This window comes from Chiloscyllium punctatum, chromosome 38 (assembly GCF_047496795.1).
Source record: "Chiloscyllium punctatum isolate Juve2018m chromosome 38, sChiPun1.3, whole genome shotgun sequence".
NCBI classification, from domain to species: domain Eukaryota; kingdom Metazoa; phylum Chordata; class Chondrichthyes; order Orectolobiformes; family Hemiscylliidae; genus Chiloscyllium; species Chiloscyllium punctatum.
The window spans coordinates 28,947,960-29,092,138 of NC_092776.1; the positions used below are offsets into that span (position 1 = coordinate 28,947,960).

The window sequence follows — 144,179 nt, forward strand, 5'->3', positions numbered from 1 at the left end:
AAGCTTGTACAAGATGCAGCAAGGTAATCTCAGCATCAATAAGGGGTTCCTTGAACATCTTGTCATAGTTCCCATCAGTCCAATTGGATTCCAACCTATGTGTTTGAACCATCACATCATTCATATGCATCTTTCCATTTTAGAATCTATTCCTGATCTTTGTCTTTATTTCCAAAAGATATTACTTCACATGCTTTCACATTAATTACATTTGCCAATTGTCTGTTGGTTCTACTCAACTGAAATTTTAAACAGTCTATTTTTCAGTTAATCAAACTCCCCACTTTCATGCTATGTTCGAATTCTGTAAGGAGGTTCCTTATTTTCAAGTGCAAAACATTAATGTATGATATACCAAGAATAAAAAAGAATCCAGCATGAAACACTATCTAGAACAATGCCCATTTATTATAATACTTCCTATCCATCAGCTAAGTTTCTATTCAAGCCTCTTTATTTCCTCCTATACTATATAGCTGAACGCTTTTTCATAATATCTTGTGTATTACCTTATTGAACACTTTACAGAATTCCAAACACGCTTCCTCCACTTTCACTAGCCAGTTAGGCATTCATCCCTGCCATTCAATTATTAATTTTAAATATTACTGATTGCATATTTCCTCTCTTCTCATTTTCTTTAACCTTTCTCTGTCACCTTTTCTACCGTGAGAATTCAGATTGTGTTATGAACCTGTTAATGTTGACCATCTACATTAAAATGTGATTGTTTCTCAGGAAATGCATTTTTACGAGGAAGTTATTTTTGCCAGTACCGGCTTATCAGACTGGCAGCCAAATCAAAGCCCAAAATAAATGTTATTCAAGACCTTCTTTGAGCTGTTCATGAGCACAATATCCTGTGTAAGTAGAACAAAAAGTTCAGAAGAAAAATAATGGGAGTTTTATTATGGAATAAGACACTAGCTCCCATTGTATTGGCTCATCAAATTGCCCTTGATTCCCTTGATTTTCAAGGTGAAGTGCTTTGACAGCTGAGGCTGTTCATTAGTGAGTTGGTTATATTGGAATGTTGCCACAGCCAAAAACTATCAATTTTACTTCCACAACTATTTGTGATTTCTATGACTATACCAGTGCAACTCAGAATGGACTTGGACCTTACTAATTATTTGATTCTGATGCGGTTAAGTAAATAGCTAACTGTGGCATATAAAGCAATAATTCATTCAAATGTAGTCATTATGACTATTATATGACTATGAATTTGGCTCAGTGTTGAGCTTTCCCAAACAGCCGCTCCCCTCTCCTGTTGACTCAATGGAGCATAATCACATGTGATAAATATACATTTGACTTCTGTGAGATGCTTCAATTTGAAGATTTAAATATAGGACACAAAACATCTTTTGTTGATCTTTGAGTCAGGTTACTGATACATTTGAGATGAGTTACATGCATCAGTATCTGTGGAAGTGAATTTCTTTTGACCTGCTCCCTCTCTGCCAGTACAGCATTGGTGGAAACTCTGTGTCAGCATATTGTAAGATGTTATATTAGAACTTAAATTGTAAGACCTATATCAAATATGATTATAGACTGAATGTTAGAAGAGTGCTAATCTAACAATTACTAAACCAATTTAGTTACAAGATTCAAATTCAAATATGTTTTCATGGATTTAACACAATTCATTCCATTTATTGTTTGTACAAAAGAAATGATACTTAATAAAATGGATCCAGTTCATTGCCCTGGTCTTCTGTTTTATTCTGTTAACTGTGAAGTTCTTCTGTTTTCAATCTTCCTTCTCGTACATCAAACCCTAAATCTCAGGCCTTATGAACCATGTTAAAAATCACACAACACCAGGTTATAGTCTAACAGGTTTATTTGGAAGCACTAGCTTTCGGTGTGCTGCTCCTTCGTCAGGTAGCCAGTGGGGCAGGATTATACCACACTTATGAACCATGTTAGCCACTGCCACCTGTATATGATCAAACGCATCCTGAACTCTAATTGGCTATTCATTCATGAACAATATATCAATATGTCATGGTCAACCTTGAATTGGCTAGGTAATGTCTGCCCAATTTCCGATTGGTTTCTTTAAAGATAACGCTCATCTCGATGCCATCACTTTCTTCTGTCTGCTTATTCATTCTACATCATTTTGATCACTTTCTAAGATCATCCCTTTTATAACAGATTGGCCCTCTAAACTTATCAATTCACTAGGTCTTTAGCACGATAACATGGAACCAGTAAATTTAAAACAAAGCTATGTCCATTTCAAAGCATTCTCACACACTAGCCAAAGTTTGTTTTAGCTTGAGCCGTAGAACAGTAATAAGACCAGAAACTTTACTTTGATCTAACCACACAGTTTTTTCCCTAAAGAAACCATTTTAACAACAAACTACAGTTAAACAAAATATAATTGAATGTGTCCCTTGCTTAATCAGATCAAAATAATTAATTATTGAAAAATAACTTAATTCTACAAGGTGCATCAAGCTTCCACCAAAACTGAAGTGGACCCCAGGAGTTTGAGTCTGGACACTGTTTGCAGGCCAAGTTTTGGCCACTGTTGTCATTGGTGTTGCTGGGACCAAGAAGCTGCCAACCAATCTGATTGACCAGCAGCTCTCTGAGTTGCTTGTTCCTCTTGAGTAGGGGCCGGAAGTCTTGCCTTTAACTCCCTGAAGAATTAAATGACCGGAGGCAGCTACTGTTGCTGGGAATGCAGTGCACTGAATGTGTTGGTCACAGAATGGGAAATCCTGTCCAATGCATCGGCTCACCAGTCACATGGAGGACCAAAATAAATATACTCAATAAACCTCCAGCATTTTGAATTTATAAGGTGGTAATTTCAGAGTGGCAGGAATGAGATGATATAATATAAATCTTCTGATATAATGGGATGTTAATGATGTTAATGGGAACAACTTTGCTAGCCTTGAATGCACAAAAAAAGTGTGCTTTAATGGGAATTTACCCAGTTAAGGTATCATTCAAACAATCCCAAATGCTTGAAAGTCTAAACTGCATAAAAGACATGCTTTCATGTACAAAATGGTGTGAGAAACTGTGTATGCACAATATGTGCAATGCCAGCTATGTGCACAAGCTTAATTGTTCCTGGCACTGAGCTGATCAGCACCAGGAGTTCAAGTTATGTCAAATGGATTAATCCTTTCCCTACAATGACAGATGGTGGAATGTCACTGATTTTTTTCAACATTAGATCAACAAAGTCATTCACCATACTTTCAAGAATTTTAACTGTTGGGAAAGAAGAATGCAAGTCATTATTGTATTAAAGATATGTTCTAAGAATCAATCATTCTTCAGGGATTGATAACTCCTCAGGCTAAACACACATTATAAGTTAGAAGGCAAAAAAATGACAGCAAACAACTAATTTCTATAAGTGAAGTTTCCATATGCAAAACAATCCAGTGGTTAGCTCAGTTGGTTGGATGGCTAGTTTATGATGCGGAGTGTTACCAACAGTATGGCTTTCTGTTCTTGTAGTAGCTAAGACCTTTTTCATGAAGGCCTGCCTTTTGTCACCTTGGCGGAGGTATGTTGACCCTCATGTTGAACTCATCCCTGATGCACTCTCTCTCTCTCTCTCTCCCTCCCTCACTAATCAGAGAGCGCAGCCACTAGGACTATTGCTACATTCATTGGAGTTGCAAAAACGTAGACACAGTACATGGTATCCTGGGAGGTGAACTCCCTTAAAAGATAGTGTATATCCAACATTCCTCTTTTTTCTAACGAAAGTTTAATTACTTACAACAACAAATGAGTTTATGAGTCGCTGTAGCAGAGAGGTAATTTGCTAATATGCTCTTTTTGGTCTGGAGTGCCATTGATTTTCACAGCCATTAATGATGCTCTCGGTTATTCCTGTTTTCGTTTTGAAGTTTTTCTTTCATAGACTGCAATTGCCTTTCCAAAATTTACAACCAAGATCTGCTGTGTCCCAATTAAACCAGAGCATTTTGTGCACATTCTAACAATACGTTTTCGACCTTTCCTTGCTTGCTATCAATCAAGCAGGTGCCCTGATCACATGCATTTTTTAAGTGGGTTAAACTGACTTCTTGATATGGATACCTATTTACCAGTGACACTCTCGGATGCTGTAATGATCAGAGACAAGCACGTTAGAACTTTTTAAGACTGTCAACCTGTTTTAACTGTAGGTTAACTTACTACTGCTGAAGCATGATAGGCCTCACCAACATGATATTTTTAAGCATTGTTCATCACATGTTCATGATAAAGGTCTAATCATCAATTGCCCCACAGGTATTGATTAACTCTCTGGGTTAGTTTATTTAAAACAGTAAAACCACAATGTGAGGTATAAAGCAAGACGTGTGCGGTTGCAAATACAAAATATGCTAACTAGCAGACTTGCAACATTGTATACAGAATGTAAGCAAAAACATGACAAGATAATTTCATATCAGGCAGATTGAAGCATAACCAAAACACTACTTGGATCTCACTATTTATTGTCAGTCTCCAATCTGCAGCTGCACTATGAATATATGGAGAAAGAATGCAGTAAATTAGTTTTAATAGAAAATAATTTGACAGCGTACTTTGGATCAATATTGATTTCCAAAGGTGTGGTGAAAAATGGCTGCAGATTTGATATTTTTCAGAGCACACTTTGGTTGAAAACCAGTTTCCCTCCTGATATTTTTATAAATACATTTGGAATCAAGTCCGAGACTAACTCTGATATAACTCTGATGTCATGCTCCCATGGTGTGCCCTACTTCATTGGAACACATATTGGAAGTTCAGAATTTCAGGAATGAGGCTGGGAGCCTCAGGGATGGAGAGATAAATAGGAGGTTTGCTAACTTTTCCATAGTTATCCACAGAAGGTGGAGATATGCAGGCTATGGGAAATGCAGGATTATGGGGATAGGATACAGGGCTGGGTTTGGGTAGGAGGGTAGATGCAGACTCAGCAGCACAAAAAGCCTATTACCACACTGTAAGATTTTATGAATTACCCTATAGAAGCTTGTGCCTCTGGATCTGAAATTTTAATCAGCAAACTTTCCAAGACTAGCCTAGGCTTTTAAAAGTAAAATCAGTTCAAGAATTCCTCTCCATATTTTCTTCCTGCCGTCACAATTCTGTAGCTTTGTCTAATTGCCAGTAACCAAAATCACCAATCCTCATTGTGAGGATAAGAATGCTATTACGAGTTGGACAAAAGTTTGATTTTACTATCTGTAAATAAAGATCAAATTCTAATGTTGAAATGTCAACAATCAGGAAAGATTTCTTTGGACATGATTACCACTTTTTGCTGACTACAGCTCTGTGTGAAAATGTTTCCTGTCTTCCAATATTTCTTCCAACTATTTTAATGCCCTCATTCCCCCCCCCCCCCCGCTCCCCCACCCACCCAGCCACCCAGCTGTAACTGAGCTGAGTTCTTTGACTTAAATAAATGCTGTATGAATACAGTTTCATTGTTCCAATATTCAATTAAAATGATTAACAAATTTGCATTCTGCTTTAACCTTCAGAATTTGCAGAATTAATTTAATAAATTAGAGCCACAGTGTATTCCCTTTCCTTTCCAAATCCTTCCTCTGCCTTCTCTAAGTTTAGTTTTCCATTCCTCTGATTTTCATGCAATTACACTAGTTCTTACCTTGTGAAACCTATTATAATGTGTTTTTTAAGAATAAGTGGCAACACAAGTGGATAAGGTGGTCAAGAAAGCATATGGCATGCTTGCCTTCATCGGTCAGGGCATTTGAGTATAAAAACTGACAAATCATGCCGCAGCTTTATAGAACTTTAGTTAGGCCATGCGTGCAACATTGTGTACAGTTGTCTGGAATCCACACAACCAGAAGATGTAGATGCTTTAGAGTGTGTAAAGAAAATGTATACCAGGATGTTGTTTGGTTTGGAGGGTATTAGCTATGAGGAGAGATTGGACAAACTTGGCTTGTTTTCACTTGAATGAGAGAAGCTGAGGGGCGATCTGAAAGAAGCTTACAAATTTATGAGAGATATTGATAGAATGGATAGTCAGAGTCTCTTCTACAGGGTAGGAATGTCTATTTCTCAGGGACAAAAGTAAAAGGGGGAAAGTTTAAAAGAGATGTGAGAGGCATAAGTTTTACACAGAAGGTGGTCGGTGTCTGGAATGTACTGCCAGAGGAGGTGGTAGAAGAAGATACAATAGCAATATTTAAGAGGTATCTCAACAGATCCACGAATAGGCAACAAGTACAGAAATATGGACCACATAGTCACGAAAGGGTTTTAGTATAAAAAGGCGTCATGTGACGATGCAAGCTGTAGGGGCTGAAGGGCCTACTCCTGTGCTGTAATGTTCCTTTGCTCAAATGGATTTGTTGGTTTGGATGTTTTATAGATTCTTTTGAACTTTTTTTCTTTGTTGAGGATTTGCTACATCTTTTCCTTCTGTCTTGGGTAAATTTATATTCGGTCAGTAGGAATGCTTCCTCCATGGTATTCACAGGCCATCCTCCTTAAGAGATTGTTTGAGTGTGGAATTTGTTTAAAGGTACTGTTCTGGAATACATGGGCTGTGCACAACCAAGACCATTCAGGAAGATTATTGGTCCAGTTAATGCAATGTCCTTGCAGGTACAACTGCGAATTGAACAAAATGAAGGTGGTTTGAATTCACCAGATAAAGGATGATATCCCTCCTGTTAACTTCAATGCATCCAAAATTCTCCTGCCTATGTCAGAACTGTGTAATCCCTCATCACTTTATGTTTGTTGAGCAATATTGACCCTTTCCTATCTTTGCAACCTGCTGCTGTTCTATATCTTTCTAAGAGATCTGCTCTGCTCTTACTTCTTGTGCATCTCTGATGTTCATCCCTCTGCCATTGATAATCATGCCTTTAGTTGCCAAGACCTGAAGCTGGGCAAAGGTGAGGATTGCAGATGCTGGAAATCAGAGTCTAGATTAGAGTGGTGCTGGAAAAGCACAGCAGTCAGGCAGCATCTGAGGAGCAGAAAAATCGATGTTTCGGTCAAAAGTCTTCATCTTCAGTCCTGAAGCTGTGTAAGTACTTACCCCAAACCACCTCTACTCACGAACTCTTTTTCCTCCTTCAAGACGTCCTTTAAAATCAACCACTTTGACCAAGTGTTTGGTTATCTGCTGTATATGGCTCAGTGTTAAGTGTTGTTTGTTGAATCTGTCAATGAACTGCCTTGCAATGCTTTATTGTTGTAAAGAATGTTCACAATCATTGCAAGGTGCAAGTATTGGGTGCAATGCCATCTAGTGGTTGATATGTTGAATATTTTCCAAGTGAGAGGATGTGGTTCAGCAATGTTCATATTAACAAAAGGAATGTTGTAGGCATATACAGCATAAATATTAGTGCAAGGAAATGATGTAGCATTGTATCAGGAATTTATAGACAAAGTGATTCTGCTGCAGGTAAATTAGAGAAGTAAAGAAGTAAAATATAACAAGGAAAATTACTCTGGATCCCCAACTTGTTAGCTTAGGGATTGTCTTGCCCTTGTGTTTAAAAATTAAAATAATTATGGTGTAAATCTGTGCTCATGATATCAAGGCAACCTTTCCTCCTCTGCTGATCTGCCTATGCTTTCGAAAGAATGTGTGTCCTTGGATGATGGCAACTGATCCTCATGCAGGCATGTCTCTGATACCCACAACATCGTACCTGCTAAACAATGTAAAGAAAGGTGTAAATTAAGGGGTGAAAGGGAGAGAATTGGAACTTTCTACTAAATGCTGTTTGTTCAAAACCAAGCAATCCTGTGGCTTTATTCTTCTAGTAAGTGCTTTGGATCTCACACTTTGCCTTCTTGGAGAGATTGAGTCATAGGCTCATACAGCATGGAAACAGACCCTTCAGCCCAACTAATCCACATCGACCATGTTCCCAAACTAACTTAGTGTCACCTACCTGCATTTGGACCATATCCATCCAAACCTTTCCTATTCATGCATTTATCCAAATGTCTTTTAAATGCAAAGGGCAAAAGGACTGTAATGGGAGATGTGTACTGACCACCTAACTGAAATAATTCCATAGACAACAATATCCCATCACCAAGTTACCCTTCATTTACATATAGGAAATCCTTGACACTGATCCCGCTCCCTCAGAAGCAGCTCTCAGAATTAGTAGGATCTGTCACACTCCGGTTTATTTATTTTTTCTTTTTTTTAAGCCCTGGCTCTCTTGTTTAATTTTTCTTCTTTTTTTTTCTTTTTTTCCTTTTTTTCTATTTTTTTCCCTACACTACCGCTTAACTGCGGTAGTGCTTACTTTTTCCCCAGTACCCATGTTGTGTATGTGCAGGTGTGAGACATGGTGAAAGACAACAGGTGCACAAATCTTTATTCAATTTCACCACCAGGAAGAAAGGAAACACCCAAGTTGCCAGTGACAAGTAGTGTCCTTCACTTCAAAGGGCAATGCTGTGTGATCAAACAGTGAAGGCGGGGACAGGGATTAAATCAAAATAGAATTGGACGGGGGAGATAATGCACTCCACTCCCTGCGGCGCCCACCTCTCCCTGAACAGCTCAAGGGTGCTGGTGGACACCGCATGCTCCCTCTCCAGGGATACCCAGGCTCTAACGTAACCGCGGAAGAGGGGCCACACTCCTGTTTTTATCTATCAGTGAGGGCTCCCTGATTGGACCAGATTAACAGCCCTGATCAGGGAACTCATATGCTATGAGGTCCACCTGGCTGACCTCATTACAATCATTACATCCCTCCCCCTCTGAGTTTCAAGGACCTAGGCCAGTTCTTTTTTATGTAGCTCCTCCTGGGGTGTTCTAGCACCAGGTCAGGTTCCTCCAACTCTGCCTTTGACACGGGTGGTGTGTAGTGCACAGTAGCTCAGCTCTTGCGCCCAGAGTGTCTTGGAAGAAATTCATTCTCCTCTTCAAAGAGGAGATGCAAAGTTATCAAGGCAGCAACATCTGCTGTGTCCATCTCAGATTTTGAGGTGTCTTTAATGCTTGACAGAGACTGAGAACCCATGGGTTCTAGTAGTCATTCTGTCCGTTCTGAGGAGCCAGGCACATTTTGCTTCTGCACTGTTTGAGAGTAAGCAGCTTTCATATGATCCATGTGCTTGTTCAGGACTGTTGCACCTACCCGGACCTTATACATCAGTGGACGTGACCTCGCATTGACCAAGCCTCTTACCCATGCAGGTTCATTCCCAAATTTTGTCCCCTGAAGTAACAGTTTCTCTTGCTTGGCAGAATCTGGAGTCTGGCATTGGAGTTCCTGATACTGTTTCACCAGCTTCCCCTCATCCAGGTCCATGAAGATCAGATTTAAGCTAGTGCAGAGTCTTCTTATCATTAGCAATTCTGTTGGAGCTATCCCTGTAATTGCATGAGGGATGGTCCTATAATCAAATAGGAACTGGGACAGTTTGGTATCTAGTGAAGTGATAAGCTATTTCTTTAAGCCAGCCTTCAAAGGTTGGACTACTCATTTTGCATTGGATGATGGGTGATGTTGTGGAGCTGTCCTTATATGTTGAATGCCTTTCGACTTTAGGAAATACTCAAATTCCCTGCTGGTAAATGATGGCTCGTTATCTGTGACCGACACTTCCAGGAGTCTGCACAGTGTTTCTATCATCATCCCCCGTATTTGACGAATGAATTCTGTGTATGTCCAACTACTCTGAGTGAGGATTCACAATGACTAAGAATGTTAAACTCGTGAAAGGATCTGCATAGTTAACATGTAACCACATCCAGGGTTTTATCTGACCATTCCTAGAAATGTGGGGGTGTTGCTGGCAGTAATGTTTGTCCTTGTTGGCATTCTGGTCACTGCCCCACCAACATAGCTATGTTTGCACCCAGTTCTGGCCACCAGACATAACTTTGTGTCAACATCTTCATTTTATAGACCCTTGGATGACCCTGGTGGAATTTAACAAGTATCTGGCAATCAATCCAGCTATCTTTGACTGTGATCTGGTTTCTCAGGCTCCAAAATGGTTCCAGTTTTGGTTGTGATGGCCCTTTGGCTTCTCCCATCATCATGAGCTGTTTCAATTTTGCCAGAACTGAATCTTTCCACGTCCAAAGTTCGGTACTGTCAGCTGTGACTGGAAGTGTGTCCAGAAAATTTCAAACCAATACGGACTACTGCAGTGGTGGTACCACTAATGCTGTATCTGCCAGGAGGAGGTGGCTCAATGCATCCGCGTTTGTTACTTGTCCTCCTGGACAGTGTTCTACCTTGTAATTATACGCACTTAATATTAGAGCCCACTGCTGAATTTGACCTGAAATTTCTCTAACACTGTTGTAAGACTCAGCATCTTATAATTTCCTGTGTTAGCTCTGCTAACCTTCTTAAACAAAGGAACAACACTGACTATTGATGGCAAGATGATGAGAGGCATAGATAGAGTGGATGGCCAGAGACTTTTTCCCAGGGTGGAAATGGCTATCATGAGGGGCATAATTTTAGGTGATTGAAGGAAGGTTTAAGGGAGATATCAGAGGTACTCTTTATTCAGAGAGTGGTCGGTGTGTAGAATCCACTGCCAGCGGTGGTAGTAGAATCAGACACATTAGGAACATTTAAGCAACTTTTGGATAGGCACACGGATGACAGTAAAATGAAAGGTATGTAGGTTAGTTTGATCTTGGAGTAGGATAAAATGTTGGCACAACATTGAGGGCCGAAGGGCCTGTACTGTGCTGTGCTATGTTCTACATTCTATTCTATAGTCTCTGGGACATTGCCTGTGGCTAAAGAAGATTCAGAGATATCTGCCAAAGCCCCAGAGATCTCCTGCCTTGCATTCCTCAGTATCCTGAAATGTATTTCTTCTGGCCTTGAAGACTTACCTACCTTAATGTTTTTCATGATAGCCAACACTACCCCCTTCTTAATATCAACATATCCTCTCTAATCTGACTGTCACCCATGTCCTTCTCCTTAATGAGTACCGATGTGGAATACTTATTAAGGACCTCACCTACTTTCTCTGGCTCCATGCATAAATTCCCTCCTTTGTCCTTGAGGTGACCTACCCTTTCCCTAACTACCTTCTTGGTCCTAATATATGTATAAAGTGACCTGGGATTCTCTCTAATCCTACATGCCAAGGATATTTCACGGCCCTTTAGCTCTCTTAATTCCTTGTTTCAGTTCCATCTTGTTTCCTTTATACTCCTCAAGGGCCTTGTTTAGATTAATTACAGTGTGGAAACAGGCCCTTCGGCCCAACAAGTCCACACCGCCCCGCCGAAGCGCAACCCACCCATACTCCTAACCTAACACTACGGGCAATTTAGCATGGCCAGTTCACCTAACCTGCACATCTTTGGACTGTGGGAGGAAACCGGAGCACCCGGAGGAAACCCACGCAGACACGGGGAGGACGTGCAAACTCCACACAGTCAGTCGCCTGAGGCGGGAAATGAACCCGGGTCTCTGGCGCGGTGTGGCAGCAGTGCTAACCACTCTGCCACCGTGCCGCCCGTCTGAGTTTAGTTTCCTAAACTTTGCTTTTTGACTAAAATTCCAATATCTTTTGACATCCTGGATTCCTGAATCTTGCCATCCTTATCTTTCATCCTCACAGTTACATGCTGGTTCAGAACTCTGATCAACTGGCTTTTAAAAGACTCCCAGATGTCAGACATGGATTTATCCACAGACAGCCACCCCCAATCTAATTTCTCTAGTTCCTGCCTAATGTTGTAATGATTCCATTAACTACAGCCCCTTCACTTGCTTGTCAATAATCCGTGTCAATCATATTGCATTCATATTGTGATAGGATCCATTTTGAAATTTGCATTTTTTTTCGACAAACCTAACTGAAAGGGGAAACTTAAAAAGTAAGTTTCTTGGGAAACAGAGATAAAAACTAAGACTGGAAATCAAATCCACTGGAGAAACTGAAACTAGTTGAAACCAGATAACAGGATTCAAGGGGAGGTGATCACCTTATGGTTTTATTATTTGACTATTAATCCAAAGTCACAGGTAATGTCCTGGGGACTGGGGTTTGAATCTCACCAAGGCAGATGGTAGAATTTGAATTCAAATTTGGTGAAATTAGAACTAAGAATCCAATGATGACCATGAATCATATAGTTCACTAATACCCTTTAGGGAAGAACACTGATGTCATTAACCAGTATGGTCTATATATGACTCCAGGCACACATCAATGTGATTGACTCTAAATCTGTTCTCTGGGCAATTAGGGGTGGGCAATAAATGCTGGCCTAGGCTAGAGCACCCTCATCCCATGAATTAATTTTTAAAAATTGCCATCCCAGTTCAGATGATGATCTGAGTACAGGGAGGCTGTAGAGGATGGAATATGAATCTATGAACCAGGAATAAGCAAATTAATAAATACTGCCACTGTTCCTTGTAACTGAAAATAAGATTAGTGGACCCGCGTCCATCATGTACAAATTTAGGAGGTTATACAGACGTGTACTATTAGTAAAGATTGCATCTGTGGAACAAGGTCACATCTTGGCAGAAGGAGAGTTAAAATTCTTTTTGAGAAATACAGAATTTGAAACAGAGTTTGTGTGGTTTATTATTGTGATGTAATTATTGTGGGGCTATGAGGAAACCTCATACATTTTCCCAAATGCTACTTCACCTTATCTGGCCATCTGATATCACAAGAAGCTGCAGTTAGTGCAATCATGTATCTCTTACATTCCATTCTGTGCACCCCCTTCCACTCTCAACCCTTTCCTCGTGCATTTATACCATCAGAAAGCCAAGAAGTGGCAGCTAGCCAGCCAATAGTAGCTGAGGCTGGAGGCCCAGAGAGAGTGCACAGTTTTGAGGAAGAAATACCTTCACTCGACTTGGCACTCATAGTCACAAGCTCAGGTACTGGCACTCTGTGAATCTCGGAGGGTAGCAATGAGGTGGGATCAGTACAGGCATAAGTGAATAGTGATCAATCTAGGGAAAAGGGCAGTGTGTGCGCCAATTTCCCAGAAGGCAAGATTGAGTGTTAGTCCAGATGTAAACGACTCACATGAAGACTTTGAATGGAAAGTACAACTAAAGAGGCTAGTGGTATGTGCACAGAAATGTTTGGTGCATTAGCGTCCATGCCAAGGGCTGTTGTTCCTGTAATGGAGTATGGAATTCTCACAGAGAGACAGTCGTTTCAAACATACCTTGAGAACACAAGAATCTGACCATAATGTAGTGACTGAATAGTAATGTCTCAGCTTTCCTGGCGTACAGTCAGAAGAAAGTGAGGACTGCAAATGCTGGAGATCAGAGTGTAGATTAGGGTGGTGCTGGAAAAGCACAGCAGGCCAGGCAGCATCCGAAGAGCAGGAAAATTGACATTTCGGGCAAAAGCCATTCATCAGGAATGTCAGAAGATGTTCAATGTCTGTAAACTGCAGTAGACACCCAGACAGTGGATATGAGATCAATGATTATTATCAATCAAGTCCAGCTTGTTGCAGTGCTCATTCAGACTGCTGCCAACTGGTTTGTTTTTGAACTTTGAGTTTATAATTCATGAACACTAAGATGCAAATGTTCAATGCCATTGTCCAAAAAAAACTTTGTAAAAAATTATATTAATTTAAGGTTTACCCATTTCAATGAACAATGACAAAGGAATTTCATATGAATGCATTAATCTCTTTGATGTGATTTGGCATCATTGGTCAATATGTGTTGCCCATCCATCATTGCTTTAGAACTGAGTGGTTTACTTTCAGAGGGTAACCCTCCACATTGCTGCAGGTCTGGAGTCATAAGTACGCCAAACTAAGTAAGGATGGCATATTTCCTTCCTTAAAGGTCATTAATGAACCAAGTAGGTTTTAACAACAAAACATTATAGTTCATGGTTGGCCATTATTAGTGAGGCCAGTTTTCAGTTTCAGGTTGATAAATTGAATTTAAAGTTCTACCAGCTGCCATGGGTGGGATTTTAACCTGTGTCCCTGAATCATTAACCTGGGCCTCTGAAACAAAAACATTTTGCCATTATTTTTGTTGAGTTTCTTTCACTGGATATTTGTCTCTGTATTGCAGACAGGAATGGAATATAAAATTTGCCCCAGTAGTGTGGGAAAGGTAGTGAAATTATCCAGGAGAGAAAGTCTGCATGTCATTGTAAAAGTGGGAATATGTGATAAGATGTGATAAGGCTAAGTGCAGTTAAATTAGGCTAATGCTTCCAAATAATCAATTTTATGACTCGGTGACTTCAGAGAATGGGTTTTGTGTTGGTTTAAATAATTCCTAGCAAATATTGAAAATACACACAGTTAAGATGAAAGTAAAACTTGGGAAGAATTACATACTGAACTATTAACAAATATGTGTTTACATGAAGTTATAAAGGAGTGCAATTAAATATTGCACAACACATTTGGCGATACAAGCAAATGTGTTTATCTTTGTTGATAACATTGTTATGTATAAAGATTAAAATATATAACTCCCTCTCTCCACTAACACCATTCCAACTTCTACATGTCACAATACCCTTCCTGTTATTGCTGTTATATATGCTCAGTTGCTCTTTTCTTCATGTGGAATTTTATCTTCCCTCACTTCCTGCAATACATGCTACTCCTCTAAAGGCTTGCATTCTGTGTTAATTTCTATTTATGCTATTGTTACCTCCGGTCATCCTGTCCAAGCTCAAAACTGAACCCTTTTATTCATGATGAGGGTGGAGATGGGACTGAAATAGCCAAAGATCCCAGCAGGGTTGGGGTTGTATTGGTTCTGAACATAAGAGCAGCACCCATCACATATTTTACTTGCATTTCCCATCCAGCAGCTTCCCAAATGAATAGGCTGACTGTTGTCTGGGAGGGAATTCCATTATCAGGAAGCCACAAATCAGTGGCAGGGATCGTCCCCAGTAATCAGGTAGGGAATGATCACCAGGCCATGATTGGGATGTGGACATCACTGGTTGGGCAGCATTTATTGCCCATCCCTTGTTGCCCTTGAGAAGGTGGTGGTTAGCTGCCTTCTTGAATTGCTGCAGTCCACGTGCTGTGGGTTGATGCACAGTGCCATTAGAAAGGGAATTCCAGAATTTTGACTCAGCAACAGTGAAAGAGCAGCAACATATTTCAAAGTCAGGATAGTGAGTGGCTTGGAACATGCAGGTAGTGGTGTTCCCATGTATCTGCTGCCCTGTCCTTCTAGATGGAAGTGGTCATGTGTTTGGAAGTTGCTGCCTCAGGATCTTTGGTGAATTTCTGCAGTTTGTTTTGTTAATGGTACACACAGCTGCTACTGACCATCGGTGGTAGAGGAAGTGGATACTTGTGAATCTGGTGCCAATCAAGTGAGCTGCTTTGTCCTGGATGGTGTCAAGCTTTTTGAGTGTTGTTGGAGCTGCACTCATCAAGAACTCACTCTCCTGGCTTATGTCTGATAGGTGATAGACAGGCTTTGGGGAGTCAGGCAGTAAGCTGCTTGTCACAGTATTCCTAGCATCTGACCTGCACTTGTAGACACTGTGCTTATGTCGTGAGCCCCATTGAGTTTCTGGTCAATGATAACCCCAGGATGTCGATAGTGAGGGTTCAGTGATAGTAACATCATTGAATGTCAAGATGGTCTCTTGTGTACGTCATTGCCTGGTAGTTGTGTGGCATGAATGTTGCTCACAACTTGTCAGCCTGGATACTGTCCAGAACTTGATGCTTTTGAACAAGAACTACTTCAGTATCTGAAGAGCCATCAATGGTACTGAACAAATTAAAACATTGGTAAACATCCTCAATTCTCTCCTTATGATGGCTGTTACGAAACAGCTAAAGATTTTTGGGCCTAGGACACTACCCTGAGGAATTCCTGCAGAGATGTCCTGAAGCTGAGATGACTAACCTCCAACAACCACAGCTATCTTCCTGTGTGTCAAGAATGATTCCAAACAGTGGAGAGTTTGCCCCTCTGACACCCATTGATTCCAGTTTTGCTAGGGCTCCTTGATGCCACAGTCAGTCAAATGCAGCCTTGATGTCAAGGGCTGTGACTCTCACCTTATCCCTGGAATTGTGCTCTTTTGTCCATTTTTGAACCATGGCTGTAATGAGGTCAGGAGCTGACAGCAGCCCTCTGACACTACAGCAACTTTGTGATACATTACACTGTGAAAACTTTGAACCCATATAACACAGCAACTGCTAGTTTCTCCTGCCCCGTTCCTAACTTTCTTGTCAATTGCGATTCATGAAATGTTTAGGACACCATCTTATCATAGTTTTCTCACTGAAACTTACACAATGATCTCACCTTTGCCTCCTCCTGTCCTTGCATAGTGCTAACAATTCACTTAACCTGGAGACATTTCAGGCAAGAACTACCCAACTAAGTCAGAATCAGTTTGAAATACGATACGTCCTATGGGCGTAACTCAGTCATTGTGGAATAGCAACATATCAAGGCATGGAGAATCAAGGGCCAACACTAATTCTTTTCATCCTTTAGCAAATAGAATTCCATTAATTTTTCTTGTTTTCTATTCTATCTGGTTTTTGCTTAAACCTCCAGGGAAATTGCAACTGAACCAAATTCAAATTAAACTGAGACTCCATTTGTGAACAAGTTGTTAGCCATTCCCACCAGCTGAACAGGAAATCCAATAGAAGGATGTCTGTGAAAAGGTGGAGTTCTAGACAGGTAACTTTGGATTGGCTGAACTTGTGCACACTTGTCATATGATGTGCCAAACAATTGGAGTGGGGAGTTAGGCCACAATAAAATATAAAGTCCATAGCGATGGCTGAAAAACAGTCTCACTTATGTCCTGAATGCACATACACCAAAAGGTACTTTTAACAAGGTGAAACATGGATGAGACAGATTTACCGTCTTTGACCAAATTACCTTTGTTGTTTAAATATGAATTGCGTAATGGTTGAAAACAAGGCAAGGAATATATTGATGCTTTGGTCTGTGGCAACGTGTTTGGCAAACAGCTGCCATTTCTTTGTGACAGGAAAATCCAAGATGCCACAACATTCCTTTGTAAATGTTTGAGGTTAAAAGCATTTTTGAGGTAAGAATAAAGGGATGGTGAATAAAGTCTGATGAATTCCCACCTGATACTCCACGATTTCACATTATATCGCAAAAACACAGAAAACATGTTTGACTGCACTGACCACATGGTAGACTTTCTTGCACTTGCCCAAAGACTGCACAATAAGCCAAAGGCATTTCTCCTCAGCTAACACCCAACACTTTTGATACCTTTTGCCTTACAAGGTCAGCCCATTGTAAGGTGTGAACAAACTGAAAAACAAAGACATTTGTTGCATGTTAACTTTGTAATTGTGTTTTCATTTTTAAATTTCAGAGCACATCTTTATCCAAATTGAGTTACAAAGAGACTTCCTCACTTTTCTCGAAACTGCCCTTCACCTGGATTTGTGGACTAGTCCCATGTCCAGTACTTCAATAAGTGCGTCCAGCACTCTCTTCCTGATTTTGACAGCATTCCTAATGCAGGTGAACCCCAACTCCCACAGGGGTTGCTTAGGTCTAGCCTTATGAGACAAAACAGAAAAGTCAGTCTTCCGATGAAGATATGAAGAACAACATTTGATGCAGCTTTCTAAGTTTAAATGGCAGGAATAGCATACATTTTGTCATCAGTACACTGATCAACAGAAAATGATATGAATATAATATTGAATGAATAAACTGTACATTGAAAAGCAGATGCCTTCACTTGATTTAATATAAGTAAAATGCATATGTTAGCAATTCTGGGGCCTGTTACTTGTAAGTTTAAAGTAATGATTAGGCGTTCATATTGTTTCCAATCTCTGAGAGACAGCAGTATTAACATAGATCAAGATACAACAGAGACATTTAGAGCTCAATAAAACTCAATTAAATTATTAGGTACTTAAATGAATTACACATGATTTTCATGACTATAGATATCTCAGTCACTGTCTTTCACTACCTTGGGTTCTGTAACTAGCTCAAGAAGTTATTAACCAGAAGAGTCGGCAACTAGCTAGGCTAGAGCTCTTCTCAATGTCTTCACCATGCCTCCGGACATATGATACTCTTGTAGAGTCATTCTTTGAAGTTCTGCTGAAAATCAAGGATTTTGGGGTGCTGCAAAAGGCACAGGTCTCTATAGCAAGTGTGTGCCTTATTTACAACTATCTGTGAGTGTGACCAATCCCAAATATTTCAACCTTATTTGGTAGAGACAGAATAGAATCCCTAAGTGTGGAAGCAGGTAATTCAGTCCATTGAGCCCACACCGACCTTCCAAAGAGCATCCCACCCAGACCCCTACCCTATCCCCATAACTCAACATTTCCCATGGTTAATCCACCTAGCCTGCACATCCCTGGACACTATAGGCAACTTAGCATGGTCAACTCACCTAACCTGTACATTTTTGGACAGCGGGAGGAAACCTGTGCAGACACGGGGAGAATGTGCAAATGCCACATAGTTGCCTGAGGGGGAAATCAAACCCAGGTCCCTGGCACTGTGAGGCAGCAGTGCTGGCCACTGTGCCAGCGTCGTTACTGATTACTGTGCAATCTTAGCTCTTAGCAGACCTGACTGATGCAGTGTAATTCCACTCACAAAAAGCCTCTTATCATTTCCTGTTATCTTCAGTCTTATCTAGCGATATTCACAGATCATTAAACAATGCTATCATGGCCAATATTCAGTGTGTATATTGTCTAAGAATGCAATAAAATACCATTTGTGATATTTCCCTGACGTTAATAAACAATGCAAATTTCCCTATCAGTTTATTGGGTGTCGTTTTGAAACTTTATGCACTTAAAAAAGAGAATATAAATTACATTACTTAATCTTACAGAACTTTATGACACACCTACCTCAGTAGTTTGGGTATAAATAAAAGAAGCTGTCGATAGCCTTATATCATATCAAAATGGCATCCAAAGGGAGTGTTATTTTATACATCTTTCTTGTAATATTCACTTATGCTGAGGGCTATGGTAAGTAAAGAAAATGACTTTTGCCATGATAAATAATATTAGATTCAAAATATATACGGATGAGTTTTTATTTTAAATATTTCAGTCAAATGAAGGCTAGATCATGTCATTGTAAATGTAGTCATTTAAGTAAATTTAATCTCTGAAAGAGAGAAGGTCAAAATAAAGAATAAAAATATATGATTTCAAATTCTGATTAAGATTCATGTTAGCATGTTTATAAGAACTTAAAAACAGAATTGACACCCTACTGAATATTAAGAATAGAGTCTTGCTTTGGACAGGGTACAGAAACAGTTTACAGGATGTTGCCTGGTATGGGGGATTTTAGCTATGAAGAAAGGTTGGAAAGAAGAGATTTGTTTTCACTGGAATGCAGAAAGTTGAGGGGCAACCTGATGGAAGTTTAAAAGGTTGTGAATGGCATGGATAGAGTGGAAAGTATGAGGTTTTTGACCAGGGTGGAGGGGTCAATTACTAGGGAACACAGGTTCAAGGTGCAGGGGGAGAAATTTTAAAAAGATGTGCGAGGCAAGTTTATCACACAAAGGGTGGTGACTGCCTGGAATGTGCTGCCTGAGGAGTGGTAGAAGCAGACACAATAGTAGCATTCAAGAAGCAGCTGGACGAACACATGAATAGGAAAGGAATACAGGGATATGGATCCTGTCAGTAAAGACAGCATTAGTATGGAAAGGCAAAATATGTCAGCGCAGGATTGGAAGGCTGAAGAGCCTGTTCCTGTGCTGTATTGTTCTTTGTTCTTTGTCCTGCCTTCATTTCCTGACAGCAGCACATAGTTAGCTTGCTTTACTTCTAGTTGATAAGAAAATCAGAACATTCAGTATCAGTCTCTAAACTTCAAAGGTGAAAGCTGTAATTACATAATATACTTGGTAAGAAACATCAAAATTTGCTCACTATTAAAGATTCAATGGTAAATTAAGCTTTGCAAGCCTATACCTTGTACATAATAACAGAGCAGTGACCCATGGACTTTACAATTCTCTTTCTATTATATTATCAGGTAAAATTAATCAGATCCCACTTGCAGCATCAAACCCTGGTGGGCATGATTTGGAATATCTGTTGTTTTGCCCAATTCAGAGCAACTACCATTTTCCAGGCTAGGAAACCAGGGGTGAGAAGCAGTTCCCTCTTTGAGCATTTATAAATCTCAATTAAAGTAACATTTTTGTAACAGGTCCCTTGTAAATTACACACATTTCAGTGAAACATGCCACTCAGACAAGAAGAATGTAAACGGATGTTGGTAAGAAGTCCAAGTCTCCTGTCAACTAATTTTTAGAGAAAGATTATTGTTGTTTCCATTGCTTTTGAAGTCTAATTTTTAAAAAATCATATTAATCTTGCTGGTGCACATTTTTAATTCCTTCTGAATTTGATTGTTTGAAGTCTTCTGTTGAACTGCATTCCCCTATAGTCTTGTCACTAACTATTGATGTGGACGTGCTGGTGCTGGACTGGGTTGGACAAAGTCAAAAATTACACAACACCAGGCTATAGTCCAACGGGTTTATTTGATAACACTAGCTTTCAGAGCACTGCTCCTTCATCAGATATTAATCATCTGATGAAGGAACGGCACTCCGAAAGCTATTGTTTTCAAATAAACCTGTTAGGCTATAACCTGGTGTTGTGTGGTCTTTGACCTTGACTAACTACTGAAGCAGCTAACAAATTTTCAGAGAGATGGGTAAAAGCAGGATTGGGACTAATGGATTATTTTTGCAGAGAGCTAGCATGGACACAACAGGCTAAATGAATACCTTCTGTGCTGTAACCACTTAATGACACTAACAAAATTGGGAAGATTGGAGTCCCTTTGGCTCTTCCTATAGTGTTGTAGGTTAGTATTTTCAGATCAAATGATATTTCTGAAAGTACATTTACTTCCACCAATATCCGATTAACTGTCTTTACTGATCAACAGATTCATAAGTATTTGTCACTTGCACTTCTCTGAAGAATAACAATCAGATTATGACTTTGCTAATTGGAGAGTGATTTCACATGCAACTGTAAATATTGCAAAATATTAAGCTTCTCATAGAACTATAGAAAACTAAAAATTAAAAATACAAATACAACACATGTTCAAAGTTTGTGAGAAGATTTGTAGCTTGGGTGCTCGTTGTTGTGGTTCTGTTCGCCGAGCTGGGAATTTGTGTTGCAGACGTTTCGTCCCCTGTCTAGGTGACATCCTCAGTGCTTGGGAGCCTCCTGTGAAGCGCTTCTGTGATCTTTCCTCCAGCATTTGTAGTGGTGTGAATCTGTCGCTTCCGGTTGTCAGTTCCAGCTGTCCGTTGCAGTGGTCGGTATATTGGGTCCAGGTCGATGTGCTTATAAGCTTAATATACCGACCACTGCAGCGGACAGCTGGAACTGACAACCGGAAGCGGCAGATTCAAACCACTATAAATGCCGGAGGAAACAGCACAGAAGCGCTTCACAGGAGGCTCCCAAGCACTGACGATGTCACCTAGATAGGGGACGAAACGTCTGCAACACAAATTCCCAGCTCGGCGAACAGAACCACAATAACACATGTTTACATAGATTAGAAATAAAACACTAGTCTGGAAAAAGTTTACAAAATGATCATATGATCAATCTCTGAATTATTTGTGAAGAGCAGATATGATAACATTGTGACTGTTATTTTATGTCACTCGTATTATCTGTTGAACAGTTGATTTTTGAGACTTAACTTTTAAAGCTGATTCAAGATCCACTGATTCCCTTTTTAACTGGCTTGCAGCATTCAGAGTGAGATGTTCTTCCTTTCCCTATTTGCATTGTGGGGGTGCTTACTTGTTGTTTTCAAGTTGTGCCATCCACTGCCATTCTAGACACATTCAGATCCACAGCAGCCTAATCACTAGTTAAGTATTACATTCCATCAGTGCCGCACAGAAACTTTGCCTGCCAGCTTTTGAATTGCATTTTATATATGCAGTATTCGTTTGTCTCTGTCGCAGTCTCTTATAAAAAGCAGATTTTGGAATAAAGGGTTAGAGGTATGTAAAATTAGTTTCTCACTTCTCCTTTGGTTCTTAACCCATTCATCTGTTTAGTCCCATAATGAATGGAATGTATTTGTCATATTTCCGCTTAAATTTCTCATTCCAGCTTTCTAATTCATCAACATAGCCGAAATTCCTTATTCCTGGAACCATTCTCCTAAATTTGTCATAAAGTGGAATGCCCAGAAATGGATACAATCCTCCAGCAGAGGTTGAAACAATGCATTATAAAGGTTCACCGTTGTTTCCTTGCATTTATTCTCTATGCCTTTATTATAAAGTCCAGGATCCTGTGTGTTTTTTGTTCCCTTCTTTTTGCATAGTAAAGACAAATTAAAGTACCCATTTATTATCTCAGCTATGCCTCTGCTTCTACAGGTGAATCCCTTTTTAGGTTCCTAATTGACTTCATCTCTCTTAACTTTATTAAGACCATGAGGACAGAAGAAATTGGAACAGGAGCAGGCCATTCAGCCCCTTGGATCTGCTCCTCCATTCAATGGGACCATGGCTGATCTGACATTCCTTACTCTCATTTTCCGGCCCTCTGCCTGTAACTTTTGATTCCCCAATTGATTAAGTATCTATCTATCTCATCCTTAAATACACACAAGGACTGCTACCACAGCTCTATATGATAAGGAGTTCCAAAGACTTTCAACTCTCTGAGAGAAAAAAAGTCCTCCTCATCTCAGTGTTTATTGGAACCCCTTTTTTCTGAGATTATGCTCCCTGGTCCTAGACACTCCCATGAGGGGGGATCATCCCCTCAGCATTTACCCTGTTAAATCTGTTAAGAATCCTATATGTTTCAATGAGATCACCTCTCATTCTTCTAAATTTAATGAGTAGAGTACCAATCTGTTTAACCTTTGCTCATAACAAAATCCATCCCAGCCACAGATCAGTTTAGTGAGATTTTCTGATTTGTCTCCAATTATAGAAGACCTTTCCTTAAATAAGCTCACAGTCTCCAGATGAAATCTCAACATCACCTTGTACAGTTCATAGAATCCCTACAGTGTGGAAATAGGCCCTTCAGGCCAACAAGTCCACACTGACCCTCTTAAGAGTAACTGACCCAGACCCATTCCCTAAACCTATTGCTCACTTACCCTAAACATCCCTGAAAACTACTGGCAATTCAGCTTGGCCAATTCACCTAATCTACACATCTTTGTACTGTGGGAGGAAACCCATGCAGACACAGGCTGAATGTGCAAACTCTACACAGACAGTCACCCAAGGCTGGAATCAAACCTGGGTCCCTGGCACTGTGAGGCAGCAGTGCTAACCACTGTGGCACACTATGCAGTAAGACTTCCCTACTCTTATACTCCAAATACCTTGAAATAAGTGCCAATATTCCATTAGCCTTCCTGATTAACTGTTGCACTTGTGTGCTAGCTTTCTGTGTTTCATGAGTACACCCAAGTCGTCTTGTATTCCTTTTCATACATACTTGAACAAAGTTTCTGGATTCTCTTTTACCTTACTTTCCAGTCATTTCTTACATCTTTCTTGATCTTTCTTATTTACTTTTTCACTTGCTCAGTGAATTTCACAGACAAACCGGACTTTTACAGTGCATAGGGAAGCCATTAGGCACATCACAAGTACACTTGCTCCCTGAATGAGCATTACGACTTGATGACAATCGTCTGTCCTTATCTTGCAATCTTCATGCTGTTTCTTTTCTTTAAAAAGATCATGCCAGTAATTGACAAGGAGATAAAATTAGATGAGGACCTGGAAACAATCATTATCATGAAAGAGGTGGTGTTGGGCAAGGGTAATGGAGCTAAAGGTAGACAGGTCTCCAGGTCTTGATGGACTGCATCCCAAGGTAATAAAAGAGATGGTGGGAGAAATAACAAATGCACTTGTGGTAATTTTCCTGCACTTTGAGGCAGTTCCAGCAGATTTGAAAACAGCAAATGTGAGGCCACTGTTTAAAAAAGGAAGTAGACAAAAGATGGGGAATTATAGACTGATTAGGTTAACTTCTGTAGTGGGGAAAATGTTTGAGTCTATTATCAAGGAAGAAATAGTAAGACATCTAGATAGAAATTGTTCTATTGGGCAGTTGCAGCATGGGTTCATGAAGGGCAGGTCATGTTTAGCTATCTATTGGAATTTTATGAAGACATTATAAACACAGTGGACAATGGGGGTCCAGTAAATGTGGACTATCGAGATTTCCAAAAGGCATTCGACAAGGTGCCACAGATGCATTGTGTTATGGGTAATATATTAGCATGGATAGAGGATTTGTTAACTAATAGGAAGCAAAGTGTCGGGATAAATGAGTGCTATTCTGGTTGGCAATCAGTAACTAGTGCTGTGTCTCAGGAATCAGCATTGGGACCACAGTTATTCTCAATTTACGTAGATGGTTTGGAGTTGGGAACCACGGGTAATGTGTCAAAGTTTGCAGATGACACTAAGATGAGTGCTAGAGCAAAGTGTGCAGAGGGTTGTGAAACTTTGCAGAGGGACATAGCTACTTGAAGTGAGTGGGCAAAGGTCTGGCAAATGGAGTACAATGTTGATACATGTGAGGTTATCCATTTTGGTAGGAGTAACAGTGAAAAGACCATTGCTCGAATGGTAAAATGTTGCAGCATGCTGCTGTGCAGAGGGACCTGGGTGTCCTTGTACATGAATCACAGAGGGTTGGTCTGCAGGTGCAACAGGTAATTAAGAAGGCAAATGGAATTTTGTCCTTCATTGCTAAAGGGATTAAGTTTAAAAGTTGGGAGGTTATGTTGCAGCTATATAGTGTGCTGGTGAGGCCATACCTGGAGTACTGTGTGCAGTTTTGGTCTCCTTACTTGAGAAGGGATATACTGTCACTAGTGTGGTACAGAGGAGGTTCACTAGATTCTGGAGTTGAGGGGGTGGACTTATGAGGAGATACTGAGCAGACTGGGATTATATTCATTGCAATTTAGAAGCATGAAAGGGCATCCTAGATAAACACATAAAATTATGAAGAGAACAGATAAGATAGAAGTAGAGAGGCTGTTTCTACTGGCAGGTGAAACTAGGAGAGAGGGCATTTCCTCAAAATTAAGGGGAGCAGATTTAGGACCGAATTAAGAAGGGAGGGTTGTGAATCCGTGGATTTTCATGCCCAGTGAAGTAGTTGAGGCTTCCTCATTGAAAGTTCTTAAAGCTAATATAGATAATTTTTTGAACAGTAAAGGAATTATGGGTTGTGGTGGAGGGCTGGTAAGTGGAGCTGAGTCCACGAAAAGATCAGCCATGATCTTATTGAATGGCAGAGAGGGCTTGAAGGGCCAGATGGCCTCCTCCTACTTGTATTTTTTATGTTGTAAACTTCTTCTGCACTTCCTCCAATGCATTCACATCCATTATGAAGAGTGATATTAAGAAATGTACACAATAACCTGGCTGAGGTGTAACTAGCGTCTTATACAAGTTAAGCACATCTTCCTTGCTCTTGTATTGTATGCTCCTATTTATAAAGCCTAGGATATTCATTGATATATCAACTGCTCTCTCCAGCTATCCTGTACATACGCAACTAGTTTCTGTCTGTTCCTAAACATGTTTAGAGTTTAACTTTCATTTTATTGGTTTCTCCATATACTTTTGACCAAAATGCACTATCCTAAACGTCTCTGCTTTGAACTTAATTTGTCATCCATGTGCCCACTCCACCAACTTGCCAATGTATTTTTGGAGTACTTTGCTGTACTCTTTGCTGTTTACAATGTTTCCAAGTTTTAATTGTCTGAAAATATTGAAATTGTGTCTGTACACCAAGGTCTCGATCATTGATCTATATCAAAGCAAAAGGAAGGCATGTTTCTCAATGTCGACCCCTGGAAATTCCACTACAAACCTTCCTCTAGCCCCTCCCCCAAAATAGATCAATCATTATTCTTTGTTTCCTGTTATTCAGCCAATTTTGTATCAACATTGCTTATTCCATGAGCTCCAACATTGCTTACAGGTCTGTTATACTATTAAACACATATTGGAAGTCCATGTACACCACATCATCAGGATTGTCCTTTTCAACCCTCTCTGTTATCTCTTCAAAAATCTCCATAAGTTATTTAAACATAATTTTCTCTTGGGAAATCCAAGATGTTTCTCGTTAATTAACCTAAATTTATTGATGGGGCTATTAATTCTACCTGGAATGATTGTTGCTCAAAGTTTTCATGCCCCTGATGACAGGTCAGTAATTGTTAGGCTTATCCTTACACATTTTTGAGCATGGGCATAATGTTTACAATTCTCCAGTCTTCTGGCACCATTACTGAGGTTAAGGAAGACTGAAAAATTATGGCTCCATGTCTTCTCAATTTCTGTTCTCACTTTTTCAATATTCTTGTATTAATTTAATTGTGTTCTAGTATTTTGTTAGCTTTAAGTGCAAACCATCTATACAGTACCTCTTCCTTTTCAATTTTGAGCTTGACAATTGAATGAATTTTCTCATCTGTCACCATGACTCAGGTATCATCATCTTCTTCAATAAACACAGACACACACAATAATTTAAAACCTTGGTCATGCCAACAATTTCCATGTGTAAAAAGTATGGTCTCTTCTTAATTAACCTATGGAAGACTTTGAGATGTCCTCTCATGTTAGCTGCTAGTCTTATTTCGTAATCCCACTTTACTTCTAATATTTCAATTTTACCCTCTCTTCTGGAATTTCTATGTTCAGCATGATTCTAAATTGTATTTTTTACCTTTTACCTGCCATAAGCAATCTTTACTTTCTTTTTCTTGATTTCTATTTCCTTTATCATCCAGGGACCCCAAACTAGTTTGTCCTCCTTTTTCCTTTGAGGAAGTATTCTTTGGCTATGCCCGAATTATCTCTTTTTTGAAGGTAGCCCATTATTCAGCTATAATTTTTCCCATCAATCTTTGTTTTAAGTCTATCAGGCCCAGTTCCATCTTGCCCCTTTGAAGTCTCTCCACTTAATTATTTTCACTCTGGATTGTTCATTGGTGTTCCTAACTCTTGACCATCTCTGCCCTTTACGCTACCACTATCCCAGTTTACATTTGTATAGTTAATATCTTCCATTATAACTACTTTATAATTTCCTTTCAGATTTTGTTCCTCACTGGAGGACTATTGCAAAATTGCAATTTGTGATCCTGTTAAAATTAGAAATAACTTCTAATCTAACTTAATATTCATTGTTTTACAGGATATGGCTCATGCCATTACAAGTGTGGGGGATATTCATCAGATTGTTCCTGTGATTACAACTGTTGGACTAACGGCAATTGTTGCAATGATTTCTGTGAGCAATGTTCTTACATGAGTAACGGTAAGAGAACTTTCAGAAAATAAACTAATCTTCAAGTATATGTTCAAGACTGTTAAGCTCCAAAAAGGACTAGGAGGCTAAAGTGTTAAGCAGCAGGAGCTTTATGAAGGAGATGTTCACTCTACAAGGAACAAGGTTAGAAAGAGATCTGTCTGTCTGAAGAGGCCAATGACACGATATGATCGGGCTCTTAAATTGGCATTTCACTCCACTTACACAATACACAATAAAGATAAAACTTTGAAAGTACTGAGGAACAGCCAATGTACCAATGAGATTTTCTTTAAGGTTGTTGTGAATTCATGTTACTCGTCCTGACAATATTAGATGCTTTTTTTGTGCTGTATGATATAATTCATTGGATTATTGTCAAGACATCTCTGTGCTATACTGACTCATTTGTCGAAATCAATTCAACCTGAGCTGCAGAAATTCAGTTCAGTTACTGTACGGCTTTGAGATGTGCCTTTCACATTTTGACGTCATTCTCGTTTTTGCTGCTTTGGAAGGTGTCTCTGGTGGGGAAATGAGAAACCAATTGTACTGGAAGGGGGTCATTCTGACAGTGCAACATTTTGCAGGGATGATGTTATACTTGTAAAACAAACATTTCAAAAACTGATTATCTTAGTAATATTTAAGATGATTAATGTTGTTAATGTCAACATTCTAGAGAAATAGTATCTGAGCAATGGTTAGAATTGGATGAAGATTCCTCATAACTTTGGCACCAAGGCCATTTGAGTAATCCTCAGATGAGCCTCACAACCTGCAAGCCAACCCTCCCTTCAGCCTCTGCAAATCTTCTCCAATCCACTAAGTGATCCTGTGTATTAAAATCAATGACAATATCAGCCCATAGATTGTTTGAAATCTGCATTACAGGTAATAGGCAAGTGTTTAATATCATGACACACAACATTTTAATGAAACTTAAATCATTTCTCAACATATTATGCTAAATTAAGCATATTTTAATTTAGTCTCTGACAATTCAGGGTATCATACTTGAATGCAGTCCTTGAAATCAGGTTGAAGCCATCCATGGTCAAATAAGTTGTGATTACATTTTTCAAACAAAAGACTAAAAACTTTATATTTTAATGCTGACCATAAATCAACATCTTAAATCTCAAAAGAAACTTGGAGATTTAACTAAGGTAAATTCTATGGATGCTAAAAATCTGAAATAAAAGCAGAAAAAGTTAGAAATAGTAACTCTGCAACATCTGTGGAGAGTTCTTATTGTGTTTTTGAAATTATATTAGTGACTGAGGGGCCTATTAGCCCAACTGCCTAGATTGTTAGTATTTGGTGCAGAATGGCACCAGATTGGCTTTGATAGTATATGAATGCCTGCTTCCTTGTCTTACCCTATCTTTGATGTGCTGCAATACCTTTCAAGCAGTATGCAACCATTTGCCTCTCCCAAATGAGAGAGTTGTCTATGGTTTTTTTTGTAGACTAGAGCTAATTTCCTCCTTGTTTTATGATTCTGGTATTCCTTTTGGCCTTTTACCCAGAGAAGCAGAACAAGTCCTTGAATCAAAACCAATCATGGCTACACTTTGAACAAAGAATAACAACAGAGTTTTAGTGGATATTGTAAAGATTAGTCTGTCACCCAACTTACTAAACACAATGTTTTAAAGCTAGATTGGACAGATTGCTGATATAAAAGAGCCTGGACAGAAACCAGGTTCATATACAGCAAGAAAGGAGATGCAATTTGTTGAAATAGGTCCGTGGGCTGATTTCATAGACAGGGAAGAATTGCTATTTAATTAATGATGGCATAGATATGATGGAAAGATATCTTTCCTAATCAAGAAGCATCAAAGAGATTAATATACTGTTATACAAAGTCACAACAGGAATTTTTCCAACTATTTACAGTATTCAGAATCATTACTGCAGAGCGACCAGAGAAAATCTTTGTTAACAACAAGCAATGACACAAAGTTTTTTATGCTAATATCTATTTTGAAGCAAACAACTTAAATGTAATATTTGTGAATGACAAGTCGGTTTTGTATCACAGAATTGAAGGAAGAAAGCAATGCTTTATCCTATTATGCCCTTTTCTGCCTTTGCATTGAAACCTACAATTAGAACTATTATCTCTAGACATGAATATTCCAACTCCTGGTTGCCCACCTATCCTTTACTGTCTATAAATATGAGGTCAATCAAAGTGTTGCTGCCTCTGTCCTAACTTGCAGCAAGTCCCACTCAGCTTTTTTCCCATGTACTTGCTAAAGGTTTTGGTTCCTAGAGAAGAAATACCTTGATTTTGAAATTCTCGCCAATATTTTCAAATTGTTCCAATGCCTCCTGCTTCCCCCCAACCTCCTTCTTTATCTCTGTAATTCTGTTCAATCTACCAGCAGGCGAGGCTTCAGCAATCCGCAAATTCCAACTGCTTGAACATGTCTAAATTTAATCAGTCCATTACCAACGGCTGTACATTCAGCTGACCAGGCTGCCTATCTTCCTCCTTTGAGATGCTGTGTAAAATCTACCTCAATATGTAAACTTTGAGATATTTTATCGTTGTAAATTCACTGCACAAATGTTACTTTAGTTCACATGAATCTAAAATTTGTCCCGCATATGATGATAAGGTTTTGGTATTTGCACAAAGCCTGAGAGGAGGTGGGTTAGGGCAAGAGTGGGTGTTGGGGTGGACGATTGTGCAGAGGCCTACATGTTCATTCTCAGCTTGTAACCAGGTTGTCAAGAAAAGCTGAAAGAATTGGAATCATTCACTACAGAGAAGGAAAAACTGACAGCAGTCTTAATTGAGGGTTTCAAGAAACTAGAGGAATTAAGGGAGGGTTAGTTAAATCTGTTGGCTAGGTGGCTAGAGGATGGTGCAGAATATCACCATTTGCACAGATGATCCCACAGATCCCAAGTATGGTAATTGTAGGAATCATCCTCCACACCTTGTCCAATATTGATATTGTGGTAAAGCAATCCTTGGACAATGAGGATGCTATATCAGGAGAGAGATAGGGAGTAAACTGTGTAGATGCATTCTGTTTGTTTCAACTAGATAGGATAAGGAAGACAGAGTGGGTCACAGTTTCATGTTGTATAAGGGCAGATGGGAATAGATGTTAATAGAGTCTAATTATCTTTCCCCAAGAAGGGTGATTGCTCAAGCAGTGGAAACTAATTCACTGAGTTCCTTAAAACAACACCTGAACTGGCTTCTGGCTAGGATGGAATCACCTCATGCGAAAGTTTGGTATTGAAATCTAGGAAGGCTCTACTGGATAATTTCACTCAAGTGCGAACTTTCCTTCTTTCATAATTTGCCTGAGATTTTATTTTATTTCTGGATGGTGGTGGAGCTGTATACATTGTGTCATGGGTGACAGACTGGCTGCATATGTGAGTCTTTGGTCCTGTCCTTTTGTTCATAAATGCCAATAGTACCCAATGTTAACTATTTCTCTTTCTGACTGTTAATGGTAGAGTATGCCTCAAAATAATTGCAAAGTCAAATAAGCTGAATGTGTTCCTTTACAGGATACTGTGATTCCTATCTCACATCAGGTCAGTACTATTTAAATTCATTTTCTTTTCATTTGTTGCTTTGTGCATTTTCTGATGATATGTCTGTTGCATCAATTAATCTTGATTATTGTATTTGGCGAATTAGGAGACAGTTTTAAAATAAGGATTTAAGATGGAGATGGGGGAATTGTTTTTCTCTCAGACATTAGTAAGTTCCTGGAATTGTGTTCCCAAAAATGATAGAGTCAGAGTGATTGAGTATTGTTAAGGCAGTGATAGCTAGATGATTAACGTAGAAGGGAGTCAAAGAGTAACGGGGTAGGCAAAATGTGGAACTGAGAACACATTAAGATCAGCTATTATCCTACTGAATGACAAAGCAGGCTCAAGGGGCCAAATACTCTTCTTCTGCTTCTAATTTATATTCTTGGGTGGGGTTGGGGATGGGGTGGGGAAGGGGAGCTTCCTTTAATGCAGTCTGGAACCTGCTCAACCTGTACTGTTCACACCCAATTTTTTTGCCAGCTTAGGAGCTAAACAAAGAATTGCCATTTTGCTGATGACTTTTGGATCTACAAATGATCCCAACTGCACATACTGTCGCTGGGCGAAGCTCACTCTGCACACACTGCCCTGCTGCTGTTGCATCTTAACGCTCTTCTTCCAGTGTCTGAACAAAGCAACAGAGTAAACACAATAAGCTCCAATAACTTGTCTCTAAAAGAATACTAACTGGGTTGGCCAGCATTTATTGCCCATCCCTAGTTGCCCTTGACAAGGTAATTTGAAGACAACTAATTCTTCAATGGCATCTGCATGCAATCAATCAAAATGTGAACTCAGAACCCGTCATTGAGATAACTGTACCTTTTAAAACTCGGGCACATATTTGTATGATAACCCTTCAGGAAATGTCAAAGAATAGTTGGGCCACATATGTAAGGAAAGATGTGCTTGCCTTGGAGGGGATCCAGAGGAGATTTACAATAATGATGCCAGGGATGAAGGACCTGTCATATGAGAAGTGATTGAGGATTATGGATCTATATTTGATGGCGTTCGGAGGATGTGGGGAATCTTATTGAATACTAAGAGCCCTGGATAGAGTAGAAGTGTAGAAGATGTTTTCACCAGTAGAAGAGACAAGTAATCAAGGACACAGACTCAATCAAAGGCTGATCCTTTGCAACTAAGATGAAGGGGAATTTCTTCAGCCAGAGGGTAGTGAATCTGTGGAACTCATTGATGTGGAAGGATGTGGAGCCAAGTTATTGTATGTCTTTAAGACAGCGATAGATAGTTTCTTGATTAGTAAGGAGATTTGGGGCTATGAGGGAAGGCAGAAGAATGGGTTTGAGAAACATATCAGTCATAATTGAATGTTGAAGCAGATTTGAGATGAAGTAATTCTGCTCCAAAATCTTAATGGTCTTGTGGTGTCACCCTTGTTGTTTAATCTATCCCTTCCATTCATAATTGATACTCGAGTGGAGCCTCCTCATTTGCATCTACAGTTACTTTATCTTTTAATGGAATTGCCTATTCCTTCTCCATCATATGTTTGTTTGGCTTCCCCTTAAATATCTATGGCATTTTAAATACCATCTGCATGTGATAGCAAATACAACAGTCTCACCATTCTCTAGCTGAGGATGATTCTTTTTCTGAATTGCCTATCTGAGTTTGCAATGACAATATTGGTTTTCCAATATTGCCTATCCCTCAACTGTAAAGTCTCGAACCTTGAGCATGTCGACATCTGCCAGGTCCCCATTTTTCCTGGAGCTCCCTTTTTGAATCCCTCTGGTTAGATTGGTGCCCCTATTTTAGTACTTTATAAAGACATAAAGGACATCTAATGTGAATATGCTAGGCAATGGGAGCATTAGTCTAAAACAATTTGCATAAAGTTATATCAGACCAAATCAATCTTCTTTCTTTAAGGTGGTGAAAAGGATCACATGGGATCGAAACTTGAAAGGACATGACAAATATACTTGTTACTAATGCATTATTTTTAATCTTTTGACAGAGAATCCTTGTCCATTTAACCTACTCATGCCCCTCATAATTTATTAGACCTCTTTAAGGTCACTTCCAAACCTTTGATGCTCCAGGGAAAATAGCCCCAGCCTATTCAGCCTCTCTAAACACATTCAATGATTCACTGTTCTGAGGTAGAGTATCACATAGAGCAATCATTTTTTGAGAAAATAATTTTTTTTCTCTGCTCTGTCTTATGTGTTTATACTAAAACGTGAATCAAAGTGTGTCAGGGACCATTTATTGTTCTATTTCCTCCTGGTACATCAGCAATACCACTTCTCCTGTATGACACAGAGTTGCTGGTCTCAGAATGATCACTGCTCCAAGAGTTGTGTCTTCTTCCTTGAGAGGGTAAAATGCCAGGGCATCATAGGTGATGGAGCAAGTGTTGGTAAATGGGAGAGTATAGTTTGGTTTTCTCAGGTCAGCACAAACATGGTGGGCTGAAGGGCCTGTTTCTATGCTGAATGACATTATGACTCTTTCTGTGGAGGTCCCACTTCATACAAATGAGATTGGCCATCTCATGAAATACTAAAGTGCAATGATCTGGTCAAGTTGTATGGGCTTGCCTCAGTAATTATACTATGGAGCTGGGAGCCTACTCTTATTGTACAATCAATCCCTACTATTCTTGCTGTAGTGTAGCCTCCTCATGTACTTCTTCATTCATGCCTTTTAATAGAACTTTCTCTTCTTTCTCGATTGTAAGCTTGTCGCGCTTCTATTTTCATTTCTTATTGGATTTCAATTACCATGTACATTGGAAATAGTCTCGCCACTCTCCAGTTGATGATTTTTTTTCTGGATTGCCTGTTTGTTTTCTCAATGACAACTCAATATTGTTTTCTAATGTTGTTTATCTCTGCCTTGGAAAGTCTTGAACCTTGAACATGACAACACTTGCTAATTCTCCACTTTTTTCCTGGAGTTACCTGTTGAATCCCTCCAGTCAGTTTGGTGCCCCTGTTTTAATATCAGATCAACACTTAATAAAGTTGTAAGGAGCATCCTATGTGAATATGTTGGGTGATGGGAGTATTAATTTAGAATAATCGGCATAAAGTTATATCAGATCAAATCAATTTCTTTCTTTAATGCTGTTAAAAGGATCACATGGGGTCTGAATCTTGAATTGATATGGAAAATGTTTTTGTTACTAATTCATTATTTTTAATGTTTTGACAGAATCAACATCAGCAACAGGCATGTGAAATATCTTCAAGATTCACATTTCAATCATTAAAGTTCATTACATATGTTTTGTTTGCTTCCCCCAACACTTGCCATTCACCCCCACACCCACCTCCAATTCCTAATCATTACCCCTGATAACTTTATACACCATTCTTGCTCTAAATTGCTTTGAATTTATTCAATGATTCGCTGCTCTGATATACATTATTGCACAGAGCAACCAGTTTCAGTATTTGTTCTAAAATTGCATTTTTTTTGATTCCCCAACAAGGAGCAACATCATGGGCTGAATTTTTAGGAGAGAAAGTGGTCATGTTTATGGCTAAAATTAGCTTAGTGTTGTGTTGATGGTGTGCATGCCAAAGTGAATCCAATATATTGCCAGACCTACTTGGGACCGGGGCCACCTATTACAGAGTCATACAGTCACAGAGATGTCCAGCACAGAAACAGACTTTTCAGTTCAACTCATCCATGCTGACCAAATATCCTCACCTAATCTAGTCCTATTTGCCAGCACTTGGCCCATATCCCTCTAAACCCTTCCTATTCACATACCAATCCAGAAGCTGTTTAAATATTGTAATTGTACTAGTTTCCACCATTGTATCTGGCAGCTCTTTCCATACACACACCACCCTCTGCCTGAAAAAGTTGCTCCTTGGGTCGGTTTTAAATTTTTCCCCTTTCACCCTAAACCTATGTCCTCTAGTTCTGGACTCCCCTACATTGCTGAAAGTACTAGTCTTGAAGCAAAGCACACTTTACTCATACACTGTAGTTCAAATTCATCAAAAGAAATAAGTTGGAATAAAACTCTACTGGAAAACTTGACAGTAATAGATTGTTTAACTACAGGTGAACAATCCATTATCCGAAATGCTTGGGACCAGCTGGTTTTTGGAATTCAGAATTTTTCAAATTTCAGAATAAGTGACATTTTGATGTTTAAATTTTTAAAACTCTTACCAAACAGCAGATACACTGTGAGTAAAACGAGCCCTGTAACAGAATTGAAGCCTGCCAGTGCTGGGCCATTCTCCCACACATCACATTTGAGTGACACGCATCAAGTGGGTGTGGAGTTTGATTAACTGTTTGCACGCTAAACAACCTTGTTAATGAGAAAAAAAATTTCATGTAAACAACTTCAGATTTTAAAATTTTTTGGACTTCGGGATTTCGGATAAAGGATTGTCTACCTGTACTAAACACTAGCTATTGCAATATTGTAGCATTCCATTAACACACTTAAGTAAAGGCAAATTCAGTAAAATAGATAGTCTCATGCAATCCTCCAGTCCAGGATGAAAACCTTCAAAAGAAAACAGAGTTGCAGGGAAAGATATACTACAACTTCCAAACCCTCTTCAGGACCCCAGCAACTGTTACTAAAAGCCAAAACTAAAAACTCTGGCTCTGGGGGAGCTTAACCCTGTCCATTCAGGCTACTTCTATTGCTCCAACTTTTTAAAACAAAATCTGAAGGCCTCACAAGCTGTTTATTTTATTAGATTCACACCTTTTCCCCTCTTTGAACCTCTTCAAAGAAAAGGACAAAGTGCATCTCTTAAAGCCATTGTGCTGTCACATTGCATATCAAGTCGAGAGTGGTTTAATCACTAACTGGCTCCTCAGTATACTGTTCTGGAGATGTATACCACACTCCACATTGGTACACACCAGGAGTTCATGCTTTGCATCATTAATGTTGATTTGGTTAATATTGTCTATATGCAATTTGGGATTACCCATAACTGTATTGCCCACAAGCATTGTAGTGCACTTAAATTCTTGATTTCATGTACCTTACATTAATACTACAGTCTTGCTTATAAACAACTGCCAGTGATTGCTATCCTGATACAGGGATACAGGGATACTGGGAGCGGCCACCTCTCCTTGTGTGACACAGAGCTGCTGGTCTCAGACTGATCACTGCTTCAAGAGTAGCGTCTTCCTCCGTGAGAGCATAGAATGCCAGGGCATTGTAGACCAGGGAGCAAGTGCAGGTATAGTTTGGAATGTGTATATCAGCAGAGACCTGGTTGGCCGAATGGCCTGTTTCTATGCTGTATGCCTCCATGACTCTACGTGTAGAAGTTTCACTTCATACAAATCAAAGGGCTATCTCATGAAAGACTAAAGTGAGCCAACCTTGTCAAATGGTCTTGGGTTCGCCTCAGTAATTATGCTGTGGTGCGGGGAATCTATTATTGTTATACAGTCTATCCCTACCATTCTTGCTTGTATATCAATGAGCTTATGGATTCTCCTCATATACTTCTTTATTCACATCTTTTAATGAATTTTTCAACTCCTGCTCGTTTGTACACTTATCTGGCATCTACCCATTTATCCACAGGATTTCAATTATCTTCTACATCTGCTAAAGTCTCACCGCTTTCAGTTGAGAATGTTTTATCTGTATTAATTGCTTATTTTCTCAAAGACAGCTTCATATTGATTTTCTAGTATTGCTTTTCCCTGAACTGGAAAGTTTAGAACCTTGAACATTTTGTCACCTATCAATTCTCCATTTTTCCTGGAACTCCCTGTTTACATTCCTCCAGTCAGATTGGTGCCTCTATTATAATACTGGATCGACAATTAATAAAGTCATAAGTGACATCCTATGTGAATATGCTGGGTATTGGGCACATTACTTTAAACAACTGGCATAAACTTGTATCAAATCAAATTAAACTTCTATCTTTAATGCTATTGAAAAGGGTGACAAGTGGTATGATGCTCGAATGGATATGGCAAATATTCTTGTTACTAATTCTTTATTTTTAATGTTTTGACAGTCATCCCCGAAACAACAGGGCCAGCAGGTATGGAAAATATCTTCAAGACAATGTATTGATTTACTTATCAATGATTAAAGTTCATTTCATGTACTTTGCCTACTTCCTCCAACACACCCCACAACACTTAATCATTACCCCGATACCTTGATAGACCGACGTTGGTCTAAAGTACCTTCAACATATTCAATTATTCACTGCTCTGATGTAGAGTATTACGTAGAACAACCACTTTTGGGGAGAATAAATATCTTCTCAGCTCTATTTTAAGTGTTGATGCTAAAATATGGACCAAAGTGTGGATACATTTGTATCTGTGGATACATTTCCTCCTGGTACACCAGTAGTACTGGGAGTGACCACCTTTCCTGGTGTGACACAGAGTTGCTGGTCTCAGACTTGCCACTGCTCCAAGAGTTGCTCTCCCTCCTTGAAAGCACAGAATGCCAGGTCATCATAGTCTATATTCAAAATGCAGGGAAATAGTTTGGTTTTTGTATGTCGGCATTGACATGGTTGGCCGACCATTGCTGTATGCATCCATGACTTCATGGGAAGGTCTCACTTCAGACAAATCAAAGGGCCATCTTACAAAAGACTGTAGTCAGGTGAACTTGTTAACTGGCATTGGGTTCATCTCAGTAATTATGTTGTGGTGCTGGGAAGCTATCCTTGGTGTACAATCTATCACTGCAATTCTTGCTGGTACTGATGCTCCGCTGGAGCCTCCTCATAACCTTTTTTACTCATGTCTTTTAATGCACTCATCCATTCCGTCTTGATCATACGCTTGTCTGGCTTCTACTTATACGTCCAAAGGATTTCAACTATCATCTCCAATCACTCGCTCACTGAGGAGCTTCTTTTCTGAATTGCCTGTTTGATTTCTCAATGACAATTTAGAATTGATTTTCCAATATTACTAATCCCTCAACTGGAAAGTCTAGAACCTTGAACATGTTGACACCTGCCAATCTTTCCTGGAGGTCCCTCTTTGAATCACTCCAGCCAGATTGATGCCACTAGTATAATACCGGATCAACACTTAATAAAGTCATGCAAGGCAGCCTATGTGAAAATGCTGGCTGATAGGAGTACTATGTTGAAACAGTTGACATAAAGTTATATCAGACGGAATCAATCTTCTTTCTTCAATGGTGTTGAAAGCGATCACATGATGTCTGAGGCTGGAATGGATATGACAAATATTCTTGTTACAAAAACATTCTTTTTTATATTTTGCTGTGGCCCCTATAACAGCATGGACAGCATGTATGCAAGGTTTCTTCAAAATAATGTATTGATCCATTTTCAATGATTGATGTTCATTATATTTCTCTGGTCATTGTAATCTGAAACTTTGTTTATAATTAACATAACTTCAAACCTAACACAGCATTCACTGTTGGTTCATGCCGATACAACTGTGGAAGATATTCATCAGGATGTTCCTGCGATCACAACTGTGTTCACAACGGCAACTGCTGCCCAGATTTCTGTTATCAATGTCCTAACATTAATTCTGGTAAGTGGTTTTTTTAAGTAAATATTTAAATTTATATTTATTAGTGTATTATCATTAACACAATAGGTGATAAATCTGAGAATGGGACATCAAGAAAGCTTGTTTCTCCTTTTGTGAATCAGTGGAGTTGAGTTCAGGTAATGTGTGGTTTCTTTTCTTGCAGTGTATGGTGTATTCCAGGATATTATGTCAGGACAGGTCTGTTCTGTATTGTTTCAAAAACCTGTTTGAGTCAAAAAAATACTTCCATCATGCCCAGGTTAGGAATGAGTTGATACAGTCCTGATTTTGATGAAGGCATTGGGCAGGCATTCGAATTATGACACATTATATCATCAGGAACATCCACCTTCCAGTCGGGATTAGATTTCAATTGGGTTTTCAAAAGGATGAGAATCTTGAGAGTTTTTCCTGATGTTTAGAATTGCTGACACTTTCAGGAAATAGTTTCCCATGTGATAAAGGTTTTCCTTTGTATTTCAAGGGTACAGCTCCAATCACTTGCTCTCTTTCATATTGCTTGACTTATCATCATCATGGGGGTCAGTTAGATCAGACGGCTGGATGGGGCCATTTTGTAAACAGAGTGACACCATCTGTTTGGTTTCAATTCCAACATTGACTGAGGTTTCCATGAAGGATTCTCCTTGTCAGCCCTTGTCAGCATGGGGAGTGGTGACCCTCAGGTTAAACCACCAACAGTCATGTCTCTCTCTCTGTATTCACAGAGCAGCCCTATGGTCTGGTAGGAGGATGGTTAATGATCATTCTCCCAGGCCTGCAGTCAGTGTGGCAGCAGAGAGGAGGATATAATACAAGGACAGAGGAGAAGGAAAGGGAGACAGCTCTCTATACAATGCTATATTCACCCAGGGTCCTCAAGGAACAAACTCCTGACATCAACATCACCAAAGAAAAACATCCATGACAAGTCTCATTTCCAAAACATGTGCTCATTGAAATTTCTCACCACGAACAGAGAAAGCTGTCTTGTCAGTGACTGAGACAATAATATTCACCTCTCAATTTGCCATCTGCTTTATTACTGGAGGTCTAGATTAGAGTGGTGCTGGAAAAGCACAGCAGGTCAGGCAGCATCTAAGGAGCAGGAAAATCGACATTTTGGGCAAAAGCCCTTCATCGAGAATGAAGGCAGGGAGTCTTGGAACTTGCAGCTCAGCACCATCCTCATGACCTGTTTGTGCTACCCACCTACCCGCTTCACCCTCCTATCTAACCGATCACCTTCAACCCCACCTTCATCGACCTTTGTACTCTTGGCTAGCTTCTCTCCAGCCCCACCCTCCTCCCATTTATCTCTCCAAACCAGAGGCTCCCTGTCTTTATTCCTGATGAAGGGCTATTGCCTGAAATGTCGATTTTCCTGCTCCTCGGATGCTGCTTGACCTTCTGTGTTTTTCAAGCACCACTCTAGACTCTGATGTCCAGCATCTGCAGTTCTCATTTTTGCCTAGTATTACTGGAGGTGACAGACCCTGTGAGAAACCATGTAAGGTTGTTTATACTGTGTCTTTGGTCAACTATGGTTTTGTCAGCCTAAATACATTTACATTGTACAGGCTATAATTGACTGAATATACATGGCATTTAAGTACAGAGATTAATCATTAATAGCAAAGACATGCACTGCTGAATTTGTGTTGGTGTGCACACATTTCATTTTATTTCTGGATGTATAAATATTGTATATCTTGTGTCTTGGCTATGATAGGCCACCTCTGATCATTTTCTCCTCATTAATTGTTTGTCAAGGTTAATAATATGTGATGTTTGCAATCTCTTTGTAAGTGTCATGTGCTATTTGAATATTTTTTGTGTAGAAATGGTAAAAGATTCTTCTTACATGTTTGACAAATTCACTAAGTTGAATTATGTTCCCCTCAGGGTACTGTGGATACACAACAGCAGGTCAGTACTAGTTAAATTAAATTGATATTATTTGTTGGTTTGTACATTTGGGGACACTGTCAGTCACAATAACTTGATCTTGATGATTATGCTCAGCCAACCACAACACTGATTTGGTAAAGTCTTTCTATAGTTTGTATAAATACTCTTGTTTATCTCTGTAAACTTGATGTCATTTGAAACTCTGCTGCCCATTTTGTGTTTGAGATATAGCTGGCCACTGGACATAATGATCCAATCACACCACTACCTCCACCATTTCTAAGTGTGTGGGTAAATTGTCATGTACCTAGACTGCTGTCTCTGACCAACATTTGCAGTATCATTCTCAAGCACAAGATAAAATAGACATTTATGACCTCATCAAGAAATTGCCTGATTATTCTTTCTCTTCTTTAATTTTGTTCAAAAGCACCAAATGATTTTGGAGCTTCAACATTTATGGAATCAGCATAACACCTACGTGAGATGAGTTTGAAGCAGGAGCAGATCATTCCACCATTCAATATGAGCACGAACTTCCAAGTTCCCCAGAAACAATGAATCATTACTCCAATTACCTTGGAGACAAAATTAGTCAAAATGCTTTGAAAGTGGAGTCTTGGAATCTCAGAGATGTACAGAATAGAGACAGTCCCTTCGGTCCAACTTGTCCTTTGCCAACTAGATATCCTAAATAAATTTAGTCTCATGTTGCCTACATTTGGTCCATATCCACTAAACCCTTCCTATTTATATACCTATCCAATTGCCTTTTACATGTTGTAATTTGTACTAGCCTCCACCACTTCCAGTGGTGGCTCATTCAATACACGTACTACCCTTTGTTGGAAAATGGTACCCCTTAGGTCCCTTTTAAATCTGTCCGCTCTCATTTCAAACATATGCCCTCTAGTTTTCAACTCCCCCACACAAGGCAAAGAACGTGTCTGTTTAACTTAGATATACCCTCGTGATTTTATAAACCTCTATAAGGTCACTTCCTCGCCTTGGACGCTCCAGGGATAATAGCCCCAGCCTTTGCAAATTTTCCAAATATATTCAATGATTCACCGTTTTGAGGTAGATTATCCCGTAAAACCATCACCTTCTGAGAAAATAATTTAAACTAATTGGCATAAAGTTATATTAGACTGAACCAATCTTCTTTCTTTAATGCTGTTAAGAGGATCACATGGGGTCTGAAGCTTAAAGGGTATGGAACATATTCTTGTTACTAATTCATTATTTTTAATGTTTCAACAGAAACATCAACAACAGCAGGTATGGAAAATATGTTCAAGAAAATGTTCCTATTCACTTTTCAGTCGTTAAACTTCATTACACATGTTTTACTTGCTTCCCTAAGATCTCCCACTCAAGCCCACATCCACCCCCAATAGATTGGTGTTCCCTGTTATAATACCAGATCAACACTTGATGAAGTTAGAGAAAACATCCTTTGTGAAAATGGTGGGTGATGGGAACATTAATTTCAAACAATTGGCAAAATGTTGTATCAGACCGAATTGTCTTCTTTCTTTAATATTGTTAAAATGATCACATGCTGTTTGGCCCATATCCCTCTAAACCCTTCCTATTTATATACCTATTCAATTGCCTTTTATATCTTGTAATTTGTACAAGCTTCCAGCACTTCCTCTGGTGGCTCATTCCATACATGTGTTACCCTCTATCTGAAAATGTTACCCCTTAATGCCCCTCTTAAATCTTTCCCCTTTCATTTCAAGCATGTGCCCTCTAGTTTTCAACTCCTCCACCTCAGGACAAAGAACGTATCTGTTTAACTTAGAAATGCCCCCCACGATTTTATGAACCTCTATAAGGTCACCTCCTAGCTTTGGACGCTCCAAGGAAAATAGCCCCAGCCTTTGCAGACTCTCCAAATATATTCAATGATTCACTTTTTGATGTAGATTATCACGTAGAACCATCACCTTCTGAGAAAATCATTTTTTTCCATGCTCTGTCTTAAGTGTTTATACTAAAATGTAGACCTAAGTGTGTCAGGGGCCATCTACTGTTCCATTTCCTCCTGGTACACCAGCAATACCAGCTCTCCTGGTATGACACAAAGCTTTTGGTCTCAGACTAATCACTGCTCCAAGAGTTGTATCTTCCTCCTTGAGAGTGTAAAATGCCAGGGCATCATAGGTGATGAAGCAAGTGCAGGCAATTGGGAGAATATTATTTGGTTTTTACAGGTCATCACAAACAGGGTGGGCTGAAGGGCCTGTTTCTATGCTGAATATATGACTCTTTCTGTGGAGGTCCCATTCCATACAAATGAGGGCCATCTTATGAAACAACAAATTGCATTGATCTGGTCAAGTTGTGTTGGCCTTGCCTCTGTAATTGTACTGTGGTGCTGGGAGCCTACCCTTGTTGTAAAATCAGTCCCTACCATTCCTCTGGTATTGATACTGTAGAAGAGCCTCCTCATATGCTTCTTCATTCATGTATCATAATAGAATCTGTCTCACTTCTACTTTTATATCTGATCGGATTTTACTTATCATATACATTGGCAATAGTCTTGCCACTCTCTAGTTAAGGTTTACTGTTCTGAATTACTTGTTTGATTTCTCAATGACTATTCCATGGACAGTCATGAACCTTGAACATGACAACATTTGCTAATTCCATTTTCCCTGTAGTTTCCTGTTGAAACCTTCTAGTCAGATTGGTGCCCTTGTTTTAATACAAGATCGTAACTGAATAGAGGCATAAATGATGTCCTGTATGAATAGTGTGGGATGATTGGAGCATTAATTTAAAATAATTAGCATAAAGTTATATTAGACCAAACCTTTCTTTAATGATCACATGGGGTCTGAAGCTTGAAGGATATGGCAAATATTATTGTTACTAATTCATTATTTTTAATGTTTTGACAGAAACAACAACAACAACAGGTATGGAAAATATCTTCAAGAAAATGTTCCTATTCATTTTCCAGTCATTAAAGTTCATTACATATGTTTTGCTTGCTTCCCCCAACACCTCCCACTCAACCCCACAACCACCCGCAATAAATTAGTATGTTCCTGTTCAACACATCATAAAGTCAGAGAAAACATCCTATGCGAAAATGCTGGGTGATGGGAGAATTAATTTCAAACAATTGCATAATGTTATATCAGACCGAATCACCTTCTTTCTTTAATGTTGTTAAAAGGATTACATGATGCCTGAGGCTTGAAGAGATATGGCAAATAGTCCTGTTACTAATGTATTATTTTTTATATTTTGACCGTGCTTCCTGGAACAGCAGGGACAGCAGGTAAGGAAAATATTTTCAAGAAAATGTATTGATCCACTTTTCAATGAAGAAAGTTTATTATATTTCTCTGATTATTGTAGTCTGTAACTTTGTTTATAAGCAAAATAGCTTCAGACCAATCTTAGCTTTCACTCCATTACAGATATTGTTTCATGCCAATATAACTGTGGAGGAAGTTTCGCACTGTGTTCCTGCGATTACAGCTGTGCTTACTATGGCAACTGCTGCCCAGATTTCTGTGATCAGTGTTACTACATTAATTCTGGTATGTGGACTTTTACTGAATATTTAAATGTATATTTGTTTGTGCATTATCATTGTACGTATAGGTGATAAGCTGTAGAATGGGACATGTAGAAAGCTTTTGTGTAGTTAAGTTCAGATAGTGTGTGATTTCTATTCTGCAGTATGTGGTGTATTCTATGATATTATGATCAGGACAGTTCTGTGCTGTAGTGTTTCAAAAATCTGGATCAGCCTGAAGCACGGTGGCTGAGAAGTAGTTTTGCATCACACCCAGGTTTCCAGTGAGTTGATGCAGTCCTGATGTTTGGTGAGGGTATTGGACATGCATTAGAACTAAGTCCTGGAAATTATACAGTAGATCATCAAGAACATCCATCTTCCTGTCAGGGTCAGATTTCAACTGGGTTTTACTAAGAATAAGAGCATGAAGAATTTCTCTTGATGTTTAGAATTGGTGACATTTTCAGCGAGTTGTGAAGGCCTTGCTTTGTACTTCAAGTGTTCAGCTCAGATTGCTTGCTCTTTGTCATTGTGTTGAATGTATCATCCTCATGGGGGTCAGTTAGATCAGTTGGCTGGATGGCTGTTTTGCATTGCAGACTGATGTCATCAGTCTGGTTTCAATCCCTGCACTGACTGAGGTTTCTATGAAGGAGTCTCCTTTTCAGCTGCTATGCTTAATTGTTGTGGAGTGACCCTCAGGTTAAACCACCACCAATGTCTCTCTCTAACAACAGAGCAGCCTGATGGTCTCAGGAGCCTATGTTCCCTCATCATCCTCCAAGGCCTGCAGTCGTGTGGCAGCGCAGATGAGAATGTGATACAAGGAGAGAGGAGGAGGAAAGGGAGAGAGCTCTCCACAAACAATGCTGTATTCACTCAGGGTCCTCATGTAACAAATTCCTGACATCATCCTCACCAAGAAACAACTTCCGTGATACCCCTCATTTCCAAAGCCAGTGCTCATTGAAATTTCTCACCACTGGCAGTCAGAAATTTACTGTCAGTGACTGTGACCACAATGTTCACTTCTTAATTTGCCATCCACTGCTTTATAGGAGGTGGCTGACCCTGTGAGTGAGCAGAATAGGGTGCTTATTTTGTCTTTCTGGTCAACTGTGGCTTTGCCATATTATACAGGATATCATTAACTGAATACTCGTGGTTTTTTAAGTACTGTATTTAAATACCAAGATGGCACCATAACAGCAAAGACATGCACTGCCAAATTTATTCGGGTGTGCTGCACATTTCATTTTATTTGTAGATGTACATATATTGTATATATTGAATGCTATGTTTGACAATCTGCCCCCAACGCTTGTCATTTTGTTCTCATCATTTGTTTGTCAATCCCACAACATCTGAAATGTATTGTCTTTTTCTCATGTATTATATTGAAATTTTTATGAGTCAGAACTGTAAAAGATTCTTCCTATGTACTTGACAAATTCAATAAGTTGAATATGTTCCTCTACAGGGTACTGCAGTGAATTCTCAACAAGTCAGTAAGACTTTAATAAATTTTATTGAATTTGTTAGTTTGTATATTGGGGATGCTATGCCTATCATAATAATTGATTGTAATGAGTGTACTCAAAGAATCACATCTCTGGTTTCATATAGTATTTGTGTATTCTGTCTAACTCCTCCATATTATTGCAATAATCTAAACATCATCTAAAAGTCTGTTGTCCCTTCTCGGTTAGGGATATTACTGATTATCTGACATAATGATCCAGGGCATTGTCCCGAGGGGCAAGTAGGAGTAAATGGAATGAGCATAGTTTGGTTTTTCCAGTTCAGCACAGACATGGTTGGCTGAAGAGCCCATTTCCATGCGATCTGACTCTGTGTCTTTGTGTGGAAGCCCCACTTCATAGAAATGCAAAAGTGAGTTGATTTGGTCAAATGGTGTTGGGCTCGCCTCAGTAATTATACCATGGTGCTCGGAACCTAGCCTTGTTGGATACTCTATCCCTAACCTTCTTGCTGATTTTGATACCATAATGGAGCGTCCAGATATACTTCCTTATTGACGTCATTTAATAGAATTTTCTATTTCTTCTGGATCGTATACTTGTCTCGCTTCTACTTATGTATCTATCGGATTTCAATTTTTATCTACATCTCACCGTTCTGTATCTGATGATGTGTTTTTCTAAATTGCCTGTTTGATTTTTCAAAGACAATTCAAAATTGTTTGTTATGTGTTGCTTTTCCCCCTCCTAGAAAGTCTTGAACCTTGAACATGTTGACACCTGCTAATTTCCCATTTTTCCTGAAGTTCCCTGTTTGAAGCCCTCCAGTCAGATGACTGGATGAACACTTAATAAAGTCAGAAAGGACATCCTATTTGAATATGTTGGGTGATGGGAGCATTAATTTAAAAGATTTGGCATATAGTTGAATCAGACAAAATCAACCATCTTTCTTTAAGGCTGTTGAAAAGGATCACATGATGTCTGAGGCTTGAAGCAAAATGGCAAATATTCTTGTTATGGATACATTATTCTTAATGTTTCGACAGGTTTTACTGAAACAACATTGACACCAGGTATGGAAAATATCTTCAAGAGAATGTATTAATTCATTTTTCAATGATTAAGGGTCATTAATGGCGATTTCATTGTTTCCCCCAACCCCAACCTGAGTCATGACCCCACCTCCCCAAAAGCCTGATCATTACCCCTGATATCTTTGTAGACCAAACTTTGTCTAAATTACTTTGAACATAATCAATGATTCAGTGCTCTGACATAGAGTATTACACAGAGTAATGCTCTACAGGAAAATAAATTTCTTCTCAAATCTGTCTTCGGTGTTTATTTGAAAATTATAACCCGTGTTTTTGGATTGCCCAACAAGGGGCAATATCATGGGCTGGATCTTATGGGTGACCTGTACGAGAGAAAGCAATCATATATATGGCTAGAATTAGCTTGCTGTGGTGTTGATGGCGTGCCTGCCGATGTGAAACAAGCATTATGCTAGTCCTACACTGGATTTATGTTCCATTTTGCCCTGGTACACCACCAAAACTGGGAGTGGCCTCCTCTCCTGATGTGATACAGAGGTGTTGGTCTCAGAATGATCACTGCTCCAAATTTGGGCCTTCATCCTTCAGAGCATAAAATGCCAGGGCATTGTAGACTCTGGACTAAGTGCAGGTAAATGGTATGAGTATAGTTTGGTGTTTGTATGTCAGCATAGACATGGTTGGCCGAATGGCCTGTTTCTTTGCTGGATACCTCCATGACTCTACATGTAGAAGTCTCACTTCATACAAATCATAGGATCAAACCATGAACAACTAAAGTGAGCCAATCTTGTCAAATGGTCTCGGGCTTGCCTCAGTAATTATGTTATGGTGCTGGGAACCTATCCTTGTTGTACAGTCTATCCTTACCATTCTAGCTTGTATATTGATGCGCTTATGGAGTTTCCTCATAAACTTCTTTCTTCACGTCTTTTAATGGACGTGTCTACGCCTACCTGATTGTATACTTGACTGGCTTCTACTTGAATATTCATATGATTTCAATTATCTTCCACATCTGCAACAGTTTCACCACTATTAGCTGAGGATGTTTTTTTTTAATTGCTTGTTGATTTCTCAATGAGAGTTTAATATTGATTTTCTAGTATTTCTTATCCCTGAACTTGAAAATCTGGAACCTGCAAATTCCCTAATTGAACAGCTCTCCGTCCAAATCCCTCCAATCAGATTGGTTTCCTGGTTATAATACTGGTTCACCACCTTATAAAGTCAGAAAGGACACCCTATCTGAACATGCTGGCTGAAGGGAACATTAATTTCAAACAATTCGCATACCGTTATATCAGACCAACGTGTTTTCTTTCTTTACTGTTGTTAAAAGAATCACATAATGTTTGAGGCTTGAAGAGGTGTGGCAAATAGTTCTGTTACTAATGCATTTTTTTTTTATATTTTGACTGTGCTTCCTGGAATAACAGGGACAACAGGTAAGGAAAATATTTTCAAGGAAATGTATTCAACCACTTTTCAGTGATTAAAGTACATGACATTTTTCTGAATCCTGTAATCTGTAACCTTGTTTATAGTCAACGTAACTTCAAACCTAACTCAGCATTCACTATCTAATAGAAGTCGGTTCATGCCGATACAACTGTGGAGGATATTCATCAGGATGTTCCTGCGATTACTATTGTGTTTACAACGGTAACTGCTGCCCAGATTTCTGTTATCAGTGTTCTCACATTAATTCTGGTAAGTGATTTTTTTAAAGTGAATATTTAACTTTATATTTGTTAGTGCATTATCATTACAAAAACAGGTGGTCAGCCTTAGAATGGGACTTCAAGAAAGCATGTTGCTCTTTTGTGAATCAGGGTAGTTAAGTTCAGATAATGTGTGGTATCTTTACCTGCAGTGTATGGTATAATCCATGATGTTATGTCAGGACAGCTCTGTTCTGCACTATTGCAAAAATTGGGGTGAAAAATATGCTTCCATAGTGCATTGATTTGCAGTGAATCGATACAGTCATGAATTTGACGAGGGCATTGGACAAGCATTAGAATTATGTCATGGTAGTTACAGAGCATATCATCAGGAACATCCACCTTCCAGTCAGGATCAATTGGATTTTCATAGAAATGAGAATCTTTAGAGTTTTTTCATGATGTTTAGTACCAGTGACACTTTCAGGAAGTATTTTCCCATGTGGTGATTTACTTTGTAAATCAAGGGTACAGCTCCAATCACTTGCTCTCTTTCATGTTACTCAAGCTGTCATCATCATGTGGGTCAGTTAGATCAGATGACTGGATCGACCAGATTGTGATACAGAGTGACACCATCAGTGTAGTTTCAATTCTAACACTGCCTGAGGTTTCTATGAAGGATTCTCCTTGTCAGCCCCTACCCTTGCATGGGGAGTGGTGGCCCTCAGGTTAAATCACCAACAGTAGTCTCTCTCTCTCTCTCTCTTTCTCTCTCTCTCTCTCTCTCTAATGACAGAGCAGCCATATGGTCTGGTAGGAGGATAGTCATTGATCATTCTCCCAGGTCTGCAGTCAGTGTGGCAGCATAGAGGAAGATATGATACAAGGACAGAGGACGAAGAAAAAGAGAGAGCTCTCTATACAATGCTATGTTCACTCAGGGTCCTCAAGGAACAAACTCCTGACATCAACATCACCAAGGAAAAACATCCATGACAAGTCTCATTTCCAAAGCATGTGCTCATTGAAATTTCTCACCACGAACAGAGAAAGCTGTCTTGTCAGTGACTGAGACAATAATATTCACCTCTCAATTTGCCATCTGCTTTATTACTGGAGGTCTAGATTAGAGTGGTGCTGGAAAAGCACAGCAGGTCAGGCAGCATCTAAGGAGCAGGAAAATCGACATTTTGGGCAAAAGCCCTTCATCGAGAATGAAGGCAGGGAGTCTTGGAACTTGCAGCTCAGCACCATCCTCATGACCTGTTTGTGCTACCCACCTACCCGCTTCACCCTCCTATCTAACCGATCACCTTCAACCCCACCTTCATCGACCTTTGTACTCTTGGCTAGCTTCTCTCCAGCCCCACCCTCCTCCCATTTATCTCTCCAAACCAGAGGCTCCCTGTCTTTATTCCTGATGAAGGGCTATTGCCTGAAATGTCGATTTTCCTGCTCCTCGGATGCTGCTTGACCTTCTGTGTTTTTCAAGCACCACTCTAGACTCTGATGTCCAGCATCTGCAGTTCTCATTTTTGCCTAGTATTACTGGAGGTGACAGACCCTGTGAGTAACCATGTAAGGTTGTTTATACTGTGTCTCTGGTCAACTATGGTTTTGTCAGCCTAAATACATTTACATTGTACAGGCTATAATTGACTGAATATACATGGCATTTAAGTACAGAGATTAATCATTAATAGCAAAGACATGCACTGCTGAATTTGTGTTGGTGTGCACACATTTCATTTTATTTCTGGATGTATAAATATTGTATATCTTGTGTCTTGGCTATGACAGGCCACCTCTGATCATTTTCTCCTCATTAATTGTTTGTCAAGGTTAATAATATGTGATGTTTGCAATCTCTTTGTAAGTGTCATGTGCTATTTGAATATTTTTTGTGTAGAAATGGTAAAAGATTCTTCTTACATGTTTGACAAATTCACTAAGTTGAATTATGTTCCCCTCAGGGTACTGTGGATACACAACAGCAGGTCAGTACTAGATAAATTAAATTGATATTATTTGTTGGTTTGTACATTTGGGGACACTGTGTCAGTCACAATAATTTGATCTTGATGATTATGCTCAGCCAACCACAACACTGATTTGGTAAAGTCTTTCTATAGTTTGTATAAATACTCTTGTTTATCTCTGTAAACTTGATGTCATTTGAAACTCTGCTGCCCATTTTGTGTTTGAGATATAGCTGGCCACTGGACACAATGATACAATCACACCACTACCTCCACCATTTCTAAGTGTGTGGGTAAATTGTCATGTACCTAGACTGCCGTCTCTGACCAACATTTGCAAAATCATTCTCAAGCACAAGATAAAATAGACATTTATGACCTCATCAAGAAATTGCCTGATTATTCTTTCTCTTCTTTAATTTTGTTCAAAAGCACCAAATGATTTTGGAGCTTCAACATTTATGGAATCAGCATAACACCTACGTGAGATGAGTTTGAAGCAGGAGCAGATCATTCCACCATTCAATATGAGCACGAACTTCCAAGTTCCCCAGAAACAATGAATCATTACTCCAATTACCTTGGAGACAAAATTAGTCAAAATGCTTTGAACGTGGAGTCTTGGAATCTCAGAGATGTACAGAATAGAGACAGTCCCTTCGGTCCAACTTGTCCTTTGCCAACTAGATATCCTAAATAAATTTAGTCTCATGTTGCCTACATTTGGTCCATATCCACTAAACCCTTCCTATTTATATACCTATCCAATTGCCTTTTACATGTTGTAATTTGTACTAGCCTCCACCACTTCCAGTGGTGGCTCATTCAATACACGTACTACCCTTTGTTGGAAAATGGTACCCCTTAGGTCCCTTTTAAATCTGTCCGCTCTCATTTCAAACATATGCCCTCTAGTTTTCAACTCCCCCACACAGGGCAAAGAACGTGTCTGTTTAACTTAGATATACCCTCGTGATTTTATAAACCTCTATAAGGTCACTTCCTCGCCTTGGACGCTCCAGGGATAATAGCCCCAGCCTTTGCAAATTTTCCAAATATATTCAATGATTCACCGTTTTGAGGTAGATTATCCCGTAAAACCATCACCTTCTGAGAAAATAATTTAAACTAATTGGCATAAAGTTATATTAGACTGAACCAATCTTCTTTCTTTAATGCTGTTAAGAGGATCACATGGGGTCTGAAGCTTAAAGGGTATGGAACATATTCTTGTTACTAATTCATTATTTTTAATGTTTCAACAGAAACATCAACAACAGCAGGTATGGAAAATATGTTCAAGAAAATGTTCCTATTCACTTTTCAGTCATTAAACTTCATTACACATGTTTTACTTGCTTCCCTAAGATCTCCCACTCAAGCCCACATCCACCCCCAATAGATTGGTGTTCCCTGTTATAATACCAGATCAACACTTGATGAAGTTAGAGAAAACATCCTTTGTGAAAATGCTGGGTGATGGGAACATTAATTTCAAACAATTGGCAAAACGTTATATCAGACCGAATTGTCTTCTTTCTTTAATATTGTTAAAATGATCACATGCTGTTTGGCCCATATCCCTCTAAACCCTTCCTATTTATATACCTATTCAATTGCCTTTTATATCTTGTAATTTGTACCAGCTTCCAGCACTTCCTCTGGTGGCTCATTCCATACATGTGTTACCCTCTATCTGAAAATGTTACCCCTTTATGCCCCTCTTAAATCTTTCCCCTTTCATTTCAAGCATGTGCCCTCTAGTTTTCAACTCCTCCACCTCAGGACAAAGAACGTATCTGTTTAACTTAGAAATGCCCCCCACGATTTTATGATCTTCTATAAGGTCACCTCCGAGCTTTGGACGCTCCAAGGAAAATAGCCCCAGCCTTTGCAGACTCTCCAAATATATTCAATGATTCACTTTTTGAGGTAGATTATCACGTAGAACCATCACCTTCTGAGAAAATCATTTTTTTCTCTGCTCTGTCTTAAGTGTTTATACTAAAATGTAGACCTAAGTGTGTCAGGGGCCATCTACTGTTCCATTTCCTCCTGGTACACCAGCAATACCAGCTCTCCTGGTATGACACAAAGCTGTTGGTCTCAGACTAATTACTGCTCCAAGAGTTGTATCTTCCTCCTTGAGAGTGTAAAATGCCAGGGCATCATAGGTGATGAAGCAAGTGCAGGCAATTGGGAGAATATAATTTGGTTTTTACAGGTCATCACAAACAGGGTGGGCCGAAGGGCCTGTTTCTATGCTGAATATATGACTCTTTCTGTGGAGGTCCCATTCCATACAAATGAGGGCCATCTTATGAAATAACAAAGTGCATTGATCTGGTCAAGTTGTGTTGGCCTTGCCTCTGTAATTGTACTGTGGTGCTGGGAGCCTACCCTTGTTGTAAAATCAGTCCCTACCATTCCTCTGGCATTGATACTGTAGAAGAGCCTCCTCATATGCTTCTTCATTCATGTATCTTAATAGAATCTGTCTCACTTCTACTTTTATATCTGATCGGATTTTACTTATCATATACATTGGCAATAGTCTTGCCACTCTCTAGTTAAGGTTTACTGTTCTGAATTACTTGTTTGATTTCTCAATGACTATTCCATGGACAGTCATGAACCTTGAACATGACAACACTTGCTAATTCCATTTTCCCTGTAGTTTCCTGTTGAAACCTTCTAGTCAGATTGGTGCCCCTGTTATAATACAAGATCATCACTGAATAGAGGCATAAATGATGTCCTGTATGAATAGTGTGGGATGATTGGAGCATTAATTTAAAATAATTAGCATAAAGTTATATTAGACCAAACCAATCTTCTTTCTTTAATGATCACATGGGGACTGAAGCTTGAAGGGTATGGCAAATATTCTTGTTACTAATTCATTATTTTTAATGTTTTGACAGAAACAACAACAACAACAGGTATGGAAAATATCTTCAAGAAAATGTTCCTATTCATTTTCCAGTCATTAAAGTTCATTACACATGTTTTGCTTGCTTCCCCCAACACCTCCCACTCAACCCCACATCCACCCGCAATAAATTAGTATGTTCCTGTTCAACACATCATAAAGTCAGAGAAAACATCCTATGCGAAAATGCTGGGTGATGGGAGAATTAATTTCAAACAATTGCATAATGTTATATCAGACCGAATCACCTTCTTTCTTTAATGTTGTTAAAAGGATTACATGATGCCTGAGGCTTGAAGAGATATGGCAAATAGTCCTGTTACTAATGTATTATTTTTTATATTTTGACCGTGCTTCCTGGAACAGCAGGGACAGCAGGTAAGGAAAATATTTTCAAGAAAATGTATTGATCCACTTTTCAATGAAGAAAGTTTATTATATTTCTCTGATTATTGTAGTCTGTAACTTTGTTTATAAGCAAAATAGCTTCAGACCAATCTTAGCTTTCACTCCATTACAGATATTGTTTCATGCCAATATAACTGTGGAGGAAGTTTCGCACTGTGTTCCTGCGATTACAGCTGTGCTTACTATGGCAACTGCTGCTCAGATTTCTGTGATCAGTGTTACTACATTAATTCTGGTATGTGGATTTTTACTGAATATTTAAATGTATATTTGTTTGTGCATTATCATTGTACGTTTCGGTGATAAGCTGTAGAATGGGACATGTAGAAAGCTTTTGTGTAGTTAAGTTCAGATAGTGTGTGATTTCTATTCTGCAGTATGTGGTGTGTTCTATGATATTATGATCAGGACAGTTCTGTGCTGTAGTGTTTCAAAAATCTGGATCAGCCTGAAGCACAGTGGCTGAGAAGTAGTTTTGCATCACACCCAGGTTTCCAGTGAGTTGATGCAGTCCTGATGTTTGGTGAGGGCATTGGACGTGCATTAAAACTAAGTCCTGGAAATTATACAGTAGATCATCAAGAACATCCATCTTCCTGTCAGGGTCAGATTTCAACTGGGTTTTACTAAGAATAAGAACATTAAGAATTTCTCTTGATGTTTAGAATTGGTAACATTTTCAGCGAGTTGTGAAGGCCTTGCTTTGTACTTCAAGTGTTCAGCTCAGATTGCTTGCTCTTTGTCATTGTGTTGAATGTATCATCATCATGGGGGTCAGTTAGATCAGTTGGCTGGATGGCTGTTTTGCATTGCAGACTGATGTCATCAGTCTGGTTTCAATCCCTGCACTGACTGAGGTTTCTATGAAGGAGTCTCCTTTTCAGCTGCTATGTTTAATTGTTGTGGAGTGACCCTCAGGTTAAACTACCACCAATGTCTCTCTCTAACAACAGAGCAGCCTGATGGTCTCAGGAGCCTATGTTCCCTCATCATCCTCCAAGGCCTGCAGTCGTGTGGCAGCGCAGATGAGAATGTGGTACAAGGAGAGAGGAGGAGGAAAGGGAGAGAGCTCTCCACAAACAATGCTGTATTCACTCAGGGTCCTCATGTAACAAATTCCTGACATCATCCTCACCAAGATACAACTTCCGTGATAACCCTCATTTCCAAAGCCAGTGCTCATTGAAATTTCTCTCCACTGGCAGTCAGAAATTTACTGTCAGTGACTGTGACCACAATGTTCACTTCTTAATTGGCCATCCACTGCTTTATAGGAGGTGGCTGACCCTGTGAGTGAGCAGGCTAGGGGGCTTATTTTGTCTTTCTGGTCAACTGTGGCTTTGCCATATTATACAGGATATCATTAACTGAATACTCGTGGCTTGTAAATACCAAGATGGCACCATAACAGCAAAGACATGCACTGCCAAATTTATGCGGGTGTGCTGCACATTTCATTTTATTTGTAGATGTACATATATTGTATATATTGAATGCTATGTTTGACAATCTGCCCCCAACGCTTGTCATTTTGTTCTCAGCATTTGTTTGTCAATCCCACAATATCTGAAATGCATCGTCTTTTTCTCGTGTGTCATATTGAAATTTTTCCAAGTCATACTGTTGAAAGATTCTTCCTAAGTACTTGACAAATTGAATAAGTTGAATATGTTCCTCTGTAGGTTACTGCAGTGAATTCTCAACACAAGGTCAGTAAGAGTTTAATAAAAATTATTAAGTTTGTTGGTTTTTATATTTGGGGACGCTGTGCCTATCACAATAATTGATCATAATGAGCGTCCTCAGAGAATCACATCTCTGGTTTCTTGTAGTCTGTGTGCGTTCTGTCTAAATCCTCCATATTACTGCTGTAATATAGACACCACCTGAAACTCTGTTGTCCATTCTCTGTTCGGGGTATAACTGGTTATCGCACATAATGATCCAGTAACACTGCTATCTCCACCATCTCTGAGCGTGTGGGTAAATTGTCATGTATCTAGACTATCATCTCTGACCAAGGCACAAGATAAAATAGACATTAATGACCTCATCACGAAACTGCCTGATTACTCTTTTTTCCTTTATGTTTGTTCAAAAGCATCAAATGATTTTGGAGCTTCAACACTTATGGAATCAGCATAAAACCTGCATGAGATGAATTTGAAGCAGGAGCAGGTCATTTCGCCCCTTGAGATATTGCCATCATGCAATAAGAGAATGAGCTTCCAATTCCCCCACAAGCACTGAATTATTACCTGATTCCCTTTTAGACAAGATTAGTCAAAATACCTTGAACATATTCAATGATTCACTGCTCTGAGGTAGAGTATCACAAAGAGCAATCATGTTCTGAGAAAATCAAACTTTTCTCCACTCTGCCTTAAGTATTTATACTAAAATGTGGAACAAATGTGTTGGGGCTATTGATTGTTCCATTTCTTCCTGATACACCAGCAATGCCAAGAGTGGTCACCTCTCCTGGTGGTCACAGAGCTGCTGGTCTCAGAGTAGGGGTCACTGCTCCAAGAGTTGGGTCATCCTCCTTGAGAGCATAAAATGCCAGGGCAGTGTTGGCTAGGTGCGAGTGTAGGTAAATTGAATGAGCATAGTTTGGTTTTTCCAGGTCAGCGCAGACATGGTGGGCTGAAAGGCCCATGTCCATGCTGTATGGCTCTATGTGTCTTTGTGTGGAAACCCCACATAGAAATTAGAAGGCCATCTTATGAAATACTGAGGTGAGTTGATTTGGTCAAAAGATGTTGGGCTCACCTCTGTAATTATACCGTGGTTCTAGGATAGTATCCTTGTTGTACACTCTATCCCTAACATTCTTGCTAATTTTGATACCATAATGGAGCCTCCTGATATACTTCCTTATTGACGTCTTTTAATAGAATTTTCTATTACTTCTGGATCGTATGCTTGTCTTGCTTCTACTTATATATCTGTCGGATTTCAATTTTCATCTAAATCTTCAACAGTCTCACCGTTCTGTATCTGATGATGTGTTTTTCTAAATTGCCTATTTAATTTCTCAATGACAATTCAAAATTGTTTGTTATATGTTGCTTTCCCCACTCCTGGAAAGTCTTGAACCTTGAACATGTCGACACCTACTAATTTCCCATTTTTCCTGAAGTTCCCTGTTGGAAGCCCTCCAGTCAGATGACTGGATGAACACTTAATAAAGTCAGAAAGGACATCCTATTTGAATATGTTGGGTGATGAGAGCATTAATTTAAAAGATTTGGCATAAAGTTGAATCAGACCAAATCAACCATCTTTCTTTAAGGCTGTTGAAAAGGATCACATGATGTCTGAGGCTTGAAGCAGAATGGCAAATATTCTTGTTATGGATACATTATTCTTAATGTTTTGACAGGTTTTACTGAAACAACATTGGCACCAGGTATGGAAAATATCTTCAAGAGAATGTATTAATTCATTTTTCAATGATTAATGTTCATTACGAGTGTTTTCATTGTTTCCCCCAACCCCAACCTGAGTCATGACCCCACCTCCCCAAAAGCCTGATCATTACCCCTGACATCTTTGGAGACCAAACTTTGTCTAAATTACTTTGAACATAATCAATGATTCAGTGCTCTGACGTAAAGTATTACATAGAGCAATGCTCCATGGGAAAATACATTTCTTCTCAGGTCTGTCTTCAGTGTTTATTTGAAAATCATAACCCATGTTTTTGGATTGCCCAACAAGGGGCAACGTCATGGGCTGGATTTTATGGGTGACCTGTATGAGAGAAAGCAGTTATATATATGGCTAGAATTAGCTTGCAGTGGAGTTGATGGCGTGCCTGCCGATGTGAAACAAGCATTATGTTAGTCCTATATTGGATTTATGTTCCATTTCGTCCTGGTACACCACCAAAACTGGGAGCGGCCTCCACTCCTGATGTGATACAGAGGTGTTGGTCTCAGAATGATCACTGCTCCAAATTTGGGCCTTCATCCTTCAGAGCATAAAATGCCAGGGCATTGTAGACTCTGGACTAAGTGCAGGTAAATGGTATGAGTATAGTTTGGTGTTTGTATGTCAGCATAGACATGGTTGGCCGAATGGCCTGTTTCTATGCTGTATGCCTCCATGACTCTGCATGTAGAAGTCTCACTTCATACAAATCAAAGGATCAAACCATGAACAACTAAAGTGAGCCAATCTTGTCAAATGGTCTTGGGCTTGCCTCAGTAATTATGTTGTGTTGCTGGGAACCTATTCTTGTTGTACAGTCTATCCTTACCATTCTTGCTTGTATACTGATGCGCTTATGGAGTTTTGTCATAAACTTCTTTCTTCACTTCTTTTAATGGACGTGTCAACGCCTGCTTGATTGTACCTTGAGTGGCTTCTACTTGAATATTCATATGATTTCAATTATCTTCTACATCTGCAACAGTTTCACCACTATTAGCTGAGGATGTTTTTTTTTCATTGCTGGTTTGATTTCTCAATGAGAGTTTAATATTGATTTACTAGTATTTCTTATCCCTAAACTGGAAAATCTGGAACCTTCCACCTGCAAATTCCCTATTTGAACAGCTCCCCGTCCAAATCCCTCCAGTCAGATTGGTTCGCCAGTTATAATACCGGTTCAACACCTTATAAAGTTAGAAAGGGCACCCTATCTGAACATGCCGGCTGAAGGGAACATTCATTTTAAACAATTCGCATATCGTTATATCAGACCAACGCATCTTCTTTCTTTAATGTTGTTAAAAGAATCACATAATGTTTGAGGCTTGAAGAGGTATGGCAAATAGTCCTGTTACAAATGCATTATTTTTTATATTTTGACTGTGCTTCCTGGAATAACAGGGACAACAGGTAAGGAAAATATTTTCAAGGAAATGTATTCATCCACTTTTCAATGATTAAAATACATGTCATTTTTCTGAAGCCTGTAATCTGTAACCTTGTTTATAATCAACATAACTTCAAACCTAACTCAGCATTCACTATCTAACAGAAGTTGGCTCATGCCAATATAACTGTGGAGGATATTCATCAGGATATTCCTGCAATTACAACTGTGCTTACTATGGCAACTGCTGCCCAGATTTCTGTGATCATTGTTGCTACATTAATTCTGAACCTACAACAGGGCAAAGAACGTGTCTGTTTAACTTACCCTCGTGATTTTATAAACCTCTATAAGGTCACCTCCTAGCCTTGGATGCTCCAGGGATAATAGCCCCAGCCTTTGCAAACTTTCCAAATATATTCAATGATTCACTTTTTTGAGGTAGATTATCACGTAAAACCATCACCTTGTGAGAAAATAATTTAAACTAATTGGCATAAAGTTATATTAGACTGAACCAATCTTCTTTCTTTAATGCTGTTAAGAGGATCACATGGAGTCTAAAGCTTGAAAGGGTATGGCAAATATTCTTGTTACTAATTCATTATTTTTATTGTTTTAACAGAAACATCAACAACACCAGGTATGGAAAATATGTTCAAGAAAATGTTCCTATTCACTTTTCAGTCATTAAACTTCATTGCACATGTTTTACTTGCTTCCCTAAGATCTCCCACTCAAGCCCACATCCACCCCCAATAGATTGGTGTGTCCCTGTTATAATACTGGATCAACACTTGATGAAGTTAGAGAAAACATCCTTTGTGAAAATGCTGGGTGATGGGAACATTAATTTCAAACAATTGGCAAAACGTTATCTCAGATCAAATCTTCTTTGTTTAATATTGTTAAAATGATCACATGCTATTTGAGCCTTGGAGAGGTATGGCAAGTATTCCTGTTACTAATGCATTATTTTTTATATTTTAACCGTGCTTCCTGGAACAGCAGGGACAGCAGGTAAGGAAAATATTTTCAAGAAAATGTATTCATCCACTTTATATTTCTCTGATTATTATAGTCTGTAATTTGGTTTATAAGCAAGATAACTTTTGACCAATCTTAGCTTTCACTCCATTACAGATATTGTTTCATGCCGATACAACTGTGGAGGAAGTTATGCACTATGTTCCTGTGATTACAACTGTGCTTACTCTGGCAACTGCTGCCCAGATTTCTGTGATCATTGTTACTACATTAATTCTGGTATGTGGATTTTTAGTGAACATTTAAATTTATATTAGTTGTGTATTATAATTGTAAAAATACATGATAAACCGTAGAATGGGACATGTAGAAAGCTTTTGTGTAGTTAAGTTCAGATAGTGTGTAATTTCTATTCTGCAGTATGTGGTGTGTTCTATGATATTATGATCAGGACAGTTCTGTGCTGTAGTGTTTCAAAAATCTGGATCAGCCTGAAGCACGGTGGCTGAGAAGTAGTTTTGCATCACACCCAGGTTTCCAGTGAGTTGATGCAGTCCTGATGTTTGGTGAGGGCATTGGACATGCATTAGAACTAAGTCCTGGAAATTATACAGTAGATCATCAAGAACATCCATCTTCCTGTCAGGGTCAGATTTCAACTGGGTTTTACTAAGAACAAGAACATGAAGAATTTCTCTTGATGTTTAGAATTGGTGACATTTTCAGCGAGTTGTGAAGGCCTTGCTTTGTACTTCAAGTGTTCAGCTCAGATTGCTTGCTCTTTGTCATTGTGTTGAATGTATCATCATCATGGGGGTCAGTTAGATCAGTTGGCTGGATGGCTGTTTTGCATTGCAGACTGATGTCATCAGTCTGGTTTCAATCCCTGCACTGACTGAGGTTTCTATGAAGGAGTCTCCTTTTCAGCTGCTATGCTTAATTGTTGTGGAGTGACCCTCAGGTTAAATCACCACCAATGTCTCTCTCTAACAACAGAGCAGCCTGATGGTATCATGAGCCTATGTTCCCTCATCATCCTCCAAGGCCTGCAGTCGTGTGGCAGCGCAGATGAGAATGTGATACTATGAGAGAGGAGGAGGAAAGGGAGAGAGCTCTCCACAAACAATGCTGTATTTACTCAGGGTCGTCACGGACAAAATTCCTCACCAAGAAACAACTTCCGTGATAACCCTCATTTCCAAAGCCAGTGCTCATTGAAATTTCTCACCACTGGCAGTCAGAAATTTACTGTCAGTGACTGTGACCACAATGTTCACTTCTTAATTTGCCATCCACTGCTTTATAGGAGGTGGCTGACCCTGTGAGTGAGCAGGCTAGGGTGCTTATTTTGTCTTTCTGGTCAACTGTGGCTTTGTCATATTATACAGGATATCATTAACTGAATACTCGTGGCTTTGTAAGTACTGCATTTAAATACCAAGATGGCACCATAACAGCAAAGACATGCACTGCCAAATTTATGCGGGTGTGCTGCACATTTCATTTTATTTGTAGATGTACATATATTGTATATATTGAATGCTATGTTTGACAATCTGCCCCCAACGCTTGTCATTTTGTTCTCAGCATTTGTTTGTCAATCCCACAATATCTGAAATGCATCGTCTTTTTCTCGTGTGTCATATTGAAATTTTTCCAAGTCATACTGTTGAAAGATTCTTCCTAAGTACTTGACAAATTGAATAAGTTGAATATGTTCCTCTGTAGGTTACTGCAGTGAATTCTCAACACAAGGTCAGTAAGAGTTTAATAAAAATTATTAAGTTTGTTGGTTTTTATATTTTGGGACGCTGTGCCTATCACAATAATTGATCATAATGAGCGTCCTCAGAGAATCACATCTCTGGTTTCTTGTAGTCTATGTGCATTCTGTCTAAATCCTCCATATTACTGCTGTAATATGGACACCACCTGAAACTCTGTTGTCCATTCTCTGTTCGGGGTATAACTGGTTATCGCACATAATGATCCAGTAACACTGCTATCTCCACCATCTCTGAGCATGTGGGTAAATTGTCATGTATCTAGACTATCATCTCTGACCAAGGCACAAGATAAAATAGACATTAATGACCTCATCACGAAACTGCCTGATTACTCTTTTTTCCTTTACGTTTGTTCAAAAGCATCAAATGATTTTGGAGCTTCAACACTTATGGAATCAGCATAAAACCTGCATGAGATGAATTTGAAGCAGGAGCAGGTCATTTCGCCCCTTGAGATATTGCCATCATGCAATAAGAGAATGAGCTTCCAATTCCCCCACAAGCACTGAATTATTACCTGATTCCCTTTTAGACAAGATTAGTCAAAATACCTTGAACATATTCAATGATTCACTGCTCTGAGGTAGAGTATCACAAAGAGCAATCATGTTCTGAGAAAATCAAACTTTTCTCCACTCTGCCTTAAGTATTTATACTAAAATGTGGAACAAATGTGTTGGGGCTATTGATTGTTCCATTTCTTCCTGATACACCAGCAATGCCAAGAGTGGTCACCTCTCCTGGTGTTCACAGAGCTGCTGGTCTCAGAGTAGGGGTCACTGCTCCAAGAGTTGGGTCATCCTCCTTGAGAGCATAAAATGCCAGGGCAGTGTTGGCTAGGTGCGAGTGTAGGTAAATTGAATGAGCATAGTTTGGTTTTTCCAGGTCAGCGCAGACATGGTGGGCTGAAAGGCCCATGTCCATGCTGTATGGCTCTATGTGTCTTTGTGTGGAAACCCCACATAGAAATTAGAAGGCCATCTTATGAAATACTGAGGTGAGTTGATTTGGTCAAAAGATGTTGGGCTCACCTTTGTAATTATACCATGGTGCTAGGAAAGTATCCTTGTTGTACACTCTATCCCTAACATTCTTGCTAATTTTGACACCATAATGGAGCCTCCTGATATACTTTCTTATTGACGTCTTTTAATAGAATTTTCTATTACTTCTGGATCGTATGCTTGTCTTGCTTCTACTTATATATCTGTCGGATTTCAATTTTCATCTAAATCTTCAACAGTCTCACCGTTCTGTATCTGATGATGTGTTTTTCTAAATTGCCTATTTAATTTCTCAATGACAATTCAAAATTGTTTGTTATATGTTGCTTTCCACACTCCTGGAAAGTCTTGAACCTTGAACATGTCGAAACCTACTAATTTCCCATTTTTCCTGAAGTTCCCTGTTGGAAGCCCTCCAGTCAGATGACTGGATGAACACTTAATAAAGTCAGAAAGGACATCCTATTTGAATATGTTGGGTGATGAGAGCATTAATTTAAAAGATTTGGCATAAAGTTGAATCAGACCAAATCACCCATCTTTCTTTCAGGCTGTTGAAAAGGATCACATGATGTCTGAGGCTTGAAGCAGAATGGCAAATATTCTTGTTATGGATACATTATTCTTAATGTTTTGACAGGTTTTACTGAAACAACATTGGCACCAGGTATGGAAAATATCTTCAAGAGAATGTATTAATTCATTTTTCAATGATTAAGGTTCATTACGAGTGTTTTCATTGTTTCCCCCAACCCCAACCTGAGTCATGACCCCACCTCCCCAAAAGCCTGATCATTACCCCTGACATCTTTGGAGACCAAACTTTGTCTAAATTACTTTGAACATAATCAATGATTCAGTGCTCTGACGTAAAGTATTACATAGAGCAATGCTCCATGGGAAAATACATTTCTTCTCAGGTCTGTCTTCAGTGTTTATTTGAAAATCATAACCCATGTTTTTGGATTGCCCAACAAGGGGCAACGTCATGGGCTGGATTTTATGGGTGACCTGTATGAGAGAAAGCAGTTATATATATGGCTAGAATTAGCTTGCAGTGGAGTTGATGGCGTGCCTGCCGATGTGAAACAAGCATTATGTTAGTCCTATATTGGATTTATGTTCCATTTCGTCCTGGTACACCACCAAAACTGGGAGCGGCCTCCACTCCTGATGTGATACAGAGGTGTTGGTCTCAGAATGATCACTGCTCCAAATTTGGGCCTTCATCCTTCAGAGCATAAAATGCCAGGGCATTGTAGACTCTGGACTAAGTGCAGGTAAATGGTATGAGTATAGTTTGGTGTTTGTATGTCAGCATAGACATGGTTGGCCGAATGGCCTGTTTCTATGCTGTATGCCTCCATGACTCTGCATGTAGAAGTCTCACTTCATACAAATCAAAGGATCAAACCATGAACAACTAAAGTGAGCCAATCTTGTCAAATGGTCTTGGGCTTGCCTCAGTAATTATGTTGTGTTGCTGGGAACCTATTCTTGTTGTACAGTCTATCCTTACCATTCTTGCTTGTATACTGATGCGCTTATGGAGTTTTGTCATAAACTTCTTTCTTCACTTCTTTTAATGGACGTGTCAACGCCTGCTTGATTGTACCTTGAGTGGCTTCTACTTGAATATTCATATGATTTCAATTATCTTCTACATCTGCAACAGTTTCACCACTATTAGCTGAGGATGTTTTTTTTTCATTGCTGGTTTGATTTCTCAATGAGAGTTTAATATTGATTTACTAGTATTTCTTATCCCTAAACTGGAAAATCTGGAACCTTCCACCTGCAAATTCCCTATTTGAACAGCTCCCCGTCCAAATCCCTCCAGTCAGATTGGTTCGCCAGTTATAATACCGGTTCAACACCTTATAAAGTTAGAAAGGGCACCCTATCTGAACATGCCGGCTGAAGGGAACATTCATTTTAAACAATTCGCATATCGTTATATCAGACCAACGCATCTTCTTTCTTTAATGTTGTTAAAAGAATCACATAATGTTTGAGGCTTGAAGAGGTATGGCAAATAGTCCTGTTACAAATGCATTATTTTTTATATTTTGACTGTGCTTCCTGGAATAACAGGGACAACAGGTAAGGAAAATATTTTCAAGGAAATGTATTCATCCACTTTTCAATGATTAAAATACATGTCATTTTTCTGAAGCCTGTAATCTGTAACCTTGTTTATAATCAACATAACTTCAAACCTAACTCAGCATTCACTATCTAACAGAAGTTGGCTCATGCCAATATAACTGTGGAGGATATTCATCAGGATATTCCTGCAATTACAACTGTGCTTACTATGGCAACTGCTGCCCAGATTTCTGTGATCATTGTTGCTACATTAATTCTGAACCTACAACAGGGCAAAGAACGTGTCTGTTTAACTTACCCTCGTGATTTTATAAACCTCTATAAGGTCACCTCCTAGCCTTGGATGCTCCAAGGATAATAGCCCCAGCCTTTGCAAACTTTCCAAATATATTCAATGATTCACTTTTTTGAGGTAGATTATCACGTAAAACCATCACCTTGTGAGAAAATAATTTAAACTAATTGGCATAAAGTTATATTAGACTGAACCAATCTTCTTTCTTTAATGCTGTTAAGAGGATCACATGGAGTCTAAAGCTTGAAAGGGTATGGCAAATATTCTTGTTACTAATTCATTATTTTTATTGTTTTAACAGAAACATCAACAACACCAGGTATGGAAAATATGTTCAAGAAAATGTTCCTATTCACTTTTCAGTCATTAAACTTCATTGCACATGTTTTACTTGCTTCCCTAAGATCTCCCACTCAAGCCCACATCCACCCCCAATAGATTGGTGTGTCCCTGTTATAATACTGGATCAACACTTGATGAAGTTAGAGAAAACATCCTTTGTGAAAATGCTGGGTGATGGGAACATTAATTTCAAACAATTGGCAAAACGTTATATCAGATCAAATCTTCTTTGTTTAATATTGTTAAAATGATCACATGCTATTTGAGCCTTGGGGAGGTATGGCAAGTATTCCTGTTACTAATGCATTATTTTTTATATTTTAACCGTGCTTCCTGGAACAGCAGGGACAGCAGGTAAGGAAAATATTTTCAAGAAAATGTATTCATCCACTTTTCAATGAAGGAAGTTTATTATATTTCTCTGATTATTATAGTCTGTAATTTGGTTTATAAGCAAGATAACTTTTGACCAATCTTAGCTTTCACTCCATTACAGATATTGTTTCATGCCGATACAACTGTGGAGGAAGTTATGCACTATGTTCCTGTGATTACAACTGTGCTTACTCTGGCAACTGCTGCCCAGATTTCTGTGATCATTGTTACTACATTAATTCTGGTATGTGGATTTTTAGTGAACATTTAAATTTATATTTAGTTGTGTATTATAATTGTAAAAATACATGATAAACCGTAGAATGGGACATGTAGAAAGCTTTTGTGTAGTTAAGTTCAGATAGTGTGTAATTTCTATTCTGCAGTATGTGGTGTGTTCTATGATATTATGATCAGGACAGTTCTGTGCTGTAGTGTTTCAAAAATCTGGATCAGCCTGAAGCACGGTGGCTGAGAAGTAGTTTTGCATCACACCCAGGTTTCCAGTGAGTTGATGCAGTCCTGATGTTTGGTGAGGACATTGGACATGCATTAGAACTAAGTCCTGGAAATTATACAGTAGATCATCAAGAACATCCATCTTCCTGTCAGGGTCAGATTTCAACTGGGTTTTACTAAGAACAAGAACATGAAGAATTTCTCTTGATGTTTAGAATTGGTGACATTTTCAGCGAGTTGTGAAGGCCTTGCTTTGTACTTCAAGTGTTCAGCTCAGATTGCTTGCTCTTTGTCATTGTGTTGAATGTATCATCATCATGGGGGTCAGTTAGATCAGTTGGCTGGATGGCTGTTTTGCATTGCAGACTGATGTCATCAGTCTGGTTTCAATCCCTGCACTGACTGAGGTTTCTATGAAGGAGTCTCCTTTTCAGCTGCTATGCTTAATTGTTGTGGAGTGACCCTCAGGTTAAACCACCACCAATGTCTCTCTCTAACAACAGAGCAGCCTGATGGTATCATGAGCCTATGTTCCCTCATCATCCTCCAAGGCCTGCAGTCGTGTGGCAGCGCAGATGAGAATGTGATACTATGAGAGAGGAGGAGGAAAGGGAGAGAGCTCTCCACAAACAATGCTGTATTTACTCAGGGTCGTCACGGACAAAATTCCTCACCAAGAAACAACTTCCGTGATAACCCTCATTTCCAAAGCCAGTGCTCATTGAAATTTCTCACCACTGGCAGTCAGAAATTTACTGTCAGTGACTGTGACCACAATGTTCACTTCTTAATTTGCCATCCACTGCTTTATAGGAGGTGGCTGACCCTGTGAGTGAGCAGGCTAGGGTGCTTATTTTGTCTTTCTGGTCAACTGTGGCTTTGTCATATTATACAGGATATCATTAACTGAATACTCGTGGCTTTGTAAGTACTGCATTTAAATACCAAGATGGCACCATAACAGCAAAGACATGCACTGCCAAATTTATGCGGGTGTGCTGCACATTTCATTTTATTTGTAGATGTACATATATTGTATATATTGAATGCTATGTTTGACAATCTGCCCCCAACGCTTGTCATTTTGTTCTCAGCATTTGTTTGTCAATCCCACAATATCTGAAATGCATCGTCTTTTTCTCGTGTGTCATATTGAAATTTTTCCAAGTCATACTGTTGAAAGATTCTTCCTAAGTACTTGACAAATTGAATAAGTTGAATATGTTCCTCTGTAGGTTACTGCAGTGAATTCTCAACACAAGGTCAGTAAGAGTTTAATAAAAATTATTAAGTTTGTTGGTTTTTATATTTGGGGACGCTGTGCCTATCACAATAATTGATCATAATGAGCGTCCTCAGAGAATCACATCTCTGGTTTCTTGTAGTCTATGTGCATTCTGTCTAAATCCTCCATATTACTGCTGTAATATAGACACCACCTGAAACTCTGTTGTCCATTCTCTGTTCGGGGTATAACTGGTTATCGCACATAATGATCCAGTAACACTGCTATCTCCACCATCTCTGAGCGTGTGGGTAAATTGTCATGTATCTAGACTATCATCTCTGACCAAGGCACAAGATAAAATAGACATTAATGACCTCATCACGAAACTGCCTGATTACTCTTTTTTCCTTTACGTTTGTTCAAAAGCATCAAATGATTTTGGAGCTTCAACACTTATGGAATCAGCATAAAACCTGCATGAGATGAATTTGAAGCAGGAGCAGGTCATTTCGCCCCTTGAGATATTGCCATCATGCAATAAGAGAATGAGCTTCCAATTCCCCCACAAGCACTGAATTATTACCTGATTCCCTTTTAGACAAGATTAGTCAAAATACCTTGAACATATTCAATGATTCACTGCTCTGAGGTAGAGTATCACAAAGAGCAATCATGTTCTGAGAAAATCAAACTTTTCTCCACTCTGCCTTAAGTATTTATACTAAAATGTGGAACAAATGTGTTGGGGCTATTGATTGTTCCATTTCTTCCTGATACACCAGCAATGCCAAGAGTGGTCACCTCTCCTGGTGGTCACAGAGCTGCTGGTCTCAGAGTAGGGGTCACTGCTCCAAGAGTTGGGTCATCCTCCTTGAGAGCATAAAATGCCAGGGCAGTGTTGGCTAGGTGCGAGTGTAGGTAAATTGAATGAGCATAGTTTGGTTTTTCCAGGTCAGCGCAGACATGGTGGGCTGAAAGGCCCATGTCCATGCTGTATGGCTCTATGTGTCTTTGTGTGGAAACCCCACATAGAAATTAGAAGGCCATCTTATGAAATACTGAGGTGAGTTGATTTGGTCAAAAGATGTTGGGCTCACCTCTGTAATTATACCATGGTGCTAGGAAAGTATCCTTGTTGTACACTCTATCCCTAACATTCTTGCTAATTTTGATACCATAATGGAGCCTCCTGATATACTTTCTTATTGACGTCTTTTAATAGAATTTTCTATTACTTCTGGATCGTATGCTTGTCTTGCTTCTACTTATATATCTGTCGGATTTCAATTTTCATCTAAATCTTCAACAGTCTCACCGTTCTGTATCTGATGATGTGTTTTTCTAAATTGCCTATTTAATTTCTCAATGACAATTCAAAATTGTTTGTTATATGTTGCTTTCCCCACTCCTGGAAAGTCTTGAACCTTGAACATGTCGACACCTACTAATTTCCCATTTTTCCTGAAGTTCCCTGTTGGAAGCCCTCCAGTCGGATGACTGGATGAACACTTAATAAAGTCAGAAAGGACATCCTATTTGAATATGTTGGGTGATGAGAGCATTAATTTAAAAGATTTGGCATAAAGTTGAATCAGACCAAATCAACCATCTTTCTTTAAGGCTGTTGAAAAGGATCACATGATGTCTGAGGCTTGAAGCAGAATGGCAAATATTCTTGTTATGGATACATTATTCTTAATGTTTTGACAGGTTTTACTGAAACAACATTGACACCAGGTATGGAAAATATCTTCAAGAGAATGTATTAATTCATTTTTCAATGATTAATGTTCATTACGAGTGTTTTCATTGTTTCCCCCAACCCCAACCTGAGTCATGACCCCACCTCCCAAAAAGCCTGATCATTACCCCTGATATCTTTGTAGACCAAACTTTGTGTAAATTACTTTGAACATAATCAATGATTCAGTGCTCTGACATCGAGTATTACACAGAGTAATGCTCTACAGGGAAATAAATTCCTTCTCAAATCTGTCTTCGGTGTGTATTTGAAAATTATAACCCGTGTTTTTGGATTGCCCAACAAGGGGCAATGTCATGGGCTGGATTTTATAGGTGACCTGTATGAGAGAAAGCAGTTATATATATGGCTAGAATTAGCTTGCAGTGGAGTTGGTGGCGTGCCTGCCGATGTGAAACAAGCATTATGTTAGTCCTATATTGGATTTATGTTCCATTTTGCCCTGGTACACCACCAAAACTGGGAGCGGCCTCCTCTCCTGATGTGATACAGAGGTGTTGGTCTCAGAATGATCACTGCTCCAAATTTGGGCCTTCATCCTTCAGAGCATAAAATGCCAGGGCATTGTAGGCTCTGGACTAAGTGCAGGTAAATGGTATGAGTATAGTTTGGTGTTTGTATGTCAGCATAGACATGGTTGGCCGAATAGCCTGTTTCTATGCTGTATGCCTCCATGACTCTGCATGTAGAAGTCTCACTTCATACAAATCATATGATCAAACCATGAACAACTAAAGTGAGCCAATCTTGTCAAATGGTCTTGGGCTTGCCTCAGTAATTATGTTGTGTTGCTGGGAACCTATTCTTGTTGTACAGTCTATCCTTACCATTCTTGCTTGTATACTGATGCGCTTATGGAGTTTTGTCATAAACTTCTTTCTTCACTTCTTTTAATGGACGTGTCAACGCCTGCTTGATTGTACCTTGAGTGGCTTCCACTTGAATATTCATATGATTTCAATTATCTTCTACATCTGCAACAGTTTCACCACTATTAGCTGAGGATGTTTTTTTTTCATTGCTGGTTTGATTTCTCAATGAGAGTTTAATATTGATTTACTAGTATTTCTTATCCCTAAACTGGAAAATCTGGAACCTTCTACATGTTGACACCTGCAAATTCCCTATTTGAACAGCTCCCCGTCCAAATCCCTCCAGTCAGATTGGTTCGCCAGTTATAATACCGGTTCAACACCTTATAAAGTTAGAAAGGGCACCCTATCTGAACATGCCGGCTGAAGGGAACATTCATTTTAAACAATTCGCATACCGTTATATCAGACCAACGCATCTTCTTTCTTTAATGTTGTTAAAAGAATCACATAATGTTTGAGGCTTGAAGAGGTATGGCAAATAGTCCTGTTACAAATGCATTATTTTTTATATTTTGACTGTGCTTCCTGGAATAACAGGGACAACAGGTAAGGAAAATATTTTCAAGGAAATGTATTCATCCACTTTTCAATGATTAAAATACATGTCATTTTTCTGAAGCCTGTAATCTGTAACCTTGTTTATAATCAACATAACTTCAAACCTAACTCAGCATTCACTATCTAACAGAAGTTGGCTCATGCCAATATAACTGTGGAGGATATTCATCAGGATATTCCTGCAATTACAACTGTGCTTACTATGGCAACTGCTGCCCAGATTTCTGTGATCATTGTTGCTACATTAATTCTGAACCTACAACAGGGCAAAGAACGTGTCTGTTTAACTTACCCTCGTGATTTTATAAACCTCTATAAGGTCACCTCCTAGCCTTGGATGCTCCAAGGATAATAGCCCCAGCCTTTGCAAACTTTCCAAATATATTCAATGATTCACTTTTTTGAGGTAGATTATCACGTAAAACCATCACCTTGTGAGAAAATAATTTAAACTAATTGGCATAAAGTTATATTAGACTGAACCAATCTTCTTTCTTTAATGCTGTTAAGAGGATCACATGGAGTCTAAAGCTTGAAAGGGTATGGCAAATATTCTTGTTACTAATTCATTATTTTTATTGTTTTAACAGAAACATCAACAACACCAGGTATGGAAAATATGTTCAAGAAAATGTTCCTATTCACTTTTCAGTCATTAAACTTCATTGCACATGTTTTACTTGCTTCCCTAAGATCTCCCACTCAAGCCCACATCCACCCCCAATAGATTGGTGTGTCCCTGTTATAATACTGGATCAACACTTGATGAAGTTAGAGAAAACATCCTTTGTGAAAATGCTGGGTGATGGGAACATTAATTTCAAACAATTGGCAAAACGTTATATCAGATCAAATCTTCTTTGTTTAATATTGTTAAAATGATCACATGCTATTTGAGCCTTGGGGAGGTATGGCAAGTATTCCTGTTACTAATGCATTATTTTTTATATTTTAACCGTGCTTCCTGGAACAGCAGGGACAGCAGGTAAGGAAAATATTTTCAAGAAAATGTATTCATCCACTTTTCAATGAAGGAAGTTTATTATATTTCTCTGATTATTATAGTCTGTAATTTGGTTTATAAGCAAGATAACTTTTGACCAATCTTAGCTTTCACTCCATTACAGATATTGTTTCATGCCGATACAACTGTGGAGGAAGTTATGCACTATGTTCCTGTGATTACAACTGTGCTTACTCTGGCAACTGCTGCCCAGATTTCTGTGATCATTGTTACTACATTAATTCTGGTATGTGGATTTTTAGTGAACATTTAAATTTATATTTAGTTGTGTATTATAATTGTAAAAATACATGATAAACCGTAGAATGGGACATGTAGAAAGCTTTTGTGTAGTTAAGTTCAGATAGTGTGTAATTTCTATTCTGCAGTATGTGGTGTGTTCTATGATATTATGATCAGGACAGTTCTGTGCTGTAGTGTTTCAAAAATCTGGATCAGCCTGAAGCACGGTGGCTGAGAAGTAGTTTTGCATCACACCCAGGTTTCCAGTGAGTTGATGCAGTCCTGATGTTTGGTGAGGACATTGGACATGCATTAGAACTAAGTCCTGGAAATTATACAGTAGATCATCAAGAACATCCATCTTCCTGTCAGGGTCAGATTTCAACTGGGTTTTACTAAGAACAAGAACATGAAGAATTTCTCTTGATGTTTAGAATTGGTGACATTTTCAGCGAGTTGTGAAGGCCTTGCTTTGTACTTCAAGTGTTCAGCTCAGATTGCTTGCTCTTTGTCATTGTGTTGAATGTATCATCATCATGGGGGTCAGTTAGATCAGTTGGCTGGATGGCTGTTTTGCATTGCAGACTGATGTCATCAGTCTGGTTTCAATCCCTGCACTGACTGAGGTTTCTATGAAGGAGTCTCCTTTTCAGCTGCTATGCTTAATTGTTGTGGAGTGACCCTCAGGTTAAACCACCACCAATGTCTCTCTCTAACAACAGAGCAGCCTGATGGTATCATGAGCCTATGTTCCCTCATCATCCTCCAAGGCCTGCAGTCGTGTGGCAGCGCAGATGAGAATGTGATACTATGAGAGAGGAGGAGGAAAGGGAGAGAGCTCTCCACAAACAATGCTGTATTTACTCAGGGTCGTCACGGACAAAATTCCTCACCAAGAAACAACTTCCGTGATAACCCTCATTTCCAAAGCCAGTGCTCATTGAAATTTCTCACCACTGGCAGTCAGAAATTTACTGTCAGTGACTGTGACCACAATGTTCACTTCTTAATTTGCCATCCACTGCTTTATAGGAGGTGGCTGACCCTGTGAGTGAGCAGGCTAGGGTGCTTATTTTGTCTTTCTGGTCAACTGTGGCTTTGTCATATTATACAGGATATCATTAACTGAATACTCGTGGCTTTGTAAGTACTGCATTTAAATACCAAGATGGCACCATAACAGCAAAGACATGCACTGCCAAATTTATGCGGGTGTGCTGCACATTTCATTTTATTTGTAGATGTACATATATTGTATATATTGAATGCTATGTTTGACAATCTGCCCCCAACGCTTGTCATTTTGTTCTCAGCATTTGTTTGTCAATCCCACAATATCTGAAATGCATCGTCTTTTTCTCGTGTGTCATATTGAAATTTTTCCAAGTCATACTGTTGAAAGATTCTTCCTAAGTACTTGACAAATTGAATAAGTTGAATATGTTCCTCTGTAGGTTACTGCAGTGAATTCTCAACACAAGGTCAGTAAGAGTTTAATAAAAATTATTAAGTTTGTTGGTTTTTATATTTGGGGACGCTGTGCCTATCACAATAATTGATCATAATGAGCGTCCTCAGAGAATCACATCTCTGGTTTCTTGTAGTCTATGTGCATTCTGTCTAAATCCTCCATATTACTGCTGTAATATAGACACCACCTGAAACTCTGTTGTCCATTCTCTGTTCGGGGTATAACTGGTTATCGCACATAATGATCCAGTAACACTGCTATCTCCACCATCTCTGAGCGTGTGGGTAAATTGTCATGTATCTAGACTATCATCTCTGACCAAGGCACAAGATAAAATAGACATTAATGACCTCATCACGAAACTGCCTGATTACTCTTTTTTCCTTTACGTTTGTTCAAAAGCATCAAATGATTTTGGAGCTTCAACACTTATGGAATCAGCATAAAACCTGCATGAGATGAATTTGAAGCAGGAGCAGGTCATTTCGCCCCTTGAGATATTGCCATCATGCAATAAGAGAATGAGCTTCCAATTCCCCCACAAGCACTGAATTATTACCTGATTCCCTTTTAGACAAGATTAGTCAAAATACCTTGAACATATTCAATGATTCACTGCTCTGAGGTAGAGTATCACAAAGAGCAATCATGTTCTGAGAAAATCAAACTTTTCTCCACTCTGCCTTAAGTATTTATACTAAAATGTGGAACAAATGTGTTGGGGCTATTGATTGTTCCATTTCTTCCTGATACACCAGCAATGCCAAGAGTGGTCACCTCTCCTGGTGGTCACAGAGCTGCTGGTCTCAGAGTAGGGGTCACTGCTCCAAGAGTTGGGTCATCCTCCTTGAGAGCATAAAATGCCAGGGCAGTGTTGGCTAGGTGCGAGTGTAGGTAAATTGAATGAGCATAGTTTGGTTTTTCCAGGTCAGCGCAGACATGGTGGGCTGAAAGGCCCATGTCCATGCTGTATGGCTCTATGTGTCTTTGTGTGGAAACCCCACATAGAAATTAGAAGGCCATCTTATGAAATACTGAGGTGAGTTGATTTGGTCAAAAGATGTTGGGCTCACCTCTGTAATTATACCATGGTGCTAGGAAAGTATCCTTGTTGTACACTCTATCCCTAACATTCTTGCTAATTTTGATACCATAATGGAGCCTCCTGATATACTTTCTTATTGACGTCTTTTAATAGAATTTTCTATTACTTCTGGATCGTATGCTTGTCTTGCTTCTACTTATATATCTGTCGGATTTCAATTTTCATCTAAATCTTCAACAGTCTCACCGTTCTGTATCTGATGATGTGTTTTTCTAAATTGCCTATTTAATTTCTCAATGACAATTCAAAATTGTTTGTTATATGTTGCTTTCCCCACTCCTGGAAAGTCTTGAACCTTGAACATGTCGACACCTACTAATTTCCCATTTTTCCTGAAGTTCCCTGTTGGAAGCCCTCCAGTCGGATGACTGGATGAACACTTAATAAAGTCAGAAAGGACATCCTATTTGAATATGTTGGGTGATGAGAGCATTAATTTAAAAGATTTGGCATAAAGTTGAATCAGACCAAATCAACCATCTTTCTTTAAGGCTGTTGAAAAGGATCACATGATGTCTGAGGCTTGAAGCAGAATGGCAAATATTCTTGTTATGGATACATTATTCTTAATGTTTTGACAGGTTTTACTGAAACAACATTGACACCAGGTATGGAAAATATCTTCAAGAGAATGTATTAATTCATTTTTCAATGATTAATGTTCATTACGAGTGTTTTCATTGTTTCCCCCAACCCCAACCTGAGTCATGACCCCACCTCCCAAAAAGCCTGATCATTACCCCTGATATCTTTGTAGACCAAACTTTGTGTAAATTACTTTGAACATAATCAATGATTCAGTGCTCTGACATCGAGTATTACACAGAGTAATGCTCTACAGGGAAATAAATTCCTTCTCAAATCTGTCTTCGGTGTGTATTTGAAAATTATAACCCGTGTTTTTGGATTGCCCAACAAGGGGCAATGTCATGGGCTGGATTTTATAGGTGACCTGTATGAGAGAAAGCAGTTATATATATGGCTAGAATTAGCTTGCAGTGGAGTTGGTGGCGTGCCTGCCGATGTGAAACAAGCATTATGTTAGTCCTATATTGGATTTATGTTCCATTTTGCCCTGGTACACCACCAAAACTGGGAGCGGCCTCCTCTCCTGATGTGATACAGAGGTGTTGGTCTCAGAATGATCACTGCTCCAAATTTGGGCCTTCATCCTTCAGAGCATAAAATGCCAGGGCATTGTAGGCTCTGGACTAAGTGCAGGTAAATGGTATGAGTATAGTTTGGTGTTTGTATGTCAGCATAGACATGGTTGGCCGAATAGCCTGTTTCTATGCTGTATGCCTCCATGACTCTGCATGTAGAAGTCTCACTTCATACAAATCATATGATCAAACCATGAACAACTAAAGTGAGCCAATCTTGTCAAATGGTCTTGGGCTTGCCTCAGTAATTATGTTGTGTTGCTGGGAACCTATTCTTGTTGTACAGTCTATCCTTACCATTCTTGCTTGTATACTGATGCGCTTATGGAGTTTTGTCATAAACTTCTTTCTTCACTTCTTTTAATGGACGTGTCAACGCCTGCTTGATTGTACCTTGAGTGGCTTCCACTTGAATATTCATATGATTTCAATTATCTTCTACATCTGCAACAGTTTCACCACTATTAGCTGAGGATGTTTTTTTTTCATTGCTGGTTTGATTTCTCAATGAGAGTTTAATATTGATTTACTAGTATTTCTTATCCCTAAACTGGAAAATCTGGAACCTTCTACATGTTGACACCTGCAAATTCCCTATTTGAACAGCTCCCCGTCCAAATCCCTCCAGTCAGATTGGTTCGCCAGTTATAATACCGGTTCAACACCTTATAAAGTTAGAAAGGGCACCCTATCTGAACATGCCGGCTGAAGGGAACATTCATTTTAAACAATTCGCATACCGTTATATCAGACCAACGCATCTTCTTTCTTTAATGTTGTTAAAAGAATCACATAATGTTTGAGGCTTGAAGAGGTATGGCAAATAGTCCTGTTACAAATGCATTATTTTTTATATTTTGACTGTGCTTCCTGGAATAACAGGGACAACAGGTAAGGAAAATATTTTCAAGGAAATGTATTCATCCACTTTTCAATGATTAAAATACATGTCATTTTTCTGAAGCCTGTAATCTGTAACCTTGTTTATAATCAACATAACTTCAAACCTAACTCAGCATTCACTATCTAACAGAAGTTGGCTCATGCCAATATAACTGTGGAGGATATTCATCAGGATATTCCTGCAATTACAACTGTGCTTACTATGGCAACTGCTGCCCAGATTTCTGTGATCATTGTTGCTACATTAATTCTGAACCTACAACAGGGCAAAGAACGTGTCTGTTTAACTTACCCTCGTGATTTTATAAACCTCTATAAGGTCACCTCCTAGCCTTGGATGCTCCAAGGATAATAGCCCCAGCCTTTGCAAACTTTCCAAATATATTCAATGATTCACTTTTTTGAGGTAGATTATCACGTAAAACCATCACCTTGTGAGAAAATAATTTAAACTAATTGGCATAAAGTTATATTAGACTGAACCAATCTTCTTTCTTTAATGCTGTTAAGAGGATCACATGGAGTCTAAAGCTTGAAAGGGTATGGCAAATATTCTTGTTACTAATTCATTATTTTTATTGTTTTAACAGAAACATCAACAACACCAGGTATGGAAAATATGTTCAAGAAAATGTTCCTATTCACTTTTCAGTCATTAAACTTCATTGCACATGTTTTACTTGCTTCCCTAAGATCTCCCACTCAAGCCCACATCCACCCCCAATAGATTGGTGTGTCCCTGTTATAATACTGGATCAACACTTGATGAAGTTAGAGAAAACATCCTTTGTGAAAATGCTGGGTGATGGGAACATTAATTTCAAACAATTGGCAAAACGTTATATCAGATCAAATCTTCTTTGTTTAATATTGTTAAAATGATCACATGCTATTTGAGCCTTGGGGAGGTATGGCAAGTATTCCTGTTACTAATGCATTATTTTTTATATTTTAACCGTGCTTCCTGGAACAGCAGGGACAGCAGGTAAGGAAAATATTTTCAAGAAAATGTATTCATCCACTTTTCAATGAAGGAAGTTTATTATATTTCTCTGATTATTATAGTCTGTAATTTGGTTTATAAGCAAGATAACTTTTGACCAATCTTAGCTTTCACTCCATTACAGATATTGTTTCATGCCGATACAACTGTGGAGGAAGTTATGCACTATGTTCCTGTGATTACAACTGTGCTTACTCTGGCAACTGCTGCCCAGATTTCTGTGATCATTGTTACTACATTAATTCTGGTATGTGGATTTTTAGTGAACATTTAAATTTATATTTAGTTGTGTATTATAATTGTAAAAATACATGATAAACCGTAGAATGGGACATGTAGAAAGCTTTTGTGTAGTTAAGTTCAGATAGTGTGTAATTTCTATTCTGCAGTATGTGGTGTGTTCTATGATATTATGATCAGGACAGTTCTGTGCTGTAGTGTTTCAAAAATCTGGATCAGCCTGAAGCACGGTGGCTGAGAAGTAGTTTTGCATCACACCCAGGTTTCCAGTGAGTTGATGCAGTCCTGATGTTTGGTGAGGACATTGGACATGCATTAGAACTAAGTCCTGGAAATTATACAGTAGATCATCAAGAACATCCATCTTCCTGTCAGGGTCAGATTTCAACTGGGTTTTACTAAGAACAAGAACATGAAGAATTTCTCTTGATGTTTAGAATTGGTGACATTTTCAGCGAGTTGTGAAGGCCTTGCTTTGTACTTCAAGTGTTCAGCTCAGATTGCTTGCTCTTTGTCATTGTGTTGAATGTATCATCATCATGGGGGTCAGTTAGATCAGTTGGCTGGATGGCTGTTTTGCATTGCAGACTGATGTCATCAGTCTGGTTTCAATCCCTGCACTGACTGAGGTTTCTATGAAGGAGTCTCCTTTTCAGCTGCTATGCTTAATTGTTGTGGAGTGACCCTCAGGTTAAACCACCACCAATGTCTCTCTCTAACAACAGAGCAGCCTGATGGTATCATGAGCCTATGTTCCCTCATCATCCTCCAAGGCCTGCAGTCGTGTGGCAGCGCAGATGAGAATGTGATACTATGAGAGAGGAGGAGGAAAGGGAGAGAGCTCTCCACAAACAATGCTGTATTTACTCAGGGTCGTCACGGACAAAATTCCTCACCAAGAAACAACTTCCGTGATAACCCTCATTTCCAAAGCCAGTGCTCATTGAAATTTCTCACCACTGGCAGTCAGAAATTTACTGTCAGTGACTGTGACCACAATGTTCACTTCTTAATTTGCCATCCACTGCTTTATAGGAGGTGGCTGACCCTGTGAGTGAGCAGGCTAGGGTGCTTATTTTGTCTTTCTGGTCAACTGTGGCTTTGTCATATTATACAGGATATCATTAACTGAATACTCGTGGCTTTGTAAGTACTGCATTTAAATACCAAGATGGCACCATAACAGCAAAGACATGCACTGCCAAATTTATGCGGGTGTGCTGCACATTTCATTTTATTTGTAGATGTACATATATTGTATATATTGAATGCTATGTTTGACAATCTGCCCCCAACGCTTGTCATTTTGTTCTCAGCATTTGTTTGTCAATCCCACAATATCTGAAATGCATCGTCTTTTTCTCGTGTGTCATATTGAAATTTTTCCAAGTCATACTGTTGAAAGATTCTTCCTAAGTACTTGACAAATTGAATAAGTTGAATATGTTCCTCTGTAGGTTACTGCAGTGAATTCTCAACACAAGGTCAGTAAGAGTTTAATAAAAATTATTAAGTTTGTTGGTTTTTATATTTGGGGACGCTGTGCCTATCACAATAATTGATCATAATGAGCGTCCTCAGAGAATCACATCTCTGGTTTCTTGTAGTCTATGTGCATTCTGTCTAAATCCTCCATATTACTGCTGTAATATAGACACCACCTGAAACTCTGTTGTCCATTCTCTGTTCGGGGTATAACTGGTTATCGCACATAATGATCCAGTAACACTGCTATCTCCACCATCTCTGAGCGTGTGGGTAAATTGTCATGTATCTAGACTATCATCTCTGACCAAGGCACAAGATAAAATAGACATTAATGACCTCATCACGAAACTGCCTGATTACTCTTTTTTCCTTTACGTTTGTTCAAAAGCATCAAATGATTTTGGAGCTTCAACACTTATGGAATCAGCATAAAACCTGCATGAGATGAATTTGAAGCAGGAGCAGGTCATTTCGCCCCTTGAGATATTGCCATCATGCAATAAGAGAATGAGCTTCCAATTCCCCCACAAGCACTGAATTATTACCTGATTCCCTTTTAGACAAGATTAGTCAAAATACCTTGAACATATTCAATGATTCACTGCTCTGAGGTAGAGTATCACAAAGAGCAATCATGTTCTGAGAAAATCAAACTTTTCTCCACTCTGCCTTAAGTATTTATACTAAAATGTGGAACAAATGTGTTGGGGCTATTGATTGTTCCATTTCTTCCTGATACACCAGCAATGCCAAGAGTGGTCACCTCTCCTGGTGGTCACAGAGCTGCTGGTCTCAGAGTAGGGGTCACTGCTCCAAGAGTTGGGTCATCCTCCTTGAGAGCATAAAATGCCAGGGCAGTGTTGGCTAGGTGCGAGTGTAGGTAAATTGAATGAGCATAGTTTGGTTTTTCCAGGTCAGCGCAGACATGGTGGGCTGAAAGGCCCATGTCCATGCTGTATGGCTCTATGTGTCTTTGTGTGGAAACCCCACATAGAAATTAGAAGGCCATCTTATGAAATACTGAGGTGAGTTGATTTGGTCAAAAGATGTTGGGCTCACCTCTGTAATTATACCATGGTGCTAGGAAAGTATCCTTGTTGTACACTCTATCCCTAACATTCTTGCTAATTTTGATACCATAATGGAGCCTCCTGATATACTTTCTTATTGACGTCTTTTAATAGAATTTTCTATTACTTCTGGATCGTATGCTTGTCTTGCTTCTACTTATATATCTGTCGGATTTCAATTTTCATCTAAATCTTCAACAGTCTCACCGTTCTGTATCTGATGATGTGTTTTTCTAAATTGCCTATTTAATTTCTCAATGACAATTCAAAATTGTTTGTTATATGTTGCTTTCCCCACTCCTGGAAAGTCTTGAACCTTGAACATGTCGACACCTACTAATTTCCCATTTTTCCTGAAGTTCCCTGTTGGAAGCCCTCCAGTCGGATGACTGGATGAACACTTAATAAAGTCAGAAAGGACATCCTATTTGAATATGTTGGGTGATGAGAGCATTAATTTAAAAGATTTGGCATAAAGTTGAATCAGACCAAATCAACCATCTTTCTTTAAGGCTGTTGAAAAGGATCACATGATGTCTGAGGCTTGAAGCAGAATGGCAAATATTCTTGTTATGGATACATTATTCTTAATGTTTTGACAGGTTTTACTGAAACAACATTGACACCAGGTATGGAAAATATCTTCAAGAGAATGTATTAATTCATTTTTCAATGATTAATGTTCATTACGAGTGTTTTCATTGTTTCCCCCAACCCCAACCTGAGTCATGACCCCACCTCCCAAAAAGCCTGATCATTACCCCTGATATCTTTGTAGACCAAACTTTGTGTAAATTACTTTGAACATAATCAATGATTCAGTGCTCTGACATCGAGTATTACACAGAGTAATGCTCTACAGGGAAATAAATTCCTTCTCAAATCTGTCTTCGGTGTGTATTTGAAAATTATAACCCGTGTTTTTGGATTGCCCAACAAGGGGCAATGTCATGGGCTGGATTTTATAGGTGACCTGTATGAGAGAAAGCAGTTATATATATGGCTAGAATTAGCTTGCAGTGGAGTTGGTGGCGTGCCTGCCGATGTGAAACAAGCATTATGTTAGTCCTATATTGGATTTATGTTCCATTTTGCCCTGGTACACCACCAAAACTGGGAGCGGCCTCCTCTCCTGATGTGATACAGAGGTGTTGGTCTCAGAATGATCACTGCTCCAAATTTGGGCCTTCATCCTTCAGAGCATAAAATGCCAGGGCATTGTAGGCTCTGGACTAAGTGCAGGTAAATGGTATGAGTATAGTTTGGTGTTTGTATGTCAGCATAGACATGGTTGGCCGAATAGCCTGTTTCTATGCTGTATGCCTCCATGACTCTGCATGTAGAAGTCTCACTTCATACAAATCATATGATCAAACCATGAACAACTAAAGTGAGCCAATCTTGTCAAATGGTCTTGGGCTTGCCTCAGTAATTATGTTGTGTTGCTGGGAACCTATTCTTGTTGTACAGTCTATCCTTACCATTCTTGCTTGTATACTGATGCGCTTATGGAGTTTTGTCATAAACTTCTTTCTTCACTTCTTTTAATGGACGTGTCAACGCCTGCTTGATTGTACCTTGAGTGGCTTCCACTTGAATATTCATATGATTTCAATTATCTTCTACATCTGCAACAGTTTCACCACTATTAGCTGAGGATGTTTTTTTTTCATTGCTGGTTTGATTTCTCAATGAGAGTTTAATATTGATTTACTAGTATTTCTTATCCCTAAACTGGAAAATCTGGAACCTTCTACATGTTGACACCTGCAAATTCCCTATTTGAACAGCTCCCCGTCCAAATCCCTCCAGTCAGATTGGTTCGCCAGTTATAATACCGGTTCAACACCTTATAAAGTTAGAAAGGGCACCCTATCTGAACATGCCGGCTGAAGGGAACATTCATTTTAAACAATTCGCATACCGTTATATCAGACCAACGCATCTTCTTTCTTTAATGTTGTTAAAAGAATCACATAATGTTTGAGGCTTGAAGAGGTATGGCAAATAGTCCTGTTACAAATGCATTATTTTTTATATTTTGACTGTGCTTCCTGGAATAACAGGGACAACAGGTAAGGAAAATATTTTCAAGGAAATGTATTCATCCACTTTTCAATGATTAAAATACATGTCATTTTTCTGAAGCCTGTAATCTGTAACCTTGTTTATAATCAACATAACTTCAAACCTAACTCAGCATTCACTATCTAACAGAAGTTGGTTCATGCCGATATAACTGTGGAGGATATTCATCAGGATATTCCTGCAATTACAACTGTGCTTACTATGGCAACTGCTGCCCAGATTTCTGTGATCATTGTTGCTACATTAATTCTGAACCTACAACAGGGCAAAGAACGTGTCTGTTTAACTTACTCTCGTGATTTTATAAACCTCTATAAGGTCACCTCCTAGCCTTGGACGCTCCAGGGATAATAGCCCCAGCTTTTGCAAACTTTCCAAATATATTCAATGATTCACTGTTTTGAGGTTGAATATCATGTAAAACCATCACCTTCTGAGAAAATAATTTAAACTAATTAGCATAAAAGTTATATTAGACTGAACCAATCTTCTTTCTTTAATGCTGTTAAGAGGATCACATGGAGTCTAAAGCTTGAAAGGGTATGGCAAATATTCTTGTTACTAATTCATTATTTTTATTGTTTTAACAGAAACATCAACAACAGCAGGTATGGAAAATATGTTCAAGAAAATGTTCCTATTCACTTTTCAGTCATTAAACTTCATTACACATGTTTTACTTGCTTCCCTAAGATCTCCCACTCAAGCCCACATCCACCCCCAATAGATTGGTGTGTCCCTGTTATAATACCAGATCAACACTTGATGAAGTTAGAGAAAACATCCTTTGTGAAAATGCTTGGTGATGGGAACATTAATTTCAAACAATTGGCAAAACGTTATATCAGATCAAATCTTCTTCTTTGTTTAATATTGTTAAAATGACCACATGCTGTTGGAGCTTGAAGTCCGATGGCAAGTATTCCTGTTACTAATGCATTATTTTTTATATTTTGACTGTGCTTCCTGGAACAGCAGGGACAGCAGGTAAGGAAAATATTTTCAAGAAAATGTATTCATTCACTTTTCAATGAAGGAAGTTTATTATATTTCTCTGATTATTATAGTCTGTAATTTGGTTTATAAGCAAGATAACTTTTGACTAATTTTAGCTTTCACTCCATTACAGATATTGTTTCATGCCGATACAACTGTGGAGGAAGTTATGCACTATGTTCCTGCGATTACAACTGTGCTTACTCTGGCAACTGCTGCCCAGATTTCTGTGATCAGTGTTACTACATTAATTCTGGTATGTGGATTTTTAGTGAACGTTTAAATTTATATTTAGTTGTGTATTATAATTGTAAAAATACATGATAAACTGTAGAATGGGACATGTAGAAAGCTTTTGTGTAGTTAAGTTCAGATAGTGTGTGATTTCTATTCTGCAGTATGTGATGTGTTCTATGATATTATGATCAGGACAGTTCTGTGCTGTAGTGTTTCAAAAATCTGGATCAGCCTGAAGCACGGTGGCTGAGAAGTAGTTTTGCATCACACCCAGGTTTCCAGTGAGTTGATGCAGTCCTGATGTTTGGTGAGGGCATTGGACATGCATTAGAACTAAGTCCTGGAAATTATACAGTAGATCATCAAGAACATCCATCTTCCTGTCAGGGTCAGATTTCAACTGGGTTTTACTAAGAATAAGAACATGAAGAATTTCTCTTGATGTTTAGAATTGGTGACATTTTCAGCGAGTGGTGAAGCCTTGCTTTGTACTTCAAGTGTTCCGCTCAGATTGCTTGCTCTTTGTCATTGTGTTGAATGTATCATCATCATGGGGGTCCTGCTTAGTCTGAAACAGAGTGGCAGCAAAATTTGATTCCATATCATCCAATGTGCTAACGACTCGATACAGACTTGATTTTGGTGAGAGCATTGAGCAGACATTAGGAGAGTGTACTGGAAATAAACAAAGTAGATGGATCACAATGTCAGTCAGTGTCTAACACTGATTTGACTTCAGTCTATATGTTTGATCACTTTAGTCCCTGTCACAGTCCTTGCTCAGACTCATGGAGCTGGACACACATTTAGTGATAGGAACAACCACCCATCAGCCCAACATTAAACCGTTGTCAACTATTTACCTGATACTATTATTATGATATCAGCTGATGATAATCCTGGTTGTGTCAGACCTTAGAGTGAAACCTGGTTTGACAGACCATCAGTTTTATTTTTGCAATTTTGTGACTGTGGTCGTCGGATACTGAACATAATTCCATGGGCTGCCAATGTACTTTGAACAAAAGAACGTAAGTTTATTACACAAAAGAAAGAGAAAAAGAAACAAAGATTTATGATTACATATTGCACTGACAAGTTTTGGATTTTAAATTTTAAGAGTTAAATGATGCCTCAATACTAAAAGTAGGATCTCTTAAGACATGAGGCAATGTTAATCAAAACACTCCAAGAAGGGCTTGGGGTAGAAAAGGAATATGTTTCGATGAAGCCATCTCTCATTCTTTGAAACTCTCGAGAGCACAGGCATAATTTGCCCAATCTCTCTTTGTAAGACAGTCCCATCACTCTGGGAACAGGTCTGGTGAACCTTTGTTGCACTCCTTCAGAGACAATACTATCTTTCCTGAGAAAAGGAGGCCAAAACTGTACACAGTACTCCAGATGCAGTTTAATCAAGCACCAGTACACTGAAGACTCCACTACTCTTGAATTTGGATCTTTGTTAGCCACAGATGAGGTGCTGAAAGACTGGAGGTTGGCTAACATGGAGCCATTGTTTAAGGAAGGTGGTACGGAAAAGCCAGAGAACTACAGACCAGAGAGCCTCACATTGGTGATGGGCAAGTTGTTGGAGGGAATCCAAAGTGACAGAATTTACATGCATTTGGAAAGGCAAGGGCTGATTAGGGATAGTCAATGTGGCTTTGTCCGTGGGAAATCATGTCTCACTAACTTGAATTAATCTTTTGAAGTAACAAAGAGGATTGATGAAGACAGAGCTGTGGATATGATCTATATGGACTTCACTAAGGCATTTGACAAGGTTCCTCAGGGTAGACTGGTTAGCAAGGTTAGATCACATGGAATACAGTGAGAATCCAGCCATCCAGATACAAAACTGGTTTGAAGGTAGAAAACAGAGGGTGCTGGTAGAGGGTTGCTTTTTGGACTGGAGGCCTTCAGCCAGCAGTGTGCCACAAGGATCATTGCTGGGTTCATCTCTTTTCATCATTTATATAAATGGTTTGGATGTGAACATAGGAGGCATAGTTAGTAAGTTTGCAGATGACACCAAAATTGGAGGTGTAGCAAAAGCACAGAAGGTTACCTCAGAGTACAACAGAATCTTGATCAGATGGGTCAGTGAGCTGAGAAGTGACAGATGAAGTTTAATTTAGACAAATGTGAGGTGCTGCATTTTTGAAAGCCAAATCTTAACAGGACTTATACACTAAATGGTAAGATCCTGGGGAGGTTGCTGAACAAAGCGACCTTGGAGCACAGGTTCATAGTTCCTTGCAAAAGGAGTTGCAGGCAACAAAAAAGGTTACCTCAGATTACATCGGGATTTGATCAGATGGGCCAATGAGCTGAGAAGTGGCAGATGGAGTTTAATTCAGATACATGCGAGGTGCTGTATTTTGGGAAAGCAAACCTTAGCCATTCTTATACACTTGATGGGAAGGTCCGAGGGAGTGTTGTTGAACAAAAAGACCTTGGAGTGCAGGTTCATAGCTCCTTGAAAGTAGAGTTACAGGTAGATAAGGTAGTGAAGAAGGCGCTTGGTATGCTTGCCTTTATTGGTCAGGGAATTGAGTATAGCAGTTGAGAGGTCATGTTGTGCCTGTACAGGGCAATAGTTAGGCCACTGTTGAAATATTGCATGTAGTTCTGGTCTCCCTGCTATAAGAATGATGTTGTGAAACTTGAAAGGGTTCAGAAAAGATTTACAAGTATATTGCCAGGGTTAGAGAATTTGAGCTACAGGGAGAGGCTGAATAGCTTGGACTATTTTCTCTGCTACGTTGGAAGCTGAGGGGTGACATTATAGATGTTTATAAAATCATGAGGGTCATGTATAGGGTGAATAGACAAGGTCTTTTCCCTGGGATGGGGCAGTCCAATACTCGAGGGCATAGGTTTAAGGTGAGAGGGGAAAGTTTTAAAAGGGACCTAAGGGGCAACTTTTTCACACAGAGGTTGTTGCATGTATGGAGTGAGCTTCCAGAGGAAGTGATTGGAAGCTGGTACAATTGCAATATTTAAAAAATATCTGGATGGGTATACGAATGGGAAGGGTTTAGAGGGATTTGAGCGATGTGCTGCCAAACAGGACTAGATTCATTTAGGATATCCGGTCCTCATGGATGAGTTAGACCGAATGGTCTATTTCCATGCTGTAAAGCTCTATGACCCTATGAGCCTATAACTCAAATCATCTTGCTTCAAAGGCTAACATTTCATTAGCCTTCCTAATAGCTTGTTGCACCTGCATGGAAGTATTCAGTGAAGTATGAATAAGGACACCTAGGTTCCTTTATACATCTACGCATGGCAATCTCTGAACATCAAAGAAATACTCTGCTCCTCTGTTTCTCCTACTAAAGTGGATAACCCCATATTTTCCAGATTATATTCCATCTGCCTTGTTTTTACCATTCACAAACCTGTCCAAATCTTCCTGAAGCTATTAGATTTTTCCCACAGCACATATTCGTTGTCTCATCCACAAATTTGGAAACATTACATTTGATCCCTACGTCCAAGCCATTGTGAACAGTTTGGGCCAAGTACTGATCGTTGCAGTGCCACACTAGTCACAGCCGGCTAGTGTTTCAAGAGTAAATGTTTCACAGAAGATTCTTAAGGAAGCTTGTAAGTGTGTAATGGAAATAATAGGAGCAGTTCTGGAGCCGTCTGAATTAAGGCCTTTCAATAAAAGCACGTGGTGAGGATGAAAGAGGTAGAATTTTAATTTCTACAAGCTTAAAGCCTGATTTTCAAACATCGCAGGACTCTTATCAATAATTAAATAGTTAAATTTATGTTATTGATAACAAACAAAATATTAAAATATATCAGAGTTACCATTTTATTGAAGATTCTTGCTCATTCTATGAGCTAGTGCAATTTATTTCTGAAAAAGGGAGACTTTTTTCTGCAGTATATAAAATTACATAATTGTCAAGACATATTTATGTTGGACTCAGATATTGAGACTAGGTCAGTCTGATTAACAGGGACTCAGTGCAGTTATAGGAGGCTGGCCTTTAAATCTCTTTTTTAAACCTGTTGAGTGTGTTCTGCTGCTTTACCATGAAGGATGGTGAGGTTAATTTCACTAAGAAAGAGGAGATCACTAGAGAGACAGAAATGGAAAATGCTGACAGTTTCATATCACATTTTACAGGAGTGTGATTTGGATATTAAGAAATATTTGCAAATACTGAAGTTCTTAAAAATAAGATTGTTGTAATATTAAGATGTTGAAATTTATTTCTGTCATATTCTTTAAAATAGTGCAGCAATAAATTCATTGTATGTGGATAATATATATCGTGGTTAGACTTTCTAATGGAAAAGCTAGTATTTTTTCTCTGAACACTATGATCAGAATCTTCATCCCCATTATGGGTGGGTATGGAGCTGGGCTGGTACAGAGATTTGCGCCACCAGTCAGTGTGTTAGACTCATGCCACCAAGGGGCCATTTACCCTGAAGGATGATGGGAGTTGGAAGAGCTAACACCCTGCCAGTGGCAGCTAGTCAATCACAGTGAGTTACTTGAGCTTTACTTGGCCCTTTAAGTAAACTTTCAATTGTATCCACTGTGTCCAAAGGCACAGGGGACTAGGCCAACTCCCTTTCAGCAGACTGGACAAATGTATGTATCCTCTCCATAATACTCCGCTGCTGTGTATGCTATTTAATTTAAAACTTTATAAGTTAGAGTCAGTGATCGGGTTCCTTTCAGGAATTTTCAGGGCCCAAGTGAGAGGGCAAAACAATTTTGGATGCCACGGTGGATGAGACCCAGAGAATATGTGTGCCCATAGGGAGCGGGAGTCCACTACACCTTCCTCTCCCTCCTATTTGTCTCTCTTCACAGCATCTGGTGCTGTCCTGGACTCACTTGTTCCTTCCATTTCTTTTGCAAACCAAATAAAACTCATGGCAATCTTCCAGTTTCAAACACTCCCTTTCTTCTGCTAACTGCTCAAAGCTATCCAGTATGGTGGAGTATATAACATTTATTCTTTGTATTGAAGTCCTCAGGCAAATTCAGGGTTAAATATTGATTGCTGGTGAAGTCTGAGAAAAAGGCCCAATGTGTTTCAATAATATTTTTTAAACCTCTAGCCATAAAAGTGATAAATCTTTAAGTAGTGTTTGAACTCCTCTGCAATGAGAATTTAACTCCCAATTTGTTGTTTGAGGTGAGGGGAGGGTGTTTGACTCTTGCCAGACACTAAGTCATCACTCAATCTCCTTAATGAGTGCTAACAGGCACTTTGCATGGTAATGTCTATTATATGTCCCTAACTCACAAATGATGCAAATCTTTGCCCAAGAGAAATTAGACTGATTCACAAGCTTTTTCACGTTTATATCATTATATGATCCTAAACAAATAACGAGTACGTGAAACCCAGACGTGATTTTAATCATTGGTGATGCTAACCATGCCAGTCAGGGCCATCTGAATAATTGTAATTTTTAAAAGGGCTTAAATTAGTGTTGATCAATGCATAAATGTGGCTGAATTGTTTAAAAACTCTCAGCAAAACAAAATAATTGTGTTCCTATGCAGGATATTGCAATGCTATTGGCACTACTGTTGGTGAGTAATATTTGCATGGATAAATCTGATACCTTTTTACTTTTCTGATAAATTTTCTAAGTGAATAAGACTTCTTCTTGAAAGTAACAATATCTCTTGACAAACATTCACTGCATTTCTCTGTTTTGATCTCTTCTAATGTACCTGTCACATCATATGGATATTACTGTGAGCTTTGTTCCAGACAGTATTCCATTTATCATCTCCAAAACATGTGCATCTGAGACTTTGATACGTTTTCAGGTTCATGCACTTTCAGCTGATTTTCCTTTGCTCAGTGGTTTGCTTTCTTCTTCCAGTTCCTTAAAGGTTTGTTGCATCTTATATTTGCAATGACTATGCTAATGTATTCACACTGGGAATAATCAGTGACACAGGAGTTATTACACTATTTCACAGTCTGACATGAAGTGGAGGAGTGAAACTGAGGTTAAAGAGTAAATTTTCTGGTTGTAAGATGGCACATTTCCTCCTGGCAACTGCACATGTGAAAATCCTGATTATCTGAGAGTGGTGCAGTCAAAAACATTTATCCTAAAATGTTAAAACCAGGAAAAGTAACATCTATGGCATTGGCAAGAAAACACATTCTATTTTCTCATTTGGTACTCTGATTAATAACAAGTATTAAGTTTTCTCTGCCAACCATAACATTTTCATTACAATGGCCACTGACCGGCTGGGAATCGAAAACATTCTCTTTCAAATCCAATTTCTCTAGGTCAGTGTATTATTATCAGTTAAGGTGCAGATTTTGACTGGCTCTGGGTGGGAATACCTACCCCCCCAAGGACTGCAGCAGTTCCATGACATGCTTTATCAAAGACACTCAGGGATGGGCAATAAAAGCTGACATAGTCAGCAACTCCCATACTGTGAACACATTTTTAAAAAAATGTAAACAGGCAGGGTGTTTATCAATGAAATGTAAAAGTTTGGGAAGCAGCAAGGAGGAGTGTCAAAGTAGAATGCTAGAAATTTTTTGCAGAGAAAGCAATGTAATGTACATGTGCACATTGTTGACCTACTATTTTATTCAATGGGAAACAAAAAGTATTTGTCATTTGCTGCCTTTTCAATGGATTACTTGGACGCAGTGAATATTAAATGACCGTCAAGATTCCTTTACTGTTATGTGCTCAGCCCCACCAGAACTTCTGATTCTTGGCATGCTCCCCCTCCCCTCCCTGCCAGTGTCTCCCTGCCCCGGCCAGCCTCTGCATCTAGTCACAGAACCTCAAAGAAGACTCTTAATCAGTATGTTTGTAACATCTTTGTTGGGAAAATAATTTCAGATGTAACTTACCATTTCCTGTATGACAGGATACGGCTCATGCAGATACAGCTGCGGAGGAAATTCTTCAGGTTGTTCCTGTGATTACAACTGTTGGTATAATGGCAACTGTTGCATTGATTTCTGCGACCACTGCTCTTACTTGGGTAATGGTAAGCAAACTTTTAAAACACTGATGCTGGCATTTCTATGCTTGTTCAAATTCAAAAATGAAATGAGTCAATACCTTTCACAGTTAGATCAAATTATTTGGCCTAGTCAATCTTCCACAATGAGACTTAGTAAAGGAGAAGACACATGAAGAATGCCTTATGAAGCTGAGAGCAGAGACTTAGGAAAAGAAGGCACAATGGCACAGGGTTAGTACCAGGGACCAGGGTTCGATTCCAGCCTTGGGTGACTGTGTGTTGACACAGTCTCCCTGTATTTATTTGAGTTTCTCTCGATTACTCCAGTTTCCTCCCATGAAGATGTGCAGGCTAGGTGGATTGGCCATGCTAAATGTGGGGATATGGGGATAGTGTGATGCTGGAAAAGCAAAGTAGGTCAGACAGCATCCGAGGAGCAGGAGAATCGACATTTTGGGGATAAGCCTTTCATCAGGAATGAGGCTTGTGGGCTGGGGAGCTGAGAGATAAATGGGAGGGGGGTGGGGCTATGGGGAAGGTAGCTGAGAATGCAATAGGTACTGAGAGATAAATGGGAGGGAGGTAGGGTAGAGGATTGGGTTTGGGGTGGGATGCTCTTCAGAGGGTCAGTGCAGATACTATGGGTCATATGACCTCTTTCTGTCGGGATTATCCAAAACTGAGCAGCTGAATAAACATTAAGACAAGGGCGAAGTTGAGGTAATGATAACCAGGTTTGGTTACGTGTAACCTGGAGAATGGACAATATTGGATGATTCACCAATTATGTTCAAATGTGTTGTTGTACAATGTGGAAGGTCAGCTGCAAAAGTTAAAAGTATCTCAATGAGGCTGAGGACAGGAGCACATTTTTTTTAAGAGTGAGGGAAGCTGTACGTCTGTTCCTGGAATTGATGTCAAGAGTGAACAAGTTCACAAGATCAATATCAACAGCCAAAGGTTTCCTCAGTCTAAAATAATGGGATAGATGGCAGAGGTGAATGCTGTCCCAGAGTCAACACCAGAATTTACAATGCTTCTGGGATGGACTGCAAAACTATGGCTGTTCCTGAGATTGAAGGGTGGAACAAAATTATCATGAAGTTAAGGTTAAAAGTCAAGGTGTTCCGGAACTCAATGCTCAGTCAAGTTGTTTCAGAGGTCAGGTTCGGAATCAAGATTTTTATCATACCCAAGCCAAGAATGACGGTATCCCTGGGGAAGGTACCACCTGTTAAAAGGTACTTGGGGATAAATGCTGGAGAAAATCTGTTTCTACTGGCAGTTAGGGAATTACTAGGGTCAATGATAGGTGCAATTGTTGTTCATGTGGAAGTTTTCAGAGTAAAGGTGTTCTTGGAATTGAGGTCAAGACAGAAGTCGTTTTCAAGGGCTGTCCAAGCAGTGATCCTGTTCCCCTGAGGAGCTGAAATGGATAGAGGGTGATACGCAGTGCAATTTGATTTACAGTTGCTGTATGTCTTCCTGCCTATAAGGCAAGTTTGAAAAATTACTCTTAGTTCCTGGTTAGTCAAATACATGTTAACTTGGATTTGAATTTCTGAGATACTAACCTACCGTTTTTAATTCTGTTATTCATAGGATACTGTTATACCACTACATCTAGCCGTAAGTAAAATTTCAATGCATTTGCTGTTTAGTAGTTTGCAACCCAGAGTGAATATGTCAATGTTGTTGTTTTCCAAAATTCACTTAATAGACCAGAATGGGGGCTTAAATCGACAAATAAATCATATTTAGTATTGATTAGATCTTTATATATTTAAATGCCATCATAATAAGTAGAGAAGACATTATTGAATATTGAGACACCAGGTAGAGTGTTATATCAGCTATCTTTGACAATCGATAGTATTATCATCACTCATCCCCATCCAAATAAAATGAACAGTCTAAGCAGCACCAGTAACGACTCCATGGGATCAGCCTCAATAACATGGTGTCATTCAGACCATGTCAGAGCCAGTTATTCTGTAGCAAGTGGATCCCCTCCTGACTTCCCAAAGCCTTAATCATTCAGTCAGAAACACGAGTCGAGGACAGATTGAAGATTCGACACTTTCCTTGTTGGTTGCAGTTGCAAAAACAATGCAAGGTCATTGATATCACCCAGGACTCAAAACCTAGTTGATTGGCAGCCCATCCATTAGTTTAAATATTAAAACCATCCATCATGGGTGTCCCTTTGCTGCAGTGTGTACAATGCGTAGGATGCGCTGTAGCAACTTCAGAAGTCCTTTTGACAGCGCCAGTCAAAGCTGCAACATTCACTGCCAACAAGAAGAATAGCAGTTGGTTCTTGGGAATATCACCATCTCCAAACCGCCCTCAAAGTCTCACATCTTTTCAATATGTCATCATTCATCCATTATGACTGGATCAAAATCCTGAAACTGTTGACTTGACAGAAGTATAGGAATACTTTTACTATATGGACTGCAGCAGTTCAATGAGGGGTCCCGCAATATATCCTCAAGTGTATTTAGAAGGATCAATAAATGCTAGCCTGTATGGTGACATCCATATCATGATAAAGGGTTACAATAATAAATTATGCCCCATACTGTAGCAAGGCATATAAACATTGGAACATTTTAGATAAATTCACTCAAATGTTGCTTTGTCTAAGAAAATGCAAAAATCAAGAAAGAGTTAAATAATTGGATCATTGTTTGTGGTTGAAGAGAGTTTACAGGGTAATAGAACTGTTTATAATTATGAGAAGTTTTCAGATCTTTTCATAGGATGTGTGCATCACTGACAATGCCAGCTCATCCTTAATTGTTCTGGAGTAGGCGGTGGTGACTCACTGACTGGAGCTGCTGTAGTCTATTTGGCGCGGTAAACCCAGAATGCTATTAGGAAGGCAGTTTCTGGAGTTTTAACTCACGACAGTGAGGAAATTGTAACAAGTTCTATGTCAGGATGGTTTGTAGCCTTGTGGGAAATTTGCAATATGGTGGTGTTCCCATCCATCTGCGGACCTTGATGAATGCAATAGGACAAATGGAAGCACACTGTTCAAAGTTGTTCACTGATTTAAAGTGAGGGCAATAGATACAAAATAAAATATATGATATTAAGAATGACACCCTGGGTGCCATTTTCAATCACAGGGTATTGAGTAGGTACAAATCATTTCCTGGGTCAGTGATTAAGTAGAAGCTATGTCAGTATTCAAGATTAGATGGAGTAAGTGGAAAAAGGGTTGACGAAACATGTAAATAAAAAGCTAATATGAATGCAGTTAATTATTTAATTGGTGGGCAAAAGTTGTTATAGTTTTATTGGGGCCAAGAGCCTATTTTCATGTTGCAGTTTCAATGTATTGTATCTGTTCTACTTGTCACAACTTGTTAATTATTTGTTTATGGTTAACCAACACATATCCCCCATTTCATCTTTGCTTTAATCTTTTGAACCCTAGCATCATTTTAAATATCCCTGCCTGCACTGCTCCCTGGGAAGAGAGTTTCATAGACTCACTGCCCTCTGAGGGAAAATTATCCTCATCAGACTTAAATAGACAACTGATTAATTTTACACTGTGTACCTCATTCTAGTCTCCCTCACAAAGGAAATCACTCTGTCAAGTCCTGTTGAGAACTTATACGTTTCAGTAAGATCACCTCTCACTCTTCTCACCTTAAATGGATACAACCAGTTCTCATAAGATAGACCTTGCATTCCGAGTATTAATTGAGTAAACTTTCTATGTACTGCTTCTAATGCATTTGTATCCTTTGTTATGTAAGCCTAAAACTCCAGATGTGATTTGACTTTTGCTTCAATATCTCCATTCCAAACAGAATGGCAGGATCTCTCAATCTGTGCACACTATCACTTCTGCTTGGATAAAATTACTTCCTGCTATTTCACCATGTTGTCACTCTACATATGAGCCCAAACTGTTGCTGAGTTACTCAACAATGGAGCCACTATTGTCAATAACTTGATATAATTGAGAAATGAAAACTTGACAGTTACAGGGAAAGATAGATATCCAAGTTCACAAGCTAGAAACTGTGCAAACACAACTGGAGAATTGTCTTTACAATGCAGAAACCAAATGGTGTGCAATGCAGCAGCAAAAGAAAACAGTTCAATGAAGAATAGGCACAGTAGATTAAATTTGAGTAGAAATGCCACATGGCTGCATGTTTCAATTCTTCTACAGTATGGTATTAACATTCACACCTAAATATTACAAAACTTTATGAACCTTTTTATGCAAGAGGACAACAAAGTCTACACATTGATATTTGGGATACTTTCTGTCGGTTTATATAAACATTTTTTGTTGATTATGAATTATTATATTAACAATTATGTTATCTGGTTTTAGCAAAAGCAATGGTAGAGTATTATTGGGCTCAGTATCCAGATGACCTTGGGCTTTAATGTAGAGGTGTGATCAAGCTTTTCCCTGGCTGCCACTAGTAATGCCTGGCACGGAATTCTGGTGAAATCAGAATCCTACTCAGCTGTTGGTTATCCTGTGAATATTCACTGTCAAGAGTCAAGGCAGGTCGACAGTGACATGAGAATCTAACTAGATGGCGCCTGGTAACAAGCAGCAGAGATTCCCAGGAAAGAATTCTGAATTGTTTAAGTATCACTGTTCCTTCAGTATCACCAGGTCAAAATCCTGTAATGCTCTTCCTCAAAAGCACTGCAGGTGTGCCTAAGGATTGCTGTGGATCAAAAATGAAGCTCACCATCACTTTCTCAATGGTAATTAGGACTGGGCAATAAATGCTGGCCTAACCAATAATGCCGCATCTATTGAACGAATGGTTTGTGACAAGTTGAATCACCAACCTGATCTGAAGTAATAAAACTGAAAGAACTGCAGATGCTGTAAATCAGAAACAAAAGCAGAAATTCCCAGGAAAGAAGGATTACCCACAATCATATTCACTAGAAATGGAACTGGACCAGTTCTAAAACTACTGTGGCTACAAGAGCAGGTCAAAGGCTATGAATTCAGTGGTGAGTAACTCCCCTTCTGAATTTGCAAAGTTTGTCCACCATCTTCAAGCCTCAACCCATGATTGTGACAGAATTTTTTCCACTTGCCTGGATGTGTGTAGCTCCAACAAGAGACACCATCACAGAAACAGCAGCCCTCTTGATTACAACTCAATCCACACCTTAAATATTCATTCCATCCACATCTGAAAGTGGCAACAAATAGGCGCCATCTATGGGACAGTGCAGCAACTCCATTAACTGTACCATCCAAACCCACAATGTCTACCATCTGTAAGGAGAAGGGCAGCATTTGCAAGGGAGCACCACTACCTGTGTGTTCTCTTCTAAGTCACACACCATTCTGAATTGTTTAAGTATCACTGTTCCTTCAGTATCACCAGGTCAAAATCCTGTAATGCTCTTCCTCAAAAGCACTGCAGGTGTGCCTAAGGATTGCTGTGGATCAAAAATGAAGCTCACCATCACTTTCTCAATGGTAATTAGGACTGGGTAATAAATGCTGGCCTAACCAATAATGCCACATCTATTGAACGAATGGTTTGTGACAAGTTGAATCACCAACCTGATCTGAAGTAATAAAACTGAAAGAACTGCAGATGCTGTAAATCAGAAACAAAAGCAGAAATTGCTGGAAAAGCTCAGCAGATCTGGCAGCATCTGTGGATGGAAATCAGAGTTAATGTTTCAGGTTGAGTGACCCTTCCTCAAAACCTGAGGTGTGAAGTAATGCCTACTTAGATATTTTATGTTCAGGAAAATTAGTGAATACTTTGGGAAAAGAAAGAAGAAAAGAATAGATTGTTCTTTTGCCATGTACTGATCTATTTCCTTTCTGGCAATAGCTAATTGTGGAGGGTACCTGGATGCTCCAAATGGGACAATCAGTAGTCCCAATTATCCATTCAACTATCCAAATAATGCAGTGTGTATTTGGTACATAAGGAGGTATATGAACCAAAGAATACAGCTGGTATTCACTAACATACAGTAAGTAAAATTGTTTCCACTTTTATATGTTACGCTGAATATTGACAGAAGTATTGGTATCAATTAATCATTGCTGATTCACTTAAATTGCAACAATACTCTGGGGGAAATCGATAATTTTATGTTGAGTGCCAAGTATTTTTGGTCTCCAGAAGATATAATGAAATTGAAATATACCCTTCAGAAAGTCAGCAAGGAGCTATTCTCCCTGTTGTCAACAAGGAACAATGTATGGGATCTTACAGGGGTCTGAGGGAGAATCAAACAAGTGCCGTGAGGCCCACCTTGATATCAAGATCATTTTGTTCCATGTTTATGCTTTTCACAACCAGGCCTGACAAGTTTCTCACTCAGAAGTGTCACAATGCCAATTAATGATCACTATTGCCAGTTAAACACCCTTATTAATGTCACAACTCACCACGTTATTATTCAGCCTCCTATTTTACTAATCTCGCCAAACAAGCTCAACATCAAGTAAACCCAACAAGCAAACCAGAGTGAGCACCTTGCTAATTCAGCTCCAAAAGATCTTCATGTTGAAAAACAGATACCAGCATCTCAGGAAATGCGTAATGGCAAATGACCACACACACCCCCACTACAGACATTAGCATCTAACATGTGCCCTCCTCTTAAGTCCTCTCATGACAGACCGCTTATCCACCTAAAGGATGCTCATGCATTTCATTGTTGCACCTCTGGCAGCATCAACAAGTGTTATTGTATTGCTGGAGCGAGGTCACTGCGTGCTCAGGGACACACGCCCAGGCTGATTGGAACAGACTACATCTCTGGACTCTCTGCTCACTGTCACAGTTTTCTCTCAGTTTCCGCCTACCTGGATGCTCATACTATCGTTATCTTGCATTGCCTTTACTTACATATCCATGCTTACCCTCTCAAACAGAGATACCAGGCTTATATTACTGCTATGTCACCTTGCTGTTTACTGCAGACACAAAACCAGGAAGCCTGTTATACTGGTCAGCAAGCCTCAGTCAAGGCAAGGGAAATAGCCTTTGCTTGTGATGCTGGAACAGTAAGTCAAAGATGATCTCCAATACCAGTTTAAGTCCTGCTTGAGGTAGTCAGTCAGAATCCACTTGTCCAAAAGACGTAAGGAGCTGAATGATGGGGAAGTTATCACCCATCTTGATTCTTTTGCTTATTGTGGACATTTTGCATCCTAGAATTGGAAAGGCTATGTGAGCCTTATTATGTGAGATAAAAGTGGTTGGCATAGCTATCGCTTGTGCAGGTAGGGACGTGTCCCACACGATTGAGTGAACAGTGCCAAGGGAATGTAGGATTTGGTCTGTTGGGGGTTGAACAGTGTGTGTGAGAGAGTGTGTGAAGGAAGGAAATGTTGGATTATGTGCCCTAGTGGGAGATGAGTACTCTTGCAGAGTGAGTTTGAGATATTGAATAGAAGATGGCAGCACTTACTCTGGTGGTATAGAGAAGGATGTTCACCTTCTTCCGATAGTGATGTGCATTCCTCCAGATGGTTCTAACTTGGGTGACAACTCGTGCCAGGCTGACATGGTCTGGTATTTCGGCCTCCACCACTGGTGCTGGGGGAGGTGGAAGACCTGCCTGTGGATTACTCCCTCCGGCAGGACTTCCAAATCAATGCCCATAAAGTGAGACACCATCAGCCCCCAGGCTGCCAGGTGTGGTGTAAATGTCAGGAACAGTACAGGGACCAAAAAAATCCCACATGACTTACTGAAGCACCAGATCAGAATTCTTTCCTGCCTAGCTGGAGTTTAATTGAATAGAAATCAGCATTTCACTGTGAGGAAACTTATTAATGTTACCTAGTAACAAGTGTCAGAGAATCTGTTCAACGTGATAAGGACCAATCAGACTTCACAAGAAAAGGCCAATAGATCTTAATGAGATAAATGCAATGATAAAATCATAGCAGAAGGATCGGGAGACAAACCACACTTTGAGTATGTGATAAATATAAATTACTGAAATGAAAACAGAAATAAAAGTTCAGAAAGTATGGCAGGGATTGTAGAGAGAAATACAATATTAATTTAAAGCAGTTTGTCATTCTTCTGAGGAGACCAGAAGTATGAGATATTTCCATCATTTTCTGTTTTTAGTATAAATGAATGGAACAAGAAAGATAATCGAGTGTATACAACAAAGGATTGTTTATTTGTGGAAATTAGAAGATCAAAAGATTTGACTGTTAATCATTAATTGAAAATATTCCATCAATGTGAAGTCACTATCTACAATGGCAAGCAAATATTAAGACACATCTCAAAGACATTTTATGACAAGTCAAAACAGGTTTTCTTCCTACTTTGTATCATAGACAGTGTTCCATTGTATAGAAGCCAGAGAGGAACAGTAGGACTTAAGCTTAGAATTTCCTCTAGAGTTTCCCCATTTTGCTCTGTATCTGTAATGGAAAAATTATATGCTCAGTCTGTCCAATGTTTCTGCTATATCTTCCCCTGAAGTTGCAGAGTTCCTGTCATGCATTCTACACTTCAATAAGAACTAACAGAAACAAACCAGGTCTTTCCATGAATATATCAAAGAGTTTATACTCAGGGTGTAAGGAAGCTGTTTAATTTTGAATTGGGAGCACAATTCTGGTCTCTTTCCTATCGGAAAGACGTTGTGAAACTTGAAAGGGTTCAGAAAAGATTTACAAGGATGTTGCAAGGGTTGGAGGATCTGAGCTACAGGGAGAGGCTGAACAGGCTGAGGCTGTTTTCCCTGGAGCGTCGGAGGCTGAGGGGTGATTTATAGAGGTTTACAAAATTATGAGGGACATGGATAGGATAAATAGACAAAGTCTTTTCCCTGTGGTCAGGGAGTCCAGAACTAGAGGGTTTAGGGTAAGAGGGGAAAGATATAAAAGAGACCTAAGGGGCACCCTTTTCACACAGAGGGTGGTACGTGTATGGAATGAGCTGTCAGAGGATGTGGTGGAGGCTGGTACAATTGCAACATTTAAGAGGCATTTGGATGGGTATATGAATAGGAAGGGTTTGGAGAGATATGGGCCAGGTGCTGGCAGGTGGGACTAGATTGGGTTAGGATATCTGGTTGGCGTGGACAGGTTGGACCAAAGGGTCTGTTTTCATGCTGTACATCTCTATGACTCTATAACTGCTGAAGATGTGTTCGGAATTATTATGTGTGGGAATAAAGCAATCACAATAGAGCAACAAAATTGGAACGAGATAGATTCTCAATTACATGTTTGACAGTATTGAAAGGTTAGAAAAGAATTTAAATTATATTTTTTAAAGATTTTGCCAAAAGAAATCTCAAATCACATTAGGTCTGTTGAAAGAAAGGAATAAGATGCATTATATGTGTGCAAGTGATGACTCAGAACAACCTTCTCACCTCATCACATGTTCCTGGATTCACGTCTTGTTCCAGAACTTGAAGATAAAAATCAAGACTGATGTTCAGGTGTGAGAGGAACCTCTTCGATGTCAGTCATGCTGTCTGGTGAATGAACATGAAACTGAGGTCCTGTCTGCCTGCCTCGGTCGATATAGAAAGTTCTATGCCACTATTTCAAAAGAGAGTAGAGATTTTTTCTGCATTCAATGTCGTGAAAATAGATTACCATGTTGCTTTTTGTGGGATTTTACTGTCTGTACTCTGTCTACAATGTTTCCAACATTACAACAAAGTCTACAATTCATAAGTATTTCATTGACTTTGAAGTGTTTTGAGATGCCTGCTAGTCATGAAATGTGCTTTATAATTCAAGTCTTTCCTTTCATATGCCCAGTATTTTCTGATGTTCTTTGCTTAAACCCCAAAATGCCTGCTAATTGCATTGGTACAAGAGGGGGTATCTATAAAAAGTAAAATTCACAAAGTAAGTTGAGTAACAACAATCAATAAATTGCTGCTACATTAAATTTCAAACTCTGTTCTTTCTTGTTACAGATTGGAAGTTACTTCAAGTTGCTCATTTGATTATATTGAAATTTTTGATGGATCATCTATACATAGTGATTTGCTTTCAAAATTTTGTCAAGGATCAAATCTGAGATTTGCATCATCATCCAATAGTATGACAATTTATTTTAGAACTGACTCCAGTGTTACTAGAAGTGGGTTTTCAGCATACTATTACACTGTACCAGACAGCGATGGTAAGTTTTTTTGATAATTCTTATCTCCAAATACCAGAACTATACTCCAAATCCAGAAGAAATATTGAGAAATTAGGAATTGATGTGTTTTAAACATTGAAATTCCAATTTGAAAAGCTTTGTTGGTATATTTAAATAGAAAAGAAGACAAAAAGTCAGATTAAAATTCAGTTACCATGCAGATGTAAAAGTAAGCTTGAAGTTGTGCACCCATTATAAAGATTGCCCAGTTTATTTCCATTGCATTCTATCACAATGTTTACTTCACATTGTAGTAACAAGTTGTGAATCTGCCACCTATTTAAAATAGGTTATCGTCACATTTTTTTTTCTCTTTTTCAAAGAACAAAGAACAGCATAGCACAAGAACAGGCCCTTCAGCCCACCAAGCCTGTATAACACATGATGCCTTTCTAAACTAAATTATAATTGGAATGCTCCCTGAAACCAGCAATTCAGAATCAAAAAGAAACTTTATTTTGTTCAGTAATATATGGTAGAATAGAAATTTGGCTCCACCAAACAGTCCCCAAAAACAAAGCCATACTAAAAGGAATTTAGTTGCCGTTTGGGTTTTGCTCTTAGCTAAGGCCATGGTAGGTGTGTTGTTGGCCTTAGAGTTTAGATAGACTAGGGAGGCTAATGAAGATAACTTCCCAGTAGCTGTCATTAGTATTTATTGAGAATGGGCATCTGGTGAAATCTGAAACATGGTCAGCTGTGATGCCTCAACAGTTCACTCATAACCATTCATGGTGAAGGAAATCAACAATAATTTGAACCCGGTACAAGATGGTACCTGGTATTTGTTCAACATTATGGTAGCAAGGAATGATTAGCTTTGAGAAATACTATGCAGGGAGGAAGATAAATCATCATCAGATTTGATAGTAGAGAAGGCTCAGGAATATGTGTGAACATTTTCTAATGCTGAAGAAAATTGATAAAAACTTTTGGCAGGGGTAAAAATCAGTGTATTGCCATGTATTCTAGTACATTTCCTTATTGTTAATAGATGGATCATGTGGAGGCTATCTTGAAACTGCATATGGGTCTTTTACGAGTCCCAATTACCCATACTTTTACGAAGATAATGAACAATGCATTTGGTATATAAGAGGGGATAGCGACCAAAGAATAAAGCTGAAATTCACCTATGTTGAGTAAGTAAATATGTTTTCACTATCATATTTTAATGTGGGTGACAAGTGGAGTATGTTCTGTTAATTCACGATTGTTGAATTGTGGAAGACCCCACACATCCCTCACTCAAACCCTTCTCCCTCCTGCCATCCAGCAGAATATACCAGAGCATTCAGTCTCTCATGGCCACACTGCACAACAGTTTCTTTCCCCAAGCTATCAGGCTCCTTAAAACTGTGTGATTGGACTCTTTTCCATCTGAAATCTTTGCACAACTTTGAATTGCTGCTAGAACAATGTCTATTAATTATCATTTTTCTATTACACTGTAATTTGCATGTTTTGCACTTCTTATGCACATTATGCTGCACTCTGTATGATCGTGTAGTTTGTATTTGTTCATGTAGCACCTTGGTCCTGGAGGAACACTGTCTCGTTTTTTACTGTATCAGTTGTATATAGTAGAAATGACAAATAAAATTACTCTCTCTTGCTCTCCGATGGATTCACTCAACTTGCATCCAGTAATTTGCTACTGAGTGTTAAGAATTCCTGGCCCCAAAGAAATACTTTTAAACTGAATTATACCCTTTCAAAAAACAGTAAAGGGCATTCTCACTTTTGTCATCAAGAAACAACACATGATTAACTGAAACATATCAGAAATCATTCCTCCCTGGCTGGTGCTTAGTTGAATAGAGATTAGCATTTTATTGTTAGAAAATTTACAGATGTGATCCAGTAACAAGTGTTAGGGAGTCTGGAAGCATTCAAAGTGATATGGACCAATTAGTCAGACATCAAAGGGAAAGGTAAACAAATTCTCTGAAATAAAAATAGTTCATGAAATAAAAATAGACAACAAAGGGATTGTTGGACAAATCTTAACTTAGATCAATATAGTTAAATATCAGAGAATGAGTTACAAACAGCTAGATTCAGCAATGGATATTAGCACTACAATATTTTTAATCATATGTGTGATAATCTTGAGAAGTTGAAAGATACTGTTAATATGACTATTTTAGAGTGTTAGTTCATGAAAATCACAAAGCACACCAGTGATGTTGAAAGAATGGACTATTTTGATTGAGATTATTAGCCATGACTCAGTTGATAGTACTTTTGTCAGTAAATTGCAAGGTTCTGAGTTCACGTCCTAGGATTTGAGTGCCAGAACCAAGGCTGGGGCTCCAATATGAGAGGAAACCCTGCACCGTTTCAGATAGTGTCCTACAGATAAGTTTTATAAATAAGGCCCTGTCTACCTACGATGTGGGTGAAAAAGATTCCATTGAATTATTTCCAAAAGATAAGAGAGTACTCCCCACTAATATGGATAGGCAGCAAGACCCATATTCCACAAAGGCATTTTAAAATTCTCATGTTCTTTCTTTAGGTCCTGAAATTTCCTTGAATGTGCTTATCTATGCGAGTATACTTTAAATTGCTTTATTTATTAAGTAAGTTCATTTTCAATCTCTGATTACTCTCTTTACAGCCTGGAAGTTTCATCAACTTGCTCATACGATTATATTGCAATATATGATGGACCATCAACAAATTCCGTTTTGCTTTCAAAATTCTGCAGTGGGTCAGATGAGACATTTACATCCACATCCAACAGTATGACAGTTTATTTTAGAACTGATTCCAGTGTTACTAGACGTGGGTTTTCAGCAAGCTACTACGTTCTACCAAATGATGGTGGTGAGCCTTGTTATACTTCTTGTGTCAAAATTGCAATGTAATTTAAGAAATGTGGTGAAATTATGAATTGATACATCTTATTTGAATTCCAATTCGAAATTCTTTTCAATACTTTTAACAATAAATGAGGCCAAAAAAGTCATAGAAAGATTTTCAATTTACCGCTTAGGTATAAAGTTGAAGTTGTGCACCCATGAATTCCAATGCCTGTATCAATTCAGTGGCAGCAAGTTGCGAATCTATCTCTTTTCAAAGAAGCTATCATCACAATTTGGCTTTTCATGGAAAATGTCCAGAGTTTCTCTTGATTTACCCAGAGAGCTAGTTTAAAAAGACCCAAAAGTTTAATCTTTCATCATAGTATAAACTTTAATTTCTGGGAACATTCTAGAAAATCCTTTGTGCACAATTCCCCATACCTTTCTTGAATATAGAGATGGTAATTAGGCACATCATTTCAAATATGATCTAACTTTGCTCTATATAAGTTTCATACAACCGCTTTCATTTTCAATAGACCTCAGGGTGAATACTTTTAGTAATTTGTGTATTTATATCAGATCTTTTTTGTTCCAGACCACATTGATACATTTACTTCCTGGGCAGTTTGTAACTTTATTTTACTTCCACACCTATTACCACACATTTACCTAGGCTCAAATTCCTTTGTCAATCGCATTTTGCAAGTCTATTGACATCTTTTTAGATTAGATTACTTACAGTGTGGAAACAGGCCCTTTGGCCCAACAAGTCCACACCGACCCGCCGAAGCACAACCCACCCAGACCCATTCCCCTACATTTACCCCTTCACCTAACACTACAGGCAATTTAGCATGGACAATTCACCTAACTTGCACATTTTTAGACTGTGGGAGGAAACCGGAGCACCCGGAGGAAACCCACGCAGACACAGGGAGAATGTGCAAACTCCACACAGTCGCCTGAGGCGGAAAATGAACCTGGGTCTCTGGTGCTGTGAGGCAGCAGTACTAACCATTGTGCCACTGTGCCACCCACTTATAGTTCTTCTTATAGCTTGTTGCAGGTCTTTCTTGTATTAATGCTTCTACCTTTATGTTTAATTATACTCCAATTTGAATTGTAATTCTGACTCTTAAATCCAAGTTGTTTATGTGAATTTTGATAAACAGCATTTGCAGCACAATTCTTTCTGAAACGGCACTTACCACCATTTATCAATCAAATAACTATGTTGAATTGCTACTTTTTATTTAATTGTTTGTTGCCAGTTTGTTGTTCATTCTGATACTTCCATGACCCCACATCTTTTGATTTTAGTCCTGAGTTTTTATGCAGAACCTTTTTGAAACTGAACTGCACCTACAGAAAAAGACTGTTTATAGCCAAAAGCAGAGAATGAACTGCACTCTTGCATTTATACATGTCCATTTCACAGACAGAATATCAATTGAAATAAGAATGCAGAAATATAACTGTATTTGATAGAAGCATTAACTTGTAACATGCCTGACACAGTGCAATTTGTGCAGTGCAGACTGTGTGGAGTTTGCACGTTCTCCCCGTGTCTGCGTGGGTTTCCTCCAGGTGCTCCGGTTTCCTCCCACAGTCCAAAGATGTGCAGGTCAGGTGAATTGGCCATGCTAAATTGCCCGTAGTGTTAGGTAAGTGGTAAATGTAGGGGTATGGGTGGGTTGCGCTTCGGCGGGTCGGTGTGGACTTGTTGGGCCAAAGGGCCTGTTTCCACACTGTAAGTAATCTAATCTAATTTCTGTCAGGTGCTCTCTTTATAGTCATTTCCCAATATCAAGGCCAAGTTGTGAAGCTTGGTGATCCCTCTGTGATTGATTGCCATTTGAAGCTGGTATTCTGGGTTTTAAATATTGGTGACATACCCACCCACTTCTTACAGCAATAAGCATTACTAACAGTAGTTTACTAGTCAAACCCAAGAACACCCTTAGAACCTTTAAAACTGATGTGAGAATGGGTGTTGTGGAGTGGAAACACTGCTGTGGGCAAAATAATTGGAAGCAACATGGTGGGGAGTATTGATCAAGACTATTGTGTTCCCCAGAGACCTATAACACTCAAAGATATCTGAAATCCACTGACTAGTTTGAAGGATCACACAAGACTTTTGCAGGATGTCACTTTTGAAACTTTTACTGAAACACAGCCTAAATCAACAATGACTAAACATTATTTGTTATGCAGTTAATATGTCATAACCACAAAAAGTTACTTAAGAGCACCCCATCAAAAGCCTTACGTCACATCTCTAATTTACACTGCACTCGCTGCAGAATTGTAGTCTTCATAGGTACCATTTCGAAGTCACTCCATGCAGCCAACAAACTAGTTTGCTGAGTTATAGTATCCAGTGTGCATTGAAAGTCACTCCCCTCAGTCTTCTAAGAATTCTTGGACTGACCAGCAGCAACATCTACTCTGGTTATTCATTCTTTCAGCCATGCCAAGACAAATCCTCTGGTGTCCTTAAATCTTCACCCATCTATTCAACTGGAGAACATGTTCTCATTCACCTTCTATCTGGTTGCTAACAGAGAACTCTATATCTCTCTCCTCTTCATAGCTAATCCAGTTTGTCTCTTTCTCTGAGATTCTTTTACTGTCCATGCGTTCTCCAGATAAGTTTATGTAGAACAAAGCAAGCTTCTCTTCTGTATTCATATATGAAATCTGGCAATTGGGTCTCAATCAGGCTAGGCCTGGAATTGCTGCTCAAGACAAACAGGTCACATATGCTTATTATCAGACAGAACCAATAGCAAGTCCCATATCCTTTTTCATTGTTCCAGTTTACCTTGAATTAACAAGAATTAAAATGTGACAATTCTATAAAATCTTGCAATTGTAAAAGAGAAATTCATTAAAATTATGCATTCCTATATTGAGGTCCACACAGATTTTTGGTCTTTCAAACAGATTTCTTTCTAATGCATAAGATTGATCAGATTCTGATCTTTTTCCAGATTTGTTAACTTGTTCATCAGACTATATGGAAGCAAAAATTAGTAGGTCTTACCTCAACCTCCTGGGTTTCAACGAACAAAATCTTTATCTGAATGATCAAAACTGCAGACCGATAATAACAGCCAGTGATGTGATCTTCCAAATACCACTTGATAGATGTGGTACAGGATGGCAGGTAAGGAAAACAGTAGTAGGAGGGCTGGATTCATTAAATACCAGTTATTATTCTTTATATCCCATGATGGCATAATTGTAGAAATGTTCAAGGTGAACCCTCCCACACTTTTAGCTAATACAATATTGCCCTTGCTTAAATACTTTCAAACATAATAGGCAATATTTTGATGCTCAAATTATATACACCTGTGGTTTCACCTAACCATTCTGTTCTCTGATACTTGATGAGTTGTTTGCCATTGTGTTGGATAACTTCAGAACCTCTGGTACAACTTGATATTAAAGCTTCCTCAATAATGGCCTCCCATCTATGTTTTTAAAAACCTCTTCCAACAGTTTCATTTTCTGCAGTTGTAAATTTGTCATTTTTTTAACTTTGAAAGTACATTATTTCAGTCATCGTTACTTCTACTCTGCGTCAAATATTTAATCTTAGAAATAAATCAAATTTTAAGATGCATTCTATATTTGCAGGAAAACAATGGCAGTATCACATATTTCAACACCATCCGATCTTCACCATCTGACTCAATTATAACCCGTGAAACAAACCTTCAGTTCAATATTGGATGTGAAATGCAACAAGATTCAATGTCTAAAATAATGTATGTGACTAATGAAAACACAACTGGTGACATCATGGATAATATCACACAATATGGCATGTTTAACATTAGCATGAGATTCTATGAGTCTTCGTCATTTATGAGGCCAGTGCAAGAATCACCTTACTATGTGGACCTCAGGCAGAACCTGTATGTGCAGGTTGACCTCCACAGTATAGACCAGTACCTTGTTGTATTTGTGGACACCTGCACTGCATCACCGTATAACTTTGACTGGACTCCAAAGGCCTATGATCTAATAAAAAATGGGTAAGAAGTGCTAATTCCCGTATCAAAATTCCAAGAAATATTCCTGACTAACTGAAATATTTTGAAATCCAGAATAACTGTAACATTTTATGTGCTATTTTGTGTGATTCATGTATCATAAAAACAAGTTTGTTTCAAATTGAATCTTTCTCAAACAGCATTTCCATTAACATTTCAATATGTGAACAAGCTTTCTTGTTGGTGTACGCTCAGAACAAAGTTTAAAATATACTCTATTTTCCCTTTCTTGCTTTACATCTAATGGATTGTAAGTGTAAACTGTAAAAAGCCATGAAATGATTCTTAGTTTAACCCCAAACTACCTTTTAAAGTTTCCTTTACACTTGGCTCTTTACATTATGGATTCCAAACAGTCCACTGACTGAAACTGCTCTGATTTAAGTATTCAAGGTTCTTTTATTCCTCTTAATGTCTTCTACATTCAACATTGTATGTTGATGAAACCAAACTTTTTTTTCCATCCATATTCCACTGACTGCATCTTGCTCTGCAGCCGGTGTTCAGATTTGAGTGATGGGTCCTTCAGAGGATTAACAGCCAGAGCACTACAGCTAGTACAGCTGTACAGGCGAGCAGGAGGAAGATTGGGAAAGCAATATGTGATACAAATTGAACTGTTAGGGATTTTTTCTGTCAATATGGTGAAGCAGATATAAGATGTGCATAACAGATGTTTGATAATATGTTTAAAAACTAGGTTAAATATAGAAAAATCAGAAGGGATCTGTAAAAATAAATAAGATCAACAAGGAAATAGTATGAGAACAGACTGGCAGCTAACATAGAAAGAAATGCAAGAGTTTTTATAGGCATACTGTGTCTAGTTATGGTCGCCCTACTATAGGAAAGATACAGAGGCTTTGGAGAGGATGCAAAGAAGGTTTACCAGGATGCTGCCTGGACTGGAGAGCTTGCCTTGTGAAGAAAGGTTGAATAAGCTTGGACTTTTTTCTCTGGAGAGAAGGAGGAAGAGAGGAGACCTGATCAAGGTGTACAAAATAATGAATGGAATAGATAGAGTCAATATCCAGAGACTTTTCCCCAGGGCAGGATTGACTGGTATGAGGAGTCATAGTTTGAAGATATTAGGAGGAAGGTATAAAGGAGACATCAGAGGTAGGTTCTTTACGCAGAGAGTTGTGAATGCATGGAATGCGTTACCAGCTGTGGTGGTGGAAGCAGAGTCATTGGGGACATTTAAGCGACTGCTAGACATGCACATGGATAGCAGTGAGTTGAGGGGTGGGTAAGTTAAGTTACTATATTTAACATTAGGATTAAACTTCAGCACAACATTGTGGGCTAAAGGGCCTGATCTGTGCTGTACTTTTCTATGTTCTATGTTCTATAAATTGTAGTATCTTAGTAAAAAGTGGAATACAGCTGATTAGGAACCAAAATGGATTTGTCCATGTCTGAGGTGTTGAATGTATATTTAATATCTTTTACCAAGGAAGAGGATGCTACCAAAATTGTAGTCAAATAGGAATTAGTTGAGGTTCTGGATAAGCTAAAAACTGATAAACAAGATATATTAGAAAGATCGGCTGTACTTAAAGTGAATATGTCTTCAAGACCAGATGGGATTCATCTTAGAATGCTAATAGAAGTAAAGACAGAACTTGGGAGGCAATGAACAGTATCTTGTATTCCTCCTAGGATGGAGGGATCATGCTCCATCATTCCTGGCAGCAGCAGTGCCAGGTCTCAGTCGTGTACATGACCAGGAGTACAGAAAGAAACCTGAAGAGGATCCGCCTTGAAAAGTTAAGGCCTGGGGTTTTTGGACAGCAAAGAATTGTGGAGACCAGGGAAAGGTGAAGGAGGGAGAATTCTGGCCAGCAGGTGGTAGAGAAGGAAGGGGGTTAACATCTTGGGGGTGGGACCACAATATGCACAAGAACTTCAAATGATGTGTCCCCCTTTCCTTCCCAGTTTAATGTCACGTCAGCCATTGCAAACAACTCCCACTCTGACCTAATTACGCATAACTATGCCAAGTGTATTTTGGTATAGGTAACATACTATTTAGGTCAATAGAATTGTTAACAAGTTGAAATGATCTTTAATTATTTGTTTAAATGTGGTGGGTAGACTGCTGATTTCAGGTCCCATTCATCTAACACATTATGAGTGCGAGCTCATGACTGATGGCAAGGTAGTGTTTGCATGTGCATTGGCTGAATACATACCCAGCTATATTTTACCAATGTATTTCTGTTTTCATTGAAACTTTAGTTTGGACTGGGATTTTGTGTTCTAAAATTAATGTTTTTTTTACAGGTGTGTTAAGGATGGGACTTATGGGAATTATCCTTCACCAACTAATAACATTGCGCGATTCAAGTTCAGTGCCTTTAAATTCCTCAACCTTCATCCTTCAGTCTACCTGCAATGTAAAGTTGTGGTCTGTAAAGCTTATGATTATTCCTCTCGGTGTTACCGTGGATGCATGCCTCGACAAAAAAGGGCCCTAAGTTCCTCAAAGGGGAGCGCTGATGTCCTAATAGGACCTATTGAACTGAAAAAAGATCTAAAACATTATAAAGCGGAAGGTGAGTCAATCAAGTTATTTGCTAATTACATCACCAAAAGAAGGGCTAAATTAGAAACTTAGTATTCCAGAATGTGCAGTAATAGTCATCATTTTGTAGCTGTCATAACTGATACAGTCAAAAATAAATGGTTTTGAATTTTTTTTCAGGATTTGAAGAAGTAAATGAAGCTGTGGAGACAAGTACCGAATCGAGTTTGCCATTTGTTCTGTCTTTGATAGCTCTGGTTGTAGCTGTTTCAGTTTTGGTTGTCACTGTTCTAAAATACAAGAAGCAACAAAGGCACTATGGTTGTGAGTAGCTGGGAGACAATGTTCTAAGCATAGCCACTCACCAAATGGAAAAGCACATGCAATTCAGCTCCGAAAGGATCCTATCAATCAATAATCACAATGAACGAGTTAAATGTTGCTTCCCATTCCACCTTGAACTTATTGCATGGATGAAATTCAAGAGCTCATTAAATGAAGGAATTAATTTGAATGCAGTAGTTGAATTTATTTGTTCTATTGTTTCTGTTATCTTCAGATATTTTGCAAAAGAAATGTGTTGCCTATAATCAGTAGCAAAACAATAAAATGTTTTTTTTCTGCTTGATACAGTTGTACTTTATTCAGGTTTTACAAGATGGTAACTATCCTGTAAAGGAAACAAAATCACTAGCACCAAATGTGGTGTACTGTTCACCGGACAGTTTGCCGTCCAAACTGCTGTCTTTCCATCACTCAATTAATATCACTCCATACAGAAAGCAGGAATACTTAATAAAATGTAACATATGTCTGGTGAATACATCCCAAACTAAAATGGAGCATCAGAACACAATAAAGAGTCTCAAAAAAATTGAACAGCCAGAAATGGCGAGATTTGTGCAAATAGGGTGACTAAATTTGAGTGCTAACCAGGAATGTGGGAGTACAAAACTTAGGGAAAACTGTTCCAGTTTGTTTAGCCTGACAAACATTCTTCAAGTCTGTTCTTCATCAAACCCTTTTTTTTTGGCAAAATTAACTCTTTACCAAATAGATGGAAAACCATTATCACTTTCTATCTCTCTGAATCCTATATAGTCCCTCTATCTTGGAGACTAATTTGTTTTATGTCCCTCTGGCTGTTCATAATGAACAGAAATAACCTTAGTCAATCAGCCCAGGCTTGCAAAACTCAGTACATGTTGCCCAGCACTCGATATGATTCCGCAATTGGATAGCACTGGTTGAACAAACCTGATTCTGTTAATAATTATGCTAACAAACAACTTAGTATTTTCAACTGTGCTTACTATGTGGTTCACGTACACTTCGAAGAAGCGACATATATTTATATGCAGGGACCTGTCATGTGAGCATATGGATATTCTCTGCAACCAAAAGGAATATGTCCAGACCTAATTCCTAATTTTTAATCAAACAAAGCACAGTGAGCATTCAATTCCTGGTGCCTTCTCCATCGCAACACCTAACCTAATCAGAATTGACTTGCCAACCAATTAGCACCTCTTGCACTAAAAATTGTTGTTCCCTTTGAAATATTCTTGCATCTGCCCTGATGACTGCATGGTAAAAAGCTTTAATGGCATGCCTCATTATTAGCAATATTTAATCATTTTACAGTAGCAGATGACACATTATTTTTCTTTCCCCAAAATGACAAAGCATATGAAAAAAGGAAATCCACCCTTGCATCTAAATTTCTCTTCAATATCTTTTGTGATAACTCTGGAATTCTTTTTAATAAGCAGAACACATAGATTGAATCTTTCGTCACATTAACAGTTCTTTGGTTATTTTGAGATATGTTAAATATATTTGGGTTCACCTATAATTTTTCAAGCAGCTGCTGCCCACAAACTGGAAACCTCACAGCCTCTTAGTCTCAACATTGAGTTCAATAACTTTAGACCCTGATTGTACCTTTCCATGTTTTGTTGCCATCCCCACACATGATCTAATTATGACATGGATTGCTTTTAGCACAATCAACCTATTCTCAGGCCTATTGTCACACTGCATGGGGTTACTTTCAGCATAGCCTATTCATTGTCTCCTACTCTCAGTTGTCATGATCATTTATTCAGCTTCTCTTCAGGGCAGACATACTATCAATAATCCCCTCATTTACATATCCCTTTCATATCTCTGTCTGGGTTCCATCTCCACCTATCCACTCACCACTTTCCTAATCCCATCCCCAACATCATCTTCAGCATAAATACCATGTTTTTCCTGGCTGCAATTAGTTCTGATGAAGAATCACCAGACATGAAATGTTGACTTTGCTTTCTACCCGTAGATGCTATCAGACCTGTTGAGTTTCACCAGCAATTTCTGTTTTTGTTCCAGCATCTGTAGTTTTTTGTTTTATTCTTGTATAGGCTGCTCTCTGGTCAGCTTCAGAATATACTGTAGTAAAAAACTGTCCTGAAAACATTCTATGAATCCTTCATTGAGGCTAATTTTATCCACTTGATTTATCCAGACAATATGTTGTTTAAATCTCCCAAGATTAAGGAGTGGCATTTCCGACCAGTCCTCATTATTTCTCCCTCTGTAGTTATTGCTTGGGGATCTACATACCGTTTCCATGAATGACTTCTTGTCTTTATTATTGCTCATTTCTATCCACATCTCATTTTCCTGAAGTTGAGTTATCGAGCTCTATTGTGTTAATATCATTAACAAACAGAATCAATCCTCTAACCTTTTCCTACTTTCCTCTCTTATTCCTAATTGCCTTGTAGATTTCAAGGTTCAGATCCCATCCATGTCATAATGCACCATTGTCTCTGTAGTGGTTACCAGATTGTATTATTCATTTCTATTTGCACTCTCATTTTATCTGTTTTGCTGCAAGTGCTCTGTGTATTCAGATACATAACCTTTAGTTTCATCCTTTAAATTTTTTTGTAAATTCTAGTCTTATTTGTTCATTGACCCTTGGATTCATATGCTCTATCTCTTCTGTCATAGTCTGTTTATCGTTTACTATATTAAGACCTTTCTGTTTGGCCTTGACTCTACTCTTCCATTTACCACATCTTCCCAAAGTTGATCCCTCGCTCCACTACTCAGTTTTTAATCCTATCTACTTCCCTTATGATGCAGTTCACAAAACCATCAGCCTCAGAATGGTTCAGATGTAGTCTGTCCCATTGGTACAGATCCCTCTTTCCCTGATGTTATTGCCAGGACCCCACAAACCAGAACCCAATATTCTCACATCAATCGTTGAGCCATGCATTTATCTCTTTAAGCTGATTTGTCCCAGATCAATTTGCATGTAGCTCAAGTAAGAATGCGGAAGTTATGACCTTTGAGGTTCTGCTTCTTAACTTGGAACCCAGCTTGGAATCTCCTTCTTTGTTCTGTCTATGTCATTGGTACCCTAATGTACTACAATTACTGGGTAATCCCTCTCACACTGCACATTCCTTTCCAGTGCTGAACTGATGGCCTTGAACCCTGACAATGGACAGCAACACAGCCAACTGGATTCATGCTTTTTGCTGTAGAGAATGGTGTCAATCCCCCTCACTGAACTGTCCCCGACAACCACAAAGTGAAAGTGCCCTATTCTTTTCTTACTCTCCTCGGTTGAATGGCTTCCTGTACCATGATTAGAGACTAAAAAAAATGTAGATGCTGGAATCCAAGGTACACAAGCAGGACGCTGGGAAAACATAGCGAGCCAGTCAATGTCAAGAGGTGGAGAAGTCAATATTTCGTGTGTAATACTTCTTCAGGACTGGGGTTGGGTGTAAGAGGAGCTGCAGATAAAGGGGGTGGGTGCGATGGGAGGGCCGGGGTGGTGAGGTGTGGTAAGGATAGGTGAATACAGGTAGAGGTTTCAACCTGAGTGGTCAATGAAAGGGATGAATCTGATTGGTAGCTGCAAGGGTCCCAATGCTATGATTTGGACCCTTGCAACCTCATCCACTCTGCAGCCCTGGATCTCATCATGACAAGCTGAAAGACTCTCAAATCTGATGGATAATTGCAAAGTTTGAGACTCCTGTGTTCTATACTCTTGGTCTCCTTACGTGGCCAATTGACAATCCCACTCACCTGTCCCTGAACACTGACCAAACTCTAGGAGGTGTGATAGCCTTATCGTGCAAAAATAGTCCAGGTTACTGTTGTCCAGTATAATGCTGTTGGTTACTTGCTGTGGACCAAAATGACATCCAGGAATTCCCATCTGCTACTCTGTGGCACATCATCTCTTCTATCATCCATTAAGTTATTCACTCTATTATGATGCTCTATATATATTTAATTAAGAGGAGAAAGTGAGCACTGCAGATGCTGGAGATCAGAGTTGAAAAGTGTGGCTCTGGCAAAGCACAGCAGGTCAGGCAGCATCCAAGAAGCAGGCGAGTCAATGTTTCTGACATAAGCCCTTCATTGGGAATACACTTTAATGAATTTTACCACCAATTTGTATATTATGTTAAAAATTACAATTAGGAAAGATTTTAACCACTTATCAGAGATTCACCAAACAGCTAACTCTGTTTGCAAGAATAGAGGAAGAACTAATTCCAATCAGCTCTACTCTACCTCTATCTCTAACTGCCTATTTCAGAGTCCTGCGCCTCTGAGCTACGTCATTGCACATGCTAAGAATAGAAAAGTTGAAGGGGAGCACACTTTATTTCACCAATACAGTCTTGAAACTCTGGATAAAAACTGTGAGTGTCATGATAACTCAATCTTTTATCACACTTTGCCCACAAGTTGCTTTTTTACTGTCTGCAGTTCCCAGATCTAATAAAAATAAGGCTCAATGTCTGATATCAGAGGCATGCAAATTTCTAAGCCATGTAAGAGTCTGAGCCATTTTAATGGCCATAGGTTTTGTCAAAGAGAAGGGATTTTAAGGAACGTTTAACGGAAGAAGGAATTGGACAGGACTGAAGATTAGGGATGTAGTTTTGCAGTGTAGCACCAGCATCCTGGTCACTATTAGAAATGTAAAAAATAAGAACAGGAGGAAACCTTTCGATCTTCAATCCTGCTCTGCTACTCAATATGATCATGGCTGACTATCTAACTCATTATCATTTCCTGCATTCTCTTTGTACCCTCTGATCCTGTTAGCCCAATGAACTACATCTAACTTCTTGGAAACATACAATATGTTGGTCTCAATTGCTTTCTGTGGCAGAGAATTCCACAGGCTCATCACTCTTTAGGTGAAGAAATTTCTCCCCATGTTAGCCCTAAGTGGTCTACCTATGTCTGCAGTATCTCATTAGTCATGGTCTGCCAGTCAGAAAAAAAAGGCTTGCTTACTACCACTCCTTATTTTATATATGTCAACCATTTCTTTGACCGGGTCAATATACAAGCCCCAATTCCGTGCTCAAAATGTGTTGCTGGAAAAGCGCAGCAGGTCAGGCAGCATCCAAGGAGCAGGAGAATCGACGTTTCGGGCACGAGCCCTTCTTCAGGAATAATTCAGTGCTCTACAGTTTTATATGCTAATCTCTTACAAAGACAATGCAAATTGTTCATCCAAGTTACCTAAAATAAACTGGACAATAGGAATGTGTCAGGTAACACGTTATTTATTGTTTTACCGGTAAAAGTAAAAAGCAATTTCAAAACAGAAATTTTCTTCCATTTCAAGGTCATTCATGATTCAACAATTAATTTCAAACATTGTCTTTTGTTCCACTGAACCACTGTGGCAATATCAGAGGCACTGCACATTTGTAAATTATTTTTATTCATTTCAACAGAATGACAGTAGCATTCATGAAGCACATCAAAAGCATACAGTTTTAAACATCCCAAATTTTAACTATAATCATTAAACATTTTGACTTACTATCAAGGTGTATATATGAAATAAAATTGTTAAGTGATTAGTAAACAAAGTTTTAAATTTAATCATTTTGTAATTGTTTACATTAACCACTCCACAGACAAGAATTGATGCATGATCAAAGAGTAGAATTTCATATAATCTGTTCTGTTGATTGTTTTGCTGAGAATTATGCCTCATAGCTATTGATAAGAATATCCTCTCTGAAGTTTCATGTCTAGGTCTAGTTTCGTGATGACTAATAAATGAATGAGGCCAGAGCATCAAAGATAAGGAAATGGATAATCAAAATTAACAGTTATCTTCTAAATTGTGTGTGTTTTCTTGCCAGTTCTGCAAGATAAAGAATTATATGTTAAAATTATTTGATAACTATTTTGACTTTTTAGCTATTTAATTCCAATATAATACTATCCAATATAGTAATGATACCAATTTCTAATAATATCAAATAATTACATACTACATGTTTAGCAGCTGAGAGTTATAGTGCAATAAAACACAAATCAATATTGCACACACTGCAAATTTGTGCTTTCAGTTTGCTGCACTTCTTTGGAACGTAGAAATTAAACAGGTGTACTTCTGAGGAATTAATGCAAGATGCCAAAGTAAAATATGAACACATGGTGAGTAAGGCATTAATTCAGCATTTGTAATCAGTGGAAAGTGAAACTAAAGGGAATATTTGGCAAAAATGTCCAAAAATGTACTAAAGTTCACTTAAAACTGGACTTAAACATAGTGAATGAAAACCTTGGTTGGTCCATAATGAGGCTTTGAATCTAGTCCCACCTGTTAAACCATTTTCCTTCTGTTCTAAGTTGAACGGTATTGAAGTTTAACTTACTGTTTTACATTGGCAGAGAATAGTAATTTGCGGTAAAGCCGTAATCAGTTCCAAAATGATCAGCTTTAAAATAAATTGTCACGTTATTGGATGATGATATAAATGATAGTTCTGATCCACTGCATCTTTTTGCGATCAGGGGGGAGCTTTTTGAAGGCCCATCAAAAATCATAACATAATCAGTTTTGCAACCTGATGAATTTTCCAGCCTGTGGAGGGAATGATCATATATTCAAAATATATTTCAAAGTATTCCTTTTGTGTATTCCATGTGATGCATTTTTTCATAAACGATGTTACGCATATACATGCAAGTACAAATACTATGAAGGGACATTGGATATTCACCTACAATATAAAGTTCAAGAAATACAAATTTCCTGTTCATGAACACATAGGAATTAGTTCATGAACTTAGTAAATCTCAGCAGGTCTGGCAGCAACTGTGGAGAGAAAGCAGAGTTAATGTTTTGGGTCCAGTGGCTCTTCTTCTGAACAGACCTTTCTGCCAGACCTGCAATTTCTGCAATTTTTCCAGCAATTTCTGATTTTATTTATGATTTCCAGCATTCATGGTTCTTTGGATTTTTTTTTCAGTTTTTGAAAAAGTGGAGAAATATCACTTCCTCACAACATAAGGATTCCAAAGATTGTGCTAACACTAAGGATCCAAAACATCAAATAAAAAAGCTGTAGTTTCAGCTTCAACTCTCACCACACAAGGATTCGAAAAACATCAAAAGTGAATATATTTATTCTTCCTTTTATACCAGACCCCTGCCACACTTTAAACTTTATACCTATATTCATGTGTGTTTTTTTGTTGCAATTTATTATTTTACTCCGTGTTAGCAACTAATAACATTCTTTTTTCTTTATCTCTCTCTCTCAAGAAAACCTTGCAATCCACTCATTCTGATCCAGGGAACTATATTCTAATTGATGTGTAATATAGCTGTGTGCTAAAAAGAATTAAAATCTTTGTTGCTGTCCACTGAGGGGGATTGATTAAAGAAAATGATTCACCCCTCCTCAGCTGGTCATAACAAGAGATTTCTTTCTTTACTTGGATAACATTAACATTCCGTATGGACTAAGTTTTTGACTTGAATAACACTGAGATGTTGAATTGTTTTTTAGCTGATAGGAACCAGTGAGAAACTGAGTTGGCTTAAAGGATTTCATCTGTTATAGCACTTGAGCGGTGTGTTTCCCTTCCTGAAAATTTGACATTATACATAGTGTTCTTATTCTGTGTTAAGGGCTTTGATTTAAATGTATTCTCCTGGAGTACTGACACTTATTAACTGAAACCAAGAGAAATTGTTACTGACACTTCTAACATTAACTACAATTAAAATGTGCAAATGGATTCACTTACCTAATTTCACTGAAATCCAACCTTATTCTTTGATTATTGTGCACATGTATAAGCCAAATGCATTCCACATTATTTTCATATTGGAGTGGATATCTGGGGCTGGAAAAAGATCCATTCTCAGCCATTAAAAGCCCTCCACACTCCACTCCAGCTAGGAACAACAATACAGATAGTTCACTTAGAATAATTTCACTTCCTTACTTTGCCCAAGAATGTTAACTCTCACCACAAAAATCATATTCTAATACCCCACTGAACTCGCTGGTATTCTTATCTATGATTTCACAGTGTATGCTGAGACCCTGTGGTGGACAATGTAACATACTTTTCTAACATTCATGCATTTGCAAGCTCTGCTGAGTCCATTGTATGCAGATAAATGTATTATTGTTTTAAGAGCTGGATATAGTAATGCGCTAGGGACTAGAATGAAACCACATGATCAACTGAGAAAAAATGTAATGCAACAATGAGCACTTTTTTGAAGATTGAAGGAAATTATAGCCAGTTCTGTAAGCATGATGGGACATGAAGCCAATTCTGTGGAAAGCTAGTTAAGAACATAAGTTGTAAAACTGAATGATCTTCATAGTGGTGCTTAATAACACCACTAAGGTTATAAGGAGAGGGACAGGAAGGAAATAAAGCCATAATGAGAACAATGCTTCACAGGGTTGTTGAGAACATGAAGGGAAAATTTTCAGGCTGGTAAAGCTTTGTTCATTTACAAGGATATGTGATGTAAATAGTAAAATAGTCAACAACTGCACTGTAAAATATTATAATGAATTAGAGTCATAGCGATGTACAGCACGGAAACAGACCCTTCAGTCCAACTCATCCATGCAAACCAGATATCCTAACCTAATCTTGTTCCATTTGACAGCACATGTGAGAATTCGGAATATAAATTGTCATGCTCCAACGTATGCTTGACTAAACTCTTTAGCCCAAGATTTGAAGTAGCTGCTTTAAACCACTACAACAGTATTAGTATTGAAAATGGTAAGAAATATTATGTTAAATATTGTGTATGTTGCCTGAGAGGGTGGTGGTGGCTGGTATTGTCACAACGTTTACAAAGCATGGAATGAGCACTTTAAATGCCAGGGCATAGTAGGCATTGGACCAAGTGCAGGTAAATGGGATTACTGTAGTTTGGAGTTTGTTGGCCAACATAATGAGCCAAAGGGCCTGTTTCCATGCTATAGGACTGTATGAAGTTATGAGAAATTTATTAAATGGGAAATGATAAAGGAATTGTGACAGGAAGAGATTAAAGTACAAATTTAATAGTAAATCAACAGATACGGCAAGAGGTTACAAAAATAATAAAATGCATGTAGCATTCAAAACAAAATAGATGAGCTGATAGCACACGTATAAATAACTAAATTCAATCTGACAGCCAATACAGAAACATGGACGCAGGATGACATTAATTGGGAATTGAATATTGAAGGGTATAGGAAATTTAGGAAGCATAGGAAGCAATGATAAGGCAGAGGGTTAGAATTGCTAATTAGTCATGGTATTAGCACAGTAGATATACCTTAAATTTAGGAAACCATGGTATAGAAGCAGTTTAGGCAGAAATGAGAAGTAATAAAGGCAAGATGTCATCTGTGGGAGTGATATGCAGGTATTATAATAGTAACCACATAGTAGGGTGGAGTATAAAGGCAAAACTAATGGAGCTTGTCAGAAATATATGGTAATGATCATGGGGGATTTTATAGACTGTATACACTGGAAAAATCAGGAGACTTAATATAACTGAGAAAAGAAGTTCATTGAATATCATTTTGGGATAGTTTCTTAGAGTAGCATATTCAGAAACCAACCAAAGAGAAGTCTATACTAGACCTCCTATGTATAATGAGATACAATAAATAAATTACCTAACAGTGAAGGCACCCCAACATAGCCGAGATGGTAATATATTTAAAGTTTACATTTAGTTTGAGGGAGAGAGGAGTGAGACAAAGATTAGTATTTTAAAATTAAATAAGAGAAATTATGAGAGCATGAAAACAGCTGATTAAAGTTAAGTAACAAGTCAATAAAGATGAAGTGGTTGATATTTAAAGGAATATTACAGAATACATATCTGCTGACATTCAGAAGACTAAGGCGTGACTTGATTGAAACAAACAAGATCCTGAATGGTCTTAAAAGTGTTGACATGAAAAAGATGCTTCCTCTTATGGGAAAATCTAGAGCAGAGGCTCGGTATTTAGGATTAAGAGCTGACCATTTAAGACAGAGATGAGGAGCTTTTGATTTTTTCACAGAGGTCATGAGTCTTTGAAATTCTTTTCTCAAAAAGGAGGTGGAAAATGAATCATTGAATATGCTAAGGCAGAGATGGACAGTTTCTCGATAAGGAGGGATGCAAAAGGATATTGTAAGTAAGGAGGAGAAATGTGCCGTGATCTTACTGAATGGCAAAACAGGTTTAAGGGGTTGAGTAGTATGTATCTGCTCCATGTTCATATGTGCACATGCCATGTGCAGTCGAGCCGAAGCATGCTCAGGTTAGGATGTATACATAGTTACCTGCAACGGAAAGTTATAGCCTGAACTATTAAATCAACCTCTTTCAGACTGTCAAGTGAATTGAATCTCAACCTGTGTTACTACTAAGTACACAAGGAATTTGACAAATCAGGACAGGAAGCCTGGTTGACTTTTGTCGTTTAGCCCAGAGATGTTAATGATTCTCTTTGAGAATGGTTATATTCTCCTAGGGGCATGATTCAACAAGCATGCGTTGGCTTCTAGCACTTGATTCATTATTTGAGTATGCCCACACCATAAGTAATTTTGAAGGTCACATCTTACAGCTAAACCTATACCCTGGAATGAGATTACCGTGGAGAAATGATAGATGTTGCCATTCTCACACCTTCTCCCAAATGCTCTCAGCTGATTTTGCCAGAAACAAAGAGGATCCAAGATATCCATATCAGTTGACAGCAGCATCACTATGGAGCCAGGAGGTAGGCCCCAAGAGCTACCTCAGATACTAAAAAAACTGAACCCACACTGTTGGCATTTTTCTGCACTACACTCTTAGTCAATTGAGCTAACTAGCCTATGCATTCTTTTTGTGATAGTTTGACAGAACTGGACTGGCCCTTTCAGTGAACAGTTCAGAGTCAACCATGTTGATATGGACCTGAAGCCCCATATGGACCAGACTCTGTTAGGATAATTTGTTTCCTTCCTTACAGACAAGGCAATCCATATAATTGGCATCTATCCATCCATCACCTTAAATATTCAGTCCCTCCACCAATGCACACAGTGGTAGCAGTATGTGTCATATACGAGATACACTGAGCAACTCACCAATGCTCCTTCAAAAGCATATTCCAAATGTAGAAACTTTACCAACTAAAAGGCCAGGAGAATGAATGGAAACAATAACTGTTCCCCTCAAAGCCATACATTATTCTGATATGCAACTTCCTTCATGAAATCAATATGGGTGTTTTTATACCAGATGGAAAACAGTGGTAGAAGATTACAGTTCCTCAGCTCCTTCTCAAGGGTAACTACATTGGCCAACAAATGCTGGTCTTGCCAGCGATACTCAGTGAAGTTCGTGGACACTTCTAATAATACTCTCCCTTATAAGTTTCAGATTTATTTAAAACTGAGTTCAAATTCACAAAGTGCCATGTTGAGTTCTTACTCACATCTCTGACTTCTTATCTGAACCTTAGGGATTACTAGGTAACTAGCATAACCAAGACACCACCATACATTGAACTAGAGTAGAAATTAGGATCTCATTTAGTCATTGAACTAGGCAGACAGAAGCTTTTTCTAAGACTTTTCTAATTTTTAGAATTAGCATTAGAATCAAGGTTATTGTCACATGTACTCAAGTGCAGGATACATGGGCACTGTAAAAAGTGACAAAGTCACCATTTCCAGTACCAACTTAGGTACAAAAAATGACTAGACACAAAATCTTATGTATAAGTTAGAAAAATGAAGAAAAAGTAAATAATTTCAGCATTCTGGTTGTTCTAAATCAGGGAGTCCGTGCTGGGCTTTCTCAAGGCCAGGAGTCTGCCCTGGACTACACTTCAAGGTTGGGAGTCTGCATTTGGCTTCCTCAAAGTCTTTTACTGAGCTTTGTAGCGATGGGCAATGATGGAACAAGGATTAGGAGCAGAAAATAAAAAACATGCAGAGCAGTGGCAGTGGAAACTTGATTCAAAAGATCACCCATCTGCTTTTTTCAAAGAAGGATCTGGGAAGTAAATGTTCCCCGAAGTTTACAGGAAGAAAAAAAGTAAACTTCATTTTTAATAATTTCCTCACTTAAGTTTCAAGTTAAATATTTGGTAATTAAATTGAACTTACTTGAAAAATACTTGATGGAAGTCTTTTCCTTAATACTTTATAGCTCTTTGAAAGTAGTCATCCATTATGAATCATTTCCCTTCCATGTTAATCTAAGTTGCATTGAGCAAGATGCAAAATATACCAGTCTTACCTGGCATGGAGATATAATATGCAGCAAAGCCCCGTCTAGCAATGCTGAATGCAGATTGAAAATGAACGGTCATTCTGTTGAATGATGATGTAAATATCGCGTCAGCTTTTCGACATGTTCTTCCAAGCAAAGCATCATTTGTTGAAGGTCCGTCATAAATCTCAATATAATCAAGTTTGCAATTCATTGCAGTTATCACACTGTAGACAGGATGATGACAGATTGAAAGTGTATTTGGAATTAATTTTTCATTATTAGAATTTTTCATAAACCCTTGCAAGTCATTCAAACATCATTAAGAGATGTGGAGGTGCCAGTGTTGGACTGGGGTGGACAAAATTAAAAATCACACAACATCAGGTTATAGTCCAACAGGTTTACTTGGAAGTACGAGCTTTTGGAGCACTGTTCCTTCATCAGGTAGCTGTGAAGCAGGCTCATAAGACACAAAATTTGTAGCAAAAGATTACAGTGTTATGCAACTAAAACAAAATATTGAAGAAACCTAGATTGCTGTTTAGTCTTTCATCTTTTAGAATGGCTTGCAGGTCTTGGTTCATTAATATGTAAATCCCAGAACTTTTTTAAAGTCTCATGCTCGAGATAACTTAAGGTTTTCTAAAACAGGTGCTATCTCAGCTCAGACAATCTATTAAAAGGTTGAGGTTTGAGTCGGTATGTATCCCAATCTCAAGTCAGACTGGTTCTATTTCCAATGTAGGAATTTATAAAATGTTATATGGATTGACTGCCTCCAGACCATCCTCCAAGGTGGACTTCGGGATACGCGACAATGCAGAGAGGCCAAACAAAGGCTGATAGCCAAGTTTGGTACCCATGAGGATGGTCTCAACTGGGACTTTGGGCTAATGTTACACTACAGGTGACCCTACTAGACACATACACACATACACACACACACGCTGTCTCTCAGACACATATACATACACCCCTCACTCCCACCCATGCACATACCCTCTCACAGGCTTATACTCCATCACACTCACTCTACCAAGCATACACACATGCAAACACACACTCTCATGTGCACTCACAATCACACATGCACAAACACACTCTCTCTCCCCCTCACATGCACGCACACACAGATATAAGTCTATAGGGTGAATTTGCAGAATTGTATTTGCAGATACATTCTATTTTTGCTCAAAAAGCACACAACCTGCAGGCAGTCAATCCATGTAACATTTTATAAATTCCTACTTTGGAAATAGAACCAGTCTGACACAAGATTGGAATACAGACAGACTCTAATCTCACACCTTTAATGCATTGTCTGAACGGAGATGTCACCTTTTTTTATAAAACCTTAAGTTATCTCGAGAATGTGACTAAAAAAAAGTTCTGGGATTTACATATTAACGAACTGAAACCTGCAATCCATTCTAAAAAGATGAAAGACTTAACAGCAATGTAGGTTTGCTCAATATTTTGTTTCAGTTGCATGACACTGTAATCTTTTGCTATAAATTCTGTGACTTATGATCCTGCTCCACAGTTACCTGATGAAGGAGCAGCACTCCGAAAGCTAGTGCTTCCAAATAACACCTGATTATAGTCCAACAGGTTTATGTGATTTCTAACTTCATCATTAGGAGACACAGGGCACACAGCAGCATAAAACTTCAATCATCCAACCCAATCCTTCCAAAGATCAATTACAATTTAAATAAGTTTCTGAGGAAACGTTACCTCAGTATTATTCTCTAGCATTTAATATAATTAAGGAAGTTGCCAAAATATCCTTCCAACGGCAATTCCCATTTCTCAACTCTGACTGATTACTCTTCACTTCAAATTTTCTAGTGTACTCGGCATCATTTTTTCATTGATCACGATAATTTTGAGATTGAGGCTAAAGACTATTGGAGTTAGGAAATTTGGAAAATCTGCCACTTTACCATAAGATATCATGACAGGACTTGCAAGCAGTTATCTATAAACCCACTATTATGTCCCTCTGAAAAATATGAAAGCAGAAAGACTGTGGACATTATCTCAAGTGCTGATTTGATGTATAGTATTTGACTTTACATTATTAAACAGAAGCTGATAACTACTTTTCTTCTTATTCATCTCTAGCTAGGGGTTATCTCGCTGAGCATGAGTCAATATCTGTCCTTCCCTGCCTCATTTAAGAAGTCTCAACACTGTATTGATTAATTTTCCAAATTGAACTAACACTGAGTTGTTGAGCTAGTATTTTGCTACTTAGATGAACTGAGTGACAACTGGATAGCAAAATATTCATGTAGTGCATCATACAGATGAATGGCTTTCAATTCTGAAAATTTAACATAACATGCCAGTGACAAAACCAAAGATATAAAACATCTTTTTGTGGGGAAATCTTCAGTTTGAAAATGCACAACTGGATGAGCATTTAATTGAATTGATGACATTTAATTGAATACATCATAGAATAGAATCATAGAATCTCTACAATATAGAAGCAGGCTATTCAGTCCATCGAATTCACACTGACCCTCTGAAGAGCATCCCACCCAGACCTACCACACCAAATCATATCCCTGTAACTCTGCATTCCCTATGCCACCTAGCCTGCACATCCCTGAACAATATGGGCAATTTTGCATGATCAATCCACCTAACCTGCACATCTTTGGACTGTGGGAGGAAACCTGAGCACCTGGAGGAAATCCACGCAAAAACAGGTAGAACATGCATGGTGGTTCAGTGGTTAGCACTGCTGCCGCATTGTGCCAGGGACCTAGGTTCAGTTCCAGCCTTGGGTGACTGTCTGTGTGGAGTTTGCACATTCTCCTTGAGTCTGCTCCAGTTAGGTGAACTGACCATGCCAAATTGTCCATAGTGTCCAGGGATGTGTAGGTTAGGTGCATTAATCAGGAGTAAATATAGGGTAGGGGAATGGGTCTGGGTGGGTTACACTGGAGGGTCAGTGTGGACTTGTTTGGCCAAAGGGACTGTTTCCACACTGTAGGGACTCTAATTCCACACAGACACTTGCCCAAGGGTGGAATTGAACCTGGGTCCCAGTGTTGTGAGGCAGCTGTGCTAAATTTGACAATAGATACTTCTGGACTTATACATAAATAAAATTTGTAAGTTGACACTGTTACTTACTTAATGTCAGTGAAATTCAACCTTATTTTTTGATTATTGCCTACGCGTATGTACCAGGTGCATTGTGCATTATTTGGATAATTTTCTGGGTAATTGGGGCTGGTAAAATGTCCACTGTCACCTCTCAGAATCCCTCCACATGATGCTTCTCCATCTATTAACAATGAAGAAATGAGTGACAATTAAACTCTGCTTTTTCTTCTCTTTCAATAATTTTGCTGCTTCCTTTCTGCTAAGGATTTACAGTTGAGTTTTGACATCTCTCCTCTATGGCATATATAGTGGAAAAAAGGCACTTAATCAAGCAGGAGGAGAATGCCATATTTCTGCTTCCACCCTGACAAGCTCTTGGTGGAAAGGTCGATGGACGGCCATGTATGAGTTTGAGTAATTATATGATACATTCAATCACCTCTAAGTGATGCCTACTATCACTGAAGAAATTGTGAAAACAAATTGACAAATAAGTGGACACTGATTGAAGAAACATTCTAATTGGGACTTGAATACAATCAGTTTATAATAAAGGTTTTCACAGGCTAAGATTATTCCCAAAAGTCAGCTTCACTTTCGGTAATTTCCAATTTGAATGATGAGGAGGGTGTAGCTACTGCAGGCAGGGGGCAGTGTAAGCCATTCCATCTCTTCCCTCATTTACTCACACAAAAAGCAACAAGCTAAATTTTCGATGCAACAGGTGTATATTTTGGATAGATTTTTGACACTAGGCCGAGTTTTACCATCCTGCCATAGAACTGAATGGTATTGGGATGGTTCACAAAATAGCAGATTCTGGGTTTCTCGTTTCTATTCCCAGTTCTGGGATTTTTCACAGGGAAAGGAAAGGGGTCATGTTGGTTATGTAATTGCAGGGAACTCAATGCTTCCAACATGCTGGCAGGAATAGGACATTATTCCCATCTGCAATTTTTCAATGAAGGAGCCAGCATGTTGGCAAAGCCTTCTATTGAGAGCATACGTGAATCTAGGTGAGCTATGCCATGGAGGTGAGAACCACATCACAGGTAATATTTTATGCATATCTCATCTAATCCTTTGCAATCTCTGCTGTGGAGTGGGCTGTATATTTTAGGTGGTGAACGTCAACATTTATGGTTTCGCATCATAATTTCATTGGGGCATGAAAGCATGTTCTCGAGTAATGTCAAATACAGTATTAGTCACATTTCTCAGGGATCCATTAAAATACATGGAGAGAAGGGGAATGGAAATTCCATCATGCCTTCTAACTGGACTGGTGCAAAAATCAGGAAGCCATTATTTCAGTGCCTTTTGCTGAGGAGTGCCCACTAACATAGGAACTGGACTGATCATGAACAGCTTTGTCCCACTTTCCCGGGAGATCTGATGCAGAGTCTCCAATTTCTCCATCTGCAGAAGCTAAGAAATAAGTGAGCCACAGAGGTAACAGTGAAATAATGGGTGAACATGTCTAATGAGAATAAGTATTATGGAATTCTTTGGAACTTTTCTTTGCGACGGTTGTTTGGAACTTGTTAATCATACAGATTAAGTCACAAACCTTGCATTCTCATATACATTTTATTGAAAAAGAGAAGCAATTTATCACACATACTGTCCGTCAATGGCTTTGGGTAATAATATGCTGTAAAGTCGTGACTTGTTCCATCATTATCAAATGTAAATAAAATGGTCATGCTACTCGATGATGAACTAAATATGCTGTTTGATGAAGTACATCTTTTTTGAAATCAAAAGGAGAATATATTGAAGGTCTATTAAATATAGCAATAAAATCTTTTGAGCAACTTGTTGAAAATTCTATGCTGTGGAGAGAATGATCATAGATTGTAATGTAATCTGTAGTGAAACACTTTTCATTACCAAATTGCTTCATAAAAATATATTGGAATATTTTATTGTCTCCAATTGCCCAATTCTGACTGGTTTCTCTCTATTTCTAAATTTTTTTAAAATGGTTTCCTAATCATCTTAAATTTTTTTTCAATTTTATAACATTTGTTTTCAAATTGGTTCTAAAGGAATTTCCGCTCCTTTTAAGAAGAGCAAAGCTGGAAAAAACTAACTTTTCTGCCAATTACATGAGGGGATCTGTGGAAAATCAATTTCAAACCAACTATTCCTTCTTTCCCCATGAAAATGTGACTCAAGTATCAATTAATCAGGAAGATAGACTGGAGTTTTATGATGGCGTCTCATTCATATTTATGATGTTATGCTGAGGTGGATAAAGTCAGAAGTCACATGAGAGCAGATTAAAGTCTAACAGGTTTATTTGAAAGCACAAGCTTCCAGAGTACTGCTCCTTCGTCGGGTGAAGTGATGTCTAACTTTGATATTTATGACTTGATTTTAGAGGATTAGAGAGAGATTGAAATTTGTTTATCTTTCTGTCCATCTGAAAACTATATGGTTGCAGAGATCAGTAGTTTGGGTAATACAAAATTTGAATGCTGATTAATTATACCCAGCCTTTTCTGATGGAAAGAAGTTGAGTTATGCTCAACTAATGTGTAAACACTGGCCAAAGGAGAACTGACCACGTGCATCACTCAGGTGCATTTTTCCTTGAAATTTAGTCAAATGCAGATCTCGATGATGGTTCCTTTTCACTGACAAGCCAGAGACAATGGGGAGAGCTTCAGTTTAACAGCCGAAGACAATTGGTGCCTCATAAGTGAATTCATCAAAATTAGTTATTTTTCAATAGATACCTCTGACATAATCTAAGGTTAACATTTGTACGTGGATATATTATCACTTATTAAGGTTAGTGAAATTCACACTTATTCTTTTGTTATTGTCTTTTTATATGTATTAGAAGTATTCTGCATTATTTGGATAATTAGGACTGGTAAATGATCCATTATTCTAACAAGGTACATTCTGCAATCTCCTTGACCTAATAACAATGAAAAAAGACATTTTAAAAATCTGCTTTTCTCTCTATTCAAACAATTTCACCTCTCCTGAGGATTTTCATTTATGTAATTTTAAAGGTTATTCTTGTACCACATGCAACTATCAGAAAATCCCTACACTGTGGAAACTGGCCATTAGGCCCAACAGGTCCACACCAACCCACCGAAAAGTCATCCACCCAGAATCATTCCTCTACATTTACCCCTAACCTACACATCCCTGAACATTATGGGCAATTTAGCACAGCCAATTCACCTAACCTACACATCTTTTGATTGTGGGAAGAAACTGGAGAACCTGGAGTAAATCCATGCAGACACGGCAAGATAAACAGACAGTTGCCCAAGGCTGGAATCAAATCCAAGTCCCAGTTACTGTGAGGCAGCAGTGCTTACTACTGAGCCACCATGTTGACATCATTACATACACACCAAGTGCTGATATATCCGGGTGTTTTGGGTCTTCAGTACAGGAACTGAAGGACATAGGGGGCCAAGCAAGTTTGTTATGCCAATCAATAGAATCATGGCTAATCTTGGGCATCAATCTCATTTAGCCATTGGTTAATTCCATGAGAGATCAGTGATTGAACTAATCCAACTTTAAAAGAAAATTCAACAATGGAGCATCCACAATGCCTTAGGGCAGCTAATTGCAGCGATTCACAACCCTTTGAGTGAAGTAATTTCTCCTTATCTCAGTCCTGAATAATTGTCCCATCATCCTGAGACTGTGGGAGTCCTTGTCTTTTTGATTCCATGACTAGCAGAAACTATCTCTCAGCAGATAGTTTATGCACAGAGTCAGAGAGATGTACAGCATGGAAACAGACCCTTCAGTCGAACCCGTTCATGCCGACCAGATATCCCAACCCAATCAAGTCCCACTTGACAATACCCGGCCCATATCCCTCCAAACCCTTCCTATACATATACCCATCCAGATGCCATTTAAATGTTACATCTGTACTCGCTTCCACCACTTCCTCCAGGTAAAATCAAGGACTGCAGATGCTGGAAACCAGGTAGTCACAGAGGGAATGGTCTTTGCAGAAAGCGGAATGGTTGGGGAGGGAAATATGTCCCTGGCAGTGGGGGCCATTTGGAGGTGGCGGAAATGTCATTGGATGATGTGGTTTATGCAAAGGTTGGTAGGGTGGAAGGTGAGCACCAGGGGGGTTCTGTCCTTGTTACAGTTGGAGGGGTGGAGTTTGAGGGTGGAGGTGCAAGATGTGGATGAGATGCATTGGAGGGCATCTTTAACCACGAGAGAAGGGAAATTACGGTCTCTAAAGAAGGAGGCCATCTGGTGTGTTCCCTTCGTGACTTCCTGGTCAGGTACATGCCGCCCAAAACCCACCCTCCCTTCCTGGCACCCTCCTCTGCCACCGCAGGAATTGCAAAACCTGCGCCCACATTTCCCCCCTCACCTCCATCCAAGGCCCCAAAGGAGCTTTCCACATCCAAAGTTTTACCCACACATCCACCAATATCATTTATTGTATCTGTTGCTCCTCATGCGGTCTCCTCTACACTGGGGAGACTGGATGCCTCCTAGCAGAGCACTTTAGGGAACATCTCCGGGACACCCGCACCAATCAACCCCACCACCCTGTGGCCCAACATTTTAACTCCCCCTCCCACTCTGCCGAGGGCATGCAGGTCCTGGGCCTCCTCCACCGCCGCTCCCTCACCACCCGATGCCTGGAGGAAGAACGCCTCATCTTCTACCTCAGAACACTTCAACCCCAGGGCACCAATGTGGACTTCACCAGTTTCTTCATTTCCCCTTCCCCCACCTCACCCCAGTTCCAAACTTCCAACTCAGCACTGTCCCCATGAACTGTCCTACCTGCCTATCTCCCTTTCCACCTGTCCACTCTACCCTCCTCTCTGACCTATCGCCTTCATCCCCATTCACCCATTGTACTCTTTGCTACCTTCCCCCACCCTCCTCACTGACCTATCACCTCTATCCCCACCTTCATTCACCTAGTGTATTCTATGCTACTCTTTTCCCACCCCCACCTCCCTCTCATTTATCTCTCCACTATGCAGGCACCCTGCCTCTATTCCTGATGAAGGGCTTTTACCCGAAATTTCAATTTTCCTGCTCCTCGGATGGTGCATGACCTGCTGTGCTTTTCCAGCATCACACTAATGTCAACTCCACCACGTTCTCTGGCAGCTCATGCTGCACACGCACCACTCTCTGCATGAAAATGTTGCCCCTTAATCTCTTTTCTATCTTTCCCCTCTCACTCTAAACCTATGCCCTCTAGTTCTGAACTCTCCCATCCCAGGGAAAAGACTTTGTCTAATTATCCTTTCCATGCCCCTCACGATTTTATAAACCTGTATGAGGTCACCCTTCAGTCTCCAATGCCCCAGCCTGCTCAGCCCCTCCCTATAGCTCAAATCCTCCAACCGTGGCAACATCCTTGTAAATCTTTTCTGAACCCTTTCATGTTTCACAACATCTTTCCGATAGGAAGGAGACCAGAATTACACACAATATTCCAAAAGTGGCCTAACCAATGTCCTGTACAGCCGCAACATGACCTCCCAATTCCTGTACTCAATACTCTGACCAATAAAGGAAAGTATACCAAACGCCTTCTTCACTATCCTATCTACCTGCAACTCTACTTTCAAGGAGCTATGAACCTGCACTCCAAGGTCTCTTTGTTCAGCAACACTCCCTAGGACCTTACCATTAAGTGTATAAATCCTGCTTAGATTTGCTTTCCCAAAATGCAGCATCTCACATTTATCTGAATTAAACTCCATCTGCCACTCCTCAGCCCATTGGTCCATCTGATCAAGATCCTGTTGTAATCTAAAAGTATCCTTCTTCGCTGTCCACTACACCTCCAATTTTGGTGTCATTTACCCTATCAAGCCCCATCAGAATTTCATTGAGATTGCTTCTCATCATTCTAATTTCTGGAGAAGGGTCAGTGAATTCAACATGCTGTTTTTCTCTCCACAGGTGCTCCCCATACATGCTGAGATTCTCTAGCAATTTCTGTTTGAAGAAATTAACTTTAATGAAAACCTGTTGATTATTTGTGCTGTAGCTCGGAAACACCTTATGGTTTTGTAACAAATTATGAAAGTCTGAATAGGTAAGACAGCAGAACATGAATTGGAGACAAAGGACTGGTTCTGTTACTTTCTCCGGGGAAGCCACTCAAGGGACAGTTTAGCGAAGTTAGTTTTGTTAACAGGAAAGTCACAGATGTATTCTATTTGATTAGTACACTAGAAAGAAAGAAAACCGCAGCAACAATGTCATATAAATATTTTGAAAACCTTCTAGGACCAGGAATGAGAGTGTTTTTGGTTCTGGAATATTAAAATGATAGTGTGAATAAATTGAGGCAGAGACGGAAATAATTATCGTGCATCTACCACAGAGAGATTAGGTGGTGAAGAATTGTTATAAAATTTAGATAGGATATAACACCACCTTCCAGAGATGTTTCAGGGTTACGTAACCAAACGGCTGAAATATAAATTATTATGTAATGATAAATGAGATAAAACATTGTCAGCTCTATTTTTTATTGATTATAGAAAGTATTTCACTGATCAATCAAAAGTCTATCAATTCAACTCTGGAAGTTTTGATCAAATATGGGAGAAAGTTAAACTTATTCTGGAAAACCACATCATTGGACCCAGTCAAAGTATGTGGTGTTCTCAACAAGCTCAATGGACTCACTGAGTGATCTTTAAAATTCTCATTTATTGTGTCTGAGCAGAAGGATTAAATTCAGTCCATTGGGCCTTTTTGTGGTGCAGTGGTACTGTCCTTATCCCTGGACCAGGGAGGCCTGTGTTCAAGTCCCACCTGCTCCAGAAGGGTTTAATAATGTTTCTTAACAGATTGGAAAAAATGTTACATTCAGAACAGGAGTTGCTGAATGTAACCTAAATATTGTTCTCATCCCTTAAAGAAAATGTTTTTGCAGTGACCGAGAGAAGAATTTTAGTACTAACGCAGATGATTTATTTTTAACTCAGAATATATTTAAATAATATAAAAATAAATTAGCAGTCCCAGATAAGAATAAATTAACAGTCCCAAAATTCCAAATCATCCAAGTTCATCCATTCTCTTTGATTTGCTAACAAAGGAAATTACAACAGATGTTGCAAAACAGAAATAAAAACAAGTGCAGAAGACACGTAGCAAGTTCAGCAAATCTGTGGTGAGATACACAGAGTTATTAATTCTGATCAAGGTTTTTACTGTTAATGGAGTAAATTTACATTTTTCAATATTGTTGCTTTATTTTTTGTCTGCATTTGAATAAGAGAATCAGTTGCTTTACCTGATATTGATTCTGGTCTCCAAATCACTGAAAATATTAAAGTATAAATGAACATTCAGAAATAATAATCAAATAAGGATAATGCTCTGCATATTACATGATTAACTGACATGACAAAATCTTTCAACCGAGTACATCTTGGAGCAACACACCTCTCCAAGATATTGCTCCTTCAGCACAAGAACACAAAGATAATAGAAAGAGAAACAAGAGTAGACCACATAGCCCATTGAGCTTGCTGTGTCATTCAGTACAATCATGGCTGATCTTGACTTTCAACTTCACTTTGCAATGTGCTCTCCACATCCCATGATTCCTTTAGGAAACAGAGTTGATTACTCCGCTTAAATGTTTCAACAATGGAGCACCCATAATCTTTTGGCTAGACAGCTGCAAAGATTCATGCAGTTTGGGTAAAGTAAATTCGCTTCATCCCTGATCTAAATGATCAACACATTATTCTGAGACCATACCCCTTTAGATCCTGTGGAGATAATTCAACATCTGCCCTTTCAAGGGCTTTCACAAACTTTTCTGTTCTTTTGAGACTGCTTTACTTTTTTTCTAAACAATCACAGTTGATTCAGTCTCTCATCATATGCAACATCCTCAACTGAGGGACAAATTGAGTGAATCTGAACTGTATCATCATCAACAATGCAAGTATATTCATGCTTAACATCGAAATCAAAACTGCACTCAATGTTCCAGATGTGATTTCACAAATGCATTGTGCAATTGTTACAAGATTTTCTATTGCAGTATCCAATCATTCTTGCAATAAAGGCCAACATTCATTATATGAGCACATCTAATTCTATTTGATAATCAACATTTTGAGATTAAGTACCTTCTAAAAAATATTCTATTGTCTGACCTAAGTGAATAACCGACTGCTTCCCATGCTGAATGATGTATTATGCTGCTCACGTGCTTAAAATGTCTATATCTGCTAGAGGCTTCTCAATGTACCCCAGTCACAATGCCTGTTAAGGGCTATTTGTTGACCTAACATTGCACTGTCAGATTAGATACATTACTCTCTGTCTGTTCATATAAGTTATTAATATAGATTGTGAACAGCTGAAGTCCCAGCAGTGATTTCCCATACTGTATTGGTCAAACTGTAGGTTGACATTACCTTGCTTATATCCACTCTCTGCACCTTGTCCATTAATCAGTCCTCTATCGAGGCAAATGTATTACCCTCAACTTCATGACTCCTTATTTGTCTTTGAAACATTTGTATGCCATTTTACTGTCTGGGAGTAAAGCAGATTAGCTCACTGACAAACTACCCAACTGTCTCAAAGGGCCTTAAAAAGATTCCATTGAATGCAAAAGAAAAGGTTTAAGACTTGATACCTTGAACATTTTAGGACTGGATTAAACAAGTTTCGTTTTTGTTCCTTGCAATTAGGAATGCACGTGATGAGTGCAATTCACCTAATCAAGCTAACCTATAGTCTTGAATGGCCCAGAAAGAAGAAATTACTGTTTTGGATCATGTCCCCAAATTTCAAAAAAGGATTGTGAGAACCTTACACTGTAATCCAGAAACATCAAATGATTTCCCAACAACACGTGAAAAGTTGAAAAGATAAGACACCAGAAACTTGATATTTTTGGATGATGCATAAAGTCCTAGTTCTGTTAGTTTTGTTATGGGAAAAGGCACTGAAGATTTGATTCAGTGAACCTTTTTATGGGATTAGAAGGGTCACAGATGGAAGCTGCATAAGTAGTGCCCCAGACAGAAGTACCTATCAGCAAAAGGAGCAGATAAAAATCAATACTTACAAGTACCACACTTTATTCTAAAAAAAAATGCTTTTATATTTGTATGACCAAATCTTCCCCAATTTGAAAAAATTAAAATGCTGCATTTGCCAACAGTCTCAAGTGTTCAATCAATACAACTTATTGCTTCTCCATTGTCCATGATTTGCTAAAATTCTGCAGATGCAGGAAATTTGCAAACAAGACCAGAAAAAGCTGAAAATACTCAAAAGGTTTTGTTAATTCAAGTCAATAAAGTTAAAAATTCAGGTTAAAAATTCCTGCTGATTCAGAAAAAAAATACATTCTTCTCTCATATTATGTTCATCTCTTTCTCTCTCTCTCTCATTCACACACGCCGGTTTAAAAATAAATCATGTCTCTTGAAATACTGACAAATTAATAATCAAACTATTTCATTCACACAGGTGAAAATTGACATGCCTTTAATTCAAATTCCAAAATCTGAAATAACTGATATTAATGAATGCATATGAATCACACACTTCACAACACACAGAAGAATGGAATGCAGTTGCTTTACTTGGTCTTGATCCTGATTTGCAATCTACTGAAAAGTTTAAAGAAGTCTAAATGAATATTCAGAAATATCATTGGTTGATAAAAAGAAAAATGTGCACTCAACATTCTGCACCTACATACACTGATAGAGTTGACTCACATATTTCAAAAAAATTAATCTTGGCCTCTTGGGTGTAACCGGTCGGCCCAAATTTGTAAGCATCTCATCACACATCAACCCCCTGAGCTGAGGTACAACTCGTGAACATTTACTGGATTACCCCAAAAGCAAGTATATCATTCATTAAATGTGGAGATCAAAACTACTCACAGCAATTCAGATGTAGTCTCACCAAAGCTCTGTGTAATTGTAGCAAGAATCTTTAGTCCCTGTCCTGCACTCATGTTGGAGTGAATGCCAGGGTACCATTTGCCTTCCAACTTGCATGTGATACCCACATATTGAGATTGAGCATTCTTTGAATGACCATTTTCATGTCTAATTGAGCGTCAACATTTATGAGATTCACCACATTTAAAATATATTTTGATTAAGACCTAAATGAATAAGCTATCACTTCCCACACTGTGCTGCATCTATGGCACGTTTTCCACTCATTACATGTCCACATCTCTTTGCAGCCTCTCTATCTAGTTTTGCTTTTGGTTTAGCTTTGTATCATCATAAAACATAGCCACTGACTTTCTCCATCTAAGTCATTAATATATATTGCAAATATTTTTGGCTCAAGTCCACTGGTTATAGGTTGCTAACTTAAATTACCCCCCTTATTCCAATTCTCTGCATTTTATTAGCCAGCCAATCCTCCATCCATGCTAGCATATCACTTTCAGAACCATGGGCTCCTATTTTGTTAAGTAGCCAAATAAGTGGCGTCTTATTGAATGCCTTAGGAAAATCCAACTATTACATGCACTAGTATTTTGTAAATGTTGCAAAACTTCTTAATATTGGTTGTTATTTGCCTGATGATTTTTTTTCTGACTGGGGTACTACTTTTGCAGCTTGCAACCATCATAATAAAGTCCACTAAATTGGGGAATCAGTTGCTCCCACAAGAGTGATAATGGAACTAGCGAGTTATCCCTAGGTTGAAAAATTCAGGTTTCTGGTATTTTCCTGCTTGGCTTCTCCTGCCTCAAATAAAAGCCCAGTTGTGCTTTCAACAGTCTTTTTTGAAAGGTGTGGATAGAATTCAAAGAATTAATTGTTTTCTTTAATAAATCCAAGGGGCTTACATATGTAAAGGCCCTATACTTGTTCAAAGGGATGAAAACCATTGACTCATCAGATGCCTCTCTAATAACATATAATAAAAATGAAATTCCTTTATCAAAGTGTACAATGTTACATTTTGCACAGCTCAATGTACATCATATTGTTCAATCTATTGAAATATCTAAATCTTGATGTAGGTTTGCTTGTTGAGCTGGAGGTTTTGTTTTCAGACATTTCATCACCATGCTCGGTAACATCTTCAATGAACCTCCGAATAAAGCACTGGTGGTGTAGCCCGCTTTCTATTTATATGTTTGAGTTTCCATGGCTTGGTGATGTCATTTCCTGTGGTGACATCATTTGCTATGGTGTTCACAATTCACTCTGATGCCTCCTGCAGGGTGCTCGAGAACCGATGGATGGTAACACAGGAGACTTTAAACTGCAGGAAATGATATCACCAACCCAAGGAAACTCAAACATGCAAGTAGAAAGCAGCCTGCCCCACCAGTGCTTCATTTGGCAGCTCACTGAAGATGTTACCTACTATGGTGATGAAACATCTGAAAACAAACCTTCCAGCTCAGCGAGCAAACCTACATCCAGAACCTCAACATGAGCTACAAATCTTCTCAAAGCTCACTAATCTCTAAATGTCTTTGCACCTCCCTCTGTCCTTCTCACTGCTTAGTTTTGCATCTAGTATAGTATCAACGGCAAATGTAGACACACTAATCTCTGTCTCTTTAGTTAATTACAGAAAAATCAAGGCCTACAAAAAATAAATTGCATTTTTGGAATATGCATCCAATCTTCAATGATATGTCACTGAAATCTTACACTGTATCCCATACAGATCTTACAGTTTTCAAACAAATAATGAAAATTCGAGCAGCCAGGACAACAGAACCTCTCTCAGTTCAGCCAGGAAGAAGGTGTTAGTTGTTTCATTGGGGGTGACACTGGAGGTTTGGTTTACGGAACTTAATTATGTTACCAGGAGAGCTCACAGAATTAAACTAGAATGCAGACAGAATTCTAAACTAACCGTTCTCTTGCAAATTGAAAGTAGCTCCATTCAACAATGGATACCTGACCACAATCAATCCAAACTAAGTTCATCATTCTCCATGGTTTGCTAAAATAAGATAAAAACACTGCAGATACAGGAAAATCACAACAAGGTCAAAAAACTCTGAAAATAGTTAGCAACCACACTGTAGTGACGATAACAAAGTAAATAATTCAGATCTGGATCGTGGCTGTTGATTCTGAAAACTCCCATTGTTCAATAATAATTCATTAGGCTCTTGAATAAACAATGTGCTGTGATTCCAGCTGAGATTACTACCAGCAAGTTGGATACCAGATTACAACCTGCTTTGATTGATCATAATTTTGATTTTTACAGTTTAACATACTGGTCTTTCACTGAAAGACAATGATGCAATGCTGCTGATATGCTTTCAGCAATGAGACAGAGGTTTATTATGCAAAACAAATGAAGATAAATAGAACAAACCAAACTATTTACATCAAACCAAACAAAATTTGAAATGTTTCACAAAATAAATTAAACTACAATCCCATCTATCCAAATTCAATCAGTACATAAACAGTAGAAGGAGTTTCATTCTCTATCACATCTCTAGATTTGACTAATATGTGTCTTGAGAGCTTGATAGTTTTTTGATGGTTTAGTCACAAAATGAGCTTAGATATTTTCAGCTTCAAGCAACCCCTTCTGGGTTTCACCCAAATATTCTTGGTTTGGAACTGTCAAACCCACTTCCTAACTGTTCCATACTAATGCTTTTCTTGGTGCAAAATTGTTTCTTACCTTGAACTTCAACACGACTTTTGCAAACTCAAAACTGAAGCATTCCCAGCTACGAGTTTTTATCCTATGCAATAAAAAAATCAATTCCCAATTCTTCTGAAACAAAAGCAATCTCATGTTTTTCATTGGTTACTCTGTCTAATTGTAAAACTGTCACAAGGCTAATAAATTCACAACTTCATTTCAAGGACTCTCTCTCATACTAGTAGTTAAAAAACAGTTTTAGGAATCATGACAAGTCAGTCATTAAATCACCTCATATAAACCGATGAAAAGCCACAGGCCATAAGTTCACACTCCAAACTCTTTTCATTAATGATGTTAATAACTCACACTCCTTCACATCAAGCATGAGACAGGAATACAATTGCCTTACCTGATCCTATTTCTGGTTTTGAGTTCACTGAAAATATTAAAGGAGCAGAAATGAATATGCATAAATAGTATTAGTTGACAGTAAATAAACATTGACAGCCTTCGGCACCTAATTACAGAGATATGATTAAGTCACATAAACAAATATTTTCAGTCTCGGATGACTTGGTTGCAATACACCTCTCCCAGATATTGCTCCTTCAGCTCAGGAACAGACGAAAGGGCAGCAAGAGTATACCACATGGCCCATTATGTTCTGTTGTTGATGATGATCATGGCTGATTTTGAGCTTCAATCTTTTTCCTCCCAATCCCCACATCCCATGATCCCAGATCAAAATCCTGTCCATCTGGGTTTAAAGATGTTTATCAGTGGAAAGTCCAAATCCCTTTTGATAGTGAATTACAAAGATTCACATTGTTTTAATGAAACAAATTCTCCTCATCTCAGTCCTAAATGATTGTTCAATTATCTTGAGACTGTCACCATATGTTTTAAATTACACAATTAGTGCAATAACCTGTCAGCATCTATCAGATCAAGACATTTCTAAGTCTTACCAATTTCAATGAGGTCAACTCTCATTCTCTTAAACTGTTGAGAAGATAAAACAAATTACTTAGCCTCTTATCATAGGTCAAAACCCTCACCTGATGGACCAATTTATCGAACCTCTGCAATTTTGCCCCCAGTGCAAATATATACTTCCTTTAATTTGCAGACCAAATGACTCACAAAATTCCAGATGTGGTCTCAGCAAATTCTGTACAATTGTAGTAAGAGATCTTCATTTCTGTCCTCCAATCCTCTTGTAATATAAACCAATATTTCATTCATCTTCCTAATTGCAGGATGTATCTGCTTTTAAATTGCTGTAATGCTTGTACAAACAAACCCAAGTTTATATGAATATCAACAGTTACCAGTTTCACACTTTATAGGAAGCTTTTCAGTTTTTTGATATTGAGCCTAAAGTGAGTAACAGGACTTCCAAAAATTGCACACAATCTGAATCATGTTGCACACTCATCTGAGACACCTCTGACATTATCAGAGTCACCTCTCTTTTTCTTCCCACAGCTCAGCTTTCCATCTCACACTTCATCATCAGCAAACTTAGAAAAATCCTCTCCATATGTTCATCTAGGTGGTTAGATATTTTCTAAACAATTGGTGCAGAGATGTTATTACACTGTTACCATGCTGCCCCTTTAACAACGTTATGTTGCCCTTGGTTTTTTTTCAAGATGGGTTGTAAAGGCAGAGGTGCTCATTTGTCTGGAAATAGTTACTTTGAACAATGGAGAGGAGTGGCCAGTTCAGGTTTTTTTCTAGTTTGGTTTAGTTTTTTAGTAAAGTTGGAAAACTGCTGGTAGCAGAGAAGCAGCTACAGTGAAAATAGGTTCCATGTTTGAACAGAGGTCTTGCTTGTACTTTCTTCCTGATAATTCCAGCCTGTAGGAACTTGTGTTTGAATTTACCTTTTGCCAAGGGGTGTATTTATGGGATGTTGCAGGGATTGGAACAGCTTCATTAAGTTGCGGTATCGTGTCGGTTGTGTTATGAAATAAGTTGTTATTTTAAATTCTGTCTTTGTTTGTAAGGGACCTTAGAAAGATTGTATCAAAAAGTAAAATAAAAGATTAAGGTTTAATGCCTGGAATATCCTGTGGATTTAAGATAAAGGCATTTCAGTTTTGTTATGTGCCTTTAGTGATTGACCAAATGAATCTATGGTTTCACTCTCTTCAAGCTAGTCTACAGTTGTGATGTATGGTGAGTACTTCAGTCAATTGAAGAAAAATCAAGGCCTACAAAAATGAATTGCATTTTGGGAATACATATCCAACCTTCAAGATAAACCTTACTGTATCCATACAGATCTTACAGTTTCAAAATAAATATGTAACATTGAGCTGTTAAGACAGCAGAACCTCTCTGTTTGCCCAGGGAGAAGGTGCTGGTTTTTCACCGTGGAGGTGACACTGAAGGTGCAGTTTAGTGAATTTAATTATTTTACCACGAGAATTTACAGAATTAAACTATGTTATTAGAAACCTCTGGTTCCCTTTCAAAGTAAATGTTCCCTTTCGAATTAAAATGGCTTCATTCGGCAACATTCCCAGATGTCAAAACAATCCAAACTAAGTTCACCCCTTTTTCCTGGCTTTTTAAAATAAGAGCAAAACACTGCAGATGCACGAAACCTATAATAAGAACAGAAATTCGAAAAAGAACTAAGCAACGATGGCAGTACCGATAGCAACAGTAACAAAGTTTATGATTCATATCAGAATTAATGTTGTTGAATCTAAAAAATGTCATATTTCAGCAATAATTTCTGAAACTCTTGAATAAACATGTGTTATGATTTACTGGGCAATTCAGGTCCTAGTCTGCAATCTGGCTGAGAGTTTAACATGCTGGTCTTTGTCTGAAAGATGAGGATTCAATGATGCTGGTATGCTTTCAGCTATAAAATATGATTTTATTATGCAAAAGAAAAGACAAATGAACTAAACCAAACTGTTTACATCTAACAAAATTTGAAAGGTTCCAAAACACATAGTAAATTACAATCCCATCTTTGCAAACTCAATCACTTTATAGTCCATAAACACCAGGGAGATTTGCCTTCAGTGTCACATCTGTAAGTTTGTCTGAATTTATTCTTGGGAGTTTCATAGCTTTTTTCTTGTTTAGCCACTCAAGTGAGCTTAGATATTCTTGGCTTCAAGTAATCCCTTCTGTGTTCTCCCTAAATACTAGTCTAGAACTGTCAAATGAGACTCTTGCAATGAGGTAACCTGTTCCTAACTGCTGTATACGAAGTTTTTTCTCTGGGCAAAATTGTTTCTTATATTGAACTTCAACCAGGACTTTTCCAAACTGATTATTGAGATATCCCAGCTATGGGTTTTCCTGTTGTAAAAAAAAATCACATCAAATAAATTCTTTAGAACAAAAACAATTGAACGTTTTTCAGTAATTACTCTGTCTAATTGTAAAACTGTCACAATGAAAACATACTCCCCGTTCCATTCCAGTGATTCTCTCCCATACTAGCATTAAAAGAAAAACAAGGCTTTAGAAATACTGACAAGCCAATCATTAAATCCCCTCATACACAAGGATGAAAAACAACAGGCCATTAGTTCATAACCGAAACTCTTTTAATTAATGATGCTATTAAGTCACACATCTTCTCACCAAGCACAATTGCCTTACCTGATTCTATTTCTGGTTTTGCGTCCACTGAAAATATTAAAGGAACAGAAATGAATATTCAGAAATAGTATTAGAATTCATCATTAATAAACAAATAATGACAGCCTTCTGCACCTATATGCACTGATATAATTAAACATAATCAAACATTTTCAGTATTATATCAAATGACTTGGTTGCAATACACCTCTCCAAGATATTGCTCTTTCAGTTCAAAATCAGCAGGAAGAGGTGCAAGAGTAGTCTACATGGCCCGTTATGTTCTGTTGTTCATGGCTGGTTTTGAGCTTCAAATCTTTTCGGCCCATTCCCCACATTCCCTGATACCAGACCAAAAACCTGTCCATCTGGTTTCAAACATACTCAACATTGAAAAGTCCAAATCCCTTTGGGTAGTGAATTACAAAGATTCACACCCTTTGAATGAAATACATTTTCCTCATCTCAGTCCTAAATGATCATTCAGTTACCTTAAGACTGCCATCATGTGTTGTAAATTCCATGTTTAGTGCAATCATCTCTCAGCATTTACCCAATCAATATACTTCTGAATCTTGCATATTTCAATGAATTAACCTCTAATTCACTTAAACTACAGAATAATTTACTCAGCCTATTATTGCGGAGGGACCAATTTATCTAACCTCTACAATATTGCCTCCAATGCAAGTATATTCTCCTTTTAATTTGCTGACCAAAAGATACACAAAATTCCAGATGTGGTCTCAGGAAAATCCTGTAGTAAGAGCTCTTCATTTCTGTCCTCCAATCCGCTTGTAATATAAATCAACCAACATTTCATTCACCTTTACCTATTTTCTAACTCGCTACGATCCTTGTATAAACACATGCAGGTATATATGAACATCACTATTTACAAATTTCACACTTGTAAAATGACTTCCCAAATTTCACCCAATCTGCATCATGTTGCCTACTCACCCAACATTTCCATATCTTATGTAGAGATGTTAATACACAGACTGCAGCAGGTGGTTCTAGAACCCAAGCCTCCTGTCTCAGAGATAGAACACTACCACTGCATCAAAAGAGGCCCCCTGTCTGTTCATTTAAGTAAACTAAACATTGTAAACAGCTGAGGCCTCCGCACTGATCCTTGTAGCACTCCACTAGTCACAGCCTGCCAATATGAAATTACTTCATTTATGTCCCTCTCTAATTTGTGTCCATTATACTCCTCGATCCATGCTGCTATCTTACCCTCAACTCCATGAATCCTTATTTGCTTAGGAACCTTTTTTTGTACATACTCACTGAATACAGAGCCTGGGATGAAAGTGGAGTAGTTCATTTCCTGTTTCAAGGGGCCTTAGAAAGATTCCATCAAACCTCAAAATGAATGACTAAGACTTAATGTCTGGAATATCGTGTGGATTTGGGATAAACAAGTTTCAGCTTCATTAATGTGCCATTAGTGATGCACCAAATGAATCAATAGTTTCAGTTTCTTTGGGTTAATCTGCAGTCATGATGTATGAGGACCTCTGAAGTCAATTAAAGGAAAATCAAGTCCCAGAAAGAAGAAATTGTGGTTTTGGTCTGTGTGTCCATCCTTCAAGATTTTTCAGAATTTTCTGTTCTTATTCTGGGTTTCCAGCAGCTGTAGTGTTTTGCACTTATTTTAGCAAATCAGAGTGAACTTAGTCTGGAATGATTGGACCCGTGGCAATGTTATTGAATGGAGCCATTTTTAATCTGAAATCTTGCGCTGTATCCCATAAGCATCTTAGAGTTTCAAAAAAAAATTTGCACAGTTAAGACAATGGAACTTCACTCAGCCAGGAAGTGGCTTCTGGTTCCTTCACCAAAGCAGATATGGAAATAGTGGCTTAGTGGACTTAATTAGTTATCAGGAAACTCAGAATTAACTATGTTATTAGAAACCAGACAGAATTTTAAAGTAAAAGAAGAAGTTACCTCAGATTACAAATAGATCTTGATGAGATGGTTCAATGGGCTGAGAAGTGGCAGATGGAGTTGAATTTAGATAAATGTGAGGTGCTGCATTTTGGGAAAGCAAATCTTAGCAGGACTTATAATTTAATGGTAAGGTCCTAGGGAGTGTTGCTGAACAAAGAGATCTTGGAGTGCAGGTTCATAGCTCCTTGAAAGTGGAGTTACAAGTAGATAGGATAGTGAAGAAGGTGTTTGGTATGCTTTCCTTTGTTGGTCAGAGTATTGAGTGCAGGAGTTGGGAAGTCATGTTGTGGCTGTTGGTTAGGCCACTGTTGGAATATTGTGTGCAATTCTGGTCTCCTTCCTATCAGAAAGATGTTGTAAAACTTGAAAGGGTTCCGAAAAGATTTACAAGGATGTTGCCGGAGTTGGAGGATTTGAGCTATAGGGAAAGGTTGAATGGGCTGGGGCTGTTTTCCCTGGAGCATCAGAGGTTGAGGGGTGACCTTATACAGGTTTATAAAATCATGAGGATAGGTTAAATAGGCAAAGTCTTTTCTCTGGGGTGGGGGAGTCTAGAACTAGGGGGAATAG

General features: G+C 38.7%; 2 protein-coding genes and 5 long non-coding RNA genes across 7 annotated transcripts; 6 read left to right on the forward strand and 1 right to left on the reverse strand.

Annotated features, from left to right (window-relative positions):
* The first annotated feature begins 18,951 nt into the window (after positions 1-18,951).
* LOC140463266 (uncharacterized) lies at positions 18,952-59,070 on the forward strand. Its single transcript, XM_072557025.1, has 22 exons — positions 18,952-19,018; positions 27,272-27,394; positions 30,932-30,958; positions 34,154-34,171; positions 36,973-36,999; positions 38,369-38,497; positions 40,403-40,426; positions 41,672-41,689; positions 43,324-43,341; positions 43,698-43,709; positions 43,852-43,974; positions 45,436-45,459; positions 46,486-46,512; positions 48,085-48,207; positions 50,138-50,161; positions 51,409-51,426; positions 53,068-53,085; positions 53,442-53,453; positions 53,596-53,718; positions 55,166-55,192; positions 56,869-56,895; positions 58,934-59,070. Exons 1-22 carry the CDS (start codon positions 18,952-18,954, stop codon positions 59,068-59,070), a joined length of 1,146 nt encoding a protein of 381 aa, XP_072413126.1.
* Positions 59,071-59,448: 378 nt separating this feature from the next.
* On the forward strand, positions 59,449-64,817 carry LOC140463715 (uncharacterized). The gene is made up of 4 exons (XR_011954751.1): positions 59,449-59,574; positions 61,024-61,050; positions 62,727-62,753; positions 64,792-64,817. It is a non-coding gene; the product is annotated as an uncharacterized lncRNA (long non-coding RNA).
* A 508-nt stretch (positions 64,818-65,325) lies between these two features.
* LOC140463716 (uncharacterized) lies at positions 65,326-70,698 on the forward strand. Its single transcript, XR_011954752.1, has 4 exons — positions 65,326-65,451; positions 66,902-66,928; positions 68,605-68,631; positions 70,680-70,698. It is a non-coding gene; the product is annotated as an uncharacterized lncRNA (long non-coding RNA).
* A 515-nt stretch (positions 70,699-71,213) lies between these two features.
* Positions 71,214-76,586, forward strand: LOC140463717 (uncharacterized). The gene is made up of 4 exons (XR_011954753.1): positions 71,214-71,339; positions 72,790-72,816; positions 74,493-74,519; positions 76,568-76,586. It is a non-coding gene; the product is annotated as an uncharacterized lncRNA (long non-coding RNA).
* Positions 76,587-77,101: 515 nt separating this feature from the next.
* LOC140463720 (uncharacterized) lies at positions 77,102-82,475 on the forward strand. The gene is made up of 4 exons (XR_011954755.1): positions 77,102-77,227; positions 78,678-78,704; positions 80,381-80,407; positions 82,457-82,475. It is a non-coding gene; the product is annotated as an uncharacterized lncRNA (long non-coding RNA).
* Positions 82,476-82,998: 523 nt separating this feature from the next.
* LOC140463718 (CUB and zona pellucida-like domain-containing protein 1) lies at positions 82,999-110,318 on the forward strand. Its single transcript, XM_072558068.1, has 12 exons — positions 82,999-83,118; positions 88,654-88,683; positions 90,007-90,129; positions 91,708-91,734; positions 95,964-96,108; positions 100,054-100,262; positions 101,278-101,425; positions 102,907-103,115; positions 106,093-106,268; positions 106,745-107,145; positions 109,450-109,721; positions 109,871-110,318. Exons 5-12 carry the CDS (start codon positions 96,071-96,073, stop codon positions 110,020-110,022), a joined length of 1,605 nt encoding a protein of 534 aa, XP_072414169.1. The 5' UTR covers positions 82,999-83,118; positions 88,654-88,683; positions 90,007-90,129; positions 91,708-91,734; positions 95,964-96,070; the 3' UTR covers positions 110,023-110,318.
* Positions 110,319-117,819: 7,501 nt separating this feature from the next.
* On the reverse strand, positions 117,820-125,508 carry LOC140463719 (uncharacterized). Its single transcript, XR_011954754.1, has 3 exons — positions 125,421-125,508; positions 122,295-122,494; positions 117,820-117,932 (listed from the first exon to the last, which is right to left on the reverse strand). It is a non-coding gene; the product is annotated as an uncharacterized lncRNA (long non-coding RNA).
* Between the last annotated feature and the right edge of the window lie 18,671 nt (positions 125,509-144,179).

Bases quoted from the DNA above. Each gene is read 5' to 3' on its own strand.
- LOC140463718 (XM_072558068.1), top strand. From the start codon at position 96,071: ATGAACCAAAGAATACAGCTGGTATTCACTAACATACA. The intron at 106,269-106,744 runs GTAAGGAAAACA...CTATATTTGCAG, and splicing joins GATGTGGTACAGGATGGCAG to GAAAACAATGGCAGTATCAC. The intron at 109,722-109,870 runs GTGAGTCAATCA...ATTTTTTTTCAG, and splicing joins AAAACATTATAAAGCGGAAG to GATTTGAAGAAGTAAATGAA.
- LOC140463266 (XM_072557025.1), top strand. From the start codon at position 18,952: ATGGCATCCAAAGGGAGTGTTATTTTATACATCTTTCTTGTAATATTC. The intron at 48,208-50,137 runs GTAAGTGATTTT...TGTTCCCCTCAG, and splicing joins GTGTTCTCACATTAATTCTG to GGTACTGTGGATACACAACA. The intron at 55,193-56,868 runs GTCAGTAAGAGT...ATGTTTTGACAG, and splicing joins CAGTGAATTCTCAACACAAG to GTTTTACTGAAACAACATTG.